This window comes from Eriocheir sinensis, chromosome 16, assembly GCF_024679095.1.
Source record: "Eriocheir sinensis breed Jianghai 21 chromosome 16, ASM2467909v1, whole genome shotgun sequence".
Lineage (NCBI taxonomy): Eukaryota > Metazoa > Arthropoda > Malacostraca > Decapoda > Varunidae > Eriocheir > Eriocheir sinensis.
In genome coordinates, this window is record NC_066524.1 from 3,871,649 (window position 1) to 4,012,568 (window position 140,920).

The 140,920-nt window shown below is 45.1% G+C and overlaps 1 protein-coding gene and 4 long non-coding RNA genes across 7 annotated transcripts; 2 read left to right on the plus strand and 3 right to left on the minus strand.

The window, feature by feature from the left end:
• Positions 1 to 72,054: 72,054 nt before the first annotated feature.
• On the minus strand, positions 72,055 to 74,896 carry LOC126999599 (uncharacterized). The gene is made up of 3 exons (XR_007753459.1): positions 74,617 to 74,896; positions 73,196 to 73,378; positions 72,055 to 72,115 (listed from the first exon to the last, which is right to left on the minus strand). It is a non-coding gene; the product is annotated as an uncharacterized LOC126999599 (long non-coding RNA).
• A 180-nt stretch (positions 74,897 to 75,076) lies between these two features.
• On the plus strand, positions 75,077 to 92,522 carry LOC126999193 (uncharacterized). The gene is made up of 2 exons (XR_007753140.1): positions 75,077 to 75,947; positions 90,086 to 92,522. It is a non-coding gene; the product is annotated as an uncharacterized LOC126999193 (long non-coding RNA).
• On the minus strand, positions 80,722 to 87,840 carry LOC126999192 (uncharacterized). Of its 3 annotated transcripts, none has more exons than XR_007753138.1 (3): positions 87,647 to 87,840; positions 86,364 to 86,469; positions 80,722 to 81,435 (listed from the first exon to the last, which is right to left on the minus strand). It is a non-coding gene; the product is annotated as an uncharacterized LOC126999192 (long non-coding RNA). The 3 variants fall into 3 exon arrangements; XR_007753137.1 differs by having other exon boundaries at positions 80,722 to 81,129; positions 86,058 to 86,469; XR_007753139.1 differs by lacking the exon at positions 87,647 to 87,840 and having other exon boundaries at positions 80,722 to 81,129; positions 86,058 to 86,739.
• A 10,019-nt stretch (positions 92,523 to 102,541) lies between the features above and the next one.
• Positions 102,542 to 121,608, minus strand: LOC126999194 (vitellogenin-like). The gene is given in 16 exon segments (XM_050861520.1): positions 102,542 to 103,740; positions 109,323 to 109,600; positions 109,724 to 110,099; positions 110,227 to 110,754; positions 111,593 to 112,270; positions 112,641 to 113,013; positions 114,749 to 115,335; positions 115,586 to 115,743; positions 116,372 to 116,623; positions 117,254 to 118,993; positions 119,177 to 119,324; positions 119,435 to 120,150; positions 120,153 to 120,534; positions 120,643 to 120,833; positions 120,997 to 121,236; positions 121,465 to 121,608. Coding segments are annotated over 16 exon segments (7,701 nt in total). The 5' UTR covers positions 121,520 to 121,608; the 3' UTR covers positions 102,542 to 102,741.
• Positions 102,992 to 108,673, plus strand: LOC126999195 (uncharacterized). Its single transcript, XR_007753141.1, has 2 exons — positions 102,992 to 103,140; positions 108,592 to 108,673. It is a non-coding gene; the product is annotated as an uncharacterized LOC126999195 (long non-coding RNA).
• Positions 121,609 to 140,920: the final 19,312 nt, after the last annotated feature.

Below are 140,920 nucleotides of genomic sequence, written 5' to 3' on the forward strand. Positions count from 1 at the left end.
GAGTGAAGTGTACTACTAAGGAAGAATATTAAACTGCAGAAGCTGTGCAAAGTGTTTACATATCTCCCTCCCACGGAGTCTTGTGACGGCGACACGGAACCCAAGTAATACGTCCGGCATAACACTGGTGTCAGGAGTGTAGCCATTTGTTTTTTCGCCATGGAGACTCGTTCCCAAGCTGCCCAGAGGGACGACATGTTGACTGAACTTTTGGAAGCCGTGAGACTACAGGGGGAGAAACAAGAAAGAGCACAGCAACAACAAGAAAGAGCACAGCAACAACAAGAAAGAGCACTCCAGGAACTCAAAGAACAACAAGAAAAAGCACACCAAGAACTCAAAGAACAACAAGAAAGAACACTCCAAGAACTCAAAGAACAACAAGAAAGAGCACAGCAACAACAAGAAGGAACACTCCAAGAACTCAAAGAACAACAAGAAAGAGCACAGCAACAACAAGAAGGAACACTCCAAGAACTCAAAGAACAGCTAGAAGATCGCTTCACAGGATTACAGCTACAGCTAAAAGCAGTACAAGATGGAAGTGAATCAGTGCGAATGACTGATGTGACCACGAACTTGGGACAACGCCTGATAGAAGTGGAGAAAGAACACACAAATCTTCAACAAGAGATGGAGGTGGTACGAGAGACGACACACAAAGAAATATTAGAAGTGCAGGGAAAGGTGAACCGTACTGAACAGGCAGTTTGTGACGTAAGTGACAGAGTGAAGGCCCTTGAAAACTGCTTGGCTGGAAACGGACAGCCAGTGCCTGCAGGGGCTAGTTGTACCCAAGACGCTTCTCCTACGCAAGTCCGGGGTAGTTTGAGCCCTGTTTCGCCTGAGTTTATCCCCGCGAGAAGTTCCGCCAGGCCCATGAGTTGCTGGATTCGCCTGTTAGAAAGAAGCCTCAGGAGTTTGATGGCAAGGTCTCCTGGGAGGCTTACCGCGCTCAGTTTGAGCTGTTGGCAGCTCGGAACGGATGGGATGACCAAGAGTGCGCGGTACAGCTGGCCACTAGCCTGAAAGGGGCGGCGCTGGAGGTCTTTCCTCAGCTCGACAATGTGACAAAGGGCAGCTACAGCGGGCTGGCACAGGCGCTGGAACAACGATATGGGACCAAGCACCAGAACGAGCTCTTCAGGGTTAGGTTCAGAACCCGCAACAGGAGGCGCGGCGAGTCTCTTCAGGAACTCGCTCAGGACCTTGAGAGCATGGCGCACAAGGCATACCCAGGTGCCACCCCTGACCTGCTGACGGTTTTGCTGCGTGATCAATTCATCGATGCCCTGGACAGCCCTCAGCTGAAGATACAAGTGAACCAAGCTAAGCCAACATCAATGCAGGAAGCTCTGGCACGTGCCATGGAGTTTGAGTCCTTTGTTAGGTCTAGCTTGTCAAGCTTCAGGGACGACTCGACTTCTGGCTTTCGGGCACGAAAGGGCGCTGTCAGCGACACAGACAGGTTCCAAGGAACGTGCTGGTACTGCGAGAAGGTTGGGCACAAGGAGAACGAATGCTATAAGAGGAAGAAAGAATATGAAGGTGGCGTTAAGAAGAAGCCCAGAGAAGGACCCAAGTGCTGGACCTGTGGAGAAAAGGGGCACTGGAAGAATGAGTGTCGGAAAAATGTGCCCCCGGCGAGGGACCACCACTCGGGAAACTAAGGAGGACTGGTTCACGGGGGCAACGACCAGTCTGTCCTGTACATGCCCCGAAGATGTCAATGTGCAGGAGAACCACCATGACGAGCTGCCAAGTGGAGGGTAAGGTTGACGGAGTGTTGTGGCCTGTGGTCGTCGACACAGGCTCGGAACGCACATTGGTGCGGCCTGACGTGGTGAGTCATCGTCGGCTTCCTAAGACGTCGCATCGACTGTGCGGAGTCACTGGACACTATGCAGAGCTCAGAGGTCCAGTGGATGTGAAGTTTGAGCTCGGAGGAAAGGAAGAGTCCCTCTCTGTGTACGTGGCCGACATGGACGACCCCTGCATTCTAGGTATGGATTATCTTGTCTCCCACAGGTGCGAGCTGGACTTTCGCGCTAAGCAGCTGACTGTAGGAGGAAGGAGGGTGCCACTGACGACTGTGAACAAGGAAGACCTGCCAGTGACGGTCAAGCGCACCACCATTATTCCTCCGAGGTCGGAGATGCTGTTACCCTGTCAAATTACGGGTGCCCACCCGGCTAGCCTGTGTGTGGTAGAGAGTGGAAGTCGATGTCCGGTAGAAAACGGGGTGATTGTAGGCAGTACTTTGGTAGACCCTGCTGCAGCGGAAGTGCCTGTCGTCGTGGCCAATGTCTCCTTCAGCCCAAAGAAAACAGAACAAGGGACCATGGTGGGGTTGTGCCAAGAGATCGACCAGGAACCGAGAACCTGTGTCTGCAGGAGAACCCTGACGAAGCCCCAGGAGGAGCTGCCTGACTACCTGCGCGACCTGTTTGACAGGAGCTCCAAGTGTCTAGAGGAGCCCCAAGTGGAACAGCTCAGGGAGCTTCTCGTAAGGAATGCAGATGTGTTTTCCACTGGAGACCTGGACTTGGGGTGTACGGACCAGGTAGAGCACCACATCGACACAGGTAGCCACCGCCCAGTGAAGCAAGCCCCTCGAAGGATGGCACCAGCCCGTCGCAAGGAGATGGATGAGGTAATGGATGATCTCCGGCAACAGGGGTTAATCGAGCGGTCCAGCAGCCCGTGGGCGTCTGCTGTAGTGCTCGTCAGAAAAAAAGGACGGTTCCCTCAGGTGCTGCGTGGACTACCGAGCCCTCAACGATCTCACCATCAAGGATTCATACCCACTCCCACGGATCGACGACACGCTCGACGCCTTGGTGGGCTCCAAGTGGTTTTCAACACTGGATATGAAGTCTGGGTATCACCAAGTCAAAATGGCGGAGCAGGACAAAGAGAAAACAGCCTTCTACGGTCAAGGCCTGTGGCAGTTTAAGGTCATGCCCTTTGGCCTGTGCAACGCGCCGGCCACGTTCGATCGGCTGATAGAGAGGGTGATGGTGGGACTTCACTGGAAGACGGCACTCATCTACCTCGACGACGTGATTGTCTTTGGCCAGACCTTCGAGCAGGAGATGGAAAGGCTATCAGAGGTTTTCGCCCGGTTTAGAGCTGCACACCTTAAGCTCAGCCCGAAGAAATGCTGTCTGTTCCAAAAGGAGGTCCAATACTTGGGACACATCGTGAGCGAGGCTGGAGTACGCACTGATCCTGAGAAGGTGGCTGCGGTAAGGGACTGGCCGACACCCACCAACGTGAAGGAGCTGCGGAGCTTCCTCGGGTTGTGCTCATACTACCGCAGGTTTGTGAAAGGCATCGCTACGATTGCTGCACCACTGCACCACCTGACGAAGAAGGGGCGCAAGTTTGAGTGGACAGCGGAAACTCAGGTTGCCTTTGAGAAGTTCAAGGAGGCCCTCATCAGCTCGCCCGTACTCACCTACCCAGACCCCTCTAAGCCTTTTATACTGGATTGTGATGCCAGTGATGAGGGGATTGGTGGAGTGCTGTCCCAGGCATGTGCCGACATGGAACGGGTTGTGGCCTACTTCAGCAAGAAGCTCACTCCAGCCGAGAAAAACTATTGCGTGACCCGGAAAGAACTCCTGGCAGTAGTCAAGAGCCTTGACTTTTTCCATGCTTACCTTTACGGTGCAACTTTCACCATCCGCACGGATCACGCTGCATTGCGGTGGCTGAAGTCACTGAAAAACCCTGAGGGCCAGCTTGCTCGCTGGATAGGTAAACTAGAGCAGCATCACTACACTATTGTGCACCGATCTGGACTAACACACGGTAACGCGGACAGCTTGAGCCGGCGCCCCTGCCTACCTGAGTGTCAACATTGCCTCCAGAGGGAAAGCGTCCAGAATATGTGCCGCTGCACTACAGTGGAACAGACAGCGGAGGTGCCATGGGAAGACTTGGGAAAACTGCAACGGGAGGACCGAGATCTGAGACCAATTATGGAGTGGCTGAGTCAGTCGTCAACGCGACCTGGGTGGGAAGTAATCTCGAGAGAAAGCCCTACCACCAAGAATTACTGGACTCAGTGGGACACTCTTCGGACGGACAACGGGGTGTTGCAGCGACGCTGGGTCTCATGATGGTCTTGACCACTACTGGTCCACGGTGCTACCTATGAAGTCCCGGGAAGGCGTCTTGAAAGAAATGCACGATAGCATCACCAGCGGACACCTTGGGGTAAAGAAGACACTGAGTCGCCTGCGCCAAAGGTTCTACTGGGTTGGCATGAGGAAGGACGTGGAAGAATGGTGTCACGCGTGTGAGGTGTGCTGTGCAAAGAAGGGCCCCAAGAAGCGCCACCGTGCCCCATTGCAACTATACCAGGTTGGAGCCCCCATGGAACGGGTGGCAGTGGATATAGCAGGACCCTTGCCTCTGACGACGAACGGAAATAGGTACATCTGCGTCACAATGGATTACTTCACCAAGTGGCCGGAAGCCTACGCCATCCCTGACCAGGAAGCCACTACCATCGCTAAGGTCTTGGTGGAGGAGTTCTTCTGTCGCTTCGGTGTGCCTAACGAGCTCCATTCCGACCAGGGAAGGAATTTTGAGTCAACAGTCCTTGCTGAGTGCTGCAAGCTTCTGGGTATCAAGAAGACCCGGACCACCCCTCTGCACCCACAGTCAGATGGAATGGTGGAGAGGTTTAATTGGACGTTGGGCCAGGAGTTGGCGAAGCAGTGCAACAATGATCAGTCTTCATGGGATCAGAAGCTGCCTGCGCTTCTCATGGCCTACAGGTCTGCCGCCCACGAGACTACGGGGTATTCACCGGCAAAGCTGATGTTTGGACGTGAGCTGCGATTGCCGGTGGACCTGCTGACAGGAAGGCCTCCTGGGGAAAGCCTTCCAAGGGACGCCTCCAGCTTTGCCCATCAACTAGAGGAACGACTGGAAGAGGTGCACCATCAAGTCCGAGGTGCCTTGAAGTTCTCCGGGGAGGCCATGAAGCGCGGTTACAATATGAGGGCAAGCCACGTTGACTTCAAGGAAGGAGACCAAGTCTGGCTTTATAACCCGCAGAGGAAGAAAGGACAGTCTCCGAAGTTACAGAGCCCCTGGGAAGGCCCTTACACTGTGCTAGAACGCCTCTCCGACGTGACTTACCGAATCCGGAGAACGGAAAAGACCAAGCCGAAAGTTGTCCACGTCAACCGCCTATGGAGGTACCACGGTCCGGGAAACTACACCTGGAACAACTACAGACACCCAGCAGCCGACGAAAACGCAAGGGACGTCCAGGACCGAGAGGAGGTCGACGACGACATAAGCCTTCTGGACCTTTCAGCCGAGGGAGATAACCTCTCGGCTTCGGCAGATGTTCCAGGGACACCCCAAGAAGCGGACGACGACGAGGCGCACCAAGAGACAGACGTGCAGGAGGCACCGAGCAGAAGACAGAGACAACGCAGGCGTCCACAGCGATACGACGATTATTATGTTTTTGATTAATTCTCTTATGTTTGTATATAGTTAAGTGTGTGATCGGGACGATCACAATTAAGAGGGGGGGATAGTGTTGTGCTGGAAGCTTCCCCCGGCGACCATAGTCCTCTAGAAGGCTCCCGGAGAAACGAGCAAGGGGGCGGGGAGCAAGGCGAGCCGTCCGCGCCCCGCGGGGCGCGGCCAGGCGCCAGGCGGGAAGTGTTGCCAACTCGCATATATTTTTGCTACATGTTCTTGTGTGATCTAAATTATACTGTAACATTCTAGACTGTACTGTTCTGGATATATTTGGAGAAGAGGGCGAGAGAGTCCCAGTCATAGTAAGCTAGTGGTCAGTGAAGAGTCAGAGTGAAGTGTACTACTAAGGAAGAATATTAAACTACAGAAGCTGTGCAAAGTGTTTACATATCTCCCTCCCACGGAGTCTTGTGACGGCGACACGGAACCCAAGTAATACGTCCGGCATAACAATATAATGAATCAGAATATTGTTTTAAATGTTATCCTCAAATAAAATATTGAAAGCAAATGAACTAAGAATATTCAGTCACAACAAATTAAACTAGATTGTAATGAATTCACAAACAATTTCATATTGCATACCAGGTAGGTAGTATGTATTGGAGGCTTGTATAAAACCAAGTACATTTTATAGTGTTTGGATACATAGTTTTTGTTTGGGATGAGTGGGCATTTAAATAGGATTTAAATAGGGAGTAGACCGAACTGTTCGATATACCCCTGTTCGATATACCCTCCATGTACTTACGTAATGTAGCCAGCCATGAGGAACCAGGAAATGGCTGGACTGCATAATTTTTCAGCAGGTATCATGGTAGATACATAATTGTCACTAATAACAGTCATACCACTGGAATCAGCACTCTTTCGCAGTCACGAAACACTATATATGAGAAACGTGAAATATAACATCAAGCATCGAAAAAAATCTAAAAATTCACCTGACGGTCTGACGACTCGCGTGGTTAACAAAAGTCTGCCATCATCTTGAGGCTTCCCATTTTCGTCTTTTAAATTATTGGGCTAACTATTTTATTATTATTTAGGGGGGATATTATGACACCTGTTCGCAACACCCCCTAGGTCGGTATACCCCCACATCACCAGGGAGAATATTAAACTACAGAAGATGTGCAAGGTGTTTACATATCTCCCTTCCACGGAGTCTCCTGACGGCGACACGGAATCCAAGTAACACGTCCGGCATAACATTGGCGTCAGGAGTGTAGGCATTTGTTTTTTCGCCATGGAGACTCGTTCCCAAGCTGCCCAGAGGGACGACATGTTGATTGAATTCTTGGAAGCTTTGAGACTACAGGGAGAGAAACAAGAAAGAGCACAGCAACAACAAGAAAGAACACTCCAAGAACTCAAAGAACAACAAGAAAGAGCACACCAAGAACTCAAAGAACAACAAGAAAGAGCACAGCAACAACAAGAAGGAACACTCCAAGAACTCAAAGAACAGCAAGAAAGAGCACAGCAACAACAAGAAGGAACACTCCAAGAACTCAAAGAACAACGAGAAAGAGCACAGCAACAACAAGAAGGAACACTCCAAGAACTCAAAGAACAGCAAGAAGATCGCTTCACGGGATTACAGCAACAGCTACAAGCAGATTCAAGATGGAAGTGAGTCACTTCGAAGAGAAATGACTGATGTGACCACGAACTTGGGACAACGCCTGATAGAAGTGGAGAAAGAACACACAAATCTTCAACAAGAGATGGAGATGGAACGGGAGACGACACACAAAGAAATATTAGAAGTGCAGGGAAAGGTGAACCGTACAGTACAGGCAGTTTGTGACGTAAGTGACAGAGTGAAGGCACTTGAAGACTGTTTGGCTGGAAACGGACAGCCAGTGCCTGCAAGGGCTACTTGTACCCAAGATGCTTCTCCTACGCAAGTTCGGGGTAGTTTGAGCCCTGTTTCGCCTGAGTTTATCCCCGCAAGAGGTTCCGCCAGCCCCATGAGTCTGCTGGGGTCGCCTGTTAGAAAGAAGCCTCAGGAATTTGATGGCAAGGTGTCCTGGGAGGCTTACCGCGCTCAGTTTGAGCTGTTGGCAGCTCGGAATGGATGTGATGACCAAGAGTGCGCGGTACAGCTGGCCACTAGCCTGAAAGGGGCGGCGCTGGAGGTCCTTGCTCAGCTCGACAATGCGACAAAGAGCAGCTACAGCGGGCTGGCACAGGCGCTGGAGCAACGATATGGGACCAAGCACCAGAACGAGTTCTTCAGGGTTAGGTTTAGAACCCGCAACAGGAGGCGCGGCGAGTCTCTTCAGGAACTCGCTCAGGACCTTGAGAGCATGGCGCACAAGGCATACCCAGGTGCCACCACTGACCTGCTGACGGTTTTGCTGCGTGATCAATTCATCGATGCCCTGGACAGCCCTCACCTAAAGATACAAGTGAAGCAAGGTAAGCCAACATCAATGCAGGAAGCTCTGGCACGTACCATGGAGTTTGAGTCCCTTGTTAGGTCTAGCTTGTCAAGCTTCAAGGACGACTCGACTTCTGGCTTTAGGGCACGAAAGGGCGCTGTCAGCAACACAGACAGGTTCCAAGGAACGTGCTGGTACTGCGAGAAGGTTGGGCACAAGGAGAACGAATGCTATATGAGGAAGAAGGAATATGAAGGTGGCGCTAGGAAGAAGCCCAGGGAAGGACCCAAGTGCTGGACCTGTGGAGAAAAGGGGCACTTGAAGAATGAGTGTCGGAAAAATGTGCCCCCAACGAGGGACCACCACTCGGGCGAGGGAAACTAAGGAGAACTGGTTCACGGGGGCAACGACTAGTCTGTCCTGTACATGCCCCGAAGATATCAGTGTGCAGGAGAACCACCATGACAAGCTGCCAAGTGGAGGGCAAGGTTGACGGAGTGTTGTGGCCTGTGGTCATCGACACAGGCTCGGAACGCACATTGGTGCGGCCTGACGTGGTGAGTCATCGTCGGCTTCCTAAGACGCCGCATCGACTGTGCGGAGTCACAGGGCACTATGCAGAGCTCAGAGGCCCAGTGGACGTGAAGTTTGAGCTCGGAGGAAAGGAAGAGTTCCTCTCTGTGTACGTGGCCGACATGGACGACCCCTGCATCCTAGGTATGGATTATCTTGTCTCCCACAGGTGCGAGCTGGACTTCCGCGCTAAGCAGCTGACTGTAGGAGGAAGGAGGGTGCCACTGACGACTGTGAACAAGGAAGACCTGCCAGTGACGGTCAAGCGCACCACCATTATTCCTCCGAGGTCGGAGATGCTGTTACCCTGTCAAATTACGGGTGCCCCCCCGGCTAGCCTGTGTGTGGTAGAGAGTGGAAGTCGATGCCCGGTAGAAAACGGGTGCGAGCTGGGTTTCCGCGCTAAAGGAGCTCTCACACATTCCCGATCCCGGTCGCGACCGTCCCCGATGGCTCCCGATAAGCCGGTCGCCGGTCGACCGGCTGTAAGATCGGGGATTGTCGGCGGCAGACCGCCGGTCTACCGCCGGTCGACCCTGAGGACCGTAGACGCAGCCGACCACCGCCGGTCAACTTTAAAATTTTCAAAGATATCGGCGATGCGCCCGGTCGACCGGCGGTGTCGAAAAATGTCGCCGGTCGACCGGCGGTCAACCGCCGACACCCACGGCAGACCGGCGGCAGACCGGCGGTAGACCGGCGGTAGGCCGCGAGTGAACACCTGTGTCTGACCTGGGGATTAGCAAGGGAGGAAGGAGGAAAACGAGGAGGAACAGGTAGGAGCGAGTGATAAAGAAAGAGAGGGAGATGAGATAAAGGAGAAGAGGAATGGGTGAAAGAGAAAATATATATATATATATAAAAATATATATATATATATATATATAGAGAGAGAGAGAGAGAGAGAGAGAGAGAGAGAGAGAGAGAGAGAGAGAGAGAGAGAGAGAGAGAGAGAGAGAGAGAGAGAGAGAGAGAGAGAGAGAGAGAGAGAGAGAGAGAGAGAGAGAGAGAGAGAGAGAGAGAGAGAGAGAGAGAGAGAGAGAGAGAGAGAGAGAGAGAGAGAGAGAGAGAGAGAGAGAGAGAGAGAGAGGAATGGAAGGAGGAACAGGTGGGAGGGAGTGAGGAAGAGAGAGGGAGTGAGGAAGAGAGAGGGAGGGATGGAGGAGAGTGAGGAAGGAAGGGAGAGGATGGAAAGAGATGAAAAAAAGGAGGAAGAGGAATGGGTGAAAGGAGAGAGAGAGAGAGAGAGAGAGAGAGAGAGAGAGAGAGAGAGAGAGAGAGAGAGAGAGAGAGAGAGAGAGAGAGAGAGAGAGAGAGAGAGAGAGAGAGAGAGAGAGAGAGAGAGAGAGAGAGAGAGAGAGAGAGAGAGAGTGTTTTATGCACACGAATGAATTTAGGTATGAAGCTGTTTATGAGGTAATTATAAATATATGAAAATGCAAAGAAAGTGTTTGCTCGTCGATGTGCCGCAGGTCTGCCTCCGGTAGACCGGCGGTCTGCCACCGGTAGGCCGGCGGTCTACCGCCGACTGACCTGCTGCAGTCGCCGGTCGGAGAAATCGAAAATCGTATATGGTCGCCGGTCTACCGCCGGTAAACCGCCGGCTTACCGGCGGAAGAAATGCTGCCTATTCCAAAAGGAGGTCCAACACCTGGGACACATCGTAAGCGAGGCTGGAGTACGCATTGATCCTGAGAAGGTGGCTGCGGTAAGGGACTTGCCGACACCCACCATCGTGAAGGAGCTGCGGAGCTTCCTCGGGTTGTGTTCATACTACCGCAGGCTTGTGAAAGGCTTCGCTACGATTGCTGCACCACTGCACCTCCTGACGAAGAAGGGGCGCAAGTTTGAGTGGACAGCGGAAACTCAGGTTGCCTTTGAGAAGCTCAAGGAGGCCCTCATCAGCTCGCCCGTACTCACCTAGCCCTTTATACTGGTGTTATGCCGGACGTGTTACTTGGGTTCCGTGTCGCCATCAGGAGATTCCGTGGGAGGGAGATATGTAAACACTTTGCACAGTTTCTGTAGTTTAATGTTCTTCCTTAGTAGTACACTTCACTCTGACTCTTCACTTACCACTAGCTTACTATGACTGGGACTGGACTCCTCTCGCCCTCTTCTTTTATATATATCCAGAACAGTACAGTCTAGAATGTTACAGTATATTTTAGATCATACAAGAACATGTAGCAAAAGTATGAGTGAGTTGGCAACACTTCCCGCCTGGCGCCTGGCCGCGCCCCGTAGGGCGCGGACGAGGCTTTGCTCCCCGCCCCCCTGCTCGCTCTTCCCGGAGCCTTCTAGAACCCCATGGACTCCGGGGGAAGCTTCCAGCACAACACTATCCCCGTCTCTTAATTGTGATCGTCCCGATCACACACTTAACTATATACAAACATAAGAAAATTAATCAAAAACATAATAATCGTCGTATCGCTGTGGACGCCTGCGTTGTCTCTGTCTTCTGCTTGGTGTCTCCTGCGCGACTATCTCCTGGTGCGCCTCGTCGTCGTCCGCTTCTTGGGGTGTCCCTGGAACATCTGCCGAAGCCGGGAGGTTATCTCCCTCGGCTGAAAGGTCCAGAAGGCCTATGTCGTCGTCGCCCTCCTCTCGGTCCTGGACGTCCCTTGCGTTTTCGTCGGCTGCTGGGTGTCTGTAGTCGTTCCAGGTGTAGTTTCCCAGACCGTGGTACCTCCATAGGCGGTTGACGTGGACAACTTTCGGCTTGGTCCTTTTCGTTCTCCGGATTCGGTAAGTCACGTCGGAGAGGCGTTCTAGCACAGTGTAAGGGCCTTCCCAGGGGCTCTGTAACTTCGGAGACTGTCCTTTCTTCCTCTGCGGGTTGTAAAGCCAGACTTGGTCTCCTTCCTTGAAGTCAACGTGGCTTTCCCTTATATTGTAACCGCGCTTCATGGCCTTCCCGGAGAACTTCAAGGCACCACGGACTTGATGGTGCACCTCTTCCAACCGTTTCTCTAGTTGACGGGCAAAACTGGAGGCGTCCCTTGGAAGGCTCCAACCTGGTATAGTTGCAATGGGGCACGGTGACGCTTCTTGGGGCCCTTCTTTGCACAGCACACCTCATACGCGTGACACCATTCTTCCACGTCCTTCCTCATGCCAACCTAATAGAACCTTTGGCGCAGGCGACTCAGTGTCTTCTTTACCACAAGGTGTCCGCTGGCGATGCTGTCGTGCATTTCTTTCAAGACGCCTTCCCGGGACTTCACAGGTAGCACCGTGGACCAGTAGTGGTCAAGACCATCATGAGAGACCCAGCGTCGCTGCAACACCCCGTCGTCCATCCAAAGAGTGTCCCACTGAGTCCAGTAATTCTTGGTGGTAGGGCTTTCTCTCGAGATTACTTCCCACCCAGGTCGCGTTGACGACTGACTCAGCCACTCCATAATTGGTCTCAGATCTCGGTCCTCCCGCTGCAGTTTTCCCCAGTCTTCCCATTGCACCTCCGCTGTCTGTTCCACTGTAGTGCGGCGGCACATATTCTGGACGCTTTCTCTCTGGAGGCAATGTTGACACTCAGGTAGGCAGGGGCGCCGGCTCAAGCTGTCCGCGTTACCATGTGTTAGTCCAGATCGGTGCACAATAGTGTAGTGATGCTACTCTAGTTTAACTATCCGGCGAGCAAGCTGGCCCTCAGGGTTTTTCAGTGACTTCAACCACCGCAATGCAGCGTGATCCGTGCGGATGGTGATAGTTGCACCGTACAGGTAAGCATGGAAAAAGTCAAGGCTCTTGACTACTGCCAGGAGTTCTTTCCGGGTCACGCAATAGTTTTTCTCGGCTTGGGTGAGCTTCTTGCTGAAGTAGGCCACAACCCGTTCCATGTCGGCACATGCCTGGGACAGCACTCCACCAATCCCCTCATCACTGGCATCACAATCCAGTATAAAAGGCTTAGAGGGGTCTGGGTAGGTGAGTACGGGCGAGCTGATGAGGGCCTCCTTGAGCTTCTCAAAGGCAACCTGAGTTTCCGCTGTCCACTCAAACTTGCGCCTCTTCTTCGTCAGGAGGTGCAGTGGTGCAGCAATCGTAGCGAAGGCTTTCACAAACCTGCGGTAATATGAGCACAACCCGAGGAAGCTCCGCAGCTCCTTCACGTTGATGGGTGTCGGCCAGTCCTTTACCGCAGCCACCTTCTCAGGATCAGTGCGTACTCCAGCCTCGCTCACGATGTGTCCCAAGTATTGGACCTCCTTTTGGAACAGACAGCATTTCTTCGGGCTGAGCTTAAGGTGTGCAGCTCTAAACCGGGCGAAAACCTCTGATAGCCTTTCCATCTCATGCTCGAAGGTCTGGCCAAAGACAATCACGTCGTCGAGGTAGATGAGTGCCGTCTTCCAGTGAAGTCCCTCCAGCACCCTCTCCATCAGCCGCTCGAACGTGGCCGGCGCGTTGCACAGGCCAAAGGATATGACCTTAAACTGCCACAGGCCTTGACCGTAGGAGAAGGCTGTTTTCTCTTTGTCCTGCTCCGCCAATTTGACTTGGTGATACCCAGTGTTGAAAACCACTTGGAGCCCACCAAAGCGTCGAGCGTGTCGTCGATCCATGGGAGTGGGTATGAATCCTTGATGGTGAGATCGTTGAGGGCTCGGTAGTCCACGCAGCACCTGAGGGAACCGTCCTTTTTCCTGACGAGCACTACAGCAGACGCCCACGGGCTGCTTTACCGCTCGATTAACCCCTGTTGCCGGAGATCATCCATCACCTCATCCATCTCCTTGCGACGGGCTGGTGCCATCCTTCGAGGAGCTTGCTTCACTGGGCGGTGGCTACCTGTGTCGATGTGGTGCTCTATCAGGTCCGTACACCCCAAGTCCAGGTCTCCTGTGGAAAACACATCTGCATTCCTCACGAGAAGCTCCCTGAGCTGTTCCACTTGGGGCTCCTCTAGACACTTGGAGCTCCTGTCAAACAGGTCGCGCAGGTAGTCGGGCAGCTCCTCCTGGGGCTTCGTCAGGGTTCTCCTGCAGACACAGCTTCTTGGTTTCTGGTCGATCTCTTGGCACAACCCCACCATGGTCCCTTGTTTTATTTTCTTTGGGCTGAAGGAGACATTGGCCACGACGACAGGCACTTCCGCTGCAGCAGGGTCTGCCAAAGTACTGCCTACAATCACCCCGTTTTCTACCGGACATCGACTTCCACTCTCTACCACACACAGGCTAGCCGGGGGGGCACCCGTAATTTGACAGGGTAACAGCATCTCTGACCTCGGAGGAATAATGGTGGTGCGCTTGACTGTCACTGGCAGGCCGTCCTTGTGCACAGTCGTCAGTGGCACCCTCCTTCCTCCTACAGTCAGTTGCTTAGCGCGGAAGTCTAGTTCGCACCTGTGGGAGACAAGATAATCCATACATAGGATGCAGGGGTCGTCCATGTCAGCCACGTACACAGAGAGGGACTCTTCCTTTCCTCCGAGCTCAAACTTCACGTCCACTGGGCCTCTGAGCTCTGCATAGTGTCCAGTGACTCCGCACAGTCGATGCGACGTCTTAGGAAGCCGACGATGACTCACCACGTCAGGCCGCACCAATGTGCGTTCCGAGCCTGTGTCGACGACCACAGGCCACAACACTCCGTCAACCTTGCCCTCCACTTGGCAGCTCGTTATGGTGGTTCTCCTGCACGTTGATATCTTCGGGGCATGTACAGGACAGACTGGTCGTTGCCCCCGTGAACCAGTCCTTCTTAGTTTCCCGAGCGGTGGTCCCTCGTTGGGGGCACATTTTTCCGACACTCATTCTTCCAGTGCCCCTTTTCTCCACAGGTCCAGCACTTGGGTCCTTCTCTGGGCTTCTACTTAGCGCCACCTTCATATTCCTTCTTCCTCTTATAGCATTCGTTCTCCTTGTGCCCAACCTTATCGCAGTACCAGCACGTTCCTTGGAACCTGTCTGTGTCGCTGACAGCGCCCTTTCGTGCCCTAAAGCCAGAAGTCGAGTCGTCCCTGAAGCTTAACAAGCTAGACCTAACAAAGGACTCAAACTCCATGGCACGTGCCAGAGCTTCCTGCATTGATGTTGGCTTAGCTTGGTTCACTTGTATCTTCAGCTGAGGGCTGTCCAGGGCATCGATGAGTTGATCACGCAGCAAAACCGTCAGCAGGTCAGGGGTGGCACCTGGGTATGCCTTGTGCGCCATGCTCTCAAGGTCCTGAGCGAGTTCCTAAAGAGACTCGCCGTGCCTCCTGTTGCGGGTTCTGAACCTAACCCTGAAGAGCTCGTTCTGGTGCTTGGTCCCATATCGTTGCTCCAACGCCTGTGCCAGCCCGCTGTAGCTGCCCTTTGTCGCATTGTCGAGCTGAGCAAGGACCTCCAGCGCCGCCCCTTTCAGGCTAGTGGCCATCTGTACCGCGCACTCTTGGTCATCCCATCCGTTCCGAGCTGCCAACAGCTCAAACTGAGCGCGGTAAGCCTCCCAGGAGACCTTGCCATCAAACTCTTGAGGCTTCTTTCTAACAGGCGAACCCATCAGACTCATGGGGCTGGCGGAACATCTTGCGGGGATAAACTCAGGCGAAACAGGGCTCAAACTACCCCGGACTTACGTAGGAGAAGTATCTTGGGTACAACTAGCCCCTGCAGGCACTGGCTGTTCGTTTCTAGCCAAGCAGTCTTCAAGGGCCTTCACTCTGTCACTTACTTCTAATATTTCTTTGTGTGTCGTCTCCCGTACCACCTCCATCTCTTGTTGAAGATTTGTGTGTTCTTTCGTGGTCACATCAGTCATTTCTCTTCGCACTGACTCACTTCCATCTTGTACTGCTTTTAGCTGTTGCTGTAATCCTGTGAAGCGATCTTCTAGCTGTTCTTTGAGTTCTAGGAGTGTTCCTTCTTGTTGTTGCTGTGCTCTTTCTTGTTGTTCTTTGAGTTCTTGGTGTGCTTTTTCTTGTTGTTCTTTGAGTTCTTGGTGTGCTCTTTCTTGTTGTTCTTTGAGTTATTGGAGTGTTCTTTCTTGTTGTTGCTGTGCTCTTTCTTGTTTCTCCCCCTGTAGTCTCACGGCTTCGAAAAGTTCAGTCAATATGTCGTCCCTCTGGGCAGCTTGGGAACGAGTCTCCATGGCGAAAAAACAAATGGATACACTCCTGACGCCAATGTTATGCCGGACGTGTTACTTGGGTTCCGTGTCGCCGTCAGGAGACTCCGTGGGAGGGAGATATGTAAACACTTTGCACAGTTTCTGTAGTTTAATATTCTTCCTTAGTAGTACACTTCACTCTGACTCTTCACTTACCACTAGCTTACTATGACTTGGACTGGACTCCTCTCGCCCTCTTCTCCTATATATATCCAGAACAGTACAGTCTAAAATGTTACAGTATATTTTAGATCATACAAGAACATGTAGCAAAAGTATGTGCGAGTTGGCAACACTTCCCGACTGGCGCCTGGCCGCGCTCCGCGGGGCGCAGACGAGGCATTGCTCCCTGCCCCCCTGCTCGCTCTTCCCGGAGCCTTCTAGAGCCCCATGGACGCCGGGAGAAGCTTCCAGTACAACACTGGATTGTGATGCCAGTGATGAGGGGATTGGTGGAGTGCTGTCCCAGGCATGTGCCGACATGGAACGGGTTGTGGCCTACTTCAGCAAGAAGCTCACCCCAGCCGAGAAAAACTATTGCGTGACCCGGAAAGAACTCCTGGCAGTAGTCAAGAGCCTTGACTTTTTACATGCTTACCTGTACGGTGCAATTTTCACCATCCGCACGGATCACGCTGCATTGCGGTGGCTGAAGTCACTGAAAAACCCTGAGGGCGAGCTTGCTCGCTGGATAGGTAAACTAGAGAAGGATCACTACACCATTGTGCACCGATCTGGGCTAACACACGGTAACGCGGACAACTTGAGCCGGCGCCCCTGCCTACCTGAGTGTCAACATTGCCTCCAGAGAGAAAGCGTCCAGAATATGTGCCGCCGCACTACAGTGGAACAGACAGCGGAGGTGCCATGGGAAGACTTGGGAAAACTGCAGCGGGAGGACAGAGATCTGAGACCAATTATGCAGTGGCTGAGTCAGACGTCAACGCGACCTGGGTGGGAAGTAATCTCGAGAAAAGGCCCTACCACCAAGAATTACTGGACTCAGTGGGACACTCTTCGGATGGACAACGGGGTGTTGCAGCGACGGTGGGTCTCTCATGATGGTCTTGACCACTACTGGTCCACGGTTCGTGCTACCTATGAAGTCCCGGGAAGGCGTCTTGAAAGAAATGCACGACAGCATCGCCAGCGGACACCTTGGGGTAAAGAAGACACTGAGTCGCCTGCGCCAAAGGTTCTACTGGGTTGGCATGAGGAAGGACGTGGAAGAATGGTGTCACGCGTGTGAGGTGTGCTGTGCAAAGAAGGGCCCCAAGAAGCGTCACCGTGCCCCATTGCAGCTATACCAGGTTTTAGCCCCCACGGAACGGGTGGCAGTGGATATAGCAGGACCCTTGCCTCTGACGACGAACGGAAATAGGTACATTTGCGTCAAAATGGATTACTTCACCAAGTGGCCGGAAGCCTACACCATCCCTGACCATGAAGCCACTACCATCGCTAAGGTATTGGTGGAGGAGTTCTTCTGTCGCTTCGGTGTGCCTAACGAGCTCCATTCCGACCAGGGAAGGGATTTTGAGTCAACAGACCTTACTGAGTGCTGCAAGCTTCTGGGTATCAAGAAGACCCGGACCACCCCTCTGCACCCACAGTCAGATGGAATGGTGGAGAGGTTTAATTGGACGTTGGGCCAGGAGTTGGCCAAGCAGTGCAACAATGATCAGTCTTCATGGGATCAGAAGCTGCCTGCGCTCCTCATGGCCTACAGGTCTGCCGCCCACGAGACTACGGCGTATTCGCCGGCAAAGCTGATGTTTGGACGTGAGCTGCGATTTCCGGTGGACCTACTGACGGGAAGGCCTCCTGGGGAAAGCCTTGCAAGGGACGTACGCCTCCAGTTTTGCCCGTCAGCTAGAGGAACGGCTGGAAGAGATGCACCATCAAGTCCGTGGTGCCTTGAAGTTCTCCGGGGAGGCTATAAAGCGCGGTTACAATATGAGGGCAAGCCACGTTGAATTCAAGGAAGGAGACCAAGTCTGGCTTTACAACCCGCAGAGGAAGAAAGGACAGTCTCCGAAGTTACAGAGCCCCTGGGAAGGCCCTTATACTGTGCTAGAACGCCTCTCCGACGTGATTTAACGAATCCGGAGAACGGAAAGGACCAAGCCGAAAGTTGTCCACGTCAACCGGCTATGGAGGTACCACGGTCCGGGAAACTACACCTGGAACAACTATAGACACCCAGCAGCCGACGAAAACGCAAGGGACGTCCAGGACCAAGAGGAGGTCGACGACGACACAGGCCTTCTGGACCTTTCAGCCGAGGGAGATAACCTCCCGGCTTCGGCAGATGTCCCAGGGACATCCCAAGAAGCGGGCGACGACGAGGCGCAACAGGAGACAGACGCGCAGGGGGCAGCGAACAGAAGACAGAGACAACGCAGGCGTCCACAGCGATACGACGATTATTATGTTTTTGATTAATTCTCTTATGTTTGTAAATAGTTAAGTGTGTGATCGGGACGATCACAATTGGCGCACCTGACATTACCAAATGTGGGGTACAAACTTGGCGGAGGGACTGTTTTTTGGGCGCCATTAAAGGTAATGGCTAAAGAGTAGCTTAGCCGGATATTTTGTTTTTATTTATTAATGATCCACGAGACATCCTAGAGGTAATTCAAAGTATGTGCTTATCTTTGTATTCATTCATACACACACTCGTAATATTTCTGTGGAGTCTGATTCACTTATTAGAGTGAAATTCTATCGTGATAAACAGTCACAAATTCGTGTCACTAGTAAAAATGAAACTAGTAATTTAAATTTTGCCACCATGAAATATACACAAATAGATAAATATGAAAGCTCACGAAGTCACAATAAGTGACATCACCTGCTTTACGCAGTAAAAGTATGCTATTTTAGGTATCTGACACCCGCAATATAGCAGGCTGCTGCTGCCTCGGCCACAGATTATTGCCAGATTGTCATACTCAGCTGATTATATTTCCCGACTTCCTGCCCCAAAACTGTCTTTTGGGCTCCAAAAACGAAACTATTTTATAGTTATCGTTAAAAGAGTAAGATTCTGATGTTTCTTGGCAATAGTTAGGCGTCAAACACCGTTAAATACTATGCTCTGAGTACGACAATCTGGCAACGGTAGCTATACGTATTTTCATATTATTGTTCTGTTGTTCATTGAATGTTGTGTTAAAAAAAAAGAATACTCATAATTTTAGCTAGTTTTTTGGTTATAAGGATTCTTTACGAAATACAAGTATAACACTACCTTCTTTAACTTAGGAAACGTCCTGAATCCTGGATCGGCTATGGTATTGTTAGGTGCGCCTATTAAGAGGGGGGGATAGTGTTGTGCTGGAAGCTTCCCCCGGGGTCTATGGGCCTCTGGAAGGCTCCGGGAGGAGCGAGTAGAGGGGCGGGGAGCAAGGCCCCGCTCGCGCCCCGCGGGGCTCGCGGCCAGGCGCCAGGAAGGAAGTGTTGCCAACTCGCACATATTTTTGCTACATGTTCTTGTATAATCTAATATATACTGTAACGTTCTAGACTGTACTGTTCGGTATATATAGGAGAAGAGGGCGAGAGGAGTCAGTCCCAGTCTTAGTAAGCTAGTGGTCAGTGAAGAGTCAGAGTGAATTGTACTACTAAGGAAGAATATTAAACTACAGAAGCTGTGCAAGGTGTTTACATATCTCCCTCCCACGGAGTCTACTGACGGCGACACGGAACCCAAGTACCACGTCCGGAATAACAATAGGGTCCTCGGGGGGTGGGGGTGGATGGTGAGCGAAGTGAGCATGCCATGCATATGTGCTTTTTATATTTCTTTAAATAAGCCCTTTTAGGTCATTTTGTAGCTGATATAGAAAACATTGAGGGGGGGGGGGGTGCTGCTTGAAGCAGATTGCCTTCTTTTATATGAGGGAGTCAGGTCCATCTGGCCACAGGACATTTCTGAATCGAAACTGAAGGCTTGATATATGAGCTCAAAACTGCCTCCTAAGTTTTTTTTTTTTAATTACATGCCGATTGGTTAATGACATCCATTTGTATTTTTATGAAAATTGACACTGTGCGGTTATTAACCCTTTCCTAGGGAAACATAAGCTTTTGTATAATGGTAATATGGTTGGCATTTATTAAGACTACTGCATACGACCCTTTAGTGTAACAACTCGGGTTATCAGAGTTAAATTGCGGTACACTGTGATATGGGTGAGGTTTGATTGTCTGCAGGAAGTCTTACTGGAAAAATGACAATTTAAGAATATAATAGGTTGCAGAGAACTATCCATTTGTATTATTTTCTTCCTCCTAAGGACATCAAGTATGTTGTAAAATCCTCCCTGGTACATATTTTCACTTAATTCCTCCCCTCCCATGGCCACAAGGAAGTATCCACTTCTTCATGCTGCAAGATCTTCCTAACCTTGGTACATGTCTTTCCCCTTGATTCCTCACCTCCCATGGCCACAAGGAAGTCTTTAGTTCTTCTGTTGCAAGATCTTCCTTTGGTAATCTAACAACCATATTCTTTTCCCATCCAAAATTGAGTTCAGGGTCAAAGAAGGGTCCAAAATTTTGCATAAATATATATATATATATATATATATATATATATATATATATATATATATCTATATCTATATATATATATATATATATATATATATATATATATATATATGGCTAATTACATATAGATTATTTACAAAATTATGTGGATTATTTTAGTACCTAATACTACTACTAAAAAAAGCTTTTCTGGAAATAAGTTGACCAAGAAATGGGCGATGAAAGACAGTTCCAGCATGAAGAGGAGAGATGGTGTGCTTGTGAGGAGTGAGGAGATAACTGGATCAACCTGAAACTCACTACACACACCACAATTAACAGACACATCACAAAAAATACTTTCTAGTAGGTACATTCACAGCCATTGTTAATTTAACATCTGAGCTGGGCTCTCCGTTTTTCTAATCTTTTCAGTTTTTTACCAACTCATTGTCCATAGCCACCTTGTCCCGATCTTAATGGCCCCAAAATTTCTTCTGATGAGAGTATGAGGTCAGCCACTGAGGACATGTCTCTCTCTCTCTCTCTCTCTCTCTCTCTCTCTCTCTCTCTCTCTCTCTCTCTCTCTCTCTCTCTCTCTCTCTTTTCCCCTGTGCCCCTCACTTATTTCTTTTCTACAATCAGAAACAACATAAGAAAGAGAAAGATAGAGAAACAAAAAGAAAATGAGAAATAAAGAGTAATAAAGAAATAAAGAGACAAAGAAAAAAAGAAAAAAAATATATAGAAAAAGAAAGAAAGAAAAAATATATAAAGAGAAAGAAAGAAATAATGTGAGAAAGAACAAAAGAAAGAATGAAAGAAGAGAGAAAGAAAATGAGAAAGAAATAATAAAATTAGAATGAAAAATATATAGACAGAAAGAGACAGACAGGAAGAGAAAATGGAAAGAAGAGGGAAAGATAGAAAGAAAAAAGGAAAGAAAAAGAAAGAAAAAAGTTAGAGGAAGAAAAATAGAGAAAAAAAAAAGAGAAAGAGAATGAGAAAGAAAGAATTAGAATGAAAAAACATATAGAAAGAGAGAGACAGAGACAGGAAGAGAAAAAAGATAGAAAGATAGAAAGAGGAAAAATGAGAAAAAAGAGAAAGAGAGAAAAAAAGATAGAGAAAGAGAGATAAAAAGAAAGAATGAGAAAGAATGATCTTGATTTTGATGAGTAATGCACAGGGCACCCGTACAGGTGAGAGAGAGAGAGAGAGAGAGAGAGAGAGAGAGAGAGAGAGAGAGAGAGAGAGAGAGAGAGAGAGAGAGAGAGAGAGAGAGAGAGAGAGAGAGAGAGAGAGAGAGAGAGAGAGAGAGAGAGAGAGTAAAAAAAAGAAGAGAAAAATAAAGAAAATGAGAAAGGATGAAAGACAAATAAAGAAATAAAGATAAAGAGACAAAGAAAGAAAGAGAAAAAATAAAAAGTTAGAGAAACAAAGAAAGAAAAAGAGTAATGAAGCAATAAAGATTGATTGATTGATTGATAGTTTATTGTTGCAGGTAAACAACAAGGGAGAAGGGAGGAACATGCCATCCCAACCCCCAGGCAGGACAGAGTGTGATTATACAACTATTAATACATGTGTAGGTAGCACCATGAAACTAAAAAGATACAATGGTAGGAAGGAAAGCACAACAAGGGAGGGGGCGGTACCTCCCCCTGGACAATAAGACAATAAAATGTGGGGACGGAGAACATTGCCCAAGCACTAGATGGAAATGAATACAGAGATAGAGTAAATACTAGTCCTTAAAGTAAAATACTGCAGAGATCACAGCATTGTATAGCACGGCAGTAGTTCAGGCTGCCACACACGGCATCACCACCTTGGTGCAAACTGAGGGTGTTCTTTGAGGATAGCAGGGAGGACATCATGGTTCAGGAGCCAACAAATTGTCTGGGGCAGGTCAAGGCAGTCCCGTGGCTTAAACTTAGCAATGAGAGGGCATTCCATGACATAGTGATGCAGTGTGTGGCCCCTCGGCCTGGCACAGAGCGTGCAGCAGACACCAGGGGAGTTACTAACCTCCCAGTAGTACCTATAGCCTAGGCTAAGGCGCATTGCTACCACATCCTGAGGGGCACTGTGTCGCCCATAGGGGTAAACACAGCGCTGGGAGACACTAACATAGTGGAGGCTGCTGGCGCTGCCATTGTCACAGCAGTGTCTGAGTTGGGTAGCAATGCTATCACGTGAATAATGCCTAAGTCTATTCTTAACATAGCTAAGCGTAAAGTCAGTGCCAGGGTCCACTGTGTCATCCTGAAGGGCTCGTCGAGCAAGGCAGTCTGCCGTCTCATTGAGCTGGATGCCCACATGGGAGGGCACCCAGGTGAAGTGGACCATGGCACCTGCGACCTCAAGGGCACGGACGGCAGTCAGGCACTTAGTTACAAGATCACAGTCTGTAGGGGAGGAGGACACAAGTTCATGCAATGCAGCCTGGCTATCGACAAACAAGTAGACATTTTCGTGCAAAGCTGCTACAGTGTGGAGAGCCGCTCAGCTCGGGTCGAGGACAGGTACCCCGGCAGCCGCCTGGTAACCTCAATGTCAGTGTACTGGGTGGGGGAAGCGTAATCCCGGATAAACACGCCACAGCCCGACCTGTTGCCATCTACGGAGCCATCACAGTACACATGGACAGCCCGAACACGGGGGTACTTGGACAGTTTGACCATGAAGTGATCCTGGAGGACATGGGGAAGCCAATCACGTTTAGGGAAAGGTAGTTGTTCAACGTCTACACTGACACGATAGGGAGGCCAGGCAGGTTGGGCCGGGGAGTAAACTAGGCCTAAGCACGCTTCTAACACACCCGTCTCTGCTAACAAGAGATAAATTTTCCTAAGGTAGGAAGTAACAGGAGCCCTGGAGTCACGGTGCAGAGTTACCAGTGCCTGTTGAAGGGGCACTGCACCAGCACGAAGCAGGCGGCTGACGGTGCGACAAGTAATTTCCCAGATTCTGTCCACAACACGAGGCAGATTCAGTTCTGCCCTCATGACCTCAAGTTTTGCAGTTCTGGGGCACCCCAGAATGAGGCGCATGGCCTCATTTTGAATAAGTTCCAAGGGGTGAAGTTGTGCCGCACTAAACTGTACCAAAACAGGGGCAGCATAATCAATAAGGGACCTGACGACAGAAAGGTAAAACATCCTGAGGACAGGGATGCCGACTCCTAGGCCCCTGTTAGCCAAAACCTTAAGAGGAGCTAACCTAAGAAGGCAGATGTCCTGAACATGAGTGACGCTCTGCACAGATTTCTGGAAGCTGACAAGGGCGCCTAAGTACTTGTATTTAGGAACTCTAGCTAAAGGAGTGCCATTAACACTGGGCAGGTGAGAAACTCTCCTCCCACTGGCTTGAAATTTCGTCTTAGTTTCATTGATGACAAGGCCCATTTGTTCACACAGCGCTGACAGTTGCTGCAAAGCTAAACTGAGAAGAGCAGGACTGCTGCATTGCACAAGGATGTCATCTGCATAGATAATGACCTGAGTATTGCCCGGAAAGGGCCACCGAGCAATTTTGTCCATTAAAATGTTGAAAAGCATGGGGCTGAGGACACCCCCTTGCGGTGTGCCCAGCTCAAACACTTCCTCCGTGGAGGTAGCACCCTGGAAGACCACTTGCGCCCTCCTACCATACAAATAATCCCTGATCCAGCTTAAGAGTCTTCCACGGATACCCTTCAGAGTGAGTTCACCCAAGTGATCATGAGGCTTCGCGGTACCAGGTACCGATACCTGGTACCGGTACCAGGTACCGCGAAGAATCGATTCCTCGCGGTACCCGGTACCGGTACCTGGTACCGCGAAGCCTCATGATCACTTGGGTTCCGGGAAGCTTAATGATCACTCGGCACTGCGCATTGCCGCTAGTACCGGTACCGTTTGGATCTTAGTGACGCTCGGCGCTCGCCCGCCTCCATGTGATATGGGCCCTGTGTGTAGACGCTGAGTCACTGCCCCGCTGACCGTCCCCCCAAGTTCCCACCATTTTGTCCTGCTTTCCGTTTCCATCACAGCTCCCGTTTCCATTATTTTATTATTTTATTTATTTATTGGAGTTACTGGATAATTCTTGATGTCCGATTCTTTTTCTTTTTTAGGTTGCTAATAAATATTGTTATTGTTATTAGACTATGATCGAGTACCCACTACCCATATCACCGAGATATCCACTTACTAAGTGGTGATTCTCTCTCTCTCTCTCTCTCTCTACACCTCCAATATTTAATCATCTTATATAATCCATCATACAATTCTTTATAGCCAAAACTCTCGCCAAGGGATTCAAACTCTTTTTCGTTAATGCTTTATTGATAAATATGATCTCTCTCTCTCTCTCTCTCTCTCTCTAAAAGTTAACGAGTCATACGAATTTAACAGTGGCAAGTAAAAAGAAAACGAAGTCTTGGGTTAAAAGTTAGTGAGTCCCACGAGTCTTTAGAAAACGCTAATATATTGTTACGAATGTGCTGTATTCGAATGATTGTATGTGTAATGTGATGAAATTGTAGCATGATGCAATGTTAGCTCAGCATGGTGCAACTCTACTTGTTGGGACAAGAGAGACAGAGGGGAGCCCGGGGCCTCCGGCCACCGGGCAGGGGAAGTGCTGAGTTGGCTGTTGCGAGCAAGGGTGGCTGAGGGGCAGTTGAGGGTGGCGTGTCTGGGCTTAGAGAGTGTTCAGCTGTGTGCTCCGCTCGCGAGCTGTGTGCATCCGGTGTGCGTGTCTGCCGTGCCCCTGTACTGTGCCTGATTAACTAACTGTTCTGTGCCCTTGAAAGTTGCTGTACTGTGTGAGGAACCTGTCATTAAACTAGAAATTAGTGTTGAACGTGTATCCTTTGTGCCCTGCCTCGTTCCCTCTTCCCCTCGGTGTTCTGTGTGGGCCGCTGTGAGTGACTGGTGCCCGTGTGGTTGTTCTGGGGATCACGCCGCCTGCCTGCCCGTGGATGGTGTGTGTGGGTGGCGTAACAATATATTGTTATTGTTATTAGACTATGATCGAGTACATCCATAATAACTATACATGCTATTTTTTTATCGAAAAAATAAATATTCACTTCATTCAGAGAGAGAGAGAGAGAGAGAGAGAGAGAGAGAGAGAGAGAGAGAGAGAGAGATTTACATAGATTTACATAGAAAATCAGACCACACAGACCCCATGCTCCACACTAGGTGGTCTGTCCTTAAACCTAAGTGATTTTACATTAATCAGAAGGCTCCTAAACGTTGCATTTCAACTTTAGTTGATATTAAGTTGAAGGAGAGAGAGAGAGAGAGAGTTTTCTTTACAGGAAATTTATTCGGGAATTTCATCAGAAGTCATTAAGAAAAAAAAAAAACTCCTTCGGGTACCGGTACCGGTACCGGTACTAACGGTACTTGAGTTTTCGGTACCGGTACTACCGGTACTCAAATTAACGGTACTTGCCCATCCCTACTGTCCGTGCCTTGAGTGTGGTCTGGGTCTGGGTCTTATGTCTGATTTAGCTTTACTATATTGATTTTATCTTTTTCTCTCGTATTTCCCAGAATTTATAAATCTTTCTTTTACTTTGTTCAATCACTTGCTCATCAAAAAGGAGTCTTCCGATTATATTTTCTTCGTCTTCGTCATAGGGTCGTTGCAACATTAAAAAATTTCCCCTGTTCTTCCCTATAAGCATCACACTGCAGCAGAAAGTGGTTCAAATCTTCTTTAACAGCTCCACACATTACACAGGTTGTTGGCTCATTCTTAAATCTTTTTCTATCCCCAAGGTTCAGATTATTTGTACGGCATTTAACCATAATGATCGACTTTTCACTGTTGTCATATATTTGCTCTTGCCCTCCAATTTCTTTTCTCCATTCTCTATACAGCTTTAAACTTTCCTTTTCTTGCAGGGTGCTTTTCCACTTGTCTGTGTCCCACCTTTTCACTTTTTCACCAACTTTAGCATTATTTACTGCCGTTCCCCTGATCCCCACTAATCTTCTGTCCTCCAACAAACCCTTTATCCATTTATTCTTCCTCTTTTCCAATCTCATTTCTTCAACCACCCTCTCTAGGAGGTTGTGTATTCCTATAAAAAAAAAAAAAAAACATTTAATAGTCAAAACACAATCATGTAACATGCCACCGAAGGGGCCTGCTGACAAGTAATGCTTTCAGGGACTAAATCAAACTAAAGGAAGTCAAAAAGACGATCGAAAAATCATTAAAAACCCGTGATATTTCAATCTCTTGCTTCTCAGCGTCAAAGTTAAAGGACTAGTCACGTGCTCGTGGCCCTTTAACAGTGGATTTTAAACAACTTTTCATGAGCAGGATAGCCTTTTTTTTGGGCCTTTAACTTGAAGAATCGCAAAAAAAAGATTTTTTTTTTTCAAAGATAATGTCTTGAGACGCTCACCTAAACAATATGAAGTTTCTCTCACACACACACATTAACTAGAATGTTCCAAGTTCAGGTTCCCTATCAGAAAGCATTACTTGTCAGCGGGCCCCTTCGGTGGCATGTTACATGAATGTGTTTTGACTATTAAATGCTTCTTTTTTTATATGAATACACAAAACGTTAAGTAGGTTACGTTAGGTTGTTAGGTTAGTTTAAATAAATGTGCCACGCTGATATAGGGGGGGGGGGGGAAATCGAGGGGCGGTTAGGTAAGTTCCATTAGGATAAATTATTTTAGGCTAGTTTGAATTTATTCGGCATGCGGTTGAAATATGAAAAAAGGGCGGTCGAAGCCCCCCCGTTAAGTAAGTTACGTTGGGTTAATAATATTATTAGTGTAGACTGTAGAGAGTAGTGAGTCGTGTGTGGGGTGAGGTCCACACGGAATCTGCTGTGTCGACAATGGCAGGCAGGGCCAGGGGTTTGAGAAATTTATGTTACGTCTGTGAAGATTTTACAGGCGATAAGTGGATTGCATGCTGTTTATGTCCTAATTGGTGCTTTGTGAAATGTGCTCATCTGACGAGAATCAAGCAGGATAATATACATAAAATAAACTGGATTTGAACACCACGGCATCTCTGGCTGCCAACAATTTGGAGAAATTGGATGAATTTAAGCAAGAATTATCTAAAGAAATATTAGTTGTGAAGGATGAAGTTAAATCTCGAGCATTGAGTGTAAAGGAGGAGTTGAGTGTGATCGCGGATGTGCTTCGCGCTGATCAAGCAGATCTGGACTCGGCGGGTAGAAGTTGGGCTGATGTTGCAAAGAAGAGGAGGAAAGAGAAGAAAAAAACTTCTTGTCGCCAAAGCCTCTACTCAAGATAAAAAGGTAACTGAGATGAAATATGAAGTTTCCTAGGCATTACAAGGCATTCAGATTACTGATTCAAGATTCATGAATGGAGGAAACATTAGGCGTCATCTGGTGATGTCTGGCTTTCTTGACCCCCGTCCTATTCTTGAGACTATTTTTCACCTCCCACCCGTGATCCGTCAGAGCCCTCTTTCTTGCTCATATGACTAGATGAATCAACACTATATCTCATTTTGTCACTCATCAAGGACAACACGCGTTAATTTAGTCATTATTACAAGATCTACAGTTCATTTGGAACATTTCCCTAGCTGCTTAACGTCACTGTATGCGACGGAATTTCTTAAAACGTCCTTTTCTCGACAAAATATTGACAAATGGCATAGTTTCACTTTCTTGTCTCTAATGATGACAATGATTTTTTCATACCGGAAAGTTCTTACTTATCCTACAATGAAGCTTTAAAATGTTCTGTGGTGCAGCAGTAACACAACAGTAATCCCCACCCACACCCACACCTGGCAGGGTTACCAATAGGAAGCTCAGGAAATGGTCATCGCCATAGGCCTAAAGAGATGCGGCCAGCAAGAAAATGGACGTATCCTGCTCCGCCGCGGCTTTCCTGTCTATCTAAAGCTTTCGAATTAATCCTTAACTGGAAGATTCAAAAGCACCTTTCCACTTCTAACCTTCCATCTGATAGTTAGCATAGGTTCCGCAAGGGGCGTTCTACTGGTGATCTTTTTGCTCTCTTAACTGACTCATGGTCATCCTCTCTTACCTGTTTCGGTGAAACTTTCGCAGTTGCGCTAGACATATCGAAAGCTTTCGATAGAGTCTGGCTCAAGTCTTTGCTTTCTAAATTGCCCTCTTACGGTTTATATCCTTCTCTCTGTACCTTTATCTCCAGCTTCCTCTACGGCCGTTCTATCTCCGCTGTGGTTGACGGTCACGCTTCTTCCCCTAAACCTATCAACAATGGTGTTCCACAGGGCTCTATCCTATCACCGACTCTCTTCCAGTATTCATCAATGATCTTCTTTCCATAACAAACTGTCTTATCCACTCATATGCTGACGACTCCGCTCTGCATTATTCAACTTCCTTCAACAGAAGACCTTATCAACAGGAATTACAAGACTCCAGACTGGAGGCTGCAGAACGCTTAACCCCAGACTTTGCTATCATTTCCGATTGGGGTAAAAGGAATCTTGTGTCCTTCAATGCCTCAAAAAAACAATTTCTACACTTATCAACTCACAATCTTCCAAACACCTTTCCCCTATTCTTCGACAACACTCAGCTGTCACCTTCTTCAACACTAAATATCCTCGGTCTATCCTTAGCTCAAAATCTCAACAGGAAACTTCACATCTCCTCTCTTACTAAATCAGCTTCCTCGAGGTTGGGCGTTCTGTATCGTCTCCGCCAGTTCTTCTCCCCCGCACAGATGCTTTCCACTCCGCCCTCGTATGGAGTATGCATCTCACGTGTGGGGAGGCTCCACTCACACAGCTCTCCTGGACAGAGTGGAGTCTAAGGCTCTCCGTCTCATTAGCTCTCCTCCTCTTACTGATAGTCTTCTAGCTCTTAAATTCCGCCGCCATGTTGCCTCTCTTTCTATTTTCTATCGATATTTTCATGCTGACTGCTCTTCTGAACTTGCTAACTGCATGCCTCCCCCCCTCCTGCGGCCCCGCTGCATACGACTTTCTACTCATGCTCATCCCTATACTGTCCAAACCCCTTATGCAAGAGTTAACCAGCATCTCCTTTCTTTCATCCCGTTCACTGGTAAACTCTGGAACAGCCTTCCTTTGTCTGTATTTCCTCCTGCCTATGACTTGACCTTCTTCAAGAAGAGTGTATTAAGACACCTCTCCACCCGACATTGACCTATCTTTTGGCTACTCTTTACTCTTGTCTATTATGGGAGCGGCGAGTAGCGGGCTTTTTATTTTTGCACTCTTTTTGTTGCCCTTGAGCCGTCTGTTTTGATATATATATATATATATATATATATATATATATATATATATATATATATATATATATATATATATATATATATATATCTATATATATATAATGTACGACAATGTAAGAATGCGTCTACTGTAAGTGTTTGTGTGTAAGTAAACACTTTGCGTGGAGACACTTGTGTTGCCCGCCACGCGCGCCAGCCAAACAGATGGCAGGCTGTAGCAGCGTGTGGGGTGTGGGCCAATCAGTCTCTCGGGCAGTGGTGCCGCAGCCAATCCGAACCCGGAAAGCCGCGGGACGCTGGAGTCGGCCAATGGGAGGCGAGAAACTAAACGCGCGCCTTTCAAACTTTGCGGGCAAGAAGGGAGGATTGATTTTTTATTATTGTGGCGTTCAGGTCTTGGTGGCGCAACTGCAGGGTCATAAGGTGCCTACTATAAAACTAAATAGACTAAAAGATAAAACTATAAATAAACGGTAATTAAGTAAAAGCATGATAAAAGATAACAATAAAAGGTCAGTAAGACCTACAGGAGGTTGGGGACGCTAGCCTCATGTAGGAAGCCATAAGCGCCATGCCCCGGGGAGAGAGCCTTCTCTCCCAGCACTTGGGAAAGAAACTCCTGACTCCACCCCGACACTGGGAGAGGTACCGCTACACAAAGTGGGGCACTCGACCAGCAGGCGCCGCACTGTCAGAGGGACCAAGCAGTTATCACAGTACAGCTGTACTCCCCGGGACATGAGAAAGCCATGTGTATATCTAGTGTGACCTACCCTAAGTCGGGCCAGGACAGTCTCCCTCTTACGATTCTTTATATGGAAATGTGACCAGGGACGCACAGCTCTGGTCGTGACGTCTCCCATCTTTGTCGTAGTAGTCACAACCTCACACCTGCGCTGCCACACCCTCTGGAGTGCAGACCACACGGTGCCTAAGTCCCAGTCCCAGTCACATCTACCTCAGACTCCCGATCCCGAGCGGTCGGCGTCTAGAAAAATGTTGCAGTCACATCTAAAGCGATCTGAAACTTGTCCGAGATAAAAATTGTAATCCTGAATCGATCGGCACTGCTGGTGTGACTGCAAATTTTGCCATACAGCCGATTTTTTGCAGACCGCTCGGCGATAACTTCTGTCCACTCGACGAGCAGTCTGGTGTCCCGCATCGATAGGATACGAGCGGTCGCTGACTGATGTGCGCAGTGGGGGATTCTATCTCGGACCGCTCGGCGAGCGGTCTTATGCTATATCCGATTAGTACGGATTGGATAAAAACGGTCCGCGACGGGTCAGCGACTGTTCACGGACTGCTGCCGACTTATCATGGACTACTTTACGACTCGTCGGAGACTGCATATAACTGCGAACCACTGTCCCCGATCATCACTTGCTACCAGGCTGTCCTCAGAATGACTGCATTCATTCCAAAACATCAGTTGCTGTGGTTTCGCATTCAGATACGGCTGCAGCGTGAACAGGGTGCCTTACTGCTTGCTCGCTGGCATTATGAACGCAAGAGACGAAGTAGACGGAGATACTGGGTGCGACCATGGATTGAAAGGCGGTGGCAGTTTGGAACATATCACGCACTGATGAGGGAACCTGAGGCGGAGTCTCCTGAAGCCATGTTCAGGGAGGTCCTCATTCGACTGTCTGAGAGAATCCGTAAGGAAACAACAAGATTCCGGGCACCTTTAGACCCTGGGATGAAGTTAGCAATCACTTTACGACCCCTTGCTACCGAGGAGAGCTATCACAGCCTTGCCTTCCAGTTCCGCGTGCCCCACAACTTCTGGTTAAAGAAGTGTGCGAGAGTATACGTGGAAGAGTTCCAGGCTGAAGTTATCTGCACCTACCAATGCAGCTGAGTGAAAGGAATTAGCCATTCGCTACAGCAGGTGGCAGTTGCCTCACTGCCTAGGGGCTATTGACGGGAAGCATGTCGCCATCAAGTGTCCCTCCGAGTCTGGGTCAATGTATCACAATTACAAGGGCTTCTTCTCCATCATCTTGCTGCCTGTGGCTGATGCAGATTACAAGTTCATATGGGCTGATGTCGTTGCAAATGGTGCTACGTCAGACTGCGCTGTATTCAACCGGTCCAACGTGCGTGCTGCCATTGAAGCGGAAACCATTGGGTTCCCTCCACAGGAGCCACTGCCACATGACGACGAAGATACCCCTTTCTTCATTGTTGGGGATAATGCCTTTCCGCTGCTGACATGGACATGGCTGATGAAACCATTCTCCAAACGCAACATGACCATCGAGGAGAGGATCTACAACTACAGGCTGTCCAGGGGTAGGCGTATTGTGGAGAATGCATTTGAAATACTGGCGAATCGCTTCCAGTGCCTCCTAAGTACCATGCGACAAGAACCAGAAACTGTGACTACCATTGCCATGGCTGCTATGTGTTTACACAACTTGATGAGGATGCGCTACCCCACCTTGCAGAATGCTACGTTGGACCGAGAGAATGGAGACCACCATATCATTCCGGGAGCCTGGCGCGACGAAGGGAGCCTCGCTGACATGGAGGAAGTAGTTGGTGGCAACCGTGAGTCCAGACAGGCCAGGCAGCAAAGAATGTTGATGAAGCATTACTTCAATTCAATTCAATGTTGGTAGTGTGCCGTGGCCCATGAACCGTGTTATGGCTGACGAGTAGTGTGTGTGCACAGAGACACTGACTTGTGTAAATGTTTGTGATGTATATCCCATTTTACTGTATAATTTGTATAAAGGAGGCTATACTAAGTATTGGAAATGTGTTACTTCAGAAAAATGGACTACTATGTACTCATTTACTTTTCATATATTTGCAATTGTTGACTTTGATTTAACGTTTCTCTTAAAATGTTCTTTTGTACTTTAATTTTATGTTCTTTGTGATTTTGAATAAAGTGATTGCATTTCATCAGACATGGTTTGTTTATCCTTAGTATAATCTATCTATAAATATGTAAAGTATTCGCCAAATTTTAAAGTTACTCCCAAGTACCAGTCAAACGTTACTTCCCCATTTAATCACCCAGGATCATATTAAAGTTAAGTTATCCAGTATAATATTGACCAATTGTTAGTTATTACCAAGTACCCACATTTTGTGAGTGCACCATTTATTTCCCCCAGCCACATATAAAAAGTGAGGGTGTTAAGTTAAATGTGTGAAAGGTTTGTGGATGGTGAAGGTTACAAACTAGGGATAAATGTACCAATTACTACATTCAAGGTTCAGTGAAAAGAAAACAGAGGATGTTGCATACATTTATTTTATAATAAAAAAAAGCAGATAACTATTTCAAGAATATGCAGTACACAACTTTTGCACAATTATGAGTCTCTAGGCATCATCAGTGCCTACTTCATGGTGAGGAGTTGACAACGGACTCGAGGTAGCAGCAACTACTGAGCGACAGGTACTGGATCCAGGTTCATCAGGGTACGTGGGGTGCCGAGCTGTGAGGTGGCGGCTGGCCAGCTGGCAACCAACTCTGACAGTCCTGACGTGTTCATCGCCCCACCCGCACCTGTCAGGAGAGGAGTCAGACCTATGTGAATCTTCTGCTGCTGCTGCTGCTGAGGGGTGCGGTGTTGCTGCGACGTCTGCTGGTGCTGCTGTTGGCGCTGGTGATGTGGTGCTGCTGGCTGTCCCTGAGGAGCCACTGACGCATGGGAAACTGGTGCTGGTAGTTGAGTGTCGGCTGGAAGGGGGCCGGGAAGTAGCCTTGCTGCTAGTGCTGCTGTGGCTGCCCGGGGGGGTTCAGCATGGCCCTGGCCCGGTCCTAGTATGCTGTCAACATGCTAAAGGCATCGCTGCGGAAGTGAGGCCAGAGCTCGTCGGGCAGCTGCACCATCTCTGTCATCATCCAGTGCCCGAATGCCTGCTTGTGATTGTTCCCACTCCGGAGTGCCTCGTCCAACCGGGCTTCCATCCTGTCCGACGCCTTCATCCGCTCCGCGATGAAGCTCAGCATGTCGTCAGTCTGTGGGGCACTGCGCTTCTTGGAGGCCCTGCTGTTGGCACTGCTGGGCCTCGACAGCTCCACTGCCGAAGATGCATGTGACACCCCCGAAGGGTCATCTCCATACTCAGACTCGGACCCCTGAGAAGGATTTGGCTGGGAAGACTGTGTGGCAGGCAATGGCTGGGAAGTAGAGACCTGGGTACCAGAGGCAGGAGTTGGACCAGGGAGCTGGAATGCACAAAGACACATGGTATTTTAAACATTAGCACTGTTAACAATAGTACAGTCGCGCCATTAAGTGTTGTCACATATTTCATTAAGTTTCGGACAATGGTAATGTAGTCATAATTGACAAATAGAATACAATATCATAATGAATAATATTATTTGAATATGGGAGGTGGTGCAAAGTATGATATGATAATAGTAATTTTCAAACGATGTTATAAAAACTTTCCTTGGCGGCTATTGGCATCAGTGCACAAGTGAAGCAGTTGAAACTCACTCGCAAAGTTGCCATATATGACTGATCAATAAATCATGGATGGATTAACAATGATTTCATACTTGTAGCTTGCTTTGAACAATAAACAGTATTTAATGGAAATATAAGGATACGATATTACTTCATGAGCTAAAATCACTGTATTGTGACAATTAATAGCACGACTGTACATGAGATTCAGAGTGAACTAGCAGCACAGCTTTGCAAGCGTGGTGGCACAGGAATCACAGGTCTGGACTGACCCAACAAAACATACAGAAGAATGGATGTTTTATGATTATTATTATATATAAAAAAAAAACATTGTAGAGGATAAAATAACTTAGCAGTGGAAATATCAACACAAGTATACAAAACAGATGCAGCAAATCTATTGAGAACCAAAACATTTGGGGAGGCGGTGGCTGAGTCGTCAAAGTAACGGCCTCGTGTTCAGGAGGACGCGAGTTCAATCCCCGCCCGGTGCCACCAAGCTGGGATTTTTCAGCCGCCGCCGAGTGGCTTAAAACTACCCACATGCTGTCCAGAAGACCACCTATCAACCCGGACTCTAGATTCTAGGATCAAAGATGAGCTCTGGGAGGGCAGCATGAGCCAATGCAAGATGGCGCCACTATAAACACTCGCCTGCGCCAGAACGGGCTGGGCCGACCATCAGGACCTACCGGAAAGAAGCCTTGGACCGACCATCAGGATCCACCTGGAAGAAGCCTACCGGCGCAATAGGCTGCAATGTAAAAAAAAAAAAAAAAAAAAAAAAAAAGTCACTGCAAAGGTAGGTGAAACATAAAAAAGTAATAATAAAAAAAATAAAAAGATAACGTATATAATGAACTGACCTGTCCCAGCTCCCTGCTCTTGGCTTTGGGCAGCAGATGTTCTGTCAGGAAGGTGAGGTTGTTGAGGATTCACTGCTGCCGCGCTGTAAAGTGAACATTTGCCTGCCCACTCGTCCTCTTGTGGAGCTTGCCAAACATAGTCCTCATACTCTGGAACCACTACATCGCCTCTTGACCTAGAATCCCAAGCTCTGCCCCCTTCTTGTCGAGGAGCATATTGTTTAATTCCTTATTTTTGAAGGCCCTCTGCGTCTGGTCGAAGAACATGGGGTGGTCGACAAACCACTTAGCTAGCACCTGCTCCTGGTCCTTGGTGAGGGAGTCAGACACAGATTTCTTCTTCCCGACAGCGATCTGTGTGTCCTCAGCGGTGTCAGGTGTGTGGGTGTTTGCCCGAGCCAGGCGCTTCTGGGTTCCCTCGGGCATTGCTTCCGTGTGTGGTGTGTTCCCTCCGAAGGCAAAACTGTGAATGAGGGTTCTCTCCTCGACCACTCGCCAACTAGTCTGAACCGGATAAGACCTGTCGCATACCAGTCCCAGAGCGCTTGACAGCAAACATCAGACGCAAGGGTTTACTATCGGCTGATCGCTGAGCGGTCTCAGACTGATCCCAGACCTGTTGCTGACTGTTCAAAGAGGGTTTCCAGACTGGTTGGCGCAGACTTTTGCGATCGACCACCCGACAGTGACCACTTGACTCTAGCTAACACATGACCAGCCGATTGATTGAGCGGGGCCACACTGAACTACCCGTCTTACACCAACCTTCCCACCAAAGGAGCGTGTTGCCTACCGAGGGGAACTAAACCCTGCCCCGCAGTGGACTCAGTTCCCAGATGAGAAGGCATGGGGAGTATACGGGGCGCCACGGACAATAGCCGGGAGACAATAGCCCTGCCCTGGCCTAGGTGGCAAAAGGGCAGGCGCAGGCAACTTCACCAGTAGGTCACCTCTATTAGTGATGAGGGGGGGAGCACTTGGTCCACGGGGTCAGCGGACATCGAGCCCTATCGATGTAGGTAGGCTACTACGGTAGGTGGTGCCGCCGACCTTGCTTCAAGTCCCGTCACCACGACAAGGTGACTCCCCTTCGACGAGGCAAGGAGGGAGGAAGACGCTGGGGGAGCTATGTTGGCACGCACTCGACACAGTGATATAACCAAGACCGTTTCTATATGCAAGCACTAGCCTGGCCGAGCAAGCTTGCCGTGACGTCGTCCCCGGAGTCAGTTGGTTACGTATTCAGCTATCGAGCAGCCATTGCCCAGTGAGGGTTAGCGCTCCGCTCCGCCGGGCATCAATCCTTCTCACTCTAATTCATACAAGGTAAGGGTGTTAAATATTTGGCAGTAAATTTATAGTAGTTATGTTATTAAGCAGGAATATGATGTTTTATTAGTTGTTCTTGCAATAACTACGGGATAGTTTTCAAATGGTTATGATTATCTCCAGTATGAGAGGGATGCAGTATAGCCTTAGTACACTTATCAGTGATGCTTCATAACTAGTAGCCTACTTACAATAATTACGGGCTATTTTTCAAATGGTTATGACTATTTCCAGTAAGAGAAACATTTGAAACATTTGAAACATTTTATTATCCCTTTATTCAATTATGTATTTACAATAATTTTGTAGTGCAGGGAGCCCATTTACAGCTGGGAGCTTTTTGGGCAGTACTGGAAACTTAGGTGCCGGATTTAATCAATAGTGAAAAAAAAAGAAAAAAAAAATATATATATATATATATATATATATATATATATATATATATATATATATATATATATATATATATATATATATATATAGATATATATATATATATATATATATATATATATATATATATATATATATATATATATATATATATATATATATATATATATATATATATATATATATATATATATATATATATATATATATATATATATATATAATGAAAAAAAATATATATATATGTATATATATATATATATATATATATATATATATATATATATATATATATAAATATATATATATAAATATATATATATATATATATATATATATATATATATATATATATATATATATATATATATATATATATACACACATACAAACATATAATATATGACAAAAGTAAAATGATGATAATAATGATAATAATAATAATAATAATAATAATAATAATAATAATAATAATAATAATAATAATAATAATAATAATAATAATAATAATAATAATAATTAACATTGTGATAATCATAAAGTAATAGTAGTGTAAATAATAATTAAAGTGATAATATTAACACAATATCATTAGTACAAAAATTGTAATTGATTTATAAAAATAATATGGTAGTACTGTAAATGATAATGTAAGTAGTAATAGTATTAATACAATAATAATAGTATAAGGTAATAATTGATTAAGCTGAGGACACACTCTGACAGATGATACATGGACTTTGTAATTATTATTGAGAAGAATATGTTTTTTTAAATTGTTTTTTAAAGGAGTGTATTGAATTTAGAGCTTTAATATTATTAGGAATAGAATTCCAGGTTTTAGGTCCTGAATAAGAAAGTGAGTGTTGAAAAAGTGTTAAATTATGGGCAGGTGTATGTAAATTTTCATGAGTACGGGTGAAATAAGTATGTTGTGGCTGTAAGGACACGGAGGTTTCACTTTTGATCTTTTTATACATGTAAATACCAATTTGTAGCTTATTTATCTCAAAAAGTTTTAAGGAATTTGCTTCTTTAAAGAGAGGTTGTGTGTGGGCAAAGTAGTCACTGTTTGTAATAATTCTTATTATTTTCTTTTGAAGTCTAAACAGAGGTAACAGGTGTGTGGGGTAGGTGTTGCACCAGATAGGCGTACAGTAATATAAGTGTGGTAAGACATGTGCGTTATATAACATTTTCAAAACATCAATGGGCATTAATTCTTTAATTTGATATAACAGAGATACTAACCTGGATAATTTAAGGATTTGGTTTGTTACGTGATGCTTAAAGGTCATGGTATCATCATACGTTATTCCTAATAATGTATGTTTATTAGTTCTGCTTATAATGTCATGGGAAAAAAATAGGGACGGAAGCATTGATGGTGACTTATTAGTGCAGTATAGCCTTAATACACTTATAAGATATGATGCCTCATAACTACAGTTCATTTCATTCCATCTGTCCACTTGTGAACGTAGATGTGGCACCTGCGTGATTGCATGGATATCAACTTTATATTTTTAGTGATATATTTTAATGTTTGTGTATACACAAAACCCTCAGGCCATCTTATTGAAACGCAAACATGTCGATTTACATCGATAATCTACCATATAAGCACACGAGAGAACAGCTTGTATACCAAACAGTATAGTCTGATCATTCTCGAACGACTTATTATATAGCCTTTCAGATACCCATATTTCATCTCATTCAGGTACATAAAGCGATATCTGGGTCTGGAAGTGTCTATTCATAAGGAATGTTGATGTGTTGCTTGTAAATAACATGAATGATATTCGAAATGGCCTAGCGTCGCATTCAACATTTATTATTTACTATTTCATGTTATTTTCAATATTAATTGTTATTTACATGAAGTAAATTATTAAAATACCCTTTATTTGCACTTGTAGAGCCAGATGTCTTTTGATATACCTGAGATGAAATGATTTATATGAATTTGAAAAACCATAGATCATTCGATCATGATGTGACTATGTTGTTTGATACAAGCTTGTCTTTTCGTGTGCTTGTATGTTCGGTTCGATGCAAATGACAGTTACTTTTTGTAAACATAAACATTCAAATATTATTGAAAAATTAACTTGAATATCTATCACAACAATTGATTTTCATGTATTCGCGAACTAGAAATGCGCAGGTGCCACATTTATCAAAAATCCCTCTTTGTTGGTGGACAGATGAAATGAAACAGACTGTAGTAGCCTACTTACAATAATCACGGGCTATTTTTCAAATGGTAATGGTTATTTCTAGAAACACAGGGATACAGTATAGATTTATTACACTTCTCAGTGATGATGTTTCACAACTCGTACTTACAATAATCACGGGATAGTATTCAAATGGTTATGGTTATTTCCAGTATGAGAGGAATGCAGTATACGCGTAGCCTCAATACACTTTTCTGTGGTGATATTTCATAACTTTTACTTGCAAAAACCACGGGATACTTTTTAAGTGGTTATGATTATTTCTACCAACACAAGAATACATAATTTTTTTACAACAAAGGAGGCGGCTCAAGGGCAAGAAAAAGAGTGTAGAAAAATAGCGCTACTCACCGCTCCCACAACATAAATAATTAGAGTGGCCAAAAGAGAGGTCAATTTCGGTAGGAGAGGTGTCTTGATACATTATTGTTGAAAGAGGTCAAGTCATAGGCAGCAGAAAATTCAGACGAAGGAAGGATGTTCCAGAGTTTACCAGTGTAGGGGATGGCAGCATGAAAATTGTCACGGGGGTGAAACAAGATTATAAAAGGCGTGTGCTCAAACGGCGGAAACTAGCCAACAAGGGGTTGATTCCCGTGGCGCGCCAGAGACACACTACGGTGTACACGCAACCTACCTGCTCAAATCACCCGTGGGGTTCTTACTTATCTCCTTATGGGGCTGGAAGGCACACACACAGGCACAAAAAGGTTACTGATAAAGCTTGTAAACCTATGTACAACTTTATTACACACACACACACAAAAAAAAAGAAACTAGACAGCTACACACACACACACACACACACACACACACACACACACACAGCTGAGCCAGGCGTTACTCGTGCTCACACAAGTACTAACCTGACCTGGTTACACTAACGACTAGCTACTTAACTTGGTGCGGAGGGAGGAGTAGAGGCTCGTGCAACAGCCTTGCTCGAGGTAGCTGCAGCTTGTCCTTCCTGCCGTGGGTCATATCAGGGGGCGGATTCTGAAACGAAGTTACGGCGTTGTATCTGCTTAAGGGGCCGCAAGTCCGGCCGTAGCGCCTCCGCTGGTATAGAGGTTTTGCAGTGACGTCACGAAACAGCGTCGTCTGCACCTTGTGCGTCGTCTGCAAACCCGCTGGTGGTCACCTCCCCAGCAGAGTGAGCAGATTCACCACGTGTACCCCATCCCCAAGCATCATTTGTGTTAAGTGATTAGGCGAGATCGCTTGAGAATGCTGCGAAGCTAAATACATCGAAAAAATCAGTGCTTTTGGAGGAGGAGACTGGTAGACTGGCTGTCTAGCTGGCTGGCTGGCTGGCTGTCATGTGGGTTGATTGGCTGGCTGATTGGTAAAGTGACTGTCTGTCTAACTGACCGACTGGATGGCTGGCTGGTTGACTGGGTGACTAACTGGGTGGTTGACTGACTGGCTGATTGGTTGGCTGGTTGACTGGCTGATTGGTTGGTTGGCTGACTGTCTGGCTGGTCGGTTGATTGGCTGTCCCTCTGCCTGGCCGATCTGTTGCTGACCAGTGATGCCCAGGTAGGCCCAGGTAGGCAGCATAGGCAGGCAAACAGGTGAGGACAAGTGACGGCAAGTCACCTTACACTACGCACTCTCGGTCACTTCCCTGCGTGCACTTATATACTCCACCCAGCACTGAGCTCTGTCCCTCTGTGCACTTTGCCTCCACTGAATTTCCTTTCCTATTTTCTTCCCCTGCTTGAGCGCCGCCATGCGTGTTTACCTCCGCCAGCTCATGTAAATCCCGTTCCAGAGTAATCCTCCGCCACACAATAAGCTAGGGGACCCGGGGCAATACCTAAATGAGTGTTACCTCATGAAATAATCTAATCAGTCGTGCCTGTAACATTTACAAAATGAGCACTGCAGAGTCGAGATGAAGCAGACGGCCGCCAGTTTGCCATCCTCACAGCTGCTATCCACTTCCCCCGCTCTTCTGGAAATCTATAAAATGACACAGCATCTCTCCCGTGTCGGTTAGAACATTCAACCGCACAACATACGTATCCCATGATGAACACACAGTGCACTTGTTTAGCCGCCACCAAGGTTTGCTTTGATAAGTGACTACCACCACTGACCACCAAGATGGCCGTGCAGGCCCGCGCTACCCCCACACCCCCACTGATGACGTCAGCTGCAAAACTTCTATACTCAAAACACTGGTGCGGCCATTTTGAGGAGAGTTGCGGTGCCCTTCGCTGCTACAAGTGTAACATTCAGCCCTCATACAGGTATGAAATGCATATAAACGATGTTTAACGTAGTCATACTACGTAGTTACACAATTGTAGGAAGTGAATGAACTACCAGTAAGCTTTTTAGTAATACAGTAACTAGGAAGTTTGGTGAAAACTTGTGAGGGGGCTTCCCACTGCCTCTTGCAATAATACATTTCTTTTATGTAGAGTTGCAAAGAACCAGTAGATAGGTATGTTGCCATGTTCCTTTGCACTCATACTTTATGGACAGCATCACAATTGAAGACGGGGTAAATACATAAGCATGCAGTTTACGCGCACCACACCATTTTCCTAATATTTCCCTTCCTAAAGTCTACAAACTTGGGGATCCACCCCCCATCCTTCGCAACGTAGTATCTTACACGCGTGGGTGAGCAGGGACATCACTGTGTTGCAAGTGTTGTATATACATATATCTCATAGTGCTGATAAATGTTAAAGGTAACTTTTCACAAAAAAAGGCGTCAGCTTCTGAGGTTATGAACAAAGGTAGGTTTAGTTCGGTTAGGTTTGTGTCAGTGATATTAGCATTATAGTCTGTTCAGAGCATGAAGTCGGTTCAGGGTGGAGCTGGTATCGTCGTTTACCTCTACTCATGCTGCCAAATCAGCCTTCGTACATGCGTCTCTCTCTTATTTCCCATCCATGTGCTATTTGAAAGCGATATTTTATATATTCTGTATATAGTAAAGGAAGCTACATAGTACAATGAGTGTTGATGTTTAGGATTATAACAAGGATTTGTATAAATTCTATGACATGTGGCAGCGATTTTTTCCCATGTTGCCACGTTGTGGTGGTGGTAGTGGTGGTGGTGGTGGTGGTCGGTGTGTCCCCCTAGGTCCCTCCCCCGGGTCGAGAGGGAGAGAGAGGGAGAGAGAGAGATAAACAGGTGGGTTGTGGGTGGGTAGGCCGGGAGAGAGTGCTAATCTGATAATTGGCGGTCGAACTGGCAGCGTTGCACTCATGGGAATTCTGGAATCTGCCACACCTTGAACCGACTTCATGCTCTGAACAGACTATAGTAGCTCCTCTTCCGAAAAGTTCGGCCTCCTCTTCTTCGTAGGGGGCAAGGTAGGGGGTGAGGAGAGAGGCTCCATTGTCGTAAGAGGGTGGGCACCGCGGGAAGGTTAGCACAACAGCTGACTTGTGTTTATATCCCGCGATTGGTCGACGCTTCCTATTTGCCGACTAGAATTTGCCCCTGATTGGCCACCGAGACGCGGCCGCCTTGCAGCGCCACGCGCCCTACGACCCGCTTACGGCGGCCTTAAAAAGTTTAGAGCATGGGAAAGGAATGCAGAGATACGGCGCCGTAGCGCGGCCGCAGCTAACGGCGCCTTGGGGAAGTTAAGGCAGCGCGCGGGCCTTAACTTACGGCCCTTCTCAGAATCCGCCCCCAGGGCGTTATGTCCCGCGGTAGGTGCAGCTGTCACGGAGAAGCCGCCGCGGAAGTCTACACACCCAAGCAGAGACCGGTGCGGCTGTGTCCCAATGTGGCGGAGCCCGGGATCCACAATACACCAGGGCCCGTATCCTCGACAACTATTAATACTAAACTTGGTATTAACTTTCGACTTTAGTATTAACTTCACTCTCAAAGTGTATCCTCAACAACTATTGGCCTAATACCTACTATTAACTTTGGTATTAACTTGGAAGTGCTGGCGAGGACCTCTAAACATTAATAGTAAAGTTAATAGTGAATCCCAGACCCAGACCCATATCAACATGGCCGCCGGACTTCCTCGCCCAGCCCGCCTCCGCAATTTAGAGTTCGATAGGACTCTTTGGAACTGTATAACGATGGTGAACTTGTCAAGAGATACATATTAGACCGTGCAGGAATGGAGTATGTGACTGATTTGGAGAGAAGAGAGCTACAAGATCCACTTCAAAGGGAGCATTCCCTCACCCCGGTGTTCAAGTGATGAGTTGGGGGTAAGCCAGAGTAGTGTAAGCAGGGTGATTGCGGAAACTCTGGCCGCCCTCAGTGCCCCGTAGGTAGTCGGGAGGTTTATCCAGTCTCCCCTTGATAGGGTGGAGATCCGTAAAAGCAAGCAGAATTTTACCAACTTGCCGGTGTTGTGGGAGTGATAGACTGCACCCATGTGAAAATAATGGCACCAAAGGAAAACGAAGCAGTTTATGTGAACAGAAAAAAAAAACTTACATAGCTTGAACATACAATTAGTGTTTGATGCCTTTGTTATTGATTAAAATGTGAAATATTTGAGTTAAGGAAAACGAAACATGGGAAAAAAACTTTTATTTGTAGCAGAAAGGTACACACATGCAAATGAAAAAGATGACATTAAAATTGCATTAAAATGTAATTTTAAATATGATTTATAATTATTGTTGCTTTAAAATCAAGTTAGAAAACAAATTACTCCTGCCGGTTATTCATATTGAGATAATGGTGGTAAGAAAGCTTGTTAGTGACGTCTGCTAGTGTGAGGGAGGAGGAACGAAAGGTCGAGGTGACCACATCGCGTACATCATGACTTATGAGTGAAGTAAAACGAGGTTACTTGGTTTCTGTTTACAAAATTCCAAGTGGGAAAACAACTTTATTGTGAATTCAGTGTGTACTTTTCTGGAGTACTGTGTTTAATGAGTGAATTGGTGACCAATCTGTTGCTATTTGTGTCTTGCTTGAAGATATTCATCATTGGATTCAAAGCTATGGTATTAATGTGCAATAGTCGTCATAACAAAATACGTAGTAATTAATTATATATGTCAACCTATTTACTTTCATTAGATCATGGTATGACCACTGAAAACATAGCTTTTTCATCTTGGCTCCATTACAAATTCAGTATATAATTATTCATATATTCAATAAAGTAGTTGAATCCAGTTTTCAGCATCTTTTATTATTATGCCAATATTCTAAGCACTCAGCTTGCAAACACGCTTAGGTTTATGTTGTCAGCTTGGGTCGGACTAAGGTGAACACTTTACCAAGTGACCTAAGATTACTCAATGCTAGCAAAGCTATGGTATTAACGTGCAATGGTCATCATACCAAAATACGTAGTAATTAATTATATATGTCTACCTATTTATTTTCATATCATGGTATGACCACTGAAAAACATAGCTTTTTATCTTGGCTCCATTACAAATTCAGTATATAATAATTCATATATTCAATAAAGTAGTGGAATCAAGTTTTCAGCATCTTTTATTATTATGCCAATATTCTAAGCACTCAACTTGCAAACACGCTTAGGTTTATGTTGTCAGCTTGGGTCGGACTTTGGTGAACACTTTACCAAGTGACCTAAGATTACTCAATGCTACCATATAGGTATACTACATCTTTGATTGTGAGTGTATCAGAGAGCACTGGAGAGCAGCATGAGTCTAATTAGGTACTAATGAATATCCTGCCTGCATCACAGACTACATAAAATGCAAATATGATCGGTGCCTAAAGGTGTTATCAGCTAATGATGGTAAATATATATATATATATATATATATATATATATATATATATATATATATATATATATATATATATATATATATATATATATATATATATATATATATATATATAAAACTGTATGCCATAATGTCTCTCCAACTTTTGAAGTCCAAATGACGCCCCTGATTGTAACAAAGTATTTTGTAACACCCACGACTGGGTGCCGGTGCAAATCTCCTCATTTAACAACGATAAATTAATCTAGGCTCTAGGGAACTCAGAAAAATCCAAGTTAGAGAGTGTTGGCTGTGGGGATTGAACCAGTGACCTTCGACATACAAAGCCATGTCTGTCAGTCGAGCCAATAAAGGTAAAGGTAAAGTTGGGGCATACGCTGTAGCAGCGCGTGGCCTCGGTGCTCATCTCCGTAACATTGGCCCTTGAGCCTGTGGTGGGAGGGAGCCCATTACCCCGGTACACAGGGCCAGTGTGACATCCGGGTTACCACAGTTTCCCCAGGTTTCCCCAGGTAGTCATTTATCGACCAGCCCGAGAGGGAGGAGGATCAGCTGGGTGAGCTGCACGCCGACTGCCCGGGCCGGATTCGAACCCGGGCCCGCAGGTAGAAGCCAGGCATGCTGACCACTAGACCACGGAGGCGTATTGGAGCCCAATCTCAAGTGAACCCACTCACAATGGCACACATTTTTTCTCTGGTAAATTTTGTGCTTTGAATGAATTTGCTAACCATTTCTGTCGAAAAACAGCAGATATTATTTTTCACCCCTTCCACCCTAACCACCTCAGTAATAAAAAAAAGTGACAAAATCATAGCCTTGAGGCAGTAATATTCAGCCCAGCATCAAAAAATTATACTGCTGCCCTATGAAAGACATCTCTTAACTCCGATGAAGTAGGTGGTGACTGTAGTGGAGCAGCTTCATTGTCATCCCTTGCAGTGGCAGGTGTCATTGGGCCAGCAGATGATGAAGCAGTGGCTGGTGTCATAGGGCCAGCAGATGTTGAAGCAGTGGCTGTTGCCGGAGCAGCTGATGGTATCTTTTCCACAAGTAATGAACAATGTGCTGGGATGGTCTCTAGCAATATAGCAGCGGGGCTGAAAAAAAGCGTCATATATTAGTCATGATTAATGCATGTAACTTAACCCCTCAACTGCGGATTTCCTACAAGAAAACATCACCAAACTACTGAAATGGAACAAAAAGTGGCTGCTACAATTCAGTGAAGAAAATGTAGTCCTACACCTTGGGAGGGGATATCCAGCATACCAATACCACATGGGAAACACTGCACCATCCACCGCAGAGGCAGAGAAAGACCTGGGACTACTATGTTACCAGGCTACCAGTGAAAGCCAAATCCATGCCAATCGTAGCGGATGAGTTAAATAGGTACGTAGTTGAAAAAGGGTCTTAAAGGTGAAATATTACTTATTAATAGAAATATTCCACTATTTGTTATTAGTTGTAAAATAATTGACTAATAAAGTGTGTATCTACAAAGAATATGAATTTAAGAGTGATTAATAAATTGTTTTAATGAGAATATAAAAGTTTTTGCCAAAAACGTACAGGCCAGTCAATATTTCACTGCTGCTTGACTGTTGCTGCTGTCCTATCCCTAGCACATCATCAGCTGTGTCGAAGCTGAATGGCTCTGGTACCCCTTCAAATACATGAGACGAGCAGCCTTTGATGTCATACACCAGTTTATCTACCATAGTTAATGTCATAGTTATATAGGCAGGCGCCTGCGTATCTGTGGTGCCACACGTGTGGGGCACTCAGGTGCTGGGGGAAATGTCATTGTTATGAAGGGGCAGGGGTAAACCAGTGTATGCTGTGAGGCCTTGGTGTGGAAGTTCCCTGTCTGAACTGTGCAGCTAATCCCCCATACAGTGAGGGCAGTGAGGGCCTTTTTTACTCACTCAGGGGCTGTGCAGCTGAGAGAGTGGTGTACGTGAGTGTGTATGTGTGAGTGAGTGTGTGCCTGGCTTGGCTAAAACCCTTCACTGGGGGAAGACAGCCAAGCTATTTAGATAGACTGATAGTCATTGACAGATGAACATTAAAAAAAAAAAAATATCAAATATGCAGTTCACTGCTATGAACTTATTAACTTTAAGCTGAAATAAAGGCATTGTGGCCAGTATAGTTGCATTCTGTGAGCACATAAAAAACTAACTAATGTAAGTTTTACATTTAAAGACATAACAACTAAAAAAAATTACCAGTCTGCCGCTACTCATTCTTGCGCTTGGCAATGCGAGGCTTTGATTTTTCTTGTACGTTGTACCAACGCCTCTCACAGTCATCCTGCGTACGGGGTCCACTCCCAAGGAAGGCACTGTCAGGGTATAAATGTGAAGCAAGTTTCTTAATCGTTTCACTATGGCATGATATTTATTTCCCACACCTTCTCCAATAACATTTAATACATGCTGTGATGGAAAGATAAATCAGTACCGATATTTTATTTACATGCATCATAAGACATTAGCTTTTTAATTGTTATGAACATGGCCATAAATACTACTTTTCATTACCTACTTTTCTAAAATGCTTTTATCTAAGTAGGATGATATTACACAATACAGCTATACAAAAAATTCAAAACATTAATTTTAATTCCATTCTTTCGAGTACTTCTAACCTAACATTATATCACCAGAAACTGTTTGACCAATACTATCAAAATAATATTTTAATCTTACTTTACCATTCTCATCAAATCTACCTATTCCGATATAGTCTTAACATAAAATACTTGTAAAAGTGTTCAGAGTCTGGCATGCCCAACCCACCCACCCCCCCAAAAATTCTAAATAAGGAATAAATAAAATAACAGGTAAATATGACTTGACTCTCTTATACTAACCCCCTTTCCACCCTTACAAACTTGGGGACCTACTATGTTAGGTTAGGACGTGTTTGGTAGGACATGTTTAGCAGGAGTTGGTTTAGTTATGTTAGATTGTTGAGGGAGCGGGGGTTGCAGCAGAAATGGTCATGATGATGCTATTCATGTGGAGCAGTAGGAAAAGTGTGTTCTGTTTGGAAACTCTGTGGTTGTGTTTGTATACAAAAATACCCATTTGACGAGGTTAGGTTAGTTTGCAAGTTACTTGAATCATGAATATGTGAATATGTAACAAAATAAATAAAAGCGTTAACCTTAATTTCATTATTTTGAGTACATTCCAATCTAACATTATATCACCATAATCTGTTTGACCAATGCTATAAATATACAATTTTAATCTTACTTTACCATTCTCACGAAACCTACCTCTTCTCATATAGTCTTGACATAAAGTACTTGTAAAAGTGTCCATAGTCTGGCATGCCTAGCCCCCCCAATAAAAAAATAATAAACAAATTAAAATAAATAAAGAATTAAAGGGGCAAATATGCCTTAACTATCTATACCAACCCCCTCTTCCCCCCAACAAACTTGGCATGTTAAGTTAGGATGTGTTCGGTAGGACGGGGCAGGTTTGGCATGGTTAGGTTTAGTTATGTTAGGTTGTTGAGGGAGAGGGGGTTGTGGCAGAAATGGTCATAATGAAACTATTCAGATACAGAATGAAAAGGTATGTTCTGTTTGGAAGGTCAGTGGTTGTGTTATTATGCAAAAAATACCCAATTGATTAGGTTAGGTTAGTTTGTAAGCAAACTGAACCATGAATATGTGATTACTAACCTTGTTACAGCTTCTGCCACTTCAGTCCACGCTCTCTTCTTATCCTCAGAGGTGATGCTCTTCCCATAACACCCTCTGATTATACGTCTTTTTTCATGAATTTGATGTAAGAAGACCGTTTCATCTGGCGACCAATTAAACTTACTCCTTTTCTGCGCTGATTCCCCGGCCCGTAGATGTGTTCATTGGGGCAGATGACGTGGTTATGGTGCGTTAATTTCAGCAGAGCAAGTTGTGACGCAGGAGGGGAGATAAGGGTATTGACGAGTGACGGAGTAAAAGCAGCCTTTGAGGCTGCTTCTATCTGTCATAAAACTCAATATTTTCTTGTGTTTGCCATTTATTATGTTTTTGTTGTACATTTATACATGTTTTTCTTTAATTTTCTTTTGAAATATTTACTTGAAATTCATGTCGGATGTTTAGGTTTTGCACGGAGGCGTCCTTAGCAACGAGCCCGCCATAAAGAAGAAGAAGAAGATAATAGTAGCCAGGATTTGCTAATACTTACACTCAAAGTTGACGAGGATAGCTTTTACTCTTAATAATTTGAAACTATTAACTTTGATAGTAACTTTAAGAGTAAAAGTTAATAGCTCGTGAGGATACGGGCCCAGCTGGAGGAAAACCGCGTGGTGCCAAGAGGCAGGCGAGAGCAGAGCACGGAGCCCCCGTGACCTCACCGGTCGGCGGTCAGGGGAAGAAGAAGCAAGAGCCGCGGCGAGTGACCTGGTGGGCCCCAATCTCGCCCGGCCGAGATGCAAGATGCTGCTGGCGCGGGGAAAATACACGGGCAACTTCTGGCTCACACACGACATGGCTGGCTAGTTACAATAAACCTACAGCCTCAAACAACGCCAGAATACAATGGCAGCAACAGAAATATAAGAACTCGAAGTTCTATAAGGTACGTCCGCCCAGATGAGGGAAGAGCTATCATCTCTGGCCAGCCAGGCCGCGGGCGGCGAGGCGAAGCCCCAATGGCGAGCTCAGTCATTGCCGTCTCGATATTGAGAAGGCCTGACAGCTTGCTGGATTCTTGGCGATGAGTCATCCAAGTTAGGCCGAGTGTGTCCCGCGCTCCTCAACTAAAATGTTATTTTTTTGTGTGTTTTAATGCATATTTTTGTGTTAAATAAAAAAAAATTCTGTGACAAATAAAGGTTTCCCAACATTAATATCTTATAAACATCATCAAATTAGACATAATGTAGCGGGGTGAAAAAAAAAAAAACCTGAAAAAAATGGTCGCTACATCCTTTTTTGACGACCACTATGGTTGTGATGGTATGTGGTAGCGTGGTAGTCGTCTACATTCCCGAGCGCTGGTCCCGGATGGTAAGGCCTCGGGACAAGTGAACACTCGTTCCGAGGTGGGTGACCAGAAGGGCGTTACTTGTTGTGGGATTAATTATGGAAGGTGGGAGGATTTCCGTGTGAACCACTTGTGAGACAGCGTTAAGAAACTGGATGGTGATAATGTACTATGGGGGGGGATGTGTGTAAGGGTTCAGTAATCTCAAATGAGCAGGAAAACAGGCTCCAACTGATAACACTCACAGTAAGGTTGTATATAAATATGTATTTAGTTTAATTTTTCAAAGGTTAGCGGAGTACTAAAAAATTACTGACAGGCTGTATGCCTCTAATCTAACTAGCTACCGGCACAAGGGAGATTTGGGGAATACACATAATGCTTAGCTCTGGTTGCTGGAGGAGGAGAAGCAGGAGCTGGCGTGAGTGTCAGGCTCGGCAGGGGACGTCCACGATGGGAATGGGCGGTCCTGGTGATGGACAGACGGGCGCCGGTTGGTGTGGAGAGGCGGGCGCCGCTGGCGTGGAGAGGCGGGCGCTCGTCGTGATGTAGGGAGCAGCTTGGGGCAGTGGTAGGACGGCCACTCGGGCAGTCGAGGGGCAGGTTACCCCGCCATATAAGTTCCCATCCTGTAGTCCGTCTCACACAGCAGGCCGTGGGTGGTTTTCGGGGGGGGGCTGAGTGGAGAGATGGACACCTCTCTCACTCAACTCCGCTTTCACGTCTCTTCTCCCGGTTCTTGTTCGGCCAAACCAGCCCGCTTCCTTGTCTGTTCTGTGTGGTTTCTCGCTGCCGCCTCTGTCTGCTCTATCCTCACGTCTCCCAAGCTTCTGGTGCTCTTCCTCACTCGCCCGTGGGTCTCTTTGCCCTCGCCTTCTCGCCTCTGCTCCTCGCTTAGCTCCTCCCCTTTCTTCTCGTGACTCCCTCTCGGCATTACAATCAAACCCTACCTACCTAACTAGTTATTGGTTTCTTGGGGGGGGGGGGGGGGGTCGAGGCTTTGAGATGAGGGATATCAGTAACTCTCGTTCATAATATTTACTCATTCGCTCGCCGCGTTATCTTCTCATAACCTTTTACGCACTTACATTCCTTAGCCACCCATTCACTCCCTCACTCATTCACTCTTTCACTCATTCACGCTCCCACTCCCTCACACACATTCGGACCGTTACATAAAAAAAGAGGAAATAAATAAGATATAGTATAAGGAGAGGGATAAATATTCACATAAAAAATCTTATAAATACATTGACAGTCGTAACAGAGTAGACTCCTATTATTTTGATTTGTTACGGTTTCTAAATATCTCTTTGACATTCAAAACGCTCTCGTTACAATTGCTATATTCAACAAGCCGATCCTCCATCCCTATACTAGGCAACCAGTCACCTGCTATCCGGCAACGTCTTCTTCTTCTTCTTCTTTTGACCTGCAACGCTTTGTATCGCTGCTTAGGTCCTCCTCCTCTCGTTCCTCTTTTCTTCTTATTCACACACGTTCCTTTTCAGTATTATGTAACTTTCCTAACTGCAATAAAATCACTTATTTTCACTTATTCACTCATTTGTTCACGCATCTGTTCATTTTTCTTCTTCTTCTTCTTTTTCTTTGGACCTTTAAAGCTTTGTAGCACTTCTTAAATCCTCCTTCTCAACACTTCTATACTTCACACCATGCACTAGTCCCTTCACAGTGCACACTTATACATTTCACCCTGAACCTGGGTGTTTTCTGTTTTTCTTCCCTGACTTTGCTTTTCTCTGCACTTTTGTTAAAAGTTTCCACTATTACGGGGTTGTAGCAATCGTAGTTGCCAGATACCAGGTGACTGAGTTGTCTAGTATAGGGATGGAGGATCGGCTTGTTGAATACAGAAACTGTAACGACAGCGTTATGAATGTCAAAAAGAGATGTTTAGAAACGGTGACAAATCAAACTAATAGGAACACCCAGCTACGATTGTCAATGTATTTATATGATTTTATATGTGAATATTTCTCCCTCTCCCTATACTATATCTTATTTATTTCCTCTTTTCTATGTGTAATTTGATGATGTTTATAAGATATTAATGTTGGAAAACCTTTATTTATCACAGAAATATATTTTTCACGAAGATAGATATACATCAAAACATAAAAAAATTACATTTTAGTTGGAGAGCGTGGGACACTCGGACTTACTTGGATGACTCCTACTTTGAGCTGTCAGGAACTTCTCTATCGAGACAGCAATGGCCCAGCCCGGGCCGGGAACTCGGCAGACAAAGAAGAGCCACAACTTCGTCATCAAAATAGGCGTAACATGCTGCAGTATGCAAACACTAATGTACAACTGCACAGAGTGGAGTGCTGACTCCTGAAATCACGTTATAGCAGGTTACACAGCGGGCGACCCGCACAAAAATGCACACATTGGAACCTCGCCCAGGTTGCCTAGGCAACGACCCGTGGGCGCGCTCAAGGCGGGAAGCCAGGCCTGGGCGGGAAGCACAAAGGAGCGAGAGAACCCTGCCTATCACCCTACCTATGCAAAATAAAACATAAAAGATCTTGTCACGGATCCAAACCGCGACAAAGATGCTGGTTAACTCTTGCATAAAGGGTTTGGACAGTACAGAGATGAGCTAGAGCAGAAAGTCGAGTGCAGGCGGGCCGCAGGAGGGGGAAGGCATTCAGTTAGCAAGTTCAGAAGAGCAGTCAGCATGAAAATATCGATAAAAGATAGAGAGGCAACATGGCGGCGGAATTGAAGAGGTAGATGACTGTCGGTAAAAGGAGGGGAGTTGGTGAGACAAAGAGCCTTTGACTCTACGATGTCCAAGAGAGCTGCGTGAGTGGAAGCCCCCCCCATATATGTAATATATAATCTATACGAGGGCGGACAAGGCCGCTGAATATGGCCCTCATCTTTGCGGGGGAGAAGAACTGGCGGAGACGATACAGAACGCCCAACTTCGAGGAAGCTGATTTAGTGAGAGAGGAGATATGGAGTTTTCAGTGAGATTTTGAGTTAAGGATAGACTGAGGATGTTTAGTGTATGAGAAGGTGGCAGCTGAGTGTTGTCGAAGAATAGGGGATAGTTGTTTGGAAGATTGTGTCGACCTGACAGGTGAAGAAATGGAGTTTCTGAGGCGTTGAAGGACACCAGGGCCCGTATCCTCACGAGCTATTAACTTTTACCCTTAAAGTTACTATCAAAGTTAATAGTTTCAATTTATTAAGAGTAATTGCTATCCTCGTCAACTTTGAGTGTAAGTATTAGCAAATCCTGGCTCCTATTATCTTCTTCTTCTTCTTCTTTATGGCGGGCTCGTTGCTAAGGACGCCTCCGTGCAAAACGTAAACATCCGACATGAATTAAGTAAATATTTCAATAGAAAAATAAAGAAAACATGTATAAATGTACAACAGAAACATAATAAATGGCAAACACAAGAAAATGTTGAGTTTTGTGGTAAATAGAAGCAGCCTTAAAGTCCACCCACATGAGGGAAGAGCTGGCAACTCTGGCCAGCCAGGACGCGGGCGGCGAGGCGACGCCCCAATGGCGAGCTCAGCCATTGCCGTCTCGATATTGAGAAGGCTTGACAGCTTGCTGGATTCTTGGCGATGAGTCATCCAAGTTAAGCCGAGTGTGTTCCGCGCTCCCCCACTAAAATGTTATTTTTTTGTGTCTTAATGCATCCTCAAAGGCTGCTTTTACTTCATCACTCGTCAATACCCTTATCTCCCCTCCTTCGTCACAACTTGCTCTGCTGAGATTACCGCACCATAACCACGTCATCTGCCCCAATGAGCACATCTACGGGCCGGGGAACCAGCGCAGAAGAGGAGTAAGTTTAATTGGTCGCCAGATGAAACGGTCTTCTTACATCAAATTCATGAAAAAAGACGTATAATCAGAGGGTGTTATGGGAAGAGCATCACCTCTGAGGATAAGAAGAGAGCGTGGACTGAAGTGGCAGAAGCTGTAACAAGGTTAGTAATCACATATTCATGGTTCAGTTTGCTTACAAACTAACCTAACCTAATCAATTGGTTATTTTTTGCATAATAACACAACCACTGACCTTCCAAACAGAACATACCTTTTCATTCTGTATCTGAATAGTTTCATTATGACCATTTCTGCCACAACCCCCTCTCCCTCAACAACCTAACATAACTAAACCTAACCATGCCAAACCTGCCCCGTCCTACCGAACACATCCTAACTTAACATGCCAAGTTTGTTGGGGGGAAGAGGGGGTTGGTATAGATAGTTAAGGCATATTTGCCCCTTTAATTCTTTATTTATTTTAATTTGTTTATTATTTTTTTATTGGGGGGGCTAGGCATGCCAGACTATGGACACTTTTACAAGTACTTTATGTCAAGACTATATGGGAATAGGTAGGTTTCGTGAGAATGGTAAAGTAAGATTAAAATAGTATATTTATAGCATTGGTCAAACAGATTATGGTGATATAATGTTAGATTGGAATGTACTCAAGATAATGAAATTAAGGTTAACGCTTTTATTTTTTTGTTACACATTCACATATTCATGATTCAAGTAACTTACAAACTAACCTAACCTCGTCAAATGGGTATTTTTGTATACAAACACAACCACAGAGTTTCCAAACAGAACACACTTTTCCTACTGCTCCACATGAATAGCATCATCATGACCATTTCTGCTGCAACCCCCACTCCCTCAACAATCTAACATAACTAAACCAACTCCTGCTAAACCTGTCCTACCTAACACGTCCTAACCTAACATGGTAGGTCCCCAAGTTTGTTAGGGTGGAAAGGGGGTTAGTATAAGAGAGTCAAGTCATATTTACCTGTTATTTTATTTATTCCATGCCAGATTCTGAACACTTTTACAAGTATTTTATTTTAATACTATATCGAATTAGGTAGATTTGATGAGAATGGTAAAGTAAGATTAAAATATTATTTTGATAGCATTGGTCAAACAGTTTCTGGTGATATAATGTTGGGTTAGAAGTACCCAAAAGAATGGAATTAAGATTAATGCTTTGAATTTTTTTGTATAGCTGTATTGTGTAATATCATCCTACTTAGAGAAAAGCATTTTAGAAAAGTAGGTAATGAAAAGTAGTATTTATGGCCATGTTCATAACAATTAAAAAGCTAATGTCTTATGATGCATGTAAATAAAATATCGGTACTGATTTATCTTTCCATCACAGCATGTATTAAATGTTATTGGAGAAGGTGTGGGAAATAAATATCATGCCATAGTGAAACGATTAAGAGACTTGCTTCACATTTATACCTTGACAGTGCCTTCCTTGGGAGTGGACCCCGTACGCAGGATGACTGTGAGAGGCGTTAGTACAACGTACAAGAAAAATCAAAGCCTCGCATTGCCAAGCGCAAGAATGAGTAGCGGCAGACTGGTAATTTTTATTAGTTGTTATGTCTTTAAATGTAAAACTTACATTAGTTAATTTTTTATGTGCTCACAGAATGCAATTATACTGGCCACAATGCCTTTATTTCAGCTTAAAGTTAATAAGTTCATAGCAGTGAACTGCATATTTGATATAATTTTTTTTTAATGTTCATCTGTCAATGACTATCAGTCTATCTAAATACCTTGGCTGTCTTCCCCCAGTGAAGGGTTTTAGCCAAGCCAGGCACACACTCACTCACACATACACACTCACGTATACCACTCTCTCAGCTGCACAGCCCCCGAGGGAGTAAAAAAGGCCCTCACTGCTCTCACTGAACGGGGGATTAGCTGCACAGTTCAGACAGGGAACTTCCACACCAAGGCCTCACAGCATACACTGGTTTACCCCTGCCCCTTCATAACAATGACATTTCCCCCAGCACCTGAGTGCCCCACACGTGTGGCACCACAGATACGCAGGCGCCTGCCTATATAACTATGACATTAACTGTGGTAGATAAACTGGTGTATGACATCAAAGGCTGCTCGTCTCATGTATTTGAAGGGGTACCAGAGCCATTCAGCATTGACACAGCTGATGATGCGCTAAGGATAGGACAGCAGCAACAGCAGTCAAACAGCAGTGAAATATTGACTGGCCTGTATGTTTTTGGCAAAAACTTTTATATTCTCATTAAACAATTTATTAATCACTCTTAAATTCATATTCTTTGTAGATACACACTTTATCAGTCAATTACTTTACAACCAATAACAAATAGTGGAATATTTCTGTTGATAAGTAATATTTCACCTTTAAGACCCTTTTTCTTCAACTACCTGTTTAACCCGTCCGCTACGATTGGCATGGATTTGGCTTTCACAGGTAGCCTGGTAACATAGTAGTCCCAGGTCTTTCTCTGCCTCTGTGGTGGATAGTGGAGTGTTTCCTATGTGGTATTGGTATGCTGGATATCCCCTCCCAAGGTGCAGGACTACATTTTCTTCACTGAATTGCAGCAACCACTTTTTGTTCCATTTCTGTAGTTCGGTGATGTTTTCTTGTAGGAAATCCACAGTTAAGGGGTTAAGTTATATGCATTAATCATGACTAATATATGACGCTCTTTTTCAGCCCCGCTGCTATATTGCTAGAGACCATCCCAGCACATTGTTCATTACTTGTGGAAAAGATACCATCAGCTGCTCCGGCAACAGCCACTGCTTCAACATCTGCTGGCCCTATGACACCAGCCACTGCTTCATCATCTGCTGGCCCAATGACACCTGCCACTGCAAGGGATGACAATGAAGCTGCTCCACTACAGTCACCACCTACTTCATCGGAGTTAAGAGATGTCTTTCATAGGGCAGCAGTATAATTTTTTGATGCTGGGCTGAATATTACTGCCTCAAGGCTATGATTTTGTCACTTTTTTTTATTACTGAGGTGGTTAGGGTGGAAGGGGTGAAAAATAATCTCTGCTGTTTTTCGACAGAAATGGTTAGCAAATTCATTCAAAGCACAAAATTTACCAGAGAAAAAATTGTGTGCCATTGTGAGTGGGTTCACTTGAGATTGGGCTCCAATACGCCTCCGTGGTCTAGTGGTCAGCATGCCTGGCTTCTACTCCGCGGGCCCGGGTTCGAATCCCGGCCCGGGCAGTCGGCGTGCAGCTCACCCAGCTGATCCTCCTCCCTCTCGGGCTGGTCGATAAATGACTACCTGGGGAAACCTGGGGAAACTGTGGTAACCCGGATGTCACACTGACCCTGTGTCCCGGGGTAATGGGCTCCCTCCCACCACAGGCTCAAGGGCCAATGTTACGGAGATGAGCACCGAGGCCACGCGCTGCTACAGCGTATGCCCCAACTTTACCTTTACCTTTATTGGCTCGACTGACAGAGACATGGCTTTGTATGTTGAAGGTCACTGGTTCAATCCCCACAGGCAGCACTCTCTAACTTGGATTTTTCTGAGTTCCCTAGAGCCTAGATTAATTTCTCGTTGTTAAATGAGGAGATTTGCACCGGCACCCAGTCGTGGGTGTTACAAGATACTTTGTTACAATCAGGGGCGTCATTTGGACTTCAAAAGTTGGAGGGACATTAGGGCAGACAGTTTTATCTATATATATATATATATATATATATATATATATATATATATATATATATATATATATATATATATATATATATATATATATATATATATATATATATATATATATATATATATACTTTAGCTTATAACACCTTTAGGCAACGATCATATTAGCATTTTATGTAGTCTGTGATGCAGGCAGGATATTCATTAGCACCTAATTAGACTCATGCTGCTCTCCAGTGCTCTCTGATGCACTCACAATCAAAGATGTAGTATACCTATATGGTAGCATTGAGTAATCTTAGGTCACTTGGTAAAGTGTTCACCAAAGTCCGACCCAAGCTGACAACATAAACCGAAGCGTGTTTGCAAGTTGAGTGCTTAGAATATTGGCATAATAATAAAAGATGCTGAAAACTGGATTCCACTACTTTATTGAATATATGAATTATTATATACTGAATTTGTAATGGAGCCAAGATAAAAAAGCTATGTTTTTCAGTGGTCATACCATGATCTCATGAAAATAAATAGGTAGACATATATAATTAATTACTACGTATTTTGGTATGATGACTAGTATTGATGACTAGTATTGCACATTAATACCATAGCTTTGAATCCAATGATGAATATCTTCAAGCAAGGCACAAATAGCAACAGATTGGTCACCAATTCACTCAGTAAACACAATACTCCAGAAAAGTACACACTGAATTCACAATAAAGTTGTTTTTCCACTCGGAACTTTGTAAACAGAAACCAAGTAACCTTGTTTTACTTCACTTATAAGTCATGATGTACGCGATGTGGTCACCTCGACCTTTCGTTCCTCCTCCCTCACACTAGCAGACGTCACTAACAAGCTTTCTTATCACCATTATCTCCATACGAATGACCGGCAGGAGTAATTTGTTTTTCTAACTTGATTTTAGAGCAACAATAATTAGAAATCATATTTTAATTACTTTTTAATGCAATTTTAATGTCATTTTTTTCATTTGCATGCGTGTACCTTTCTGCTACTATTAAAAGTTTTTTTCCCAGGTTTCGTTTTCCTTAACTCGAATATTTCACATTTTAATCAATAACAAAGGCATCAAACACTAATTGTATGTTCAAGCTATGTAAGTTGTTTTTTTTCTGTTCACATAAACTGCTTCGTTTTCCTTTGGTGCCATTATTTTCACATGGGTGCAGTCTATCACTCCCACAACACCGGCAAGTTGGTAAAATTCTGCTTACTTTTCACGGATCTCCGCCCTATCAAGGGGAGACTGGATAAACCTCCCGACTACCTACAGGGCACTGAGGGCGGCCAGAGTTTCCGCAATCACCCTGCTTACACTACTCTGGCTTACCCCAAACTGATCACTTGAACACTGCAGCATTTTTCCTGTAGCCAAGTATCTTTAAGTCAAAATCACTTTCAACCCTGGGTGGGGGAATGGTCCCTTTGAACTGGATCTTGTAGCTGTCTTCTCACCAAATCAGTCACATATTCCATTCCTGCACGGTCTAATATGTATCTCTTGACAAGTTCACCATAGTTATACAGTTCCAAAGAGTCCTTTCGAACTCAAAATTGCGGAGGCGGGCTGGGTGAGGAGCTCCGGCGGCCATGTTGATATGGGGTCTTGGTCTGGGATTCACTATTAACTTTCCTATTAAGTGCTTAGAAGTCCTCGCCAGCACTGCCAAGTTAATACCGAAGTTGATAGTAGGTATTAGGCTAATAGTTGGTAAGGATACACTTTGAGAGTGAAGTTAATAGTAAAGTCGAAAGTTAATACCAAGTTTAGTATTAATAGTTGACGAGGATACGGGCCCAGGTTCTTCTTGCCCAAATCGGAAATGATAGTAAGCTCTGAGATTAAGCGTTCTGCAGCCTCTAGCCTGGAATCGTATAGTTCCTGTTGAGTTGGCCTTCTATCAAAAGAAGTTGAGGGAAGCTGAGGAAGCTGAGTAGAGTTACCGGCTTAAACATGGATAGAACAGTTTGTTTTGGAAAGATCATTAATGAACACCGGAAGAGTGGGAGATAGGACAAAGCCCTGAGGGACACGTCTGTTGATTGGTTTACTGGAAGAACAGTGACCGTCTACTACAGCAGTGATAAATCGGTCGGAGAGGAAATTGGAGATAAAGGTGCAGAGAGAGGGATAGAAACCGTAGGACAGTAGTTTGGGAAGCAAAGATTTTTGCCAAACTCTATCGAAAGCTTTCGATATGTCTAACGCAACAGCAAAAATATCACCGAAACGGCTAAGAGAGGATGACCAGAGTTAGTTAGAAAAGCAAGATCACCAGTAGAGCGCCCCTTGCGGAACCCATACTGGGGATCAGATAGAAGGTCAGAAATGGATAGATACTTAAGAAACTTTCGGTTAAGGATTGATTCAAAAGCTTTATATAGACAAGAAAGTAAAGCTATAGGGCGGTATTTTGAGTGATTAGAACGGTCACCCTACTTAGGCACAGGCTGTATGAAGGCGTACTTCCAGCAGAAAGGAAAAGTAGATGTTGACAGGCAGAGGCGAAAGAATTTGACCCAGCAGGGTGTCAGCACAGAAGTACAGTTTTTAAGGACAATAGGAGGCACTCCATCAGGTCCAAAAGCCGTTTGAGGGTTGAAGCCAGATAGGGCGTAGAAAACATAATTCCTAAGAATCTTAATAACAGGCATAAATGAGTCAGAGGTGGGGATGAGTAGAGGGAATCTTCCAGAATCTTCCAGAGTGGAGGTTTTACAGAAAGTTTGAGCGAAGAGTTAAGCCTTAGAGATAGATGAGACGGCGGTGTTGCCGTCAGGACTAAGGAGGGGAGGGAAAGATGAAGAAGTGAAATTGGAGGATGTATTTTTGGACAGGTGCCAGAAGTCTCTGGAAAGCAAAGTTTTGACATTTACTATGGATGAAAAGGCTTTTGGTAAGTCGAAGAATAGATTTGGCACGATTCCGGGCAGAAAAATAAAGATCATGGTTAACAGGAGTGCGAAGGCTCTGGTACCTTTTTTGAGCTGCCTCTCTATCTTTGATAGCTCAGGAACAGGCGAGATTAAACCAAGGCTTTTTAGCATGAGGAGTAGAGAAAATACGTGGAATGTGTTCCTCCATTCCAGAGACAAACACCTCTGTGATGCGCTGGGCACACAAAGAGGGGTCTCTCTCCTGGAAGCAGTAATCTTTCCACGGGAAATAGGAGAAGTACATCCTCAGGTCGTCCCACCGAGCGAAAGCAAAATGCCAGAAGCATTGTCTCTTCGGTAGGGCCAGAGGATGTACAGGAGCGATAGGACAGGATACAGAAATAAGGTTGTGATCGGAGGAGCCCAACGGAGAGAACAGTTTGACAGAGTAAGCAGAAGGGTTAGATGTAAGGAAGAGATCTAGTATGTTGGACCTGTCTCAAAGACGGTCGGGAATACGTGTAGGGTGCTGAATCAACTGTTCTAGATCGTTGAGGAGAGCAAAGTTGTAGGCTTGTTCACCAGGCTGGTCAGTAAAAGAGGATGAAAGCCACAGCTGGTGGTGAACATTGAAACCTCCTAAGATGGACATTTTAGCGAAGGGAGAGTGGGTCAAGATGTAGAGCTCAAGTAGTCAAAGAATTTTACTTAGTGGAGTTTGGTGAGAGATAAACAGCACAGACTATTGACTTATTACACTTCTCGGTGGTGATGTTTCATTACTCGTACTTACATTAAGCACGGGACAGTCTTCAAATGGTTAAGGTTATTCTAGCAACATAGGGATACAATATAGCCTTAATACACTTCGCGGGGATGTGTAATGTTTAAGTGATGACAAACATCTGTAGCACGACCACAAAACAGTTAGGCTACAACGTGAGGAAATGTTTGATTAATCACATATTAATCCTCCTTTCCTGGCCAGAAAAAAAAAACATGAATTTTTTTTTACTCCTACATTGTTTTGTCGTGATTGTGTTACAGACGTTTACGGGAACGAGGGTACAACGTGTGACCCAGTATTTGTGTGTTCACGTAGGCACGAGTGGGTAACAAACAGAATCAGTCACCCCACACTGATATCGTTATTAACACAAAAAGAAGCATCGTAGAGATGCTAACACACTTACCAATTTCATTGTGATTCACGTCATCCTGAGCAATTTGAGTGATTGCTGTAAAAGGGACATCGGTATTATTACAGTAAGAAACACTGCCAAGATAATCAAACCTAAAGCTCTTAATGTTTATTAATTATCAATGATTCTTCGTACTTAAGTAATACTGGTATCAGCATGAGGTGTTTGAATTCATTTATCAAACATTCCTTCTTCTTTTTCTTTATCACCTATGATTTCTGACGAGTCTTTTCTACCTGAAACTTTTACTTGGCTTATTTTACCTATAACTTTATTGTGACCTTTTTCCTGTTAATTATTTCCCTACCCAAGTATAGTTTTTTCTCTGAATTCCTGTCCGCCCTTTTGTCACCAATCAGATTTAGTAATTTCCTTCATGTCTTTCAACTGACACTACTTGTCCTCCGCTGTATTTCATGTATATAATTCTCATAATCCATGTGTACAACACTGTAGGATATATATGTAAAATACTGCAGGTCATGGAAATAAGAAAATTAACGATCAATAGTAGTATTTAAACACTAGTTTATAATAACAAGTGGAAAGATAAAGTTAAGAAGTCCGGAAGAAAGAAAAAATATGGGGAGCGTAGAGAGCCAAGCAGCGGCAGTACCGACTCTGCGCGTGACGTCAACAATCTTAGGAGCAGGCCTTGCATAGAGACGGCCTTGAAATAACCCAGCAAACTCACAGAAGAAAAAAATCATAACCTGCACGGAACGGGAAAGCACTGCAAGTGGCTCCTGAAGCCCCAAAACAGGTTTAAAGTACTGAAAACCAGCGCCCGAATACACAAAACTTTTCTGTTAGCCTTAACAATTTCTGCTAGTTAGCAGTAAGACGCTAACAGGTATACACAAAGCGGAACTTGGCAACTGTTACCTAAAAAACAGCTGTTTGTTAAGTTTCCGCCAACTGTAGCATACTCTCGACAATGTCAAGTGTTTGTATGCATTAATCTGTTGATTTCAATGTCAATAAATAAAAAAGACAAGAAAAATCATATGTATTTTGGTAATATATTAAAGTATTATTTCTCTGTTTTGGAGTACTTTTTAATGGACATGAATATGTGCCGTTCGAAGTACATAAATGTGCTAATATGTAAACAAGGCACTATTCAGCTGGGTCCGCTCAGCTGTATCCTGTGTGCTTCTCAGCTATGGATTCGACAACACATCAAAGCAGCCCTCAACCAAAGAAAAAGAGGAAATCAAACTGGTTGAGCGACGAAACTTTACGTTTGGTAAATGTGATGGCTGAAAAACATCTCACCGTAAATGGAAGTTTTCGTCCATTCCTTACCCAAGGCGACAAGAAGCGTGCATGGGCTGATAGTACCAATGCTGTAAATGCTTCTAATGTATCAGTGAGGCGAGGAGGAGGTCATCAACAGTAGTAGAGTAGGTAGGGAGACATCTACCGAAACAGGCGCAAGCCACTCCTGGTGAGGTATATTCGGGAAGCGAGGAGGGTGCTGCAAGCTCACCAAAGCCCCTTCCTGTGTCCTCACTTTCCGTTTCCCTATTGTCTCATCTACACCAGAGAGTAGTTCAGCATGCTTTCTAACGACAAACCCTCCTACTTTAAACACGACACTACATACACACACAAATGTCCCCATAGCGGACTCCACTTTCGGCCTCCGAACCAAGAGGTATCTAGATACCTCTTCCAACTTTTTTTTTATTAACTTATGCAACATTCGCGGTCTTCGGTCTAATTTTCATTCGGTGGAACACCAACTCTCCTCCTCTAAACCTCACCTTCTCTTCCTCACCGAAACACAGGTTTCTGAGGCTACTGACAGCATTCTCTAATCTGTTCCTTCCTACTATCTCTATTCTAAATTTCACTCCAAACCTGGATGTTGCGTCTACGTGCGCAATGACATCACTTGTTCTCGTGCCCACGACCTTGACTCTTCAGAGTTTTCCACCATCTGGCTAAGACTTCATTGTCATTCAATTACTAAATACATCGGTGCTGTGTATCTCTCACCTACCTCTACTAACTATGTAAAATTCTTTGACTACTTGAACTCTATAGTGGAGCACATCTTGACTCACTTTCCCTTCGCTGAAATCTTCATCTTAGAAGATTTCAATGTTCACCACCAGCTTTGGCTTTCATCCTCTTTCCTGATCAGCCTGGTGAACAAGCCTAACTTTGCTCTCCTCAATGATCTAGACCAGTTGGTTCAGCACCCTACAAGTATTTCCGACCGTCTTGGAGACAGACCCAACATACTAGACCTCTTCCTTACCTCTAACCCTTCTGCTTACTTTGTCAAACTGTTCTCTCCGTTGGGCTCCTTCGGCCATAACCTTATTTCTGTATCCTGTCCTATCGCTCCTCTGGACCCACCGAAGAGGCGATGCTTCCGGCATTTTGCTTCCGCTCAGTGGGACGACCTGAGGATGTATTTTTCCGATTGTCCGTGGAATGACTACTGCTTCCAGGTGAGATACCCCTCTGTGTGTGCCAAGCGCATTACAGAGGTGATTGTCTCTGGAATGGAGGCACACATTCCTCGTACTTTCTCTACTCCTCATGCTAAAAAGCCTTGGTTTAACCACGTTTGTTCTCGTGCTATCAAAGATAGAGAGGCAGCTCACAAAAGGTACCAGAGCCTTCTCACTCCTGCTAACCATGACCTTTCCAGTTCTGTCCGGAATCGTGCCAAATCTATTCTTCGACTTACCAAAAGCTCCTTCATCAATAGAAAATGTCAAAACCTTGCTTTCTCTAATTCTTCCCGAGACTTATGGCACCTGTCCAATAAATATATCCTCCAATTTCACTTCTTCATCTTTCCCTCCTTTCCTTAGTCCTGACGGCAACACCGCCGTCTCATCTATCTCTAAGGCTGAACTCTTCGCTCAAACTTTCTGTAACAACTCCACCCTGGACGATTCTGGGCATATTCTTCCTCCTCATCCTCCCTCTGACTCCTTTATGCCTGTTCTTAAGATTCTTAAGCATGATGTTTTCTATGCCCTCTGGCCTCAACTCTCAGAAGGCTTTTGGACCTGATGGAGTGCCTCCTATTGTCTTTGAAAACTGTGCTTCCGTGCTGACACCCTGCCTGGTCAAACTCTTCCGCCTGTGCCTGTCATCATCTACCTTTCCTTTCTCCTGGAAGTACGCCTTCATAGAGCCTGTGCTTAAGAAGGGTGACCGTTCCAATCCCTTAAACTACCGCCCTATAGCTTTACTTTCCTGTCTATCTAAAGCTTTTGAATCAATCCTTAACCGGAAGATTCAAAAGCACCTTTCCTCTTCTGACCTTCTATCTGATCGACAGTATGGGTTCTGCAAGGGGCGTTCTACCGGCGATCTTCTTGCTCTATTAACTGACTCTTGGTCATCCTCTCTTAGCCGTTTCGGTGAAACTTTCTCAGTTGCGCTAGACATATTGAAAACTCGATAGAGTCTGGCCCTTCAATGCCTCAAAACTTTTGAGGCATTGAAGGGCACAAGGTTCCTTTTACCCCAGTCAAAAATGATAGCAAGGTCTGAGGTTTGGTAAGGGGAAGAACAGTGACCATCAACCACAGCAGAGATAGAACGGCCGGAAAGGAAACTGGAGATAAAGGAACAGAAAGAAGGATAGAATCCGAAAGAGGGCAGTTTAGAAAGCAAAGAGTTGTGCCAGACTCTATCGAAAGTTTTCAATATGTCTAGCGCAACTGAAAAGCTTCACCGAAACGGCTCAGAGAGGATTACCAAGAGTCAGTTAAAAGAACAAGAAGATCGCCCATTGGGGTTTTGAGTCAAAACCCCAATTTCTCCACCTATCAACTCGACACAATCTTCCAAACACCTATCCCCTATTCTTCATCAACACTCAGCTGTCACCATCTTCAACAATAAACATCATCGGCCTATCCTTAACTAAAAATCTTAACTGGAAACTTCACATCATCTCTCTCACTAAATGAGGGCCCGTAAGCACAAAAATTCTAAGAATCGCTAAGAACACTTAACGGCAAAGACTCGTTAAGACCTCTAATTAAAATGGCACCGAGCGGCTAAGCGCTGGAGCTGGAGCACTTAGCGGGCGAAAAATTTAAGACTGGTTAGGGGTTCTCATAGCACCGTTAAAAATCCTTAAGTAGAGGAAAGGCATCACCTCCGAACTTACCGGCCTCATCAAGACGACTTGGAGGCGTTTAATGATTTTAAACCCATCCTGAAATATCTAGGGACTGTGCTGACCGTGCTGAGATGAGTGGTTCGGCGAGGCGGACCTTGGAAACACCTACATAACTATCACGGCTGAAGTGGTGTTCGCCTAAGGTAGAATGCAAGTGCAATCTTCACAGACTGCCATAAATTGAGTGATAACAGACACTGGATACCCTCCAAGCGATGGCCGGTGGCCGCATATCCCACCAACCATAGGCTGCTGCTCAAGGAGCACTTGAGTAAGTGTACTGTAAGCTCCGCGGGCAGCAGTCTGTGGTTAGCGGTATGCAGTCACCAGCCATCGCCTGGAGGGCATCCAGTGTCTGTTATCACTCAACTTAGGTAGTCTGTGAAGGTCCAGTCATCACTGGTGCACGTGCATCTTACCTGTGATCAACAGCTGCAGCACACCACCAGCCACAGACTGATGCCCAAGAAACGAACACAGGTGGGCCAATATTTTACCTCACTAGCCTTATCGCTTAAAATATTCAACTATTTTAGCCTAACACACCTGTTAATCTTGTGACTGACCTTAACAAACGTTTACCATTAACCTTACCAAACCCTAAACAAAACCCATTTGGGTCACTAGTGTCTGTTATTTCATTTTTACTTGACTAACCCACAGTGGCAAGAAAGTAGCACCGATAAACCAAACCTAATCATATTAACCTAACCTGGGCAAATTTATCATTGAGATATAGTTAATTAAGAATGTCAGTTTTAACCCAATCAACTCTGTTATTTAGAGAAGTTGATATTTTTTACCTAACTCAAATGTTAGAAGTGTCACAACAAAATAACCTTCCTATACCTGTTTTACGTAACCAAACCAAATTAACATAACTCGTAAACAAACTTGCTCTAATACTCAAGCTTGCACACTATTAATTGAATCACTAATGTCTTTTTTTTCCTTTAATCCTAAATTAACTTGTTTAGAAACGTGGCACCGACAAACCCAACCGAATGAAGTTCACCTCTCCTTACACAAATAAATTTTTCATTTGCGATTCCCGGCTCTTTTAACATAATACTGTAATTTTGGACATTTTTTATTTTTATTTTTTTACCAAACTAACTATCGTTCAGGACGTTGAATTATTTTAATCCAACAAAAAATGATAAATGTCACCTAACCTCATTAACCCTACGTAACTTAGCTACCCTTTCTGTTAAATGCCTCCCAGGAATTCCTGGATGTTGGAAATGATACTATTACCTATGGTAGCATTGTACAGCCGGCGCCAAAAAAATCGTCGCACACTAACAATTCCGACGCTCTAACGTTACGCATTTATTTTGGCTTGTCAACCATATGGGTTGTTACCATGGTAAAACAAACCCTCATCTGGCAACGAAAACGCTTCGCTTCCTTGCCAACGTCAAAATGAAATAAAATGATCGCTCCCCTTCCGCGCCCTTGATTACTTGCTTTCAGCTAGACTGCTGTCACTTTCTTTTTGAGCTGCGCAATGGGTCACAACAAGCTCGACATGACAGAGAAAGGCTTGGTTGTGGCTTACATTGGTGTAGGAATGAGCAAACGCGAATTAAGACGAAAATTAGGCAGATCAGAGACAGCTTTTCGCCTCGTTAAACAAGCTGCCGTCGCCTGCAGAGACCTCAAGTTGCCATGTCGTCGCGCCGCGCACAGACATCTCCTTACCAACAAAACGAGGAAGCAGAGGTTAGATTTTTGCAAGAAATATGATCACTGGACATCAGAAGACTGGCGCAGGGCGGTGTTCAGTGACGAAAGTGCCTTTAAAACAATCCCTGAAGCTCAAAATATAGTGCGTCGTCCGCCGGGTGCCGATCCCTTTGACAGTAAATACTCGGTGAAGACTGAAGTTTCCAGCGGGTGTGGTGTGGGGCTGCTTTAGTGGTGCTTTAGGGATTGTTTTGAAGGTACTGTCGTCACTGAACACCACCCTGCGCCAGTCTTTTGATGTCCAGTGTTCATATTTCTTTAAAAAATCTAGCCTCTGCTTCCCCATTTTGTTGGTAAGGAGAGGTGTGCGCGACGCGACGACGTGGCAACTTAAGGTTTTCTGCAGTCGACGCTGAATTGTTCGCACTGACACCTCTCCCAACACATCGACGTGCATTTCCCTCAATTCCTTGGCTGTGAGGAAAGGGTCTTTCATCACTTGACGCTTCATCACCATTTCAGGTCTTTGGGTCTGTCTTCCTCTTCCTCGTTAATCCCGTCTTCCTCTCTGGAGTGGCGTTTGTCCGGAGCGCGGCGGCAGCTTGTTTGACGCGGCGAAAAGCTGTCTGATCTGCCAAATTTTCGTCCTATTTCGCGTGTGCTCATTCCTTCACCAATGTAAGCCACAACCAAGCCTTTCTTTGTCATGTCGAGCTTGGTGTGACCCATTGCGCAGCTCAAAAAGAAAATGACAGCAATCTAGCTGAAAGCGAGTGATCAAGGGCGGGGAAGGGGAGCGCGGGGTCACCTTCTACACCAAAGAGACTATATACCAAGAGATGGTGGTATGTAGTAATTCCTCGGGCGTGCGGATGTAGCGCCATCTATTGGGGCCCACCAAAAACGTCACTTTTCAGGGGTAGCTTTACTATTTTTGAAGTATCTGCCACAGCACCCTATCCAGCCTTTACTTGTTTTTTTCATTATTGTAAAATGATTTACTAATGGGGTAAAGAAAAAAATATATTTGTTCTTATGTTTTATTAGGTATTATCTACACTATATCAATTTGTTATTTTAGGAAAAATATGGTGTAGAAAGCATTTGCAAAGATATATATATATATATATATATATATATATATATATATATATATATATATATATATATATATATATATATATATATATATATGTGTGTGTGTGTTGTGTGTGTGTGTGTGTGTGTGTAGCATGTTATAGTAATTGTAGTATATCAGTGTATTATTATTATTATTATTATTACTTAATATCACCACGAATTAGGCATGCAATACCAATGGAAAAAACCCACGACAGATAGATCACGCCACCTTGTAGGAATGTCAGCTGTCAGTGTTTACCGTCTCAGTTTGTATACAAAGCATTTCATCAAGCTTAGAGGTCACCTTGACATACGTGACCAATTGTAACTTCATTATTTTCCAATCTGTAATTCGTCACTCCTTCGAGAGAGCTCGACCGACACACACCTATCGTCTCGTCTCTCTCACCAACGGTACGCTGTCTCTTAGGTTAAGAGTATATTTCTTCTAAGGCAGCAAGTGTTTCCCTCACACCACAAGTCCCCACAACCAAGCGTTACACCGTTACATTATTGGTGGCAGACGGTCCCAACCAAAGAGACTGTATACGAAGAGATAGTGGTATGTAGTAATTCCTCGGGCGTGCGGAAGTAGCGCCATCTATTGCAGCCCACCAAAAACGTCACTTTTCAGGGGTAGCTTTACTATTTTTGAAGTACCTGCCACAGCACCCTATTCAGCCTTTACTTATTTTTTTCATTATTGTAAAATAATTTACTAATGGGGTAAAGAAAAATATATTTGTTCTTATGTTTTATTAGGTATTATCTACACTATATCAATTTGTTATTTTAGGAAAAATATGGGTTAGACACCACTTTTATATATATATATATATATATATATATATATATATATATATATATATATATATATATATATATATATATATATATATATATATATATTTGTGTGTGTGTGTGTGTGTGTGTGGCAAACATATCCAGTGCTTTAAATACAAAGCATACATCATTCTATGCATGCTAGATGACTATAATGCCTTTGCAACTGTGGTAACCTGGATGTCACACTGGTCCTGTGTCCCAGGGGAATGGGTTCCCTAACACCACAGGCTCAAGGGCCAATGTTACAGAGATGAGCACTGAGGCCACGTGCTGCTACAGCGTATGCCCCCAACCGTACCTTTACCTTTTGCAACATGCTCTTAGCTGAGCAAAATATCACACTAACTGTACAAGTGCCAGATAATGGCAAGCATTGCATACTGCTTGACAGGGCAGAGAACAAAAGCTTCTAATCATTACAACTGAAATAAACAATGGGAGACACTCAAAGCTTGTTAACTGAACATGACCCGATTTATAACAGGCAAAACCAACAATGGTGCGTTATATACAATGAAAACTATATAAAAATGTTGCAAGGCACATCAATATAAGAGCAAAGCACCATAAAACATTCTGAAATACATGATGGAGGACATCAAGAAGGTAACACATGAGTTGTCTTAAATGGAATGCAATAACTTGGTGGTCCTGGGAGACAGGCGAGCCTGGAGGTGAAAATGGAATGTAGGACACGGTATGATCTCACAAGCTCTGACCTTGGTGTCATAGTCATGAAGATATTAAGCTCAGTAGGCACAACTATGCAGCGGAGGCACATATGATAAAAGCAAATGAGACAAAATAAGGCAACTCAGTGTAAAAAAATAGCAGGAAAGTTATGCTGCAGTATGTGACACACCAAATTACAGGGCAGAGAGTGATATGTATTTCATAGGCTATATCAGTAAACATGTAGCATTTATTGCAGGAACCACACATTAAAGTTGGATGTAATAAAATATATGTTTTTAGCACACATTAAAGTTGGATGTAATAAAATCATTTGATATGAAACTCCTTGAACTGGCCAACCAAACAAACCACTCTCTGCGCCCCCCCCCCCCCCCCCTTAAAATAAGCATTATTTTTCACAAGGTTTATGAGGCATTAGTCAAGAATATTAACTGCCATTACATTTTGTCAAAAAAAAAAAAAAAAAATCACACCTATGTGATTATGTATATCATATAAAGCAGAAAAAAATTGCATGCTGTAATACAAACAAGATTACTCCTGGAAGCCACATTCATGATGCCAGACACGTGATGACAGACACAGTGTGATGAAATTACAAGCTGTATTTTACATTATGAAACCAAGCCAAGTGTCACTGCAGCACATATTAGGTAAGGCAGACACCAAAAGCTTGTTACCTGAACAAGATTAAATATAACAGGCAAAATCCACAATAAAGCATTGCATACTGATGGCTAGGGAAGAGAACAAATGCTTCCAAGCATTACACCTAAAATAAACAATGGCAGATATTCAAAACTTGTGAGCCGAACAAGACCTGATTTATAACAGGCAAGACCAACAATGGTGCATTACATGCGATATCTGGCAGGGGATTCCTTGCATTAGAATTGGAAAGTGGCAGACACCTAAAGCTTGTTAACTGAACAAGATCTGATTTATAACAGGCAAAACCAACAATGGTGCATTACATGTGATATCTAGCAGGGAAGATAAATGATTCCTTGCATTACAACTGGAAAGTGGCAGACACCCAAAGCTTGTTAATTGAACAAGATCTGATTTATAACAGGCAAGCCCAACAATGGTGCATTACTTGCAATATTTGGCAAAGTATATGGAAAAAAATTCTTGGCGTAACAAGAGTAATACTAAATAATGGCAAATCCCACGAAGTTTCTCTTCTTTTGACAAAGCCTGTGCTCTTTGCTGCAGGGCTGTCAGAGTCTGTTTGCTCCAGCCAACATTTACTGAAATACCCCTGAGTCATGAGTGAAGTGTTGAAACTGAAGGCAAGTGAAATACTGTGCTCAGAAATCTATTAGCATTTGGACTTTGATAGTATAAGGCCAGAGCAAACCTCCTCTCTTGTAACCCATATCTTCTACTGGGCTTAGATCTTGGCATCTTGCAGCATGTTGAACCTGACCTCAGAAAAAATCCACCCCTATTGGATCTAAAAAATTGCTGGCTCTGGGCAAAAACTGCCCAGGAGTTGTAACAGCCTGGGCTTTGAGCTGCCTTGCCTCCCGGTGCAGACGGCAGACTGTTGTGTGCAGCAATTTTCACTTTTCATGTCTGAAAATACATGAAAAAATATTTAATCACAATTAATCACAATTCTAAATAATAAAATAGGTGTATGTAATTGCATTATTGTCAGTGCTATAAGTGAATCTAAGCATTGACATTATGTCTGCACACCAGCTTCGATGGAAGGCTTCACTTAGATTGCCTGACAAGAGTAATATTTTCAGGAGATGGGGGAGAGGATACAACTGGAGACTCTTGACAGATATAATGTCAAGATCTACAAGCACCCATTTACCATATATATCTTTGATGTTCAGTCCATACTAAAACATTTGTCAATGTGTTGCCACACTAAAAATCTAAAAATTCCCTGTTTCTTCAATGTTAGTCATACCTAAGCCCTGCTAAACCATCCAAGTGAATCAAGAATGAGTTCTGGGCGGCAGCATGAGCCAATACTAAATGGCACCACTATAAAAAAAAAAATTGCCTGCATCATGACGGGCCTGGGCCGACCGCCAGGCGCCTGAAGAAAACCTACCGGCGCTATAGGCAGGTGGGAAAAAAAAAGAAAAAAAAAAGATCACATCAGAAGAATGGACAAAGGTTTGTTCGTGGCACTTCAAGGTTATGCTACCTCTTCAAAGATTGGCCAGTCATGGTTTAAAGTGGAACAGGATAAACAAGAAACAGGTAGATATCTATGGACACTACTGTTACTATCAATTGCCAGCCAATGGCAAAATTTGAACCTATGCTATCAAAAACATAAGACCCATATGCTGATCACTCGACTAATCGTAACGGTACTACACCCATTGAAACATAATAAAGAGTTTGAATATATCATTCAAAATTTCAACCTTTTTACATACGTTTTTTTTTTTAAGATATGAAGCCTACTGGTGTACAGTTAAATATTGAACTCAATTTGTATGCAGAGATGTGAAGTATGTTATTATATTGTGGTGAGCTTGATGGCCGAGTCGAGTTTCCTCCAACCCCATCAAGTTCACACCCTGTTGAGAGGCAATTTTTTAATCAAAGTGAAAAATGGATGCAAATGGTCACTAAAACTAGTTATTATACTTGGTGTCACAAATTTGGGCAAAGAATTTAGGGAAGGACTCCCGGACTTGGCGTCACTGATGAGGTAAATGATCTCGTGCACTCATTGGGCTATAATATATACATTGTTATAATGTGTATTATTGTCTTGTTACTATATATTACCTACTGATAATGGAAATACATGTCAGGATTAATCATCAAATACAAGGAAAAAAGAATCATGTATGGAAATTGTGAACTTTTAAGTTCATGTAACAAACAAGGTTTATTATACACAAAAAGGTTGGATACTTCAGATGTAAAAGATTTTTCGATATAACATCACCCCCCTCCTCCATATTGGTTCTTTAAAGCAAGAGTTGACTACAGCTGATTATTATTTGCGGCAGGTTACACGACACTAAATTTTTTTAGTGCAAACCATCTGGAAATCAATGATCATTATAAGGAATACTTCTCATGAGTAGCTACTAAAACTTGATAACCTAGAAGGATGCACCATCAGACTGTAAAGGATAGATATATTATAAGACATAGCTACATTGGTGGATCCAAAGGGGGGCCCAGGCCCCCCCAATGTTCCTGAGTGATACAGGAAAACTAGCTCAAAAGCGCGCTGCGGCTAAAACAATGCTTTGGCACAAAGTCCAGGCCGTTATACCCATTGATTTAGGTCACTCCACCAGTTTTTCAAGACCAGGACTGCCGAGAATGGCTAATCGGTAATGCTAATGCTCCTTCCACCCGCAAAAAGTCTGACGTCCTCCCAAAAACTCATTTCCTGGATCTGCACCCAAAGACATACCGTAACATGGTTCAGTGATCATGGACAAAAAAAAAAAAATGTTAAGACAATCAATATCCAATCATTTCAAGATACATAAATCAGCATCCATATGAAGGAATTCTACAACTTAAAAGTGATGTTGAGCAGGGCATGTGTTAAGTGACTTGCACAGTCTATTTTGTGAAGTCATAATTAGATTAATAACACAACAATCAACAAACACTAGATGAAGTATTCATACCAAAATCAGTACATGGAGCTGGTGCACTGCAATGGGAAGCACATTCCTGCAGCTCACCAAGAGGGTTGAATGCTGCCATGTATTTCAGGGGGGGTGGCTAAATGTCTTCACCTTTGGCCTCTTTCTTGGACTCTCCCCCTTCAGCTGCCACATTCTCTTGGATGATATCGGACGTGTTCGGATCTGTTGGGATGTGGTTGTGTTAGATGTGGAATAACATACGACAGTGGAACATGGAAGGAAAGAGTATGTCCACACGGTAAAATACAGAAAAAATTCTTTGGATACTGAAAGGATGTACGGGGATAACTGGGTGAGAAGGGAGAGAGATGCAGATTTTTATGTTAAAGAGCTAGTTACACCAATGAAGACTTAAGGCATACACATTCAGAAAGACCACAATTTTGGCTGCTAGACGGAAAAGCACTAGATGTCAAAGTGCCAGGACATTGAAGGAAGTAATAATAAGAAAAGCAATAATAATTAATGAGTATAAATATATTTCTGATATTTTTGTTTATCTTAATACTTGTATTGGAATTTTCAAACACTAAGAATATAATAAATAAATATTCATAAATTAATGAAAATAAATACATTAATTGTACTAATACTACCACTAACAATATTAACAGCACTGCACCTAATAGACTGAGCAATAAACTGAGTCTGATATGTAACCATAATTAAACTGTCTCTGTCTGAGTGTTATGTGAGGCTTGCTCCATGCACCATGATAGGAATGGCATAGATGCATGCAGGTTGCTGAGATACTTACAGTCACCAGCCACTTGTAGATATGGCACCAAAATGTGTTGGAAGCATTGGCGGCCAACTTCCATTTATTTAATTATTATTTTCTTTAAACAAAGGAGACAGCTCAAGGGCAACAAAGCGTACTAGAAAAAAAGCCCCACTACTCACCACTCCCAAACAGACAAAAGTAGAGTCTTGATACACTCTTCTTGAAGGTCAGATTATAGGCAGGAGGAAATGCAGACAATGGAAGGCTGTTCCAGAGTTTATCAGTGTAAGGGATGAAAGAGTGGAGATGCTGGTTAACTTTTGCATAAGATGTTTGGCAAGATAGAACATGCAGTAATTGACTTAAATTAGAAAAGTATAGATTTAGGAGGGAAATGGGCAGGCATTGGTTTAGTAATAGGGTGGTGGGGAATGGAATAGATTCAGCAATCACATAGCGAGTGCAGGGACGATAGCTTGTTTTAAGAGTAGACTGGATAGCTACGTGGACGAGGATGACAGGTGGTAATGGGGAGGAATCTGGAGCTGTCGTGTGTAGGCCATTCGGCCTCGTGCCTTGGGAGGAGGGGAGGCATGCAGTTAGCAAGTTCAGAACAGCTGTCAGCGTGAAAATGATTAGAATTTCCACATTATCATTATTTATATATATCACTTACCCCGGCTGGCATCCTTCCGTAATAAATGTAGCTTCACACCAGGCTGAGTCCTCTTTATCACCACAAAGGGACATGATTTGAGGCTCCGGCTGGTAAACGTGGCGGCCGCGGCGGTGTTATGATTTTTGAACGAGGCAGCGTTGCCATCGGAGCAGAGAAAGATATTGCTGCGAATAGCGTTATAATAAACAGTATAAGTTAGACCAAGATAATTATATTCACCCACTCTTTCCCCCTACAAACCAATGACTCAATTAATATATATCATCATTACTGATGGAAGTCAGCGTGCGTGTTAAAACAATGAGTTTGGAAGAAAAACATGATTACATAGTGATTGATTGATTGATTGATAGTTTATTGTAAAGAACGGCAGTAGGGCTACAATTCCTTGGTTCATTCCAGTATATATGCAGAGAGGTTAAACACATAAAACACATCTAACCACACATGCAGAGAAAGTAATATAATTGCGGTATAATAATATAACAATAATAGCATTACTCATGACATGCAGTCAGGCTATATCTACCTAGTAAATATATACAGTATATATAGTTCCTACTGTTCATTTTAATATGTATCTACCTTTATTTTTTTATTTAAAATGGGAAATAACCAGACTGAAGAAAAAAAGTAGCAACATTTGCTGCTTGATCCCATGTTGCAACACTGCTGATGGGTTCTTGGGGTTGGGGGGGTGGGTCTGGAGTGGGGGAAGCGCCTGGATGTAAACAAAGCTGCTCCTGCGCCATCTGTTGCAACCGACATACACCAACACCCGCCCACGGTCTCCCATAGAGGCCCCCTCTCCTGTTCTATAGTCTCCTTGGGTCCACGAGACCACGAGCCGCCCGCAGAAGGAGGCCGCCCGGCAGCGCCCACAAGCAGCAATCAACACTGCAGCTTCCGGGAACTTCGCCCACAACTCTCCGGCGGACAGTCAACCAGGGCAAACGCGGACATCTCCCGGTGACTGCAAGCAGTTACCACCACCGTTACTACAAGGCGCCTTTTCAAGAGGTTACACACCCAGGTCGCCATATCTACAACCGCTGGCCCCACAACTCTCAAAATAACAAGAGCACCGCAGCCGTCCTACGTCTGGCAGCAGTGTTCCGGCACCCGCCCTGCCACATAGACTAGCCCGACTACATCGTCAGCAGTTTTCCGCCGCCATCACGATTCACCTTGGGGGTCCGCCTCTACAATCCACCTCTCGACGCCTTTCCTGCCGCAGCCAAGGTCTTCCAACGCGACTCCAAGGCTCCAGGTGCCCCAAGGGCGACGACATCCTTCGTCACCAGCTCTACATCAGCTGAATAATCTCGGTATTGTTGATTATCCTTTTGGTCAAAATGTGCCGACTCCGCTAATTGCAGTTTTCATTCAAGCAGAGGCACGACTCTTTTATTTCTGTGTATCTAACACGGTTAGTCATTCGTACCGTGAGAGTAACGATCATTCGCATAAGATATTGATCCTTCTTGTTGTCTGTTAGCGGTAAGCTTTATTTTCCCTACTGTAATTCAACTTTCCCTCAGTGTGCCCTTGCTCCGTTTTCTTTTCGCCACTCGGGAGAAAACCGCACTTTCAGGGCATACTCACTTATTTCTCCTAACCATATAACCGCTACGTTATTGGTTCATTATTTCATATAACCATATCATTATAACATGACATTATAACCTCAACATTCTATTACGTCTAACGGCCAACTGGCTACCCATCTCTTCTTGTTTTTAGGGGTACGGCACGAATATTAAATCAGACGCGTTACGTTAATGATTACAGCTTTTAAAAGATGATCATATATTGTAACTGATTTAAGCCATAGTATGAACAAAGACACTCTCCCTAAACTCGGCGACACCTTTAATCAGTTAACACGTCCCTCCGGTGAGGAGGAAGTGGAACACGATTCAAACACCGATGAACTTAATAAGGTAAGATTACGTTCAGGCACTCAGTATTCCTCAATTCCGAGGAAATTGGCCGCTCCAGGAGAACGACCTGAATGTGATGGGAGTGACAGGCACCACTTTGGGAATCCTAGGGGGAGTACCACTAACAGTCAGCTTACATGAAAAGGTATGTCCCTTTCGAGATTTCTTTTATGTATCTACCAGGTTTGCTTTATCTGTTGACGGGATCTAAGGAATAAACGCCATGAAAGACCTGCACATAACCATAAACCCTGAAAGCAACGCGATCGTATATCAAGGACGACGCATACAGGGAAGGTAAATCCATCACCTATGTCACCAGTAATCCCGCCCTCAGAGGGGGAAAATGACCAACCCACCACAGACTCAGGGTCTGCCACCTCCCAAGTGTCACCTCTTACGGTCAAACCACACGAAAACATTACCGACTTGTGGCGGACAGTAACGGCAGTCTAGAAGGTCCTCAAATAGTTCCGGATCGTGCTGCAAAACTTGTTAAAATCCGGTTACCTAACGCCCCTCCGACGGGCAGTGATGTGTGTATCGACGGAGCACCACACATACACCGGGTGACGGTGGAGGTAACTCTCGCGACAGTCAAGGAGGGAGGTATTGCAGAGGCATTGGTAATAAACACGTCAGGATCCCCTGTATCCTTAAAACACGGTGTTAGATTATGCCAGTGTCTAGTGTATGGGAAAAATGTAGCCCCGGAACAAGCAGAATACCCTTCAGCCCAAGCCTCAGGCATAACCTCGGCGTGTCAGGATTCTCACAAACAGGACACAGCTAATTTAGAGGCGTTCCTAAAAGTTGCACACTATTCCGAAATTAAGCCTACCTTAGTCCAGCTGCTGGAACAATATAGGGGGGCGCTTGCTCTACCAAGCGAGCCGCTTGGAGTTACGCAGTGTGCTGAACACCACATTAAGTTAAAACCCAATACCAATCCGGTATATATAAATGCATACAAACTCCCCCACAGTCAAAGGGAAGTAGTGCAGCAACTTATATCTGATATGTTAGAACAAGGTGTCATCAAAGAATCGAACTCACCGTGGAATTCACCCTTGTTTCTGGTTCCAAAGAAAGACGGTTCTTACCGTCCTGTGATTGATTTCTGGCGTGTGAACAACGCGACCGTGGATTATCATTTTCCGCTTCCCGTTTTTAGAGATCTTCTGATGTGTCTCTGTAGAGGAAATAAAGTCTTTACGAGTCTAGATCTGGTCAGTGGCTACTGGCAACTTCCTATATTTGAGTCCCGTGAAATAACGGCTTTCAGAACGCCTCATGGCCACTATGAGTGGACAAGGATGCCGTTCGGGCTCAAAGGAGCTCCCTTAACCTTTCAAAGGACAATGAACAGTATGTTTGAGGACTTGCTGGCAACTCTGTCTTTGTGTATTTAGACGACATCATCATAGCAAGTAAAGACGTGCATGCACACTTGGAAACACTATGGGCCGGTCTTAGGGCCGGTCTTACAGTCCTTTCGGGAGCGGCATAACGAAAACGCGCACCAGGTTTGTTGGCTGGCGTACGAGAGCCAGGCGCCCGTCTTACACTCAAAGATTTACGCTCCCCAACGAGACCCGCACCGAACTTAAATCGTCGGCAGTGTTGGTATAACTGGTCGGGCGAGGTTGGCGAGCGTGAGCGTGAAAACGTAAACAAAGTCACGTGATTTCTCGGCGCGTACCATGAACTGTACGGCGACCGAAGTCGTTTTTCTCGAGATAAATCATGTTTTCAGGATTACCTCGTCTCCAGGTAAAGTTGTGGGCATACCTCAAAGCTGCGTGCGGCCTCTGTGTTTGTCCGCCTTACTTGTCCTTGAGTCTGTGGTGGGTAATAATAATAATGACAGGGCCAGTGTGATATTCCTGCTACCCACAGTTTATCTTCCCAAAGTTTTCCTAGATACCCATTAGTTGGTCAGCCCAAAAGGGTCCATGAACAGCTGGGTGAGCTGCGTGTCGACTAATCAAGCTGAGATTCATACACGGACACACGGATTTGCTGCTGAACCTGCTAACCAATGTACCAGTGTTTCTTTAATCTTCTGGGCATTTTTGACGTGCGGCCCTCCCAGCTGATCATTCTCCTTTTCAGTGTGATAAAAAAAGGGGGAGTAGAGGATAAAACACCCCAAGGACGAATATTTACAGTCTTTGGTAAATAGTTTAGCTCTGCCACTTCAAAATATCATGTACTCTTCCAAACTGTGGGCAAAGGGCAAAAATAAATGCTATTTAACCATAATATGAAGGTGTACATTATAAGTAACTAACCTAAGCAGATGTAACATAACCAAACCAAAACCAAAAGTGTTATAATTAGTTTTACCATGTAGATATCTTTACAAAATAAAATTTCTACGGTGTAGATACTTTCCCTTGTAGATAACAAGCCAAAGTACGGTGTAGATATTTTTTTTCTTGTAGATAACAAGCCAAAGTAGCACCACCTAACCACTGCAGCCACCGCCCCGACTGTCCAGTGCACTGACAGTACTGGCAGGGTTATGTTAGGTTTGCTTAGATTAGTTAGCCTTCTTTAGTACTTCTATTGAACTACCTAGTACTTGTTTGTTTATTTTCTTCAAATTATAATGGTATTGAGTATTATTAATCTGAAAACAGTAAGGAACAAAGCAGGGGGAATTGTTTCTTCACTCAAAGAAATGGATATTTGGGAAAACCTGGGGAAAGTAAACTGGTAACTCTCCTGTTACACTAGCCATGTCCCAGGATAATTAGTTCTTACCAACAACCAGCTCTAGGGCCAGCAAGATGGAGATGAGCAATGAGGCCACATGCAGCTATAGCATATGCCCCCAACTCTACCTTTATTTATTTAGCATGGGGTAAAGGTAAAGAATTTATCGTTGTTTCACATTAATATTTTATTGATAAAATAGTTTTATTTAGCCTTAGTACGTGCGATGAAAAAGGATTACACAGTCTAATAATTTATTTTTCCATGTTGAAAATACAGGTAAACTTACTACCAGGTAAAGATTTTCTTACAGCAAAAGATCTTTTATGATATTTGTATCTTGACTGCTCTTTGATGCTATAAATGGACACAGTCACCACAGGACAGCCCCAGGGAGCAGAAATATTGGATGATCCTGTCACTATTCTCCCTCCATTTCATCTGGCCTGTACGGTTCTCTTCTCTTCTGTAGCTCACATTCCATTGCTTTGGACTGTTAAGCCCTAGTAAATGAACTTATCTACCTTTGCCAACTTAATGAAACCTTACTGTACCATCTCCATAGGGCTCACTCACGTGTACTCAGGCTTGCTCCTCCTAGTTCATTTTCAGTTTCTTTCCTGCCTTCACTACACATCACAATGTCATCCATAAATGTCATGGTCCACAGAGACTGCTGCCTCAACCAAACAGACATAACCTAAACAAACCTAACCACTGCAGCCGCCGCCCTGACAGTCCAGTGCACTGACAGTTCTGGTACTGTTAAGCCCTAGTAAATGAACTTATCTACCTTTGCCAACTTAATGAAACCTTACTGTACCATCTCCATAGGGCTCACTCACGTGTACTCAGGCTTGCTCCTCCTAGTTCATTTTCAGTTTCTTTCCTGCCTTCACTACACATCACAATGTCATCCATAAATGTCATGGTCCACAGAGACTGCTGCCTCAACCAAACAGACATAACCTAAACAAACCTAACCACTGCAGCCGCCGCCCTGACAGTCCAGTGCACTGACAGTTCTGGTACGGTTTTCTTAGATTAGTTATTTTCTTTATTCTATTGAATTTGTATATTTTCTATAAATTATAATGGTTTTGAGTATTATTAATCTAAAAATACTAAGAAATAAAGCAGGGGGAATTGTTTCTTCGCTCAAAGAAATGGATATTTGGTATAACCTGGGGAAAATAAACTGGTAACTCTCCTGTCACACTAGCCATGTCCCAGGATAATTAGTTCTTACCAACAACCAGCTCTAGGGCCAATAAGATGGAGATGAGCAATGAGGCCACATGCCGCTAAAGCATATGCCTCCAACTTTACCTTTATTAATTAATTTAGCATGGGGTAAAGAATTCATCATTACATATTAATATTTTATTGATAATATAGCTTTATTTAGCCTTAGTATGTGTGATGAAAAAAGTATTACACAGTTTAATATTTTATTTTTCCATGTTGAAAATACAGGTAAATTTATTACCAAATAAAGATTTTCTGACACCAAAAGGTCTTTTATGATATCTGTAACTTGACTGCTCTTTGATGCTATAAATGGACACAGTCACCACAGGACAGCCCCAGGGCTTTGTCCTGGAGCAGAAATATTGGATGATCGTGTCACCATTCTCCCTATATTCCATCTGGCCAGTACGGTACTCTTTTCTTCCTTTCTGTAGCACACGTTCCATTGCTTTGGGCTGTTAAGCCCTAGTATTTGAACTTATCAACTTTTGCCAACTCCACTCGCTGAAACCTCACTGTACCATCTCCGTAGGGCTCACTCACATGTACTCAGTCTTGCTCCTGCTGATTTTCATCCCACTTATACAGTGCATACCTCCACCTCTCTAGTTCATTTTCAGTTTCTTACCTGACTTCACTAAATATCACAATGTCATCCACAAATATCATGGTCCATGGAGACTGCTGCCTGACCTCATCCGTCAGCCTGTACATCACTACTGAGAATGAGCGGACTGATCATCGGTGTAGTCTAACCTTGACCCTGACACTCTTTGTAACTCCTGCCATACCAGCAACATCATAAACTTTTTCGGACACATGGTGTGCTTCCTCTGATAGAGAAATTATATGTAGAAAGGGTACCAGGTATATCAGTTGACATCTCCAATAGCCCTGCTACCTGATGATGACAATTTATATGCAGTCAGCTATGGTGAAGAGGAAATTGCTTGTGACCAGGTATTTCACTGTCACAAGCATCCTAAGACTCAGAAGAATTCCACATCCTGTGGGAGAGACATATATGTACATAAAGTATTATTTAAAAAAATGCTGTCATATGAAATTAGGATGAAAATAAATAAATGTTGGGTGTGCAGAAAACAGTGACTGAGGGACAGAGTGATGAATGGAAGAACAAATTGTAATGCTAATGCAGCTATAGCATATGCCCCCAACTTTAATTTTTTTAAACTGAAAGATAGGAAGGGGGCTGAGTCGAACCTATCCTGCACAATCCTACATAACCTACCTGAAGATTTTGGCCTGACCTGAGTGGTATATTTCAGAGACTGCCTTCAATTTTTGGGGTAACCTATGATGCTTTATCGTATGGAAATAACTGTCGCACCAGAATACAATGACGAGAACAATGGAGCAAAATATTTACAGAATAACAACACAGCTATTTCAAGAAAATATAAAAAAATCTCCTTAACTGCCATTCCCATAAATTATTAAGAAATTAATATTGTAGTAAGTATTTTAAATAAGTGAGAAAAATCATCTTATTGCTGTGGAAACACTGCAAAGTAGCTGTCAGGGCAAATGACACTATCTTAGAGCTGCAGCTCAACATTAGGATAGTAACCTATCACTGCTAAGGATAATAATTAACCTATTGCTGCTTAAATAAAATATGGCGACTTAATAGATTGAGAATTATATATGATTCCACGGAACTGAGCAAACCTAATAATTAGTACCCTAATGCCGTCTGAATCTATCAGAGCTAAAATAGTTACCTTTCACTGTAAGACAGTAGCCTATCACTTCTTATCTAGTTATTCATAACACAAACAGTCGTACTGATTAGTACATAAAAATATATTCAAAATAAACTGGTGACTACCCGTGATGGGTGTAATTCCATAGTTTTTGTTTTTTCTTCCCCTCTGCCTGGGACCAACTACTTTGAATAGTTCCATTATACCTTGAATGTTTTTTGGGTGGCTGTCTTATATATTCTTAATATTTCATAATAGAATTCATGTTGATTGAGTGCCACCAAATCCACAGGTATGCAATAGTTTGTTAACCCTATCAGCACACTCGTATGAACCACGAAGACAACTACATACAACATTTTCAAAAAGAAATGTCAATAGATAAATAAAACACTAAATGTACTTACCGAAAATATCCATTGCTTTGGCTTAGACGACAGAATCTGCTGGCGGTGTACGATACAATAAAACGCAACAAAATAAAGGTGTTTTGAATAATTATTTGCCTTATATATGCTCTCTGCATGCTAGGTATGTTATATCATTGCAGATTTACTCATTTACTTTGAATGCATTGGTTACAAATCTCGTTTTCGTCACCTCAACCGCTCCCCAAAATCTCCTTACCAAAACGCCGATTTTTCGTTCGCGAGTGAGCGAAAAGCAGCGGCCAAGCGCGACTGTAAGACCCGATCGCGCGCGGAAGGCTTTCGTTCGCTGGCTAGCGAACGAAAACGGGTGACTGTAAGACCGGCCTTACAGTCACCCGTTTCGTTCGCTAGCCAGCGAACGAAAGCCTTCCGTGCGCGATCGGGTCTTATAGTCGTTTGCCGCTGCTTTTCGCTCGCTCGCGAACGAAAAATCGGCGCAAGGAGATTTTGGGAGCGGTTGAGGTGACGAAACGAGATTTGTAACCTTCAAAGTAAATAAGTAAATATGCAATGATATAACATACCTAGCATGCAGAGAGCATATATAAGGCAAATAATTATTCAAAACACCTTTATTTTTGTTGTACAAGCGTTTTATTGGGCAGCGTATCGTACACCGCCAGCACAACAGTCTGTCGTCTCAGCCAACGTAATGGATATTTTCGGTGAGTACATTTAGGGCCGGTCTTACAGTCCTTTCGGGAGCGGCAAAACGAAAACGCGCACCAGGTTTGTTGGCTGGCGTACGAGAGCCAGGCGCCCGTCTTACACTCAAAGATTTACGCTCCCCAACGAGACCCGCACCGAACCTAAATCGTCGGCAGTGTTGGTATAACTGGTCGGGCGAGGTTGGCGAGCGTGAGCGTGAAAACGTAAACAAAGTCACGTGATTTCTCGGCGCGTACCATGAACTGTACAGCGACCAAAGTCGTTTTTCTCGAGATAAATCATGTTTTCAGGATTACCTCGTCTCCAGGTAAAGTTGTGGGCATGCCTCAAAGCTGCGTGCGGCCTCTGTGTTTGTCCGCCTTACTTGTCCTTGAGTCTGTGGTGGGTAATAATAATAATGACAGGGCCAGTGTGATATTCCTGCTACCCACAGTTTATCTTCCCAAAGTTTACCTAGATACCCATTAGTTGGTCAGCCCAAAAGGGTCCATGAACAGCTGGGTGAGCTGCGTGTAGACTGATCAAGCTGAGATTCATACACGGACACAGGGATTTGCTGCTGAACCTGCTAACCAATGTACCAGTGTTTCTTTAATCTTCTGGGCATTTTTGACGTGCGGCCCTCCCAGCTGTTCATTCTCCTTTTCAGTGTGATTAAAAAAGGGGGAGTAGAGGATTAAACACCCCAAGGACGAATATTTACAGTCTTTGGTAAATGGTTTAGCTCTGCCACTTCAAAATATCATGTACTCTTCCAAACTGTGGGCAAAGGGCAAAAATAAATGCTATTTAACCATAATATGAAGGTGTACATTATAAGTAACTAACCTAAGTAGACGTAACCTTACCTTACGGAACCTTACGGAAATACTGGACGCAGGCCTACTAGGCCTCTATATCCAGATCCTCTGTGTCGTCACTGTTTAAACTTATACTACGGTGGTGGGCACTGGTGGTTATTAATTTCTCCTCCCAATTGTACTTGATTGGTTGATCCGCCCAAAACTTGTCCAATCGCTTTTCAAAGGATGCTATGCTCACTGCCTCTATGACATCATTAGGAAGACTATTCCAGGCATCCACAACTCTGCAGCTGAAAAACATTTGCCTCTTCTGAGTCCTAGATCTAGTCTTACTAAGTTTCAAGTTGTTTCCTCGTGTTGGTCCTGTGTGCCTCTCCAAATGTATAACCAAACCAAAACCAAAAGTGTTATAACTAGTTTTACCATGTAGATATCATTACAAAATAAAATTTCTATGGTGTAGATACTTTCCCTTGTAGATAACAAGCTAAAGTACGGTGTAGATATTTTTTTTCTTTTAGATAACAAGCCAAAGTAGCACCACCTAACCACTGCAGCCACCGCCCCGACTGTCCAGTGCACTGAGAGTACTGGCAGGGTTATGTTAGGTTTGCTTAGATTAGTTAGCCTTCTTTAGTACTTCTATTGAACTACCTACTTGTTTGTTTATTTTCTTCAAATTATAATGGTATTGAGTATTATTGATCTGAAAACAATAAGGAACAAAGCAGGGGGAATTGTTTCTTCACTCAAAGAAATGGATATTAGGGAAAACCTGGGGAAAGTAAACTGGTAACTCTCCTGTCACACTAGCCATGTCCCAGGATAATTAGTTCTTACCAACAACCAGCTTTAGGGCCAGCAAGATGGAAATGAGCAATGAGGCCACATGCAGCAATAGCATATGCCCCCAACTCTACCTTTATTTATTTAGCATGGGGTAAAGAATGTATCGTTTCACATTAATATTTTATTGATAAAATAGTTTTATTTAGCCTTAGTACGTGCGATGAAAAAGGATTACACAGTCTAATAATTTATTTTTCCATGTTGAAAATACAGGTAAACTTACTACCAGGTAAAGATTTTCTTACAGCAAAAGGTCTTTTATGATATTTGTATCTTTACTGCTCTTTGATGCTATAAATGGACACAGTCACCACAGGACAGCCCCAGGGAGCAGAAATATCGGATGATTCTGTCACTATTCTCCCTCCATTTCATCTGGCCTGTACGGTTCTCTTTTCTTCTCTTCTGTAGCTCACATTCCATTGCTTTGGACTGTTAAGCCCTAGTAAATGAACTTATCTACCTTTGCCAACTTAATGAAACCTTACTGTACCATCTCCATAGGGCTCACTCACATGTACTCAGGCTTGCTCCTCCTAGTTCATTTTCAGTTTCTTTCCTGCCTTCACTACACATCACAATGTCACCCATAAATATCATGGTCCATGGAGACTGCTGCCTCAACCAAACAGACATAACCTAACCAAACCTAGCCACTGCAGCCGCCGCCCTGACTGTCCAGTGCACTGACAGTTCTGGTTCGGTTATGTTAGGTTTGCTTAGATTAGTTAGTTTTCTTTATTACTTCTATTGAATTACTTATTTGTATATTTTCTTCAAAGCCCCAGGGCTTTGTCCTGGAGCAGAAATATCGGATGATCGTGTCACCATTCTCCCTCTATTCCATCTGGCCTGTACGGTACTCTTTTCTTCCTTTCTGTAGCACACGTTCCATTGCTTTGTTCTGTTAAGCCCTAGTATTTGAACTTATCAACCTTTGCCAACTCCACTCACTGAAACCTCACTGTACCATTTCCGTGGGGCTCACTCACATGTACTCAGTCTTCCTCCTGCTGATTTTCACCCCTCTTATACAGTGCATACCTCCACCTCTCTAGTTCATTTTCAGTTTCTTCCCTGCCTTCACTAAATATCACAATGTCATCCACAAATATCATGGTCCATGGAGACTGCTGCCTGACCTCATCCGTCAGCCTGTGCATCACTACTGAGAATGAGCGGACTGATCCTAGGTGTAGTCTAACCTTGACCCTGACACTCTTTGTAACTCCTGCCATACCAGCAACATCATAAACTTTTTCGGACACATGGTGTGCTTCCTCGGATAGAGAAATTATATGTAGAAAGTGTACCAGGTATATCATTTGACATCTCCAATAGCCCTGCTACCTGATGACGACAATTTATATGCAGTCAGCTATGGTGAAGAGGAAATTGCTTGTGACCAGGTATTTCACTGTGACAAGCATCTTAAGATTCAGAAGAATTCCACATCCTGTGGGAGAGACATATATGTACATAAAGTATTATTAAAAAAAAATGCTGTCATGTTGAAATTAGGATGAAAATAAATAAATGTTGGGTGTGCAGAAAACAAGAGAACTGAGAAAGAAACAAGCTGGAAAATTTAAACAAGTACACTATAACAGTGACTGAGGGACAGAGTGATGAATGGAAGAACAAATTGTAATGCTAATACAGCTATAGCATTTCCCCCCAACTTTATTTTTTTTAAACTGAAAGATAGGAAGGGGGCCGAGCCAAACCTATCCTGCACAATCCTACATAACCTACCTGAAGATTTTGGCCTGACCTGAGTGCTATATTTCAGAGACTGCCTTCAATTTTTTGGGTAACCTATGATGCTTTATTGTATGGAAATAACTGTCGCACCAGAATACAACGACGAGAACAATGGAGCAAAATATTTACAGAATAACAACACAGCTATTTCAAGAAAATATAAAAAAATCTCCTTAACTGCCATTCCCATAAATTATTCAGAAATTAATATTGTAGTCAGTATTTTAAATAAATGAGAAAAATCATCTTATTGCTGTGGAAACTTGCTGTGAAGTAGCTGTCAGGGCAAATGGCACTATCCTAGAGCTGCAGCTCAACATTAGGATAATAACCTATCACTGCTCAGGATAATAACCTATTGCTGCCAAAAAAAAATATGGCGACTTAATAGACAGAATTATATATGATTCCACGGAACTAAGCAAACCTAATAATTAGCACCCTAATGCCGTCTGAATTAATCAGAGCTAAAATAGTTACCTTTCACTGTAAGACAGTAGCCTATCACTTCTTATATAGTTATTCATAACACAAACAGTCGTACTGATTACTACATAAAAATATATTCAAAATAAACTGGTGACCACCCGTGATGGGTGTATTTCTATAGTTTTTGTTTTTTCTCCCCCTCTGCCTGGGACCAACTACTATGAATAGTTCCATTATACCTTGAATGTTTTTTGGGTGGCTGTCTTATATATTCTTAATATTTCATAATAGAATTCATGTTGATTGAGTGCCACCAAATCCACAGGTATGCAATAGTTTGTTAACCCTATCAGCACACTCGTATGAGCCACGAAGACAACTACATACAACATTTTCAAAAAGAAATGTCAATAGATAAATAAAACACTAAATGTACTTACCGAAAATATCCATTGCGTTGGCTGAGACGACAGACTCTGTTGTGCTGGCGGTGTACGATACGCTGCCCAATAAAACGCTTGTACAACAAAAATAAAGGTGTTTTGAATAATTATTTGCCTTATATATGCTCTCTGCATGCTAGGTATGTTATATCATTGCATATTTACTTATTTACTTTGAATTCATAGGTTACAAATCTCGTTTTCGTCACCTCAACCGCTCCCCAAAATCTCCTTACCAAAACGCCGATTTTTCGTTCGCGAGCGAGCGAAAAGCAGCGGCCAAGAGCGACTGTAAGACCCGATCGCGCGCGGAAGGCTTTCGTTCGCTGGCTAGACTTCAAGAGGTAGGATTAAAGGTCAAACTCACCAAATGTGAATTCTTAAAGACCCGGATCAAGTTCGATTTCGGCATCCACACAGTGAACGACAAAATAAAAGCTATTGCCGAGTTCCCTCAACCAACGTCTACAGACAAGGTACGGTCTTTCTTGGGTGTCGCAGGTTATTACAGGCCTTTCATAAAGGACTTCGCAGCACGCGCGAGTCCCCTAACCCATCTATTAAAGAAAGACGTACCATTTCAGTGGCTCCCAGCTCAACAAACGAGTTTTGAGGATTTAAAGAGAGCGCTTACACAGGCTCCGGTCCTTGTCTTTCCGGATTTCAAGGACCCCTTTCAGCTTTGTACCGACGCTTCGGCCAGTGGATTAGGAGCCGCTCTTATGCAAAGAGATAAATCCGGCAAAAAGCATGTGATAGCGTTCGCCAGTCGAGTACTAACAGCTCCGGAAAAGAACTATTATGTTACCCACCTAGAGGCTCTAGCAATTGTGTGGGCTTTGAAGCATTTTCGAGACATAGTGATGGGGTACAAAATTGTGGTGTATACGGACCACGCGGCCATCACTGATCTTTTTAAGGGAAAAAACCTACACGGTCGTCTGGCAAGATGGTTCTTTACGATCCAAGCATACAATCCGGAGATAAAATATATCACCGGGAAAACAAATGTGGTCGCAGATGCCTTATCTCGGAATATTCCAATAGGTGCGATTACCACCCCAGAGGTCATCCACAACTTCACTTCACCTGAGCTGCACACTGCTCAGTAAGACCACCCAGTGTGGAAGAGGTTAATTTACGCCCTAGAGTCGGGAGACGAAACAAACCTTCCAGAATTGCCAGTTCCCTTGTCACAATTTTTCCTATCAGAGGACAACCTCCTTTGTAGGTGATGGCCAACCAAACCAGTACCTATAGAACAACTGATCATCCCAGACAAATCCGTCCCCGTGACGCTTAAGCTGGTCCATGACACACCCATTGCGGGTCACCCAGGAAGGGACAAGACACTATCTGTCACCAGACAAAAATACTACTGGCCCACATTACGGGTGGATGTAGAAAAACATGTCGCACAATGCGTCGTTTGTGCTAAGCACAAGGGGTCCGTAAAAAGGCCAGCACCTATGTTGCAATACCCAGTACCAGAGGCGCTATGGGATGTTGTAAATATAGACTTATTACAGCTCCCCCAGAGCCAACATGGTTCGCACTACTTATTAGTGTGTGTCGACCAGTTCTCTAGGTTTCTAGCTCTAGCGCCTCTCAAGGACAAGACAGCCACACGCGTGGCACATGCCCTCGTGACGCACGTGCTGTCCCCATTCGTCTCCTCGAGTTCTTTTGAGTGACAATAGTGCCGAGTTTAGAAACGCGGTACTGGACGAATTATGCACTCAGTTTAACATAAAGCAATCCTTCATCACAGCTTACCACCCAGCTGCTAATGGGTTGGCGGAGAGGGCTAATCGGAAAATCTTACAGGTCCTCAGGCCTATCGTGAACGATCTCCACGGTAACTGGGAGGATTGGCTATCGCATATAGCCGCTTCCATAAATACGTCTGTTAACGACTCAACGGGAAAATCTCCCTACTACATCATATATGGGGCAGAAAAACGCCTTCCGTACGACCTCCTAACAAAACCACACCAACCTTTCTACAACATTGATAAGTACGCGCAACAGCCGATGCTTATGTTTTCCAAGATACACTCAGAGGTTAGGAGTACGTTAAAGGCTACAAAGGTTGAAATGATGTCAAAACAACACAAAAAGGCCGTCCCGGTGGAATTAAAAGAGGGTGACACAGTCATGATTAAACAAGCGGAAAGGAGTTCGAAACTGGGGGCTAAATTTGTGGGTCCTTACCGAGTTGTTCGGAATGTCAGGGGAAATAGGTTCGAGGTTCTTGAGTCAAATAGCGGAGTCAGTCAAGACGTTCACAGTGATCGTCTGCAAGTAATTCCCTCACCCTTGGACCTTGATATCGGTAATTCCCCTTCAGAATCAAATGTTCAACAAGATAATCCCAACACCCATAGCTATAACTTGCGACCACGAGTTTAAATACTTCATTCCCACCACTTTCAGATCATGATGTTGCGTTTTCTGATCATCTTGTTGTACCACGGCTTGCAACGACACCCATCCACCTGAAGCCTGGCGCCCTCACGGCACACATAGGAGAGGTCTTCCTCATAGAAGATGTGCTCCTCGTGAAATATCCATATACTTCCTTGACCAACACCACAGACATAATCAGGATAGTCTCAGACAAACTACTCGGCATGGCAGACGCCATACGGGCAACCAAGACTAGGGAATCAAAGGCACCTTCTAGTACCAACTCTCTGAATCTTTTTCAACTACTGGAGGATAGGATTCTGTTCTTACGGGGAAAAGTTGATGAAGTAGACATGGATTATAGTTTTCACTCAGTTCACTCTCGGGTAAAGAGGGGGTTGCTCAACATAGTTGGGTCCGCCTCAAAGTTCCTCTTCGGTACGGCAACCGACGAGGACGTGCGCGATTTGCGGGACCGCTACAATCATGTACTTTCCTTTGCTGCCCGAAATCGCAGGGTGATCAACGCAAATTGTAGAAAACTTGCGCGATTGCATACTCTCATTGAGGAACTGCTAGAGCAAACGAATAAGATGGTAGAAGTTATCAACATAGTTGTCAAGCAGATCGACCAGGTGAATCAGTTTCTCCTCCTAGATCAGGCCTTGCATGTGCTGGAAAACGTCATTAACTCTGTCGCAACGGCAAACCAGCAGGTTATTAGCAACATGGTAGATGCAACGCACGGTAGAGTCACACCTGCCTTGTTCCCTCTGCACGATTTGAGAACGACTATCCATATCGGGTATCAAAATTATGGTCTCAAGCCTTTGTTCAACCCAGACATGAGTCAATATTTTTACCCCTTGATTGAGTCCACACTCACGCCAGATGCCATAATCTTTCATGTTCCGTTTCAGACGGCGGACGTGTTTGAGCCCATGAAATTGTTCCATTTCCCTTCTCCGCGAAGGACAGTGTGTTAGCCCTGGACACATCCCCGTCTCTTGTCTTAATCGCGAAGGATTTTGGTCTGTATTCAACGGGTAGCTTCTCACTCTTGCAGTATTGCAAGGAGACGGTCTTCAGGCGATTCTATTGCTCTGCGTCTCTTTTTGCCTTCCTACCGGTTCGGGGAGGAATGTGCAAGATCGCCCTCACCCGGGTAAACGCGTCTGACGCTCTTTCCCTGTGCCCTTACAAGCACTTACCCCCAACACCTGTTTTCCATAAGAACTTTCAGGGTCTACATTATTTCTATTTTCCTCAGTCCTTCTATGTATCAGTAATCTGCCCGGAGGGTACCACTTATCAACGGGTTACTGGTCACTATGCCATAGCGGAAGCATGCTATATCCGCTCCACTAACATAACAACGTACCCGTCCCGGATCCGTCTGGTTTTCACGGCCAATATTTCCCATCGAGTGTTTCCTCTGCGGTCTCTCGATAACATTCACTTCTCCAGCATCTCTTATGTGACTAATTCCCTTCATTCATTGTCTTTTGCAAACGAAACAGAGTTTGCAGAAACCCTGGAGGAAACGCTGCCTGAATACTTGTACCCTGGAATTTTTGTGCCAATGTTCCTGATGTTCGTCAGTCTCGTCGTCATGTGCTACCTTATTAGGAGGAACTCTGTTCTGCACGATTATTTGTTTGTTCAAACAAGGCGACAGGATGCAAGGAAGCCACTGGCTAGGTAGTTTTTTTTTTCTCACGCAAGAAGAAAGGCAAGAAATGTGTCATTTCTCCTGCTCCTGTACCTTAACATTGTACTGTGTTCCCACCTTTTGTTGTTCTTATTATGAGTTTTTGGAAGCTGGATGAGCATTTCATGTTCTGTAACAATGCCACTTGTCAACTACAGATACTTGTATCTTTATATTTATCCCTTGAGAGATTTTTTCTATGATTTATATCGCACCCGCTGGTGTTACCTCGTATTATTTATGTCATTACTACACGAGTATTCCTGCTTAACCATTGTTTTAATATACTTGTACCATAAGCAGTCTGCTCAATATGATCACACTATGTCTGGTCCACTACTAATTAGATTTTTTTTTTTTTTTTTTTTTTGTATGTCGCGAGGTCGCGATCAATGGTAGGTGACCGAGCAGTGTTATAGTAATTGTAGTATATCAGTGTGTTATTATTATTATTACTACTTAATATCACCACGAATTAGGCATGCAATATCAATGGAAAAAACCCACGACAGATAGATCACGCCACTTTGTAGGAATGTCAGCTGTCAGTGTTTACCGTCTCAGTTTGTATACAAAGCATTTCATCAAGCTTAGAGGTCACCTTGACAGACGTGACCAATTGTAACTTCATTATTTTCCAATCTGTAATTCGTCACTCCTTCGAGAGAGCTCGACCGACACACACCTATTGTCTCGTCTCTCTCACCAACGCTTCGCTGTATCTTATGTTAAGAATATATTTCTTCTAAGGCAGCAAGTGTTTTTCCTCACGCCCACCAAAACCCTGGCTGAGCTCCCCGCAACCAAGTTTTACACCGTTACATCGTCATGAGCCTTGATATACTTGTCATGGGCCACGTGGCTGACACACTACCCAAGCTCCATCAATGGAAAGGCACTTTGCTTCCTTTCCGTTACCTGCTTGCAGTAAACTTTAGCATATGGAGAGAAAATTAGTGTAAATTAATTATCTGGGGGTGGAGAGGATCCTGATTCCATTACTCGCCGTGCTGCTCTCTTTAGTGTGTTAACACACACACACACACACTCACACACACACTATTGCTGCAATAAACGTTCTGTGCGATTCCAAGGTATTGTGAAGATAAGTCATCAATGATTATAATTCAATAACATTTAATTTAATTTAAATACTTATTGTTGATTAAAAAAAAAGAATACAGTAAAATACTAAGGCCATGTAAACGTGTTTCAATTTGCTTGAGGGTCAAAATAGCTAGGTTTAGAGAATACTGTAGGAAAATACACATGTCTTCAGCATATTATAATGACATTGGTACCCATGAAAATGAAGACTGTGCAACCTTATATATATTAGGCTATTAAATAAAGATGCACTTATAACCCAACCTAGAGGAGTTTCTTGCTGAAGACCCTTCACATGAGCAAATAGCAACCTAACCTATCACCGCTGAAATACCTAGTAATATATTTCCCCGCAATTTAAAATCTCATAAACGAGTAATAATAATGGAAACGGTTACCAGAGTGATGATTAGCAAATACAATCTAAACAAATAATGTGTTAAATTTTAGAGTGAGTTGGGTGTGATTCTTGAGTTTTACCAAGACAGGTTACGTATGGCTCACCAAAAGCTAGCTTCTGCGACCTGACAGCAGCTGCTGGTTTGTTTTCCTAGATACACGTTTTTCCCAAGAGATTTGACCTGACAACCTCACCGCAGCTGCGGACTTTGTTATTATCCTAACGCGCCTAATTATTTTCGTCTTGCCTCGCCCATATGTTCACCATGCCGTCCCTCAAGCGTTGTTCCGGGTGTAGCCTACGCATGGCCAAGCAGTACTTTCTTTCCAAGGACGTTTGTTGGTTCTGCGTTAAGACTCAGAAGGATGATCAGAGGATCATAGAGTTACAGAATAGGGTTACGACTCTCGCCGCCCAGGTAGACCTATTAGTTAGTGCAGCAGTAATAAGCCCCGCCTCCTTCTCTTCCCCTTCCTCTTCCTCTTCCTCTTCTTCCTCGTCCTCCTCCACTCCATCACCGGCTTTGGTATTCTCTTCTTCCACACAGCAGCCCCTCCCATCCTCCTCCTCGACCTATTCCACTCTCCCCTCTTCCCACCCCTCCTCCTCCTCCTTCTCCCGCTCTCCATCATATTCAATAAATCTTTAACAGCTGAAAAAGTTCCGTCGGATTGGAAACTTGCAAATGTCACACCAATTTACAAAAAGGGGGACAAGTCTCATCCAGGAAACTATCGACCAATTAGCCTGACATCGATTGTTTGTAAGTTAATGGAGACTATCATTCGCGACAATATGGTGAAATTCTTCGAAGAAAATAATATGATAAATAATTCGCAACATGGCTTCCGTAGTAAACGTTCGTGTTTAACTAACTTACTTGATTTTTTTCACTATATTTTTGAGGTGTTCGATGAAAGCAGATCAGTAGATATCATATATCTAGATTTTCAAAAGGCGTTTGATAAGGTCCCCCACAAACGGTTGCTCAGTAAACTATTGGCGCCCGGTATCTCGGGTAACATTCACTATTGGTTTGTGGACAGACTCTCGGAGCGGAAACAAAGAGTAGTTCTAAATGGTGTTTCATCTAACTGGCTCGATGTCAGAAGCGGCGTACCTCAAGGATCAGTGCTTGGCCCCATGCTCTTCTTAATTTATGTTAATGATATCGATGATGGGCTCACTTGCAAAGTATCAAAATTTGCTGATGACACAAAAATTGCTAGTAAAGTAACTGCGACACTCGACGAAGAAGCTTTACAATCAGATCTAGATCGACTTGCACGTTGGGCCAATCAATGGCAAATGAAATTTAACGTTAACAAATGTAAAGTGTTGCACATGGAAAAATAACAATCGCGTTCGGTACGTAATGAATGGCCAACAACTTTCTGCAGTAAGTAAAGAAAAGGATCTTGGAATCACTATATCAAGCGATTTAAAGCCCGGTCAGCATTGTTCAGAGGTAGTTAAAACTGCAAACAAATTGGTTGGCTTCATCGGACGAGTCTTTAATAATAAATCGGAAATAGTAATATTAAAACTGTATAATTCGTTGGTTCGACCCCGTCTAGAGTACTGTGTACAGTTTTGGTCTCCCTACTACAGAAAAGACATAGAAAAGTTGAAACGGGTTCAACGAAGAGTAACAAAGATGATTCCTAGGTTGAGAAATTTATCATATGAACAAAGGCTTAAAGAAGTAAATTTATTCAGTCTATCAAAACGAAGAATGCGAGGCGATCTAATAGAAGTGTTTAAAATGTTTAAAGGATTCAGTGATATTAATGCGGAAGATTACTTTACAATTGATCGATCAAATAGAACAAAAAGAAATCACAATTTGAAGATAAGTGGTAAAAGATTCTCGTCACACGAAGCTAAACACTTCTTCTTCAATCGAGTTGTTAATGTTTGGAACTCTCTACCCTGTGATGTCGTTGATAGTACAACAGTTACGGCCTTCAAGAATAGATTAGACAAGTATTTTTAATCCAACCAGCAACTAAGATATTACTCATTGTCGTAATAACGTTAAGTTCTTTCGAATACTGGTGTCTTTGTCCGCGTTTATCGCCCGGTTAGTGGTAGCAGTAATGGTAGTTCTTTCCTCTTTCCTACATAAATTCCATGCAGTTTTTCCATGCTGCATGGTTCTTTTTCCTTTCCTGCCAGCTTAGGCTGGAGGGATGGGAGGGGTGGGGAGGAGCCTTGGCCTTTGCTGCCCTTCATCTTCCACCTTTGATTAGATAGTTAGTGTAGCTTGTCACAAACAGCCTCGTAAGGATCAGCAGGTCTGCTGTTGTTTGTTCTTCCTTTGTGTTCTTTTGTGTTCCCCGCCTTCCTCTTCCGTCCCCCCTCTCCCCTCTTCCCAGCCCCCCTCCTCCTCCTCCTTCTCCTCCTCTCCCTCTTTCTCCTCCTCGTCCTCCGCCTCCTCGTTCGTCCCTCCCTCCCACACCTGTCCCTCACCTTTCCTTTCCCCCTCTTCCTCCTCCCTCTCCTCGTCCGTTCCTCCCTCTCCCCCCTCACTCTCCCTTTCTCCTCCTCTTCCTTCCTCTTCCTACTCCCCCTCCTCCTCTTCCTCCTCGCCAACATCCTCCTCTTCCTCTCCCTCTTCCTTCTCCTCCTCCTCCTCCTCTAAACTACAGACCAATCAGCCTGACCTCTGTGGCGGGAAAAATCCTCGAGAAGATCATCAGAGACAAACTCGTTAGGTTCCTTGAAGACAACAACATCATTTCCGATGCTCAGCACGGTTTCAGGAACAAGCGCTCATGCTTAACCAATTTATTGGACTTCTTCCAAGGTATCTATGAAAACTGGGATAATCATATCCCCAGCGATGTTATATATCTAGACTTTCAGAAAGCCTTTGACAAAGTGCCACACGAAAGACTCCTCAAGAAACTCAAGTCGGCGGGATTAGGCGGCAATCTGACAGCGTGGATCAAGGACTGGCTCACTGGAAGAAAACAACGAGTTGTACCCAACGGACAGGCCTGAGTGGCTCCCGGTCACAAGTTGAGTGCCACAGGGGTCAGTGCTGGGACCCATACTTTTCATCATATATATCAACGACCTAGAACTAGGATTGAAATCCAATCTTTCAAAATTTGCCGACGACACTAAGGTGGGTGGGAAGGCCCTCACAACGACAGACTGCAAAATTATCCAGGGAGACCTGGACCAGATCGCTCGGTGGTCAGAAAATGGCAGATGTCCTTCAACACTGCCAAATGTAAAGTAATGCTTATCGGATCCAGAAACAGCAACCACACATACCACATGGGTGGCGAACCACTACATGTTGTGCAAGAGGAAAGAGACATCGGGGTCACCATCAGCAGTGACTTGAAACAAATAAAACACTGCAAGTCCGCCTGTAAGAAAGCCAATACAATGCTTGGGTTCATATCGAGGAACTTCGAATACAAGACGCCGGGAGTTATGTTATCCTTGTACAATTCGCTGGTAAGGCCCCACCTGGAATACGCCGTGCAATTCTGGTCTCCTAATTACAGGAAAGACATTGAATTACTTGAGAGAGTACAGCGCCGCGCCACGAAGATGATACCATCACTGAGGACGAAGCCCTATGAAGAGCGACTCGAGCGACTCAACCTCTTCACGTTGGAAAAGAGACGCCTGCGGGGAGACATGATACAAGTCTTTAAGTACCTGAACAAGCTCAGCAACGTTCATCACTCCAAACTCTTCACGCTACAAACCAACCTGAGAACAAGACACAACGGAAAAACAATTCAAGCAAAGCGATGCAATACCGACATCGGCAGGAGTAATTTCTCGAATAGAGTTGTTCGCCACTGGAACAGCCTTCCTGCAGAAGTAGTTAGCGCAGAGACCATCAACTCCTTCAAGAAACGCATTGATCGCCACTTTGCTGCATCGGGAGTGAACTGAACGTTCCCAAGAGTAGATACACAAGTGCTTTAATCCTTCCCTGCAAGCCACTCCTATGGCAAACGGATTGATTGAATCACTGAACGCAGGCAGCCTAGTAATGAGCCAACAGGCTTTCTGCTGCCTGCTGGTCCATGTTTCCATGTTTCGCCTTCCTCTTCCGTCCCCCCTCTCCCCTCTTCCCTCCCCCTCTCCTCCTCCTCGTTCGTCCCTCCCTCCCACACCTGTCCCTCACCTTCCCTTTCCCCCTCTTCCTCCACCCACTCCTAGTCCGTTCCTCCCTCCCCTCCTCCCTTTCTCCTCCTCCTCCTTCCTCTTCCTACTCCTCCTCCTCCTCTTCCTCCTCGCCAACATCCTCCTCTTCCTCTCCCTCTTCCTCCTCCTCGCCTTCCTCTTCCGTCCCCCCCTCTCCCCTCTTCCCTCCCCCTCTCCTCCTCCTCCTTCTCCTCCTCTTCCTCTTGCGAGGCGATCTAATAGAAGTGTTTAAAATGTTTAAAGGATTCAGTGATATTAATGCGGAAGATTACTTTACAATTGATCGATCAAATAGAACAAGAAGAAATCACAATTTGAAGATAAGTGGTAAAAGATTCTCGTCGCACGAAGCTAAACACTTCTTCTTCAATCGAGTTGTTAATGTTTGGAACTCTCTACCCTGTGATGTCGTTGATAGTACAACAGTTACGGCCTTCAAGAATAGATTAGACAAGTGTTTTGAATCCAACCAGCAACTAAGATATTACTCATTGTCGTAATAACGTTAAGTTCTTTCGAATACTGGTGTCCTTGTCTGCTTTTATCGCCCGGTTAGTGGTAGCAGTAATGGTAGTTCTTTCCTCTTTCCTACATAAATTCCATGCAGTTTTTCCATGCTGCATGGTTGGGGAGGAGCCTTCGCCTTTACTGTCCTTCATCTTCCACCTTTGATTAGATAGTTAGTGTAGCTTGTCACAAACAACCTCGTAAGGACCAGCAGGTCTGCTGTTGTTTGTTCTTCCTTTGTGTTCCTTTGTGTTCTCCTCCTCGTCCTCCGCCTCCTCGTTCGTCCCTCCCTCCCACACCTGTCCCTCACCTTCCCTTTCCCCCTCTTCTTCCTCCCTCTCCTCGTCCGTTCTTCCCTCCCCCCCTCACCCTCCCTTTCTCCTCCTCGATCGTCATTTCGCTGCGTCGGGAGTAAACTGAATATCGAGGTGCTTTCATCTGCTCATCAAGCCCCAAGTGGCGGTCAAGCAGATTAAATCACCCAAGCGGGCGACCTCGTAATGAGCCAATAGGCTTTCTGTTGCCTGCATTTCCATGTTTCCATGTTTCCTCCTTCTCCTCCTCCCCAACATTCTCCTCTTCCTCTTCCTTCTCCTCCTCCTTCTCCTCCTCCTCCTCCTCCTCTCCACCTTCCACCTCTTCCACAATTTCTCCTCGTTCTTCACAGTAGGTCCCTCCCCTCCCTTCCCGCTCTCCCCTCCCCCCTTTACCCACCCCTCCTTCTGGTCCCTCTCCTGGCCGCCGGGTGCTTGTCATTGGTGAGAGTCAGGTTCGTTATGTTGACAGGTATTTTTGCTCCATGGATAAGAGCAGGACGAGGGTGTGTTTCCCAGGGGCAGGGGTGGGCCATATATCAGACAGGATTAAGGCGTGTATGGCAAGCGAGGGATCGAACCCTATTGTCTTTCTCAGCTGTGGCGGAAACGACGTTTACCGTGTGCCAAGCGAGGACCTTCTCCGGCGTTTTAGGGAATTGTTAGGTAGGATTAGAGATGCTGGTGGGTCGCCAGTAGTGTGTGATGTCATGCCAAGGAGGGGCGTTGGCGATGGATGGATGTCCAGGGCGATAGCAGTGAACAACTGTTCGTCGACAATTGGGACCTCTTCTTTGGCAACAACGCCCTCTACGCCCGTGACGGGATACACTTGACGTTCAAGGGTGTTGAGGCTCTCAGACTCCCTTGAGCGAGCATTTAGTACCCTGAGGGATTTTTTAGTATTGACGAGGGGGGGAGGAGTAATGAGAGAGGACATCTAGTTCATAATACAACCAGGCAACTTACTAATTATAGGGGAGTAACAGAGGGCGGGTTAAGAATTTTCCATACTAACAGCAGGAGCCTCAGAAACAAGATAGACTTACTAAGGGGTGAAGCTTGTTCAGAAAATTTTGACTAAAATTTTTACTTTCTACTAAAGCTTATCCCTTTACTATCCAAATCCCGTACGCTCGAGTTAACCAGCATCTTCACTCTTTCATCCCTCACGCTAGTAAACTCTGGAACAATCTTCCTTCATCTGTATTTCATACTGCCTACGACTTGAACTCTTTCAAGAGGAGGGTATCAGGACACCTCTCCTCCTGAAATTGACCCCTTTTTGGGCCACCTCTTTGGATTCTTTTTAGGAGCAGCGAGTAGCGGTTTTTTTTTTTAATTGTTTCCTTTTTTTGTGCCCTTGAGGTGTCTCCTTTGTTGTAAAAAAAATTGTATCACTATCGAGAAGTATGGAAATGGAGAATAATAAAGTGTAAGCAGTGCAGCCAGTATTGGCACTAGAATGTATTAAGGATAACTAACATTGTAGTGAGATTAGGGTTCCATATTATGTAATTGTGCCAATACCTATTCAGTACTGGACACTGGATTGATGAAGGATAACCAAAATTACCCAATGTTGGAATTACATAATATCATATAAATTGGGAATAAGTGATCGGGGCAATATCGACCCATCATAAGACGTTTGATTTATTAGAGACAGTGAACACTGGTTCATCACAAATCTAATGTCGGCCCATTAATGTCCTGCTATGCAAACGGATAACGGATTTATATTGGATTAATATTGAAGGTACTTTTCATGAGTAGTGTGACAATACGCATTAAACAGGTAAACCAGTACTGGGCCAATATAATTCCAGAAGTTCAATGTTACCTAGGAGAGCATACTGAGATGTTCTCAGTACACTAAGCAACCTCCGTATTGTTTGAATTTAGATAACTTGTTGCCAGATGCCCAGTTTGGTCTCAGAAAAAACGGTAATTTGTGACGCACTTTTGACCAGGGTGCATCAGCCGGAGACTAAGGTAACATCTCTTGATTTTTCTCTTTATTTTATTTAAATAACCATAACGAATTAGTGTTTAAATATTTATCAGTACTTATAAGTGGCTAATTTCATAACATCTTATCTGATATTTTCTACCTGACAGGCACCAACGTGTTGCCTTTTGTGGATATTTTAGTTATTTTATCCAACTAAAGTCAGATGTTCCTCCGGGCAATTTTCCATACTCGTGATTGAGGGCATGGCAGTTCCTCTCCTCTCGTTGTCTATGGTTATATTGCTTCTTTGTTCTGCTCTGCTCCTTATCCTCTAAAAAGGTTTCTTGTGGCCACTGAATTGAACACATATTATGATATGTTCTGTGTGGGTGCCGGCGTTGCCGCATGAAATCATAAATCCTGTCAAAGCTAGCAGTGTCATTTTTACTCGCTCCAGGACAGGAAATCATCCACTTTTTTGTTACAACATGAGAGGCAGCTCAAGGGAATAATAATAATAATAATAATAATAATAATAATAATAATAATAATAATAATAATAAAGCACGCTAGGCGCAGCTCCGACAATGGAAAAACGACTGAGTCGCAAGATGACAGGTCTGTTTCCGAGGAAGAGGTGTCTCGATACCCTTCTCTTGAAGAACTTCAAGTCGCAGGCAGGAGGAAATAAAGATGGATGAAGACTGTTCCGATAACTTAATAGACAACAAAGTGTTCCACAATTGTAACTTCTTAAGAGTTCTTGGATTAACATTAGACTCCAAGGTGACCTTTGAGAATCACAATAGGAATTATTATTATTATTATTATTATTATTATTATTATTATTATTATTATTATTATTATTATTATTATTATTATTATTATTATTATTATTATTATTATTATTATTATTATTATTATTATCATCATCATTATTATTACTATCATTATTATTATTATTATTATTATTATTATTATTATTATTATTATTATTATTGTTATTATTATTATTATTATTATTATTATTATTATCATTATTATTACTATTATTATTATTATTAGTATTAGTATTAGTATAAGTATTATTAGTAGTAGTATTATAATTATTATTATTACTATTATTATTATTATTATTATTATTATTATTATTATTATCATTATTATTATTATTATCATTATTATTATTATTATTATTATTATTATTATTATTATTATTATTATTATTATTATTATTATTAACATTATTATTAGCATTATTATTATCATTATTGTTATTATTATTACTATTATTATTATTATATTATCATCATTATTATTATTATCAGGAATAATAATAATAATAATAATAATAATAATAATAATAATAATAATAATAATTATAATAATAATAATAATAAGAAGAAGAAGAAGAAAAATAATCGGAGGAATCCAACGGAGAGGATACTTTAACTGTTAACAGAATAAGCGGAAGAATTAGAGATGAGGAAGATGTCTACAGTAGGGGGTGTCTCTACGGTGGTCAGGGATACCAACTGTTCTAGATCATTAAGAAAAGCAAAAGGTTTCAGGGAAGAGTGACTCAAGATGTGCTTCACATTCACATGCAAAAAGTCAAATCGTTTTACACAATTGGTTGAGAGATAAGAGATAAAACCCTACAGATATATCAGTAGGAGAACGACACGTAAGTCTTGGTCAGATGGTCGAAAATTCCGAAGAATGAAGGTTTGGGGCACGAGAGCAAGTGATATCGTTGCGTACATCGACGCAGCATCCAGCATTGAACTGAAATTCAGCATAAAGTAGGATGGAGCGGACTGGAGATCAGTGAGAGTAGCCTCAGCAACCTGGGTTTCCGCCAGGAAGGGGGAAGAGAGGAGGAGAGGTGGTGACAACAGAATGGTAAGTAGAGGGAAGACCACGAATGTTGAAGTTAATGAAGATAAAGGTAGCTGAACTATCAGTACACGGTCATCGGAATTGGGATCCGACCCAATTTCTGATACCCTCACCAGAAGGGGACTAAGAGCCGGGTTCGTTATTCATTGCCATAAATTTGATATAAAAGTGTTCAGAGATGGTTTGTGATTCATGCGCATGTAGTTTTGTGTGTAAAATAGGAAAGTTCGTTGCTAGAGAGCATGCTGAGCTACTCTCTGGTGTTAATGAGACAAAGAGTAGACAAGGCCACGGGCGTGTCCCACGCTCACACAACGTACTACATTGATCACTGGGAGTGACTTGCCCCCGTTACGGCAGGTGTCTGGGCTACCTACTTCTTACATTAATATTGGTATGAAGTATAAAGTTATATGGAATGCAGTGTTGGTTTATTAAGCTATTTACATCATAATAAATACACGGTTTAACATCTTGGATTGTAATGATCAGAGTGTGTTCTGTGAGTAGCCAAGATCCGTCAGAGGAGCCGCACAGAGCAGTTGGCGCTGTGCTTTAGGCAGAAGGTCTAGTCATCGGAGAGGGTGTTGCGTATGTAGTGAAGGACATTCAGAAGAGCGACACCGGGAAATGGACGCCATGCATCAGGCAGAAACTCTGGTAGGAGCGGGCGGCCTCGATTGGGCGACCCTCGGCCTGACACCTTTGCATAAAAGGTTTGGGGCTGACCATCGGCCGGCACGGTCTCATGAGGTAGAACATAAGGTCACACAACACGCTCTCCTTTACGGGGACCTGTGCTGGGTCGATGGGGCTTATGGAAGGAGTGTTGCAGCTCGGGTCATCTTGCCACGAGGCCACCAGCTCATGGAGGTTTGTGGCGTTCCTGCCGTCGCTCTTGAGTCTGTCGTTGCTGAGTTCATTGTCGTACGATCCCAGAAGTCCCTTGGTGTGGTTGAAGGCCCATCCAGACACGTTGACCATTAGTACGCGCTCCTCCTTCATCAGGTGGACACCCATCAGCGGGGAGGCGAGCGTGATGTAGCGTGAGGTCACTCTGAAGTGCATATCACCCACTGTCTGCTCGCCTTGTACCGGTCCGTTAATGTTCACTTCCATGTTGGGCTTGATGATAGCCTTGGTCTGGCCCGCCTGGAAGGTGATTTCGGGCGCCGCCGACGGCTGTGGGTGCGACATATGGACGGACGCCACGCCGGGCACAGAGAAGAGCAGAACCTTACAGCGTGAGCGAGGCGCTCGAAGAAGAGCGCCGTCGAAGGTGAGGAGCTCCGTGTCAGCCACCACATAGGCAGAACGGTTGAAGGGTGGAACGGAGTTGGACAGATTGGCGGGCATCCACGCATAGTAGGTTTCCAAAATCTTGTTGGAGGGGATGGGGCTGAGTAGATCTGAAGCCAGAAGCAGTTTTTGTGTGAACGACGGCGGCGATTGCATGGTCATGTTCAGCACTTGCGAGAGAGAATAGACGGGCCGGTACAGCGGGATTTGAATGCCGACGCGGTACGTGCCGGGCTCGGGGGCGATGATGAGGATGCGCTGCGTCACCTGGCTGAGCAGCCACTCCAGAGTCCACTTCAGCGTTTCCTCCTGGCAAGAATAAAATGTATGAAATAGCTCTCCACACAAAAAACGGTTGAGACAAGAAAGAATGAAAACCTAGTGACAAATGAAGTGGTGCATGTTAGATACAAGTGGCTTTGGGGTTACCTGCTAACCTTGGACAAGTTTACGATTTTGAGGCTAAAGCTGCGCACCGTAGGCGACGCCCAAAGCTTCTGCTTCAACATACGCAAGTCCTTCCTGAGGGAGTCCGTAACCTTGGCCGCCACCTCCATCGATGCCTGGTACGCCTGGGGGTACTTCTCCCTGAGAGGATCGATCACGTCGGTCTTGATCAGCTGGTACCAGACTGTTCGATGGAGTTCCTCAAGCATGCGACGAACAATCTCCGACTCCTCGCCCGTGTTTATCCAGCGGGAGATTTGGTCCGCTGCTGTGGATGATACCGGTACTTGGTGACAACCTAACACAGGGTGAGACTTGTGTCTCAGAGAGAGAGAGAGAGAGAGAGAGAGAGAGAGAGAGAGAGAGAGAGAGAGAGAGAGAGAGAGGGAGAGAGATCCTACCTTGATATATTTCGTTGATTGTGTATCTGAAGTAGTTTTTGAATGCCAGTATCTGCTGGAAGGCACTGCTCGCCCATTCCCTTTGCACGTGTTCCATGTCTGCCAAGGTCTGGTTGAACGCCTCCCTCACGAATGTGGCCGTTAACCTGCGCAGGATCTCCATGATGTCCTCCAAAATTGGCCTTAGATCGCTGTCCAGCACATCGGCGTAAATCTTCATGATATCCTGTTTGATCTCTTCGGTGAGCTTCCTTATCTCCACGGCAGGGAAGTCAACTCCCTTCTGGGCTGCCTGCCGCTTCACCTCCTCGTAGAGGTGGTCCGTCCACGTCAAGAACGCCTCACTCACTCGATCCACTTCACTTATCAAGAAGTCCTGCACAGAAATACACCGTTACAAAAGGCGAGAAAGGGGAGGCTGCAAAGCGTTGAGAGAGAGAGAGAGAGAGAGAGAGAGAGAGAGAGAGAGAGAGAGAGAGAGAGAGAGAGAGAGAGAGAGAGAGAGAGAGAGAGAGAGAGAGAGAGAGAGTACTATTGGAACAAAACATCTCACCTTCATAGCTCTCGTTTGCTCAGGCTTGTACTCTAAGTCGATCTTGATGTGGCGCGGGGTCTCCAGTTTGATGCCAACGATCGACATGTACTCCTCCCATATGTTGTACCTGTCTGTCTCGGAAAGGCTGATTTGGGCTTTGTAGGTTGACTGTAGACCGACCTTGGCCTTGTAGATGTTCTGGTCGCTGGCCTTGGTTATAGCCACCTCGAGGAAGGCAGGCTTGCACACGCTGGAGTTAACAATAAAGTTTCCAAGGATAGACGTATGCCAGTTGCTTCTAAGCGCAAAGCCGTCACACGAGGGACCTTGGCGCGGCTCCACCACGCCGGACACGTCCACCACAGGACGGCCTTCTGTTGCCAAAAGGAAGGTCACCGCCGAGTAATGTTTGGAGATTTGGTCGTATTTGGACCTTACTTCTAACGATTCCTTCGAGGTCGGAGTCTTACTGAAGGAGAAATTAAAGGCAGCAGTGTGTGCAGCCCAGGAAGCTTCCACCAGCACTTTGGGCTTCACCTGCAACACCTGAAAAGAAAATGTACTCGCTGTAGCACCAATGATCGCCATTGATTCGTGTTTCAAGTTCACCCTAGTCACACTCACCCTTGAAGAGACACTCACTCCTGCAGCAGTGAGTGTCATTGTTAGTGTTACCACTGCACCCTAGTCACACTAACCCTTGAAGAGACACACTCACTCCTGCAGCAGTGAGTGTCATTGTTAGTGTTACCACTGCACCCTAGTCACACTAACCCTTGAAGAGACACACTCACTCCTGCAGCAGAGTGTCATTGTTAGTGTTACCACTGCACCCTAGTCACACTCACCCTTGAAGAGACACACTCACTCCTGCAGCAGAGTGACATTGTTAGTGTTACCACTGCACCCTAGTCACACTCACCCTTGAAGAGACACACTCACTCCTGCAGCAGTGACTGTCATTGTTAGTGTTACCACTGCACCCTAGTCACACTAACCCTTGAAGAGACACACTCACTCCTGCAGCAGTGACTGTCATTGTTAGTGTTACCACTGCACCCTAGTCACACTCACCCTTGACGAGACACACTCACTCCTGCAACAGTGAGTGTCATTGTTAATGTTACCACTACACCCTAGTCACACTAACCCTTGATGAGACACACTCACTCCTGCAGCAGTGACTGTCATTGTTAATGTTACTAGCGCACCCTAGTCACACTCACCCTTGATGAGACACACTCACTCCTGCAGCAGTGACTGTCATTGTTAATGTTACTAGTGCACCCTAGTCACACTCACCCTTGATGAGACACACTCACTCCTGCAGCAGTGACTGTCATTGTTAATGTTACTAGTGCACCCTAGTCACACTCACCCTTGATGAGACACACTCACTCCTGCAGCAGTGACTGTCATTGTTAGTGTTACCACTGCACCCTAGTCACACTCACCCTTGATGAGACACACTCACTCCTGCAGCAGTGAGTGTCATTGTTAATGTAACTAGCGCACCCTAGTCACACTCACCCTTGATGAGACACACTCACTCCTGCAGCAGTGAGTGTCATTGTTAATGTTACTAGTGCACCCTAGTCACACTCACCCTTGATGAGACACACTCACTCCTGCAGCAGTGACTGTCATTGTTAATGTTACTAGCGCACCCTAGTCACACTCACCCTTGATGAGACACACTCACTCCTGCAGCAGTGAGTGTCATTGTTAATGTTACTAGTGCACCCTAGTCACACTCACCCTTGATGAGACACACTCACTCCTGCAGCAGTGACTGGCATTGTTAATGTTACTAGCGCACCCTAGCCGCACACCCCCTTGAATAGAGGTACACTCACTCCTGCAGCATTTACTCTCATTATTTAATGTTAGCTTCGACCCATTATTATTATTATTATTATTATTATTATTATTATTATTATTATTATTATTATTATTATTATTATTATTATTATTATTATTATTATCATCATCATTATTATCATTATCAATATTATTATTATTATTATTATTATTATTATTATTATTATTATTATTATTATTATTATTACTATTATTATTATTATTATTATTATTATGATAATTATTATTATTATTATTATTATTATTATTATTATTATTATTAGCATTATTATTATCATTATTGTTATTATTATTACTATTATTATTATTATTTTTATTATTATCAGGAATAATAATAATAATAATAATAATAATAATAATAATAATAATAATAAGAAGAAGAAGAAGAAGAAGAGAAGAAGAAAAATAATCGAAGGAATCCAGCGGAGAGGATACTTTAACTGTTAACAGAATAAGCGGAGAATTAGAGATGAGGAAGATGTCTACAGTAGGGGGTGTCTCTACGGCAGTCAGGGATACCAACTGTTGTAGATCATTAAGAAAACTTCAGGGAAGAGTGACTCAAGGTGTGCTTCACATTCACATGGAAAAAGTCAAATCGTTTTACACAATTGGTTGAAAGAGATAAGAGATAAAACCCAACAGATATATCAGTAGTAGAACGACACGCAAGTTTTGGTCAGATGGTCGAAAATTCCGAAGAATGAAGGTTTGGGGCACAAGAGCAAGTGATATCGTTGCGTACATCGACGCAGCATCCAACATTGAACTGAAATTCAGCATAAAGTAGGATGGAGCGGACTGGAGATCACTGAGAGTAGCCTCAGCAACCTGGGTTTCCGCCAGGAAGGGGGAAGAGAGGAGGAGAGGTGGTGACAACAGAATGGTAAGTAGAGCGAAGGCCACGAATGTTGAAGTTAATGAAGAAAAAGGTAGATGAACTATCAGTACACGGTTGTGGCTTGTCATCTGAATTGGGATCCGACCCCATTTCTGATACCCTCATCAGAAGGGGACTAAGAGCCGGGTTGGTTATTCATTGCCATAAATTTGATATAAAAGTGTTAGGAGATGGTTTGTGTGTCATGCGCATGTAGTTTTGTGTGTAAAATAGGAAAGTTCGTTGCTAGAGAGCATGCTGAGCTACTCTCTGGTATTAATAAGACAATGAGTAGACAAGGCCACGGGCGTGTCCCACGCTCACACAACGTACTACATTGATCACTGGGAGTGACTTGCCCCGTTACGGCAGGTGTCTGGGCTACCTACTTCTTACATTAATATTGGTATGAAGTATAAAGTTATATGGAATGCAGTGTTGGTTTATTAAGCTATTTACATCATAATAAATACACGGTTCAACATCTTGGATTGTAATGATCAGAGTGTGTTCTGTGAGTAGCCAAGATCCGTCAGAGGAGCCGCACAGAGCAGTTGGCGCTGTGCTTTAGGCAGAAGGTCTAGTCATCGGAGAGGGTGTTGCGTGTGTAGCGAAGGACATTCAGAAGAGCGACACCGGGAAATGGACGCCTTGCATCAGGCAGGAACTCTGGTAGCGGGCGGCCTCGATTGGGCGACCTCGGCCTGACACCTTTGCATAAAGGGTTTGGGGCTCACCATCGGCCGGCACGGTCTCATGAGGTAGAACATAAGGTCACAGAGCACGCTGTCCTTTACGGGGACCTGTGCTGGGTCGATGGGGCTTATGGAAGGAGTGTTGCAGCTCGGGTCATCCTGCCACGAGGCCACCAGCTCGTGGAGGTTTGTGGCGTTCCTGCCGTCGCTCTTGAGTCTGTCGTTGCTGAGTTCATTGTCGTACGATCCCAGAAGTCCCTTGGTGTGGTTGAAGGCCCATCCAGACACGTTGACCATAAGTACGCGCTCCTCCTTCATCAGGTGGACACCCATCAGCGGGGAGGCGAGCGTGATGTAGCGTGAGGTCACTCTGAAGTGCATGTCACCCACTGTCTGCTCGCCTTGTACCGGCCTGCCGTTAATGTTCACTTCCATGTTGGGCTTGATGATAGCCTTGGTCTGGCCCGCCTGGAAGGTGATTTCGGGCGCCGCCGACGGCTGTGGGTGCGACATATGGACGGACGCCACGCCGGGCACAGAGGAGAGCAGAACTTGCAGCGTGAGCGAGGCGCTCGAAGAAGAGCGCCGTCGAAGGTGAGGAGCTCCGTGTCAGCCACCACATAGGCAGAACGGTTGAAGGTGGAACGGAGTTGGACAGATTGGCGGGCATCCACGCATAGTAGGTTTCAAAATCGTGTTGGAGGGGATGGGGCTGAGTAGATCTGAAGCCAGAAGCAGTTTTTGTGTGAACGACGGCGGCGATTGCATGGTCATGTTCAGCACTTGCGAGAGAGAATAGACGGGCCGGTACAGCGGGATTTGAATGCCGACGCGGTACGTGCCGGGCTCGGGGGCGATGATGAGGATGCGCTGCGTCACCTGGCTGAGCAGCCACTCCAGAGTCCACTTCAGCGTTTCCTCCTGGCAAGAATAAAATGTATGAAATAGCTCTCCTCCACACAAAAAACGGTTGAAACAAGAAAGAATGAAAACCTAGTGACAAATGAAGTGGTGCATGTTAGATACAAGTGGCTTTGGGGTTACCTGCTAACCTTGGACAAGTTTACGATTTTGAGGCTAAAGCTGCGCACCGTAGGCGACGCCCACAGCTTCTGCTTCAACATACGCAAGTCCTTCCTGAGGGAGTCCGTAACCTTGGCCGCCACCTCCATCGAGGCCTGGTACGCCTGGGGGTACTTCTCCCTGAGAGGATCGATCACGTCGGTCTTGATCAGCTGGTACCAGACTGTTCGTTGGAGTTCCTCAAGCATGCGACGAACAATCTCCGACTCCTCGCCCGTGTTTATCCAGCGGGAGATTTGGTCCGCTGCTGTGGATGATACCGGTACTTGGTGACAACCTAACACAGGGTGAGACTTGTGTCTCAGAGAGAGAGAGAGAGAGAGAGAGAGAGAGAGAGAGAGAGAGAGAGAGAGAGAGAGAGAGATCCTACCTTGATATATTTCGTTGATTGTGTATCTGAAGTAGTTTTTGAATGCCAGTATCTGCTGGAAGGCACTGCTCGCCCATTCCCTTTGCACGTGTTCCATGTCTGCCAAGGTCTGGTAGAACGCCTCCCTCACGAATGTGGCCGTTGGCCCGCGCAGGATCTCCATGACGTCCTCCATAATGGGCCCGAGATCGCTGTCCAGCACATCGGCGTAAATCTTCATGATATCCTGTTTGATCTCTTCGGCGAGCTTCCTTATCTCAACGGCAGGGAAGTCAACTCCCTTCTGGGCTGCCTGCCGCCTCACCTCCTCGTAGAGGTGGTCCGTCCACGTCAAGAACGCCTCACTCACTCGATCCACTTCACTCATCAAGAAGTCCTGCACAGAAATACACCGTTACAAAAGGCGAGAAAGGGGAGGGTGCAAAGGGTTGAGAGAGAGAGAGAGAGAGAGAGAGAGAGAGAGAGAGAGAGAGAGAGAGTACTATTAGAACAAAACATCTCACCTTCATAGCTCTCGTTTGCTCAGGCTTGTACTCAAAGTCGATCTTGATGTGGCGAGGGGTCTTCAGTTTGATGCCAACGATCGACATGTACTCCTCCCATATGTTGTACCTGTCTGTCTCGGAAAGGCTGATTTGGGCTTTGTAGGGTGACTGTAGACCGACCTTGGCCTTGTAGATGTTCTGGTCGCTGGCCTTGGTTATAGCCACCTCGAGGAAGGCAGGCTTACACACGGTGGAGTTAACAATAAAGTTTCCAAGGATAGACGTGTGCCAGTTGCTTCTAAGCGCAAAGCCGTCACACGAGGGACCTTGGCGCGGCTCCACCACGCCGGACACGTCCACCACAGGACGGCCTTCTGTTGCCAAAAGGAAGGTCACCGCCGAGTAATGTTTGGAGATTTGGTCGTATTTGGACCTGACTTCTAACGATTCCTTCGAGGTCGGAGTCTTACTGAAGGAGAAATTAAAGGCAGCAGTGTGTGCAGCCCAGGAAGCTTCCACCAGCACTTTGGGCTTCACCTGCAACATCTGAAAAGAAAATGTGCTCGCTGTAGCACCAATGATCGCCATTGATTCGTGTTTCAAGTTCACCCTAGTCACACTCACCCGTGAAGAGACACTCACTCCTGCAGCAGTGAGTGTCATTGTTAGTGTTACCACTGCACCCTAGTCACACTCACCCTTGACGAGAGGCACACTTACTCCTGCAGCAGTGAGTGTCATTGTTAGTGTTACCACTGCACCCTAGTCACACTCACCCTTGATGAGACACACTCACTCCTGCAGCAGTGAGTGTCATTGTTAATGTTACTAGCGCACCTAGTCACACTCACCCTTGTAGAGACACACTCACTCCTGCAGCAGTGAGTGTCATTGTTAATGTTACTAGTGCACCCAAGTCACACTCACCCTTGATGAGACACACTCACTCCTGCAGCAGTGACTGTCATTGTTAATGTTACTAGTGCACCCTAGCCGCACACCCTTGATGAGACACACTCACTCCTGCAGCAGTGAGTGTCATTGTTAATGTTACTAGTGCACCCTAGTCACACTAACCCTTCCAGAGACACACTCACTCCTGCAGCAGTGACTGTCATTGTTAATGTTACTAGTGCACCCTAGTCACACTCACCCTTGATGAGACACACTCACTCCTGCAGCAGTGACTGTCATTGTTAATGTTACTAGTGCACCCTAGTCACACTCACCCTTGATGAGACACACTCACTCCTGCAGCAGTGACTGGCATTGTTAATGTTACTAGCGCACCCTAGCCGCACACCCCCTTGAATAGAGGTACACTCACTCCTGCAGCATTTACTCTCATTATTTAATGTTAGCTTCGACCCATAACTGAACTCACCCTTGAGGAAAGGTTGGCCTCGATGAGGACGGTGTTGTTAGCCGAAAGGACGGAGCTGAGAGAACCGGTGATCTTGTCAGCCGTGTCAGGGAAGATGTCCAGTTCGAATGATCCCTGTCGCCTGTCGCCGCTAGCAGCGTACTCGACAACCGCTGTCAAGTCTTTGTCCAGCCTTGGATGACTCATTCGCCCTTCAAACGTGGACATGCCGCTCCACTGGTTTTCACGGTACTCACCGGCCACCTCGTACTTGTGTTCGCCTGCAGCCCTGTTCGGGTAGACCTTGATGCCCGCCATGGAGGGGGAGAGGGTCGCCTCGGCCTCCACGTCGCGGGACGGGGACGCAATCCTGAAGGAGTGCGTGTGTGGGATGGCTCGGCTATACTGTGAACGGTAGGTGCTCCTCTGGTCATCATAGGCGGAGGTGGGCAAAAGTGTGCCGCTTCGCACACCTACCATGGTGCTCACTGCCCTCAGAACATCTCTGAAAGCCTTCATGTCGAAGGCAATGTCCCAGGTCTTAACTCCGCCCATGGGGAAGGTTTCCATCTGCCAGCTGAACACCGTTTCTTGACCGTTAAGCTCGCTCACCCACTTGGTGCTGTACGAACAGTCCTGGTTTTCAGTTGAGTAAACCATCTTCATCGGCCTCTCCATGCCCGGGGTTGAGACTTCCGTCTGAAAGTTTCAGTGAATAAGAATGATGCTATTTTAACACTCAGTTATAAGAAACGAAAACAATAAAAAGACGGCATTTTGCAAACAATAAAATGCCATGTTATGAACTCTGTAACAAGTGTTGGACTCAGACTACTCTGTGACTGAGCGTATATAGAAACATAACGAATTGTCCAATCTGCTATCCTCGAAAATGTACATATTACGTTATCGAAATAATCTATGTGAACGAAATGATTGTATTCGTGATAGGAGGGAGAAAATGGCTCGCTTTTTCACTTGAAAGAAAAAAAAAGTTTTCTTGAAGCAGTGCTTGCTTCTTGAAGCACAGGAGGATTGAACTTCCTTCCTTGCAGTGCAAGAGACATACCGTGAGTTGGATGGTGCGGCGTTGGTGATTGCTCTCGTGCTTGGCCTGCACATAGAAGCGTGCGTGACGGTTCTCTGGAGAGATGTACCTCATGTCGCTTTCAGCCTGGAAGCCGTAGTACCCAGCGAGCCGCTGCACACTGAATTCATATGTCAGTTGGTAGTTGTTGCTATTGGCGCTCTTGAAGGTAAAGTCGGCAAAGGCGCTGTAGTCACCACGGCTCTTGATGCCCATCTGCAGCATCCAGTTCTTTCCGGCAGGCGTGTCCACGTTCATCTCGATGCTGCTCCTTTCCCGGTACTGCCGCACCAGGAACGGCGCCTCCACCTTAGCGTTCACGTTGTAGGTCTTGTCCATGACCGTTACCTTCACGCTGCGAAGGTAGCAACAAGACCAGATGACCAATACGGAGAAGGGATTATGTGAAAGATGAACAGGGAATGAGGAGGCGTGCTTGTGTGTTATAAACACAAAGACACTGCCTTCCTGTAGCACATTAGTGCATCGTGTAAAGAGAAAGACATTCTTTGTGTGTGGGATATATTGCGTTCGTGAAACAGGTGTAGAACTAGATTGCAGCTGAACACAAACAAAGCAATGTCTTTATGTATATGTGCTGCCAGCACCAACAGTGTTTGTGTGTGCGGTGTGTAGTGTGTGCACCAACACAGTGTTTGTGTTTGTGTGTGTGGTGTGTGATGTGATCACCAACACAGTGTTTGTGTGTGTGTGTGTGGTGTGTGATGTGTTCACCAACACAGTGTTTGTGTGTGTGGTGTGTAGCGTGTGCACCAACACAGTGTTTGTGTGTGCGGTGTGTAGCGTGTGCACCAACACAGTGTTTGTGTTTGTGTGTGTGGTGTGTGATGTGATCACCAACACAGTGTTTGTGTGTGTGGTGTGTAGTGTGTTCACCAACGCAGTGTCTTGTGTCTGGTGTTTGGTGTGAGCACCAACACAGTGTCTTGTGTCTGGTGTTTGGTGTGAGCACCAACACAGTGTCTTGTGTCTGGTGTTTGGTGTGAGCACCAACACAGTGTCTTGTGTCTGGTGTTTGGTGTGAGCACCAATACAGTGTCTTGTGTCTGGTGTTTGGTGTTTGGTGTGAGCACCAACACAGTGTCTTGTGTCTGGTGTTTGGTGTGAGCACCAATACAGTGTCTTGTGTCTTGTGTCTGGTGTTTGGTGTGAGCACCAACGCAGTGTCTTGTGTTTGGTGTTTGGTGTGAGCACCAACACAGTGTCTTGTGTCTGGTGTTTGGTGTTTGGTGTGAGCACCAACGCAGTGTCTTGTGTTTGGTGTTTGGTGTGAGCACCAACACAGTGTCTTATGTCTGGTGTTTGGTGTGAGCACCAACACAGTGTCTTGTGTCTGGTGTTTGGTGTGAGCACCAACACAGTGTCTTGTGTCTGGTGTTTGGTGTGAGCACCAACGCAGTGTCTTGTGTCTGGTGTTTGGTGTGAGCACCTACACAGTGTCTTGTGTCTGGTGTTTGGTGTGAGCACCAACATAGTGTCTTGTGTCTGGTGTTTGGCGTGAGCACCAACACAGTGTTTTGTGTCTGGTGTTTGGTGTAAGCACCAACACAGTGTCTTGTGTCTGGTGTTTGGTGTGATCACCAACACAGTGTCTTATGTCTGGTGTTTGGTGTGAGCACCAACACAGTGTCTTGTGTTTTGTGTTTGGTGTGATCACCAACACAGTGTCTTATGTCTGGTGTTTGGTGTAAGCACCAACACAGTGTCTTGTGTCTGGTGTTTGGTGTGATCACCAACACAGTGTCTTATGTCTGGTGTTTGGTTTGAGCACCAACACAGTGTCTTGTGTCTGATGTTTGGTGTGAGCACCAACACAGTGTCTTGTGTTTTGTGTCTCGTGTTTGGTTTCAGCACCAACACAGTGTCTTGTGTTTGGTGTTTGGTGTGAGCACCAACATAGTGTCTTGTGTCTGGTGTTTGGTGTGAGCACCAACATTGTGTCTGGTGTTTGGTGTGAGCACTAACATAGTGTCTTGTGTCTGGTGTTTGGTGTGAGCACCAACACAGTGTCTTGTGTTTTGTGTCTGGTGTTTGGTGTGAGCACCAACAAGCAGGAACAGCATACTCACTCTATGTTTGAACGAGTTTGACTGCCGCTCTCCGGCATGATAGTGGCGTCTACGGCAATCTTTTGGGAAGAATCATGGTCAGCGTTCCAGAGCACCATCATCTGGCCCTTCTTGCTGTCGAAGTTGACGTCGGTGAAGGCCTTAATTCTGCGTGGGGAAGAGGAGCGGGGCAGCAACAGAAGGTCGGTGCTGGCGTGGACAACACTCTCGCTGATAGACACGTCTGTCTTGGCGTCACAGAGGCGAGGCAGGTACACCCTGGCCTGCAGGGACGGTGTCTGCGAGACTAGAAACTTTGTGTTTAGCATAAAGGACCCAAGCACTTCCTGCTGCTTCTTTAGCTCCATGAAACAAGAGTCCTTTCCTTTTTGGAATTCATGAACGGAAACCCATTGATAGATGTCGTTGATCTTGATGTTGGTTGCAAGCTTTGTGAGCTCAGGTGTTTTAATGAAAGTAACAGGCCCTTGTAGTTTCACGATGGTTTGGCCTCCGCGAAGGACAGCGGCATCGACCATGTAGCCCTCATCTTGTCGCATGGCGCGGGCGGCCATCTTGATTGGCAGAATGAACTCAGGGATGTCAACCTGTCAACGGACCAACATGGTTTTGCCAACAGTCGAATCAAAGGATGTCTGGCTTACTGAACCAGTGCCAGATAAAGCCTGTCAGCAAACTAACGACCTATTGTTGATTAAAGTTTTCTTAACAGAAAGTATGTACTTTGAACAAATTCTATATCTTATAAAGTGATATTTTCAGACAAGTGTAAATCTGACCATTTATTGAATCGCAAGTTGGTAATTCAGAATTATATATGGAGACCAGAAAACTTACCTTGAACAGGAACTTGATCTCCTCTGAGTCGCTCTGAGCCACTATCTCAAACAGCTTCACGTTGTCCAACGGACGTGTCAACTGCAAGGTTGCCCCAATCTTTGTCTCTTGGTATTCAACCATCTGCAGGAACTTGTACTCGGCCTCCCCGAACTTAGCTGTGAGAGACATATAACGGTGAAGCTTATACTTACGCCAATGGTCGTCTTATAAACCTGTGATATTTTCTATCGAAAGACACGCTTCCTCACTTCTAAAAAGGGTCCGTGCAACTTGTCTAATTGTGTGATTTTGAACACTTTCAATTTGTTACTTCTATGTTTCTTTAATCTTAACTCTACCAGTTCGTATACAATACTTCAGACCCTCAAATAACAGGTAATAATGATAAAGAATGCATGAGAGCTTTTCAACTCATTCATGTTTGGGAGAGCTCCCACAGGATATCCACACACATTGGCAAACATCCTTTCCGACCAACCGAGGAACCTCACGATCATCCTAAAGAGTCAGAAAACTGTATCGAGCAGTCCGAGAACGTCGTGAACTTAGATCAATAGAAGAAGCTTTTGTTCACCCCTTATATGGCACGGTTCTCGGCACAAAAATAAACATGAACGGAAGAGGCTACTGAGTTTTTGGTGTGCATGATGCTTTCCTTAAAGCTTGCCTTTGATTTTCTTTTCAAAACAAACCTGTTCCGTCCTTTCCTCTCAAAAAAAAAATTGCTAACAACCAATAAATAAAACATTTCTCTGAACTCCACTAAACAGATGATTGACTGACCTTTCGCTGCGATATGTGCCTCAAAGTCAACAGCGGGCCTCCCACGGATAAGGATGTCACTCTGGAGATCAATCAACTCCCGTCCCTGGCGGTCCACCTTGAAGGCTGAGCTATACTTTCCGTTCTGGCCCGACTCCTCCGTCTTACGGAAGAAGGCAGCCACCTTCCAGCCAGAGATGTCGGTCTCCAGCTCCAATTTTCTCAGCCTCGTTGGCAGTGCAATCATGGCGTACTGCTTCAAGTCACCGCCAACTGATGGATATAAATTATTGAACTCTTTCGTTTTGAAGTTTACACACACACACACACACACACACACACACACACACACACACACGCTCACACACACAATATATATATATATATATATATATATATATATATATATATATATATATATATATATATATATATATATATATATATATATATGTGTGTGTGTGTGTGTGTGTGTATATTCATAGCCGGATCGCGAGTTGCACTCGCTTTCGGTACCTCCTGACGAGAGCAAGTGCTCATTATCGTCGATCTCTGGGTACTGTCAGGACCTCACACCACACACCCCATCCTCCTTGCTCAAGGGGGGACAGTAACCACTCCTAGTCAACCGAAAGAATCCGGCCTGAGCGGGGCTCGAACCGTCGCCTGTTTGGCCGTTAAGCCTCGCAGCGCAGCGCTCTACCGATTGAGCCACCGGAGTGGTGTGTGTGTGTGTGTGTGTGTGTGTGTGTGTGTGTGTGTGTGTGTGTGTGTGTGTGTGTGTGTGTGTGTGTGGTGGGGGCTGCATTTATTTCTTTGCTTAAGAAACACTCATTAAACACAGCAACTCGCAAAACAATGAATAGCACAATGCAAATAGGTATTAACCGTTTCTTTACTTACCTTCAAGCCTGAGAGGGATGTACTGCATAAGGACGTTTTCCGTCTTGGCCGAGATATCCACCATTACCCAAGGAGCCCTGAATGTATTTATGAGCTCCGCTGTGAATATCTTGGACTCGTCGGACATTTGCCCCGAGGGACTGACAAAGATATTTGTTTCGTACTTCTTGGCATCTCCTTCGGACGATATCTTGATGTCAACTTTTATGGCTTTGGTGAAATCGCTGCTTTCCGTCTTAAGAGCGACGTCAGTTTGGACACTTTTGTACTCAGGTTTGTTGATAAGGAGCACCTTAGCATCGCCGCTATAGACGGCCGACTGGAGTTTGATGGCAGCAAGGTACGAATCGCTCTCTTTCTTTTGGAGTACTTCCACGTTTGCTTCTTTCGGTGAAGCTGAGCCTACCACGGAAACTTTACAGCCATACTTTTTGTCTTGGTTCTCCGTGCGTGTGGTGACAGCAATCTTGTACCCCTTTATGGAGGACTCAGTCTTGTTGATGGAGACCCTCGCAAGAATTGGAGCGCCCAAGGGTAGAGAGTTAGCACGGAAGACGTCCGGGACGTCGAGGTCGTAGCACATCTTTAGGCCGAACACCGACTCGAGGCCAGTAAAGCACGACTGTTTGCGGATTCTAGGGTCTTGCATGGAATGCGCCAAGATCTTGGTGTCCGGCATGTCCTTCTTGCCCTTCATAAGGAACGCCTCACTTCGTACTTGAATGATTTCCATCTTGTTGGGGATGCTCACTTCGATATCCATCTCTCTATCGCCATTCACCTTGATTGCGAGCCCGTTGCTGCTGGAAACGGTTGCGTTCATCTTGATTCCGCTCTTGGACACGTACGCGTCGTAGCCAATAAAACTGTGTGCCTTCACTGAGAGCATTGGCATAATTTTAATTTTTTCACCGGCGGTTGTCTCCTCCGAGGATGCTCCGTTGAGGTTTGTCTTCAATTGGATTCCTGCTACAACCATCGCTTCCATCGTCATCTTGAGCGGCGTGCCCTGAATGGTCGGGAAGGAGTAGTCCACCCCCAGTTGTGTGGCTCGGGCTGAGTCTAGGTTCAGGTTTTTCATTTTCATCAGATTTTCAATCATGTAGCGACTAAAATCATCTATCAAGGCGTCAGCATTGATGTCCTGCAGCTGCTTGGACAAGGAGACATAGCTTATTTCCTGACCCATGAAGCGAGCGAAAACATCGGCTTGGACAGGTCCAGAATGGGGACCGTACAGTTTGGTGAACATGCTTTCAAGAGTTGCATAGTCAAGGGATCTTCTCTCCCGTATCGAGACGTCCAGCTCCTCCTGAATCTTGCTCCAGTTCTTTTTGATAAAGGAGATGAGGTCATATAAGATTTTGTTATAGCTCGATTTCTTGAAGTAGCCTGCAGGTCCAAAGAGTTGAGCGATTATTGGTTCCAGACCCTCAAGGCGACCGCCGATTTCTCCGATGTTGACGGGAGTACCGGTTCCATCGACAGCTGCAGTGAGGTTCACGTCAAGAGAGCGAGGGAAGAAGGAGCCGGGAGCGTAGATAAGGTTGGACTCTACTTCGGCACCAAGGCCGAGGGATGGGGCGAAATAGGAAAGGTCAATGTTGCGGGAGTACTTCCTAAGGTCACGCTCAAAATTATCGGGAATGAGAATGTTTGTCAGCAGGGAGCGCAGCCTTTCCTTTTCGGGGGCGTTGGTCTCTTGCAGGTTCAGCAAATGGCTCAGGATAAACCCACGAACTGAAATGAAAACAAATAACAAATTATGCTGACCAGCCCCGAACACTTTCAGTGCTGGAGCACGATAGAACACATGGGTGACTCAAAACAAACCCACCAAGGGAAAAAAAAGACAAATTACGAAATATTAGGCCACTCAGTGTTAGTCACCTCTCTCCCACGGCAGTGCGCTATACGACTCACCCTGCGTGTTTTCCTCAACGGAGATCTTTGTCACAATGGTCTGCAGGTCCTCATAGTCTACACAGCGAAGTGCTGTCAGATAGGCAGCAATTCTAACTTCCGTGTTTTTCCCGGGTCGGACGGCAAAGTTGACGAGTTTCTGCGTCACCTGTTCAAACACAAATATAGGGACAAATATGACTGAGAGAAATGATGAAGGCTTTCCTGACTAAGTCATGATTGTCCTGTGGTAGCGAAGAAGGTGAAAGACACACTTACCTCGCGGTTACACTTGGACAACCTAAAGGCTTGTACAGCTGCCACACGGTTGTTCACTTTCTTTTGTTCGCTGTGCATGTAGCGGATCAGCACCTCAGCCACATCGTGGGTCATGACGCCCATGTTGCCAAGGCTTTTGAAGGCAGCCAAGGCCTTCTTCTCAGACTCCTCATTATTTGAGGCGGACAGGTCGTTCTGGATCATTTGCTTCATCGCCTGCGGCAGGCTCTTCACAGTAGCTTCGTTGTAACATTGTGGGTTATGGCGACAGTACCTGTTAACCATGGAAGCAGCAGCCAGTTTCGCCGACGACAGGTATGGTTCGTCAGCCCTAAACAATGGCTCTAGAGCTTGAACTGCTTCCATGTTAGGGCGAGGCACGAGGTAGAATGCGGCTGAGTAGATGGCAGCTCGAGCACCGGTGGCCCGTCCCTCAGCCAGCTCCTTTGCCATAATTATGACCGACTCAGGCTCGTGGACGAAGGCGATCGCGTCGAAGTAGAGGCTCTTCAGCTTGTTGTGTTGCGGACATATCTGCTTGCTGCGGACCTTTGCATAGATTTCCTTGAAGCCTTGGAGGGGAATGCGCCGCATGAGGTGGACGGCCTTGTCCAGCTCGACGGCAGCATCAGCCTGAATCTCGTCTTTGGTGATGTCACACAGATGCCTCAGTGTTTGCTCCAGCTGCGGCACAAGAGACGGCTCCTTCTTGGGGTCTCGTAGTCATAGAGGAGACGTTTGGGTACCAGGTGACCCTGAGAGATGCGGGAAACGATGTCTGGAGTGGGGACGTCGCTGGAGGTGAGTCGTAGTGTTGACTCCTGCTCTGCCTCGACGAACTTGTACGTTCCGTAAGCTGGCCTCACCACCTTCTTGTCTTCACACTTCACTGAGGAGATGATGCCGCTGTTGACCTCTTGTGTACACACTGACCACGACTCCTGCATGGGCAGCGGTCCCTTCAGCCACGGCATGTGCGTCTCGTCGGGGGTAGCGTAACGCTCCTGGCACAGACGGTGGTTCTTCTCCTTCTTCACTACTACCTTGGAGCCATCTGTCTCGACCTCGTAGCGGGTAGGGCACGTTCCCACCACGTCCGTCTGTTGGCACGACCAATAAGCGTCAGCGTCTTGGAGGGAAGCCCTCACCTTAGTGTGAATGCAGTACAAAGTCATGAACTTGACACGTGGGTCTTAATCCTAAGTTACCTCCGTTAGGTTGAGTCCTGAGTTGCTGGTGGAGAGGGACGGCAGACTGATCTGTAGAGCCGAGGCGACGCCCTTTTTCATGTTGATTGCCCAGGTGTCGTCGTCGGGATGACTGCACACCCGCTGCACTCGGCCATCGGTCATAGCCACCACTAGTGGGTACTTCTCCAGCATGCTTGCGCCAGGCGGACCTTTGGAGGGAACGTGGAACTCGTTGATAAATGCATGCTGCTTCCACCCTTACACAGCGAGGCGATAATCTGTTGTTACATTGGGACAAGATTTAGTGTCGTTGAAGGAGAAATGCATGATGCCTTGAGCCACACAATACGAGGCGATAGGTACAAAACTTACTGGGCTCGCCGTCCACCTTGGTGTCTTTGAAGGAGAGTGCCACGTCGCATGGGCTGAGCCACGTCATCAGCACAGTTTTCTCCCATCGTGTCTCAACGAGGCCTCCTTCCACACCTTTCAGCTGAACTTTCGACGTTCCAGTGTAGGTGTAGGAATAGGTCTTGCCCGGAATGAAGGAGAACTTGGCCGCGGCAACGGGGCACTCCGTGGAGCAACGGGGAACGGCATCTCCGTACGGCGCTGTGGATTGGAATGTGGGTTAGGAAAAGAAAAGCAGGAAACTTAGTCCCCGCCATCACAAGATGCGTGCCTGTCTCTGCACAAGCACGAAGTGTTAGTTGCGTCTGAGATTAAGACTGCCAGTGTGACAAGGGACAGGGTAGCAAGATTTTTGTGCCACAGTGTATAACGTTGTCTGCATGAAGAGTTTGCGGCGGCCTCGAGTCGTGCCGTATTGTATGTGTGTACCTGCAGCAGCCGCCGCCGCCAGGGCCAGCAGCATGAGGGCTGTGCGGTTGGTCATGATGGCACCGCGCTCACCACTGGTGCCGTGGACCCTGCTCCGACCCTTTATATACCTCGGCCCATCCTGCGACAATCACCCTCTTGAACCAGCCAGACCTTACCAAGCTGCTTTCTTTATCTGCCGGCTGATAACTAAGAATCATGACATTTTATTTTCGTAGTCTGGTTACTATGGCATAAGTTCTCAATGTTCGTTTGTATTTAAACTTAAAACAAGTGTACAAACAAAAAAAAAGAACAAAACAATGTTGAAACCTATGAGAAACCCGTTTTCTGATAGACAGTTATATGCTTTCCAACAGTCCGGCATCACAACAGTACCAGGCTGTGTCCCGCTTTTCTCCCGGAATCCTGAAGCAGCTGCGTGCCTCACGGCACACCCCACCGAGCACCCAATGTCCTTCCACAATCCGGCCAACATTATACTCACGTGTTTCGAACTTACTCTCGTCTATTTCCACTATCTTCCCTTCACTGCAAACTTTCCTTCCCTCTTCAGACATCACTCTATCAGGACTTTTCGGCAAAAGCTCGCCCACTCACATGTGCTGTGATCTCTAAGGGCTGATTTCACTACAGTCGCCATGCACCCTCCCTAACGAAAGCCCCTGCCATCCTGGTACCAGGCATTACCATCTCAACCCGCTGTCACAGTCGTTGTTTTCGTGGTATCGGCGAGTGCCAACCTGGTGACGATCACGACGAGACAAAGGCGCCTGACTCGGTAGTATTGGTGAGCCGGAGCGGCGGGACATGCAAACAGTGCATCAGCTGAGCTGAGGATTATGAAGCATTTGAGGTGGTGGCCGCAGAGCTCTCATTTTTTGAGTAATTACTTCAGATCAGCGTAATCTCATCTGATTCAGGATAATTCTGAGGTAATGAGATTTTTATGGCATTTCTTAGGTAATTTAAGTATCTTTGTGGTAATTCTGACTTAACTGGAGTACTTGACGATACTGCTTGATCACTCCTCGCCAGACACTGTTCACAGATAGGTCATTGTTTGATCATTACTTGAAAGCGCAACAGCCACTCACTCCAGCCACCATTGAGGGAGGTCAGGTCAGGTTTGGTTAAGTCTGGTTAGGGTTGGGTAGGTTAGGTTAAGTTACTTCAGGTTATATAAAGGACAGAAAAAGTTTCGTCAAACAGATTGGGGGGAGGCGGTGCAAGGAGGGGCAGGGAGGGGCTCGCTGCCCTGTTCCGCTCTGCCCCGCTCCGCTCCTCACCTCCCATATGATGAACTTTTTCGGGCAGCTTTATAGTTATATAGTATCCTAATCTAATAAAAAATAACCTCACCTAACCTCCCTCAATTGTGGGCAGAGCAAGTGGCTGATATGATTTGAAATAATATTCATGAAGAAATTAATATCTCACAAACGAATGATGTGCAACGGGTAAGCGATATAGCAGAGTGTTGTAGATGCACATACTATTTTATAAATCACATTGATGTCGTTCGCTGCGAGACGGGTGCACTTATGGATAAATACCCTTCCCATATATATATGAAGAAAATGATATACAGTGAACATGTACTCCTAGGATATGTTTTTAACATTCAACCAATAACCTTAACGTTTCCCCTGATTCCGCTACGCACCACTATGATTGTATTTATGAAGAAGACATGCTTATTTCTCATTTCTCCATGGTGTGTATATTGATACGTTGAATGTTCTCGTGAAGAAGACATGCTTATTTCCCATCTCTGCATGGTGTGTATATTGGTATGTTGAATGTTCTCGTTGTGAAGAAGACATGCTTATTTCTCATTTCTCCATGGTGTGTATATTGGTACGTTGAATGTTCTCGTGAAGAAGACATGCTTATTTCCCATCTCTGCATGGTGTGTATATTGGTATGTTGAATGTTCTGTTGTGAAGAAGACATGCTTATTTCTCATCTGAGTACTCTGCAGGGTGTGTATATTGGTACGTTGAATGTTCTCGTTGTAAAGAAAACATGCTTTTTTCTCATCTGAGTACTCTGCATGGTGTGTATATTGGTGCTTTGAATGTTCTCGTTATGAAGAAGCAGGGGCGTAGCCAATGGGGGACACAGGGGGGACATGCCCCCCCCTTCAGGAACTCCTTTTTTGTGGGTTTGTTGGAAGTTCTCGAGAATGACATGCCGTGCATGGCTGTGACCGCCCAAATAGTGTAGATCAGCGGTTCTTAACCTGGGGGTCGTGACCCCCTGGTGGGTCGTTTGTGGTTTCTCGAGGGGTCGCGGAGGGTTTGGGAGAAAATAATTTGTTTCATGTATGTGAAGCGGCCATCTGCTGAAAACATCAACCACAATCAGTCAGTCAGTCAGATCATAGGTACGGGGGGTTTGGGGAGAGGGGTCTGTATGTGCTCCGCTCCTGGCTGTGACTCCCATGGCGCAGCAGTTGCACCAAAGTCTTGAGTCATGAAAGTATGAGGCCAAGCAAACTGAAGGTTCATTCTGAGTCTTACCATAGCCAACTGGTGGACAAAAGCTTGGACTACTTGAAGCGAAAAGAAGCTGCTCTGCAGGCCAGTCGCATCGATTCCACTGGTCAGTGGAATCAGAACAAAGCAGCGCGCTGGAGGCCTCATACAGAATTGCTCTAAAAAATCGCGCAGACCAAGAAGCCTCATACCACTGGTGAAAATCTGATGAAGCCTTGCATTCCGGAAACAACGAAGGTGATTCATGTAGAACAGCAGGCACACAAGTTGCGGGCAATTTCCCTTTTGAATGATACAGCGAAAAGTAGGATCTCGGACATGAGTGAGGATATTCTCCTGCAAGTGGTGAGTGCTGTGAAGAGTAGTCCTGTTTATTCCTTACAACTGGATGAGTCGACAGACGTTGCCTCATGTTCCCAGCTTATTGTTTATGTTCGCTACCTTGACAAGGAAGGTATGAAGGATGAGTACTTGTACTCTGAGCCAGTGGCCACAACAACTCGTGGAGAAGATATTTTCAAAATCCTAGAAGCCTTTCTCCTTATTAAACATGGGCTGAGTTGGGAAGCACTTGTCGGTCCGTGTACAGATGGGGCTCCTTCCATGATTCGTGAAGAATATCGCTCCGCATGTCTCCTTCACTCATTGCATGATTCATCTTTATGCTTTGGCGATGAAGACTATCCCACCTGGACTTCAGGAAGTGCTCACAGACGTTGTGAAGATTGTGAACCATATCCGAGGGAGCGCAACAACTTCAAGGATTTTTAAAGTGCTTTGTGAAGAAAATCTTCTTCACGAAATGATGCAAGATGACTGTTTCGTAACAAAGGTTGCCTACTTGGCTGATTTCTTACTTTTTTTTTTTTACAGCAGAGGAGTCAGTTCAAGGGCATAAAAAAAGGTAACAAATGTAAAAAAAAAAAAGCCCGATACTCATTGCTCCTAAAAAGAGTTAAAGGAGTGGCCGAAGAGAGGTCAATTTCGGGAAGAGAGGTGCCCTGATACCCTCCTCTTGAAAGAGTTCAAGTCGTAGGGAGAAGGAAATACAGATGAAGGAAGATTGTTCCAGAGTTTACCAGCGTGAGGGATGAAAGAGTGAAGATGCTGGTTAACTCTTGTGTAAGGGATTTGGACAGTAAAGGGATGAGCTTGAGTAGAAAGTCGTGTGTGGCGAGGCCGCGGGAGGGGGGCAGGCTGCAGTTAGCAAATTCGGAAGAGCAGTCAGCATGAAAATATTGATAGAAGTGAAGTGAAGTGAATTCCCTGAATATTTCACTCCAAGGAAACCTTACAATGCTGCACACAGTTCGTGACAAAGTGGCAGTATTCAAGTGTAAGATTCAACTTTACGTGCAAAGAGTTCAGGACAGTGACACAACTTTCTTCCCTCATATGACAACTATCCTAGATTCTATGGCAGAAGTTGAATGCAGTTTCCGTGAGGAGATCTCAGCTCATCTTCTGGCAGTGAATGACGCCATCGAAAGTTACTTTCCAGGACTGGATGACCGCTGTACTGATGCGTGGATCTCCAGACCCTTCTCAGTGAAGGACAGGGCCATCTGTGGTACTGATCTTGCTGCGAAGGTAGAATTTCTTCAAATTCGTGAGGATACTCAGTTGAAAGTCAATTTTTCTGAACAAGAGCTTCCGACATTTTGGGCGACACTGAATGACGACTATCCTCTTCTTTCGGTGCGTGCACTGACCATACTGGACCTCGACCTATCGCTGCGAGCCTGGATTCTCATCAATGATGGCACTGAAAACGAAGACACGCAGTAGACTTGTGATTGACAGCGACATGAGGTGTTCCCTGTTGAGCACTGCTCCTCGCTTTGATGTACTTATGGCTGCAAAACAATGACGTCAATCCTCCCGCTGATTGAATAAGTAGGTTTTATCTTATGTGCATTAGTTCCATGGATTTTGAAATAGCACTTGTAGGGGATCTGTGGCATTTTTCAAGGTCTTTTATTTGCAATATTTTCTATAAATCAGGATCTTCATATAGTTTTGTTTTATCTTTCCTTTACACAAAGGTCACCATTACAAAATTTATTATAGGGGTCACGGCAATACCCTGGAGAGTCTCAGGGGGTCATACGATGAAAGAGATTAAGAACCACTGGTGTAAATCCTTATCAGTATTAAGACAGACTGGTAAAACCAAAGAGAAGAAAATTTGCTTGCTTTTTTTGTGATAGGGCAAGTGTAGTGAGGAATGACCTGCATCAAGTAATGACACAAAATGTGGACCACAGGCTGTATAATGACATCCATCTCTTGCAGGATGAAGAGCTCTTGGCTAAACTTGGCACCGGACACGTGATTGCCCAAGATGCTATGTACCACAATGCATGCAGAGCAGCATTTAATCGTAGGGTTGAAGGATGGAAAGTGACCGTGATGTGTTCAAATATGAGACCAGCTTTGTTGGAACATTTCATAAACATTGTCAAGAACAGTCTGTGCCAGCACTACTCCAGCAGTTTGTTCAGCAGTTATTGGTTGGACCAAACTCTACTAGTGATGCAATATGTAACCAAGCTACACTGGCAGTATCGCAGATCGTGCTACATAACAGCTGCATTCGTAAAAGGAAAGGTGTTATTCAACAACATCACAATGCGAAGAGAGAACCACCCCTACCACTGTTTCTAGGATTGGCTGCACATGCCAAAACAAGGAAACGTGACCTGGTAGATAAGTTGGATCACCTTGGACTCTCCATATCGTATGACAGAGTTCTGAACATCTCTTCTAGGTTGGCACAGAGGGTGTGTGACCAGCTTGAGCAGGACAGAGATGTATGCCCTATCAATATGATAACTGGTTTGTTTACGACTGCAGCTGTAGACAACATCGATCACAACACGTCATCAACAACAGCAGTGTCCTCTTTCCATGCAACGGGCATTTCCTTGTTCCAAAACCCATCCGGTGGGGTGCGCGTCTATGCAAATACCAACATGCCAAAGAATGTGAGCAGTTCGAAGGCTGTACCGGAGCTCCCAGCAGAATATTACCATCTGCCACTCTGAATGTTATAACACCGGCAGTTCCGATTTGTTCATGGCGATGCAACTGGCAAGAATGATGTTTCTGCTTCATTAGCTGAACAACAGAGGTAAGTGATGATTATAATAGCTCCTTCCTGCTTGTTTTTATGTAGAATTGGCATCATGTCAGATAATTTCATTTATCCGTATATTCAGTGGTCACATGGGCAGTGTTTATGTATGACAATCTAAACAGTTACCCTTTTTTTTCACAGGTGGCTGGATTTTGTGTCTCAATATGCGTTCAGTGAGAACAGAGATTCCAAGGCCTGGATATCTTGGAGTGCTTTTTGGGATGCAGCAGACAAAGCGCCTGAACCTGTTGGTAGTAGTGAGTGTTCTGAGTGCTAATTGGTTCACGGATAGAGAAAGACAATATCCGTCAGGGTTACTTTATTCACAAAATTTCGTACAGGTCATTAAGAAAAACACAACACAAACGAGACGTTGTAAAAGTGTACGTGCGTGTATGTGAATGTTGTTTAGTGTAGATAACATTTATGTATCGGTGTGAATGTAGAACAATATTGTTGTGCTGGAGGCCTATCAGCCTCTGGAAGACTCCAGGAGGAGCGAGCCGGGGGGCGGGAGCAAGGCCCCGCCCATGGGCCTCATGGCCAGGCGCCAGGCTGGAAGTGTTGCCAACTCGCACATAGTTTTGCTACATGTTCTCTATTGTATGATCGAATATATACTGTAACGTTCTAGACTGTACTGTTCTGTATATATATATATATATATATATATATATATATATATATATATATCTAAATATATATATATATATATATATATATATATATATATATATATATATATATATATATATATATATATATATATATATATATATATCTATATATATATATATATATATATATATATATATATATATATATACATATATGAGAAGAGGGCGAAAGGAGTCAGTCCCAGTCATGGTAAGCTAGTGGTCAATGAAGAGTCAGAGTGAATTGTACTACTAAGGAAGAATATTAAACTACTGAAACTGTGCAAGGTGTTTACATATCTCCCTCCCACGGAGTCTCCTGACCGCGACACGGAACCCAAGTAATACGTCCGGCATAACATTGGCGTCAGGAGTGTAGGCATTTGTTTTTTTCGCCATGGAGACTCGTCCCAGAGCTGCCCAGAGGGACGACGTGTTGACTGAACTCTTGAAAGCTTTGAGACTACAGGGGGAGAAACAAGAAAGAGCACACCAAGAACTCAAAGAACAACAAGAAAGAGCACAGCAACAACAAGAAAGAACACTCCAAGAACTCAAAGAACAACAAGAAAGAGCACAGCAACAACAAGAAGGAACAGTCCAAGAACTCAAAGAACAACAATAAAGAGCACAGCAACAACAAGAAGGAACACTCCAAGAACTCAAAGAACAACAAGAAAGAGCACAGCAACAACAAGAAGGAACACTCCAAGAACTCAAAGAACAGCAAGAAGATCACTTCACGGGATTACAGCAACAGCTACAAGCAGTACAAGATGGAAGTGAGTCAGTGCGAAGAGAAATGACTGATGTTTTTTTTTTTTTTTTTTTTACAGCAAAGGAGACAGTTCAAGGGCACAAAAAAAGTAAACATTAATAAAAAAAAGCCCGCTACTCGCTGCTCCTAAAAAGAATCCAAAGAGGTGGCCGAAAGATAGGTCAGTTTCGGGAGGAGAGGTGTCCTGATACCCTCCTCTTGAAATAATTCAAGTCGTAGGCAGGAGGAAATACAGAGGAAGGAAGATTGTTCCAGAGTTTACCAGCGTGAGGGATGAAAGAGTGAAGATGCTGGTTAACCCTTGCATAAGGGGTTTGGACAGTATAGGGATGAGCATGAGTAGAAAGTCGAGTGCAGCGGGGCCGCGGGAGGGGGGGAGGCATGCAGTTAGCAAGTTCAGAAGAGCAGTCAGCGTGGAAATATCGATAGAAGATAGAAAGAGAGGCAACATTGCGGCGGAATTTAAGAGGTAGAAGACTATCAGTATGAGGAGGAGAGCTGATGAGACGAAGAGCCTTAGCCTCCACTCTGTCCAGAAGAGCTGTGTGAGTGGAGCCATGAGATGCATACTCCATACGAGGGCGGACAAGGCCCCTGTATATGGACAGCAACTGTGCAGGGGAGAAGAACTGGCGGAGACGGTACAGAACGCCCAGCCTCGAGGAAGCTGATTTAGTAAGAGATGAGATATGAAGTTTCCAGTTGAGATTTTGAGTTAAGGATAGACCGAGGATGTTTAGTGTTGAGGAAGGTGATAGCCGGGTGTTGTCAAAGAATAGGGGATAGTTGTTTGGAAGATTGTGTCGAGTGGATAGGTGGAGAAACTGTGTTTTTGAGGCGTTGAAGGACACCACGTTCTTCTTGCCCCAATCGGAAATAATAGTAAGGTCTGAGGCTAAGCGTTCTGCAGCCTCCAGCCTTGAGTCGTTAAGTTCCTGAAGGGTGGGTCTTCTATTAAAAGAAGTTGAATAATGCAGAGTGGAATCATCGGCGAAGGAATGGATAGGACAGTTCGTTTTGGAAAGAAGATCATCAATGAACAACAGAAAAAGAGTAGGAGATAGGACAGAACCCTGTGGGACACCACTGTTAATAGATTTAGGGGAAGAACAGTGACCGTCTACCACGGCAGAAATAGAACGGTCAGAAAGGAAACTGGAGATAAAGGTACAGAGAGAAGGATAGAAACCGTAGGAGGGTAGTTTAGAAAGCAAAGATTTGTGCCAGACCCTATCAAAAGCTTTTGATATGTCCAGCGCAATAGCAAAAGTTTCACCGAAACGGCTAAGAGAGGATGACCAAGAGTCAGTTAAGAAGGCTAGGAGATCACCAGTAGAACGCCCCTTGCGGAACCCATACTGGCGATCAGATAGAAGGTCAGAAGTGGAAAGGTGCTTTTGAATCTTACGGTTAAGGATTGATTCAAAAGCTTTAGATAGACAAGAAAGTAAAGCAATAGGACGGTAGTTTGAGGGATTGGAGCGGTCACCCTTCTTAGGTACAGGCTGTATGAAGGCATACTTCCAGTAAGAAGGAAAGGTAGATGTTGACAGGCAGAGGCGAAAGAGTTTGACCAGGCAGGGTGACAGCACGGAGGCACAGTTTTTAAGGACAATAGGAGGCACTCCATCAGGTCCATAAGCCTTCTGAGGATTGAGGCCAGAGAGGGCATAGAAAACATCATTTTGAAGAATCTTTATAACAGGCATAAAGGAGTCAGAGGGGGGATGAGTAGGAGGAATATGCCCAGAATCGTCCAGAGTGGAGTTTTTAGAAAAGGTTTGAGAGAAGAGTTCAGCCTTAGAGATAGATGAGACGGCAGTGTTGCCGTCAGGACTGAGGAGTGGAGGGAAAGATGAAGAAGTGAAGTTGGAGGAGATGTTTTTGGCTAGATGCCAGAAGTCACGGGAAGAGTTAGAGAAAGCAAGGTTTTGACATTTTCTATTAATGAAAGAATTTTTGGTTAGTCGGAGAATAGATTTGGCACGATTTCGGGCAGAAATGTAAAGTTCATAATTAGCATAGTTTGAAGGCTCTGGTACCTTTTGTGAGCTACCTCTCTATCATTGACAGCACGAGAACAAGCGTGATTAAACCAAGGCTTTTTAGCGTGAGGAGTAGAGAAAGAACGAGGAATGTATGCCTCCATTCCAGAGACAATCACCTCTGTGATGCGCTGAGCACACACAGAGGGTCCTGGAAGCAATAATCATTCCACGGAATCGGAAAAGTACATCCTCAGGTCGTCCCACCGAGCTGAAGCAAAATGCCAGAAGCATCGCCTCTTCGGTGGGTCCAGAGGGTGTACTAGAGCGATAGGACAGGATGCAGAAATAAGATTGTGATCGGAGGAGCCCAACGGAGAACAGTTTGACAGAATAAGCAGAAGAGTTAGAGGTAAGGAAGAGGTCTAGAATGTTGGGCCGATCTCCAAGACGGTCGGGAATACGTGTAGGGTGCTGGACCAACTGCTCTAGGTCGTTGAGGATAGCAAAGTTGTAGGCTTGTTCACCAGGATGGTCAGTGAAAGAGGATGAAAGCCAAAGCTGGTGGTGAACATTGAAATCTCCTAGGATGGAGATTTCAGCGAAGGGAGAGTGGGTCAAGATGTGCTCCACTTTAGAATTCAAATAGTCAAAGAATTTTACATAGATGGTAGAGTTAGGTGAGAGATAAACAGCACAGATGTATTTAGTAATAGAATGACAGTGAAGTCTTAACCAGATGGTGGAAAATTCAGAAGAGTCAAGGTCGTGGGCACGAGAGCAAGTGATGTCGTTGCGCACGTAGGCGCAACATCCAGCTTTGGATTGAAATTTAGGATAGAGATAGTAGGAGGGAACAGAGTAGAGATTGCTGTCAGTAGCCTCAGAAACCTGTGTTTCGGTAAGGAAGAGAAGGTGAGGTTTAGAGGAGGAGAGATGATGTTCCACAGAATGAAAATTAGAGCGAAGACCGCGAATGTTGCAGAACTTGAGAAAAAAGAGGTTCGAGGAGTTATCAAGACACCTCTCGGGTCGGCAGCCAGAAGGGGAGTCCTCCCTGGGGGAATTTGTGGTCCCCCCCCCAGGCGGGGACTCCGAGGCTTGGTGTATGTGCGCCATTTTGAAATTTTAATTTTGGGGAAAGGTGTATATGTTGTGTGAATGTAGTGTGGTGTGGATAAAGAGAGGATCTGTCTTTAGAGAGCATGCTGAACTACTCTCCGGTGTTGGTGAGACAATAGGGAAACGGTTAGTGAGGACATGGGAAGGGTCTTTGGAGGGCTTCAGCTCCCTTCTCACCTCCCATATATACCTCACCGGGAGTGGCTTGCGCCCGTTCGGTAGGTGTCTTCCTACGTACTGGACCGCGAAGTTAGGACAACGCCTGACAGAAGTGGAGAAAGAACACACAAATCTTCAACAAGAGATGGAGGTGGTACGGGAGATGACACACTGTAAGGGCCGCCGGCAACCCTCACATAACGGTGTGTGTGTATGTGTGTGTGTGTGTTTCCGTGTGCGTAGGAACATCACGCCACCGTAACTACCACTTATCCACGCGTGATGCTTCACGTGAGTTGCCGATGCACGCTTCGAACTCGCGAGGAGAATCGACTGATCTCCGTCTTGTTAATATCCGCAGTGACCTCCAGCCTTCTGCCGGCAACATACATCCACACCACTCTGCTGAGGTCCTCATTTAGAATACATCACTTTCGTGGGCTGAAGTGATTCTCTCTCTGCCTGTTCAAGCCGCTGTATAGAGAGGGGACGGAACTCTTATCCTGCCGCCTCTGGTCTCGTCTTGAGCTGTGCTACGTTACATCTGTGCTACTGTCACGACCCCACACCAGGTGATCTTTAACCTCGTTCTATTTAACCTCCCCACAGTGTTGGCCTAAAGGCTGTGTTGTTGCTATACTTGAACTACTATGGTGAGGATTAATAGACGGTTATAAAATTATCACTGTTATGTGTTTGGGGGAGTTCATTATTGATGCTTGTTACATCTTTGTGGTGATTGTGTGCATAGTGTTCCTCGGTTGTCCTGATTGACTTCCGTGTATACGACTCCGCACCAGGTAAGTCTAACCTTCTCTATCATTCCTCTCCCGTGTTTATTCGTGCTCTTTTCTTAGCTGCCTGTAATGTGATTACTATTTAGGTAGTATCATTTGTGTGGAGAGGATGCTAGACGGTTAGATTACTGTACGTGTTGGAGGAGTTATGTCAGTGTTATTAACTTGTTATTTAATAAACCTAATGTTAAGTTAGCAAGTGTTTGCCTTCCCACTTCCTGAGATACCTATCATTTTCTATCCTGAACCTTCGGCATTGGAGGCGAACGTAGTTCTCGCAATCTCTAAGCCTTTACACACAAAAAGAAATATTAGAAGTGCAGGGAAAGGTGAACCGTACAGAACAGGCAGTTTGTGACGTAAGTGACAGAGTGAAGGCCCTTGAAGACTGTTTGGCTGGAAACGGACACCCAGTGCCTGCAGGGGCTACTTGTACCCAAAATTCTTCTCCTACGCAAGTCCGGGTAGTTTGAGCCCTGTTTCGCCTGAGTTTACCCCCGTGAGAAGTTCCGCCAGCCCCATGAGTCTGCTGGGGTCGCCTGTTAGAAAGAAGCCTGAGGAGTTTGATGGCAAGGTCTCCTGGGAGGCTTACCGCGCTCAGTTTGAGCTGTTGGCAGCTCGGAATGGATGGGATGACCAAGAGTGCGTGGTCCAGCTGGCCACTAGCCTGAAAGGGGCGGCGCTGGATGTCCTTCCTCAGCTCGACAATGCGACAAAAGGCAGCTACAGCGAGCTGGCACAGGCGCTGGAGCAACGATATGGGACCAAGCACCAGAACGAGCTCTTCAGGGTTAGGTTCAGAACCCGCAACAGGAGGCGCGGCGAGTCTCTTCAGGAACTCGCTCAGGACCTTGAGAGCATGGCGCACAAGGCATACCCAGGTGCCACCCCTGACCTGCTGACGGTTTTGCTGCGTGATCAATTCATCGATGCTCTGGACAGCTCTCAGCTGAAGATAAAAGTGAAGCAAGCTAAGTCAACATCAATGCAGGAAGCTCTGGCACGTGCCATAGAGTTTGAGTCCCTTGTTAGGTCTAGCTTGTCAAGCTTCAGGGACGACTCGACTTCTGACTTTAGGGCATGAAAGGGCGCTGTCAGCGATACAGACAGGTTCCAAGGAACGTGCTGGTACTCCGAGAAGGTTGGGCACAAGGAGAACGAATGCTATAAGAGGAAGAAGGAATATAAAGGTGGCGCTAGGAAGAAGCCCAGGGAAGGACCCAAGTGCTGGACCTGTGGAGAAAAGGGTCACTGGAAGAATGAGTGTCGGAAAAATGTGCCCCCGGCGAGGGAACACCACTCGGGCGAGGGAAACTAAGGAGGACTGGTTCACGGGGGCAACGACCAGTCTGTCCTGTACATGCCCCGAAGATATCAGTGTGCAGGAGAAATATCATGACGAGCTGCCAAGTGGAGGGCAAGGTTGACGGAGTGTTGTGGCCTGTGGTCGTCGACACAGGCTCGGAACGCACACTGGTGCGGCCTGACGTGGTGAGTCATCGTCGGCTTCCTAAGACGCCGCATCGACTGTGCGGAGTCACTGGACACTATGCAGAGCTCAGAGGCCCAGTGGACGTGAAGTTTGAGCTCGGAGGAAAGGAAGAGTTCCTCCCTGTATACGTGGCTGATATGGACGACCCCTGCATCCTAGGTATGGATTATCTTGTCTCCCACAGGTCCGAGCTGGACTTCCGCGGTAAGCAGCTGACTGTAGGAGGAAGAAGGGTGCCACTGACGACTGTGAACAAAGAGGGCCTGCCAGTGACGATCAAGCGCACCACCATTATTCCTCAGTGGTCAGAGATGCTGTTACCCTGTCAAATTACGGGTGCCCCCCCAGCTAGTCTGTGTGTGGTAGAGAGTGGAAGTCGATGCCCGGTAAAAAACGGGGTGATTGTAGGCAGTACTTTGGTAGACCCTGCTGCAGGGGAAGTGCCTGTCGTCGTGGCCAATGTCTCCTTCAGCCCAAAGAAAATAAAACAAGGGACCATGGTGGGGTTGTGCCAAGAGATCGACCAGGAACCGAGAACCTGTGTCTGCAGGAGAACCCTGACGAAGCCCCAGGAGGAGCTGCCCGGCTACCTGCGCGACCTGTTTGCCAGGAGCTCCCAGTGTCTATAGGAGCCCCAAGTGGAACAGCTCAGGGAGCTTCTCGTGAGGAATGCAGATGTGTTTTCCACAGGAGACCTGGACTTGGGGTGTACGGACCTGATAGAGCACCACATCGACACAGGTAGCCACCGCCCAGTGAAGCAGGCTCTTCGAAGGATGGCACCAGCCCGTCACAAGGAGATGGATGAGATGATGGATGATCTCCGGCAGCAGGGGTTAATCGAGCGGTCCAGCAGCCCGTGGGCGTCTACTGTACTGCTCGTCAGAAAAAAGGACGGTTCCCTCAGGTGCTGCGTGGACTACCGAGCCCTCAACGATCTCACCATCAAGGATTCATACCCACTCCCACGGATCGACGACACGCTCGACACTTTGGTGGGCTCCAAGTGGTTTTCAACACTAGATATGAAGTCTGGGTATTACCAAGTCAAAATGGCGGAGCAGGACAAAGAGAAAACAGCCTTCTTCTACGGTCAAGGCCTGTGGCAGTTTAAGGTCATGCCCTTTGCCTTGTGCAACGCGCCGGCCACGTTCGAGCGGCTGATGGAGAGGGTACTGGAGGGACTTCACTGGAAGACGGCACTCATCTACGTCGACGACGTGATTGTCTTTGGCCAGACCTTCGAGCAGGAGATGGCTATCAGAGGTTTTCGCCCGGTTTAGAGCTGCACACCTTAAGCTCAGCCCGAAGAAATGTTGCCTATTCCAAAAGGAGGTCCAATACTTGGGACACATCGTGAGCGAGGCTGGAGTACGCACTGATCCTGAGGAGGTGGCTGCGGTAAAGGACTGGCCGTCACCCACCAACGTGAAGGAGGTGCGGAGCTTCCTCGGGTTGTGCTCATACTACCGCAGGTTTGTGAAAGGCTTCGCTACAATTGGTGCACCACTGCATCTCCTGACGAAGAAGGGGCGCAAGTTTGAGTGGACAGCGGAAACTCAGGTTGGCCCTCATCAGCTCGCCCGTACTCACCTACCCAGACCCCTCTAAGCCTTTTATACTGGATTTTGATGCCAGTGATGAGGGGATTGGTGGAGTGCTGTCCCAACCATGTGCCGACATGGAACGGGTTGTGGCCTACTTCATCAAGAAGCTCACCCCAGCCGAGAAAAAAACTATTGCGTGACCCGGAAAGAACTCCGGGCAGTAGTCAAGAGCCTTGACTTTTTCCATGCTTACCTGTACGGTGCAACTTTCACCATCCGCACGGATCACGCTGTATTGCTGTGGCTGAAGTTATTGAAAAACCCTGAGGGCCAGCTTGCTCGCTGGATAGGTAAACTAGAGCAGCATCACTACACTATTGTGCACCGATCTGGGCTAACACACGGTAACGCGGACAGCTTGAGCCGGCGCCCCTGCCTACCTGAGTGTCAACATTGCCTCCAGAAGGAAAGCGTACAGAATATGTGCCGCCGCACTACAGTGGAACAAACAGCAGAGGTGCCATGGGAAGACTTGGAAAAACTGCAGCGGGAGGACCGAGATCTGCGACCAGTTATGGAGTGGCTGAGTTAGTCGTCAACGCGACCTGGGTGGGTGGGAGGTAATCTCGAGAGAAAGCCCTACCACCAAGAATTACTGGACTCAGTGGGACATTCTTCGGATGGACAACTGCAGCGACGCTGGGTTTCTCATGATGGTCTTGATCACTACTGGTCCACGGTGCTATCTATGAAGTCCCGGGAAGGCGCCTTGAAAGAAATGCACGACAGCATCACCAGCGGACACCTTGGGGTAAAGAAGACACTGAGTCGCCTGCGCCAAAGGTTCTACTGGGTTGGCATGAGGAAGGATGTGAAAGAATGGTGTCACGCGTGTGAGGTGCGCTGTGCAAAGAAGGGCCTCAAGAAGCGTCACCGTGCCCCATTGCAACTATACCAGGTTGGAGCGCCAATGGAACTAGTCCGTGGGCCACCCTGGAATATCTTACACTTTCGTCGGGCATCATTCCGCAGCGCTCGTTTTCTTCAGGATATAATAGGTTTTATTACATAGAAGCTAGTTTCGAGGAGCTTAACTAGTTTTACTTGCACGTTTACGAAATAATAGCATATTAAAATCTATTTTTTTATATGAATAGGATAGTATTCCACAAAAACTTGTGGTATTCTCTAATGCTTAAAAGCGCCAAAGAAAATGTACTTTTATGGCTGACTAAATTAAATTCAATATTTTTTTTTTTAATGCTTTAATGAATATTGAATTGAATAAAAAAGCACAAATAAAGTATGTCAAATATATGTAGTTTTATTTATACAAAAAAATATTTACGTACCTATTCTAATAAGGTTTTAATATTAACTGTAAACAAACGCCTTGCCTGTTCGTTCTGATGAATATTTCGACTCACGGGACTATTCTCGTTTTTTAAGAAGACAGAAGACCGTAATGTTAGTAAATATAATCCATATAATTTTGAAATGGCCTTGCGACTTTGGGAATTTGTTAGAACAAATTACTTGTATGTTTATTTTTACATTTGTTGTACTTGACATGAGACCGAATGTGCATCAGGCACCTGCCCACCTTGCTGGCGGCGGCAGGATAAATTTTTGTAGTAAATCTTTTCTTAGGATCACATTGACGTAATGTTACCTATTAGTCCGTGGGCCACCATCAGATATCGTACACTTTCGTAATATTGCATAGAAGCTAGTCTCAAGGAGCTTAACCAGTTATATGTGCACGTTTACGAAATAATAATATAAAAAAAAGGCTTCTTGGTATGTATAAAATAGTATTCCCTACACGTTAAGTGATAGGAAAAGCAACTCTAAGCACTTTTTCATCTATGGCAATTTGTGTTTAACGCCTTCGTTTTAAAGTTACAGGATGCTTAAATACGAAAATTGATCCAGCCTTTGGTCCTGATCTGAAAATAAAGGTAGAGACATCAGGATGGTTGCAAATTACTCTAAAATACAAGACAAACAATTTATATTCAGACAACATTGGGCTAATGTTAACTATTTGACCTATAAAAACAGTCAGTTATGCATGCTGTCATGAAAATACCATTTGCATCGTATTTTGCTTAAACAAGTTGTACAGCCTAAACAGTTGCCATTAGACAAAGACTGTCTTAATGTAATTTGTTTGTCTTGTAAAGTAGAGTAATTTGCAACCATCCCGAAGTCCCTACCATGATATTCAGACATAGACTTCACAATCTCTTGACGGGAAACGGGGCGCGGGGCCGATTCGCAGGGGGCCGATTTTCAAAAATTTAAAATTTAAATATTTTCAAAACCAAAGCAGCTAGCGACCTGAAACTAAAACAGGCACCTCCCTTAGGCATATATGAGTCTCCATGAGCAGCGGTATCAAAAAAATCAAAGTCGTTCCCTAATAAAATCCCGATTAATTGTTTTTTATATAAGTATAACAAAACTTAAAAAGGCTATAAAATCCTCAGATTTTACGCTAGATGCACAAACATCACCAAATGCAGAGATAATCACTTATATTTTCAGAATCAATAGCAATATTTAGCATATCTTATAAGTTTTTGCCCGAAATAGCTACTTATTTTTTTTTTTATTTAGTGCAATTTTTTATGTAAGTTTTTAACATCTAATAAATCACTTAATTTTCACATTAGAAACTTAATACTTGAGGAAAGCATGCAGAAACATCTTAATTTTACTCAACAAAAGCAAAATATTAATTTTTCTATATACAATCACAACTTATTTTGGTTGAATTCAGATGTCACTATTGCCGCAGCACGTCTTGCCGGCTATCTGGCCCTCGTCCCTGAACAATCACTTTAGCCTTTTGGCCTATGACTTGTGGGCCCCGGTCAGTTTCCTGGACTTGTACACGTCCCTGTTCCTCGCCGTCTCCTTCCTGCCCTCCTCGATACTGCTCCTCTTCCTGCCGGTCGGCTGCTTCAAGGCCTTGTTCTTCCTCGCTTCTGAGGTCACGTCCTTGGAGAAATTAGCACCGAAACAGTTGAAGAGGGACCTGCTGATGTGCGGCAAGATGGTGTTGGCCAGGTTGTGCCCTCCTGGCACCTGTACCCCTGCAAGGTCGGGTCTGAGGCCGCCAGGAACTCCAGGAGGTGCCTGAACCCGTCCCTGTGGCGCATGGCAAGGAGAGGAACCTCAACCTGCGCTCCTTCTTGTCCTCCCTGCACATCAGGGAGTCCCAGCGACATCCCGAAGGACGCCATGTGGGCCATTGGGAGATGGCCTTCAGGACCGCCCGGCCTGTCTCCAGCTCTCCCTGTCGACCAGCTCGACCAGGGCGTCGAACATCACAGAGGGCGGGTCGCCCTCTCGAGCTCCACGGTAATCTTCATCTCCTCCTGCTGGGCAAGCTCCTGCTTGCAGCACTCGGCCACAGAGGAGTTGGCCTGGACCTTCCTGGCCAGGTAGCCGGCGTAGTTGCCGACCGCGGCGAGGAGCAACTCGTCCGTCGGCGGGTCCGGCTGGTCGTCGGCCAGCTCCCTGGCAAGCTGGGCCAAGATCACCTCGTCGTCCTCCTTCTCCTCTGCCTTGGCCCGGTCCAGGTCGGCCTGCACGTCCCCGGGGAAGAACCCGACGAGCTTCAGCAAATGCAGGCGCTGGGCCAACCTGTTGCTCACCATGAAGTTCTGCACGCTCGTCCAGTAGTTGGCGCCGCACATGGTGCGGCGCTTGCCGAAAGAGTGCTCAGTCGGGTCAGAGTTGGCCTTCCCATGCACACATACTCGACCCCGTAGGACGTAGTGAACAGCCCCCTCACTACCACACTGCACTGAACACACCACTGCACTGCACACAACACTGAGTCACTGCACTGATGGCGTAGTACGGCTCCTCCACAGTTTACTCCACGGGGTCGCGGCGTCCTCATATCTTGTGTCTCCTCCGTCACTTCCACTCGATCCACTGCCTTCTGTGTCTTCTTGTATCGTCCTCTGGATCCTTGCAGTTGTGGGGAAGGGTACAGAGACGATGAATAACTGTAGGTCCTTTACTTGGAGAGTAAACAGAGGCAGGACAGCGATAATCCTTTACAGAGGGGAAGTGCCCAGCTGACTGCGTGCCTAAGGCGAGTTAGGCGACGCGGGAACTGAGCTGAGTTGCCATGTAGGCACTAACTAAACGTACATTTCTTGTTTCCTAATACGTAAAACTGTGGACTTCACTATCCTACAGTTATCATTCATTTTACGTAAAGATTTCAACCTAAAGTTACGCAAATTTGCCATTTTTTACACAACGTTTTCAAAGTGCACGCATGGTGCTATTTTATATAAGTTACCTTGAATCCTCGACCAAATCACTCTAGAGACACTCCTGCCTGCTTGTATGCACTAAAACTTGAAGATTTCGTCCTGTTTCCACGTAAATTCGGAGTAAGAACGCAGAGTGTGTTTGAGTTGTCGCAGTGAAAGTCGCCATAACAATCGGCCCCTTACGCGAAGCCAGCGCGCCAAGACTGAAGAGATTTCCCGTCAACTAGTTGTGAAGTCTATGATTCAGATTAGGAACAATGACTGGATTCCAATGAATTTTTCTTATTTAAACATCCTGTAATTAACTGGAATCCAACCTTTGTTCCTGATCTGAATATCATGGTAGAGACTTCAGGATGGTTGCAAATTACTCTACTTTACAAGACAAACAAATTACATTAAGACAGTCTTTGTCTAATGGCAACTGTTTAGGCTGTACAACTTGTTTAAGCAAAAATACGATGCAAATGGTATTTTCATGACAGCATGCATAACTATGACTGTTTTTATAGGTCAAATAGTTAACATTAGCCCAATGTTGTCTGAATATAAATTGTTTGGCTTGTATTTTAGAGTAATTTGCAACCATCCTGATGTCTCTACCGTTATTTTCAGATCAGGACCAAAGGCTGGAAATTGATCAATTTTCGTATTTAAACATCCTGTAACTTTAAAACGAAGGCGTTAAACACAAATTGCCATAGATGAAAAGTGTTTAGAGTTGCTTTTCCTATCACTTAACGTGTGGGGAATACTATTTTATACATACCAAGAAGCCGATGTATGAATTTTCACTGTATGTTAATGTGCAAGTATTTTTGGTTAAGCTCTACGGATAAAGTGTTGAGAACATTGCTGCAACCTATTACAAGTGAAAAATTTCAATGCGGACATATGCCCGACGAAACTTGTTTTCTAGAGCTATTTTGTGAGGGTGGCCCACGGACTAAACGGGTGGCAATGGATATAGCAGGACCCT